The sequence below is a fragment of the Agelaius phoeniceus genome, chromosome 23 (genome assembly GCF_051311805.1).
Source record: "Agelaius phoeniceus isolate bAgePho1 chromosome 23, bAgePho1.hap1, whole genome shotgun sequence".
NCBI classification, from domain to species: domain Eukaryota; kingdom Metazoa; phylum Chordata; class Aves; order Passeriformes; family Icteridae; genus Agelaius; species Agelaius phoeniceus.
Genome location: NC_135287.1, coordinates 6695389 through 6805150, shown reverse-complemented (window position 1 = coordinate 6805150; position 109762 = coordinate 6695389). Strand labels below are relative to the sequence as shown.

Here is a 109762-nt window from a genome sequence, read left to right as displayed (position 1 = left end):
TTTCCGTAATTCTGGACATTCTTAGCCAGCATTTAGCAAAGCTGTTGTTAAGATACTTCTGCACAAACACAGCTTGGGAAAACGACTGAAACTTCTTGAAGTTTTGGCAGATTACACAACAAAAGCCCAGAGTGAAAATCTTTGGTAGGAGTGGGGTTAAGGGCGTTTTTAATTCACTTTTTACTCATGAGGGGTGAATATCTCAAATGCCTTTAGAGATGCAAGCAGAAAAGGAAGACTGGAGAAACGGCAGCAAAAAATGAGTAAAGACTGTAAATATTCAAAGAATAGTTGAATATTTAGTTACAGAATTTGTTATGTGCTGTAGTAAAGAACCACCAACACCCACAGGCTTTACTGAAAGGACAGCAGGAACAGTGGTGATGTGTTTTTGTTAAATAAATAAATGGACAGGATGCCACGGTTAGAGCAGCTCTCTTCGAGTATTTAATGCTGGAACAACCTGTCCCACACAGCCCCACGGGTGAGCAGAGCAGAGAGGAAGCTGCAGACAGCAAAAAGCCAAAGATCTGTGATTAAATCTCAGGTTAATAGGGTGAGTTGCACTGTGAGACTGAGAGGCTGCAGAGCACTGAGGCACAGCAGGAAAGCCACACACAACTGAAGAGAAAAGCACTGGGACATGGTTTAGTAGTTGTCAATTCCCAACATTTAATGGAACATGGGTTCACTAGAGCCAGTCTGGAATCAAGGTATTTCGGGTCATTCAAGAAAATCCAAAATCTTAATGCACTTTTTGCGCTTAAGCAAGGCATCACAGCAACCAGACACTAAATAGTTCCCACAAAAATATTTAATTTCCACAGTATTTTCTTTCAGTATCTTTAGTGAATTATGTAGAATTTTACAGGAGACAGTACTTAATGCAATATACAGAATAACAGGATCAGCCTGAACAACTTCTTCCTTTTTTTTTTCCAACTCTGCCCCCCTATTTAATTCTCCTGGTCACTCTGTCATTACTGCATGTTTGTCCTTTTTTTTTACATGAACGTTTCCATGTGGAAAGTGGAATTTCAGAATGTTCAGCACTGCAGCCCTCGCAGGGTGCAATGCCTGGGGTAACTGGACACGAGTCCAACAGACTAGAGAAGCACCTTACATACAATATGTACATGGAGAGCACATTCTGCAGCTTCACTGGGGCTGGACAACATGGACAATCCGGGGAAGGTCTGCAGTTCCTGTGGCTTAAGTCAGAGCTTCCTATGTAAGAATGCCTGAAATGAAAAATCCCAAACATCCCACTCCTCACATGATTCCCATCCCCTGCTGGGGTTATCAGCATGTGTGATTTGCCTACACTGCTTTCCAACACACACTGGACATTCTGCAAAACAGTGACTTCCATGGCACCAGAGCCCGGGGTTCACTCAGCCACAGGAACAGCAGCTGCAGAGGTTCCACAGCAAAGCAGATGGCAGTGGGACCATGAGAGACAGCACAGCACGTTGTGTGGGGTGCCCCAGAGCTGGGACCCACAGCAGCAGAGCTCCTTCACCCTAAAGTGCTCAGGGAGCTGAGAAGGTCCCGGCCAGAGCCAAATTCCAAACAGGTTTGGAACAGCAGCGCTGGCCTTTGGGACTGTCCCCAGCCCTGCTGTGCCACCCCCAGCCCAGAACAGCACGGGGCAGGTCCCCTCCTCTTGGCCCTTCTGTGGCCCTCTCACCTGTGCTCCTGGCAAGAGATGTTTGAAACTCCAGGCTCTGACAACACCGAGGTCATGAAAGAAAATGTTGGTGTGCAGCCCCTGGGCACCCGAGTTTAGAAGCAGCTGGCACAATGCCAGGATAATTTTGTTTTATTTAAAATCTGGGACGCTTAACTCTGTTTTGGAAGAGTTTGCAAGTTAACTAACTGTATAAAAATACAGTGTAGCTGTAATATTGCTCTGAAAAGCACTTTTGCAAACTTTTTTTTTTTTCTGTACAGACTGGTAAATAACATTACCAGATAATATAATACATTTTTTTAAATAAAAAAAGGAACTCTCTCAAAGTCTGAACACTAAAGTCTAAATAGCTTGTTTAAAACACAACAGTGTGACCCATGAAAATTCTGCTTTGCATGGTTAAATTATAGCAGCATGGTTACTGGCTTTTCAAGGAAGTTCTTGAACTCAGCAAGCCACTGTGCTCCAACTGCTCCATCCACAACACGGTGATCACAGCTCAGGGTGACAGACATCACGCTGGCCACGTCAAAGCTGGGAGAAAAACAACAAAACAAGGGTTAACACGCTCCTCTGCAAGGCAGTGCCACTACAGAGCAGAGAGGCTGCTTGGAGAGCCAGGAATAGCAGCTGGTGCCTGGTGACAGATGTTTCCCCCATTTGCACTGGGGAGCAGATCATGTTCATTCCTTCTCTGAGGAAAACCAAGGAAGGAGCTTCCCAGAGGCACTAAAAACACCTCTGTGTGCTCTCCTGAGGGCAGGGAGCTCAGCTTTCCCTGCAGCACAAGGACAGCCCCACACCATTTTAGCTCCAAGCAAGGGGATATTCATACAGGGTCCATCCTTGAGGATTTCCTTAAATGCAAACTGAAGCAAGTACTGAAAGCACTGTGTCAACAATATATTTTAGTGTCTTTACAATTACTGTCTAAGGTAGGTGTTAGGAAACTAGGCATGGCTTCAGAGTTTGAGTCCAGGATCAGATGGAAACTCACCCTTTCTCATTATCAGCTGGCACCAGTATTTCTTTTGAGGAACCCACTGCCAGGATGCAGGCTTGAGGTGGATTGATTATGGCAGAGAAATTCTTAATCCCATACATTCCTAAATTGGAAATTGTGAAAGTACCACCCTAAAAGAAAACAAACACATTCATGGGCAAACTCACAAGAACTGTTTTATGTGGGAATATGAGGAGAGGGGGGACCTCATTCCAGTCTGCACCTTCCTGAGGAGGGGAGGCTTTTTGGTGAGCAGGGACAGGATCCAGGGAGAGCTGCAGCTGTGCCAGGGGAACTTGGGATGGATCTCAGGGCAAGGTTCTTCCCCCAGAGGGTGCTGGCACTGCCCAGGCTCCCCAGGGAATGGGCACAGCCCTGAGGCTGCCAGAGCTCCAGGAGGGTTGGATGGTGCTCCAGGGATGCCCAGGGTGGGATCTGGGGTGTCAGGGCAGGGCCAGGGGCTGCATTCAATGACCCCTGTGGGGCCCTTCCCACTCAGGACATTCTGTGACTGCTGAACAAGGCTCCAACATCACAAAGCAGCCTTTGCTCCTTTCAAGCAAGTCAAGAGCAGCAGAGTTTAACACCACCTCGGGTGTCTGACCTGGAACTCGTGGGGCTGGAGCTTGCCCTCGCGGGCTCTGGCTGCCAGGGAAGCCACGTCCTTGCTGATGGCAGCCAGGCCCTTGATGTGGGCGTTGAACACGATGGGGGTGATGAGCCCTGCGGGGGTGCTGACAGCCACACTCACATCCACCACGTGATTCCTGCAACACACACAGCAGCTGAAAGCACTCCAGCAAGGCAGCAAACAGGAAAAACAGAAACGGTCCAGACAACCCAGAATTAACATGAATTTGTGACAATTATTTCACCTTGCCCACCAGCCTTAGACTCAAAGATTTTATCGTTTTAACAAAACCTCTCATCTTCACATCATATTTTTCCCCTCCCTCAAATCCCAGCAGAAGTTCTGTTTTGCCATGAACAAAGGAAGTTTCTGGCTCTGACCATGCCATAAACTTACTGCCTAATAACTGTGTCCATCCATGAAGAATTTGCCTCAGGCACTTTCAAGCATGCCAATGCAGAAGCTTTAATTATGAAATCATTGACAGAAAGCTTGATGTTCTCTGAGACCTCCTGCAAATGAAGAGATTCCAGGTGTCAGTTTGTCCCCTGCACATCCCCCCAGCTAACAAGGGCAGTCACTGCAGTTCACAGGAAACAGAAAACAATCACACCACTTGCAAGCATTAAAATTCAGGGATAATTTAGAAGGTGAAAGTATTTCCTTTATAATTTAAGAACGTAGGTTTTGTTAATGTTCGGTTTTCTTCAAACTTGGCTTGGAATTATTTTACCTTTCTTCTTATTAAAAATCTTCCTATCCTTTTATTTTCCACCTGAAAAAATGAATCACCACCAAGCAGAGCTCAGAACAGCCCCTTAGGGAAGTCAGGAAGGAGCAAGCATGAGGAAAATCTCATTCTGTCACAGACAGTCCAGAACTGACCCGCAAAAGGCACTGAAAAGAATGTTTTTTTTTCCCAAGCCAAGATGCCAGACCTCACCTGATTGAGCTCCTTCCTTAGCACCAGGACCTTCCCCATGTTGACATCAATGGACAGGTAGTAGTGAGGTATTGTTTGTTTGGACTGCATCAGCCTCTGAGCAATGACCTGGGGTGTGCAGAGCATGAACACAGATCAGCCTGGAACCCTCCCAGCCAGAACAAGGGCCTTGGCACAGACTGAGCCCTTACCCTGCGGATGTTGCTGATGGGGATGTCTGTGAAGGTCCCCTCGGGTGCTGCTGCCACCCCAGGAACTGCCTCCGGAGCTGCAGCCTGCAGGGAACACCAGTGTCAGCCCAGAAACAGCCAGAGGGAGCTCAGTGCCAAGGCCAAGCTGCCCCTTGGGAAGAGCAGCAGCCGTTTCCACCTCTCAGTGCCCACCAAGCTCCTTCCAACCCCTCTGTTTGGTTACTAAATGCAGCATGGAGTGATTTAACAGCTCAGCACTGAGATGTGCTGCTGTGCAGCTCCCAGCCCAGCCAGTGCTGCTCTGGTGGCTGTACAGAGAGCAGAGCTGTGCTGGGGGGGCTCTCCCAAACTGCAGCACACAGAAAACACCTCCATCAGCTCAGGGACAACACAAACCACAGCATCAGAGCACTCCTGGGGCAGCAGTGACAGGCTGGGCTTTGCTAGGCCTGGCTTTCCTTCTGAGCCCCCCTCCCCAGCAATCTGGACCAGCTGGGACTGGGTGACCTCAGCCCATGAAGATTTAGCAGCCAGAGGAAGGGTTGGGAGCACACTATTTTAGTTTTCAGTGGAATATCAAAGGGACAAACAAAGGGAGAGGGCTTCACCAGTGTTTCTGGCAGGTTAAATTTCCCAACCTTACAGTCACCACCACCCACAGAACCCAGCAATGCCAGTTCCATGCAGGAACTGCCCTTCCACAGAGCTTTCCATGCCCGTAAAATCCACTCCCACAGATTTCCAGCCTACTCACTGGAGCAGCCTTTGATGGCACAAATGACTCCACATCTTTTTTGGTGATTCTGCCATCTGGTCCAGTGCCTGAAAGGGACAAAGGAAAACGAGAGAGGATTTTGGTTATTTCCAACATGGCTTTGCTTCTAAAGCCGAGTTTTATTCAGTTTTATTCAACAGAGAGAATCATTGAACACAACTCCTGGCTCACAGCTGCACAGTCAGAAGAACAGGAAAGCATGGCTCTACAGGGACAGAAAACTGACAGTGGGAGCAAAGCAGTGGAAAGGGAAGGTACCTTTCACTTGGGTAAGGTCGATTCCTTTCTCTGCTGCCAACTTCTTTGCCAGGGGACTGACCACGACCCTTCCTCCTTTGCGGGGCGGCCCTGCTGAGGGGGCTGCTGGAGCAGGGGCAGGCTGGGGAGCAGGAGGAGCAGCTGCAGGGGTTGCTGCCACCTTAACAAAGAATCAAAGCCATCAGTGGAACCCACAGTAAGAGAACTGGCCCATCTAATTGTCAATCAAGAGATAATGACTCGTGTGCACAAAGGCTCCCGAAAATTAAATCAGAAACTCACTGGGAAGGAGGTCAGCTGAATAAAAAACCAAATAAAATACAGAACTTGAGCTCCCCATTTTCAAGGATGAGGAATCAGAACTGGCACAAGCAACAAGCTGGGAAAATGATCAGAATGAATGAAACCTGCTGTAGGTCTTGGAGGGCAAATTAGTGATCACTTCTCAGCACATGGATCAGCCTTGCACTCAAAAATCAGAACACTCCTGTTGAAGCCTGAGCTTCCCACTGTCAACAACAGCTCAGCTCAGGCTTTTCAGTGGTGCCCATGAGTTCTCCTTACCTGTGGAGGAGGAGGAGGGGGAGGAGGAGCTGGTGCCTTCATGTCAGTGACTGCAGCAGCCTGGTAGTCAGCAAAGGCTGGAATATCAGCCTCCTTCTCCACAATGATGCACAGAGGAGTTCCTAGGGGCACATCTCTTGTTCCTTCAGGCACCAAGATCTTTGCCAGGTAGCCTTCTTCCTGCACTTCAAAGCCTGCAGGGGAGAGAAACAACACTGAGGAGCTGAAGGGCTGCTCCAAGTGCTGCTGCTGGAGCCTGGCAGTGAAGCAGGAGAGCCCTTTCCAGCAGGGAACCTCTCCATGCACCTGCTAAGAAGGATTGAAGAGGAAATAGAAATGTTTTTACTGTCCCACAGCACCACCCCCTGAGCAGGCAGAGGAGCTGGCAGAGGCTGCTCAGGACCCTCCCAAGGGCACCTCACCCACCCTGGCTGGGGACTCACCGATCGTGGCTTTGTCTGTCTCAATCTCAGCCAGCAAGTCTCCCTCATTCAGCTTCTCCCCAACCTTCTTCTCCCACCTCTGCACTGTGCCCATTGTCATGGTGGGGGACAGAGCAGGGAGGGTGATCTGGGAAGGCACAGAACACAGCACAGTCAGACCCTGCTCATCCCCAGGGCTCAGCAACACAGCCTGGACTCCTGAGAAGCGATGCCAACCTAAAGAAGCAGCTTTAATGCACTCCTAGGCTGGCTCCATGGCAGCCCAACAGAGCTGTCCCTCTGTGCTGCTTTGGCTTCTGTTAGCGAGGCCTGAGCAGGAGAGCCAGCAAGAGCAGAGGGCAAGAAATGGATAAATCAAAAGAATCATCACCCTGCAAGGCTAAGGAAGGCTGCAGCAAGTCCCTCTGTCACTGTGACACACACATGGGGAGCAAAACTGGGCAGAGGGGGCAAGCAGAGGGAAGAAAGCAACTTCAGTAGCCAAAACACACATGTAGAAGCCATTCATTGATTATTTTATTCCTGACTTTGAGTAACATCTCACACAAATCAGTTCCCCCATGCTTTATCTGTGGGATGGGGTTCAATATTCCAAATTTTCCTTTTCAGAGCAAGCCCCTGTACAAAATGCTCAAATCCATCAGTGGATACACTTCAAAACCCAAGCAAAGCAAAAAGGTTGTACCCACAAACACAATTCATTATTAGTCAGCCACAGACACATCTGGTGTGGTCACCAGAGCACCACAGGCTGCAGTTCTGCTCTGAGATATGAGCAGAGCCTACTTACACTAAGCACAAGGGCTTTTTACACCACAACTGTCCAAAAAATGCAGATTTAACACATTTTTCAAAGCAACAACCGTGGAGGCACAAGTCTCTCCTCCACCAGCAGCTGGGATGCTGAAATGAATTTATTAAAAAAGCTTTCTGGGGTGTCCCCCAACACCTGCTCTAAGCACACCACAACTGAAGCGGCACAGTTAATAAATTCTCCAGACAGTTCTTATGACAAAATGCCCCACAGGCAGCAATGCTGGGGCAGAAAAGGAGTGCAAGAAGCTTTAAAGCAGGAGCAGTGCTCTCTTACCTGCATGTGAGGAGGGTAGGAGCTGCCAGGGGCCTGAGGAGAAGGCTGAGGTGGTGGGGAGGGGGCTGCAGCTGGAGGGGGAGGCACTGAGGCTGGGGGGGCAGCAGCTGCTGCAGAATCCAGGGTGTAGTTTTTGAAGGCATCAATAAATTCAGGCCTAGAAGAACACACAGAGCCCCAAAGCCCATCAGGTGATGGTCTCAGTCTTTCACTCAAGGCACCCCAGAAGCCCCAAGAGGGGAAATTCACATCAAGGGTTAGGAAAATACATACTTTTCTACTGTGATACATATTATGGCCCCAATAGGAACATCTCTTGTTCCTTCAGGCACCAGGATCTTGGCCAGGTAACATTCCTCTACGCTCTCAAAGCCAACTGTGGCTTTGTCTGTCTCCACCTTTGAGAGAAAACAGCAAATGGTGAGCCCAGAGCCCCCCAGTCTGTTGCAGGGTCACAGTTCTGGAACAATCACCCTGAGGCAGCAGCTCTAGGGAAGTTTGCCCTCAAACCAGCTCTGAGAGGCTGACAGCCACTCCTTCCCACCAGTACCCCTTGGCACCTGGGATCCAAAATCTGCCTTCAGCCAGGGACAGCCCCTAGGCCAGACATGCAGCTCAAGAGAAACAGCCCAGCCTCAACCCCAGGATATTTCTGCTATGAGATCCCCTATGAGATCCCCTTCAGCCCAGCCTGGTCCCCAGGATATTTCTGCTATGAGATCCCCTTCAGCCCAGCCTCAACCCCAGGATATTTCTGCTATGAGATCCCCTATGAGATCCCCTTCAGCCCAGCCTGGCCCCCAGGATATTTCTGCTATGGGATCCCTTTCAGCCCAGCCTCCTCCCCAGGATATTTCTGCTATGAGATCCCTTTCAGCCCAGCCTCATTATCAGGATACCTCTGCTATGAGATCCCCTTCGTTGATCTTGTCCCCCTCCTTCTTCTCCCAGCGTGCGATGGTGCCCATCTGCATCGTGGGGGACAGCGCTGGCAGTGCCACCTGTGAGGGACAGGGCAGTGTCACAGCCAGGCAGATGCAGCAGCAGGCAGCACGCATGGGACAGAGACAAATCCTCAGCTCAGCCTGGATGTGGGGCACAGATCTGCTGCAAATCCCCAGCACTGCCCCAAGCTGCTGGTGAAGGACCCTGGCAAAGCCACAGTGGGTGCTGAGGGCAGAGGCTGTGCTTGCCCCATCCCTGGAAGTGTTCAAGGTCAGCCTGGGTGGGGCTTGGGGCAACCTGGGACAGTGGAAAGTGTCCCTGCACATGGCTCTAAGGTCCATTCCAACCCCTTGGCACTCTGTGATTCTCCCACGAAAGGGTTACAGAGAGCCCGCTCTCAGCCTGGGTCTGCCAAGGGCCAACAGGGAGCTGGGATAAAGGACAGAGGTGATGGAGGGAGCACCCAAGAGCCACCCAGGGGCTCGAGGCTAAGTGGTGCCAAAGACACAAAAACCATCGATTTTCTCCCAGTTTGGGCGGCCAGGCGTTGGAACAGGATTACCCACAGAAGTGGCAGAGTTCCCATCCCCGGGGGCGTCTAAGAGCCGTGCGGGTGGGGGGCTCCAGCGCAGCGCTGGCTCGCTGATCCTAAAGGACTTTTCCAGCCTTGATGATCCCATAACTCAATCCCCGGGGCAAAGTGAGCCACGCGGGGAGGGGACGGAAAACGGAGAGGGGAAAGCGAAGGGGCAGGGACGGGGAAAGGGAAGGGGCAGGAGGGGGAGAGCGAGGGGGAAAGCCAAGGAGGAGGGAGGGGGAGAGCGAAGGGGCAGGGACGGGAAAAGCGAAGGGCCAGGGACAGGGAAAGGGCAGGGACGGGGAAAGCGAAGGGGAAAGCGAGGGGGAAAGCCAGGGGGACACGAGGGACAGCGGGGCAGGCTCCGGGTGTGACTCTCACCTTCTGGTGCGCCGGGAGGCTGCAGCAGCGGCGCGGGACGAGCCGGGGCCAGGCGGGCGGCGGCAGCAGCGGGCGAGGCGCGGGGCCGCCCCAGACCGGGCCGCGCCGGGCCGGGCCAGCCCCGGCCCCGACCCCAGCCCCGAGCGCTCGGCGGGGCCGCACCAGGCCGGGCGGCCCGGCCGCGCCCCGGGACACGCGTCGCGCCAACACCCGCCACATGCTGGGGCTGGGGCTGGGCTGCAGCCGGGCTGGGCTGGGCCGGGCGCACCGGGGCCGGCGGCGCTCGGTGACCTCCGTGCGGGCGGCGCGGCGCGACACTGGGGCGGCCGTAAAGCGGCGGCGGGCGGGAACCGGCCCGCCTCAGGAACCGCCTCGGCACGGCCTCGGCACCGCCTCAGAATCGCCTCAGCACCGCCTCGGCACCGCCCTGCCCGGAACGGCGAGCGTACGGGGCTCAGCCTGCCGAAAACGGCATATGGGGCTCGTTCTGGCGCTGCACAGGGCTCAGCCTAGGGAAAACGGGATATGGGGCTCGTTCTGGCTCTGCACAGGGCTCAGCCGGTAGAAAATGGGGATATGGGGCACTGTGTGGCTCTGCACAGGGCTCAGCCGGCAGAAAATGGGGATATGGGGCTCGTTCTGGCGCTGCACAGGGCTCAGCCGGCAGAAAATGGGGATATGGGGCTCGTTCTGGCTCTGCACAGGGCTCAGCCTAAGGAAAACGGCATATGGGGCTCGTTCTGGCGCTGCACAGGGCTCAGCCTAAGGAAAACGGCATATGGGGCTCGTTCTGGCTCTGCACAGGGCTCAGCCTAAGGAAAACGGCATATGGGGCTCGTTCTGGCTCTGCACAGGGCTCAGCCGGCAGAAAATGGGGATATGGGGCTCGTTCTGGCGCTGCACAGCTCCCTGGAAGAGGGGACGGCCGCGGATGGGCTCTGCTCCCCGGGAACGGGAGGGAAGCGGCTGTGGATGGGGCAGAACACATTAAATACACCCAGGGGTGTCAGGGGACAGGCCAGGCTCCGTTCAGTCCTAAATTAAAACATACCAAGTTCCACCTCAAGCTAAGCAAGTTTTTTCCACGGAGGGCGGCTTTGTTCTGAGGTGTGCTCTCGCTGCCATATCCCAGGCTTGTCTGTTTCACTGCTTACAATTGGTTTATTTCTGCCAATATCCTCAGAGTTACTTTCCTGTTCCTGTACTTGATAACTTGATCTTGTAGCAACATCTCTGGAGTCAGTAAAAACTCATTTAAAATTGACACCTTTTGCTTTTATGGGGGAGAAACCTCCCAAAGCAAACTGCTCCTCCGGTAGCAGAGAAGGACATGAGGCTGGCCAACAATAGACCTTGAAAAGCTTTGAAATTTGCTCCATGAAACTCCAGCCCGGGTGTGTGGCTATTGCTGGAATAAAATCAATGAGTAAAACCCAAAGAATGAAACACTTGTGAGAAGTTTGCAATTCAAATACAATTGATCTCAGTATCACAAGCCCATGCCCTCTTCACTAGAGACCATGCAACAGAGAAACTGTGTCCAGGGGAGAAAGAAAATCATCATTTCTTTTCCAAAGGGATGTATTTCCCCCATTAATTATAACCTGTTCATTGATGAACTTTCCTCCTGCTGTCTGTAAGCAGAAAGTCACACAAATTGTCCAGAACAGGAGGCAGCTTGTGTTGTGCCAATGTGGCACAAAATCACGTAGGACCCTTGATATAAAACCCAGTATCAACCAATTGGATTTCCATAGTAAGATAAAATTACAAGGCCAGTGTTGTGTCAACAGAAGACGATACAAAACATCTCAGCATCCACCAGGAAAGGAGTAAAACACAGTATAATGCGTGCAGAAATATACAGAGAGCACTTGCACTAGTATAAAAATATCCACAGTCCTCAGACAAATGTGAATCGGTACAAAATAATTTCAAGAACAGGTTTACAAAAGGACATGTTAATATAAAACAGTAAAACCAGGTTGCCCCCTTTTCCAGCCTCATGCACAGCACACACAGACAGTCCCACAGGAGCTGGGAAGGAGCAGAGCCCATTTGACCTCCCAAGCCCACGGGCAACGTAGAGGAAAAAAACACAAAACCAAAGGGAAAAACCCACCCTTGGGGGATTGTAGGGCTTCTTCTTTCCCCAGCAGTTCTTTCCTGATCCTTCAGGACTCAGCATAGCAAGGAACTGGTGTGGGTAAGTGCTTGGTGGCCCTGGCAGTGGGGACAGCAGCAGGGGATGCTTGTGCACAGGGGGTGACAGCAGAGAGGGCAGGAGCACAGGGACAGAGGCTCAGCAAAGACCTCAGGGAGCAGCTGATGGCAGCTCCCCCACCCGTGAAATCCTTCAGCAACCAAACAAGCACCGAGATCCCAGAGTCCCCACAGCTGCAGAGCAAACCCCGAGGGCCTCGGAAATGGGAACAGCTTTGGGAAGTGGGGAAGGCAGGGCTGGAAGGAGGGAGCCTGAGTTTGGGAGAAAGGTTGGTGAGCTTTGTTTCAGACCATGCATCAACCCTCCAGAGGACTCTTCCCTCACCCAGAACAGGTCTGGTCAGCCTGCAGTGTCCACAGAGTCACTCTGCTCCTGCAGGACAACAGCTGGTCCAGCAACCTCTTCTCCATGAAGGCAAGGCTTCACATTTTCACCATCAGTGCAGTTTTCTGTGACACCAGCACAGGAGATGCCCAGCTGAGCCCGCAGCACACGGTGCAGGGATGGAGGAGAAGGGGGCAAAGCATCCTTAAGGCCTCCAGGGTTTTGCTGGCAGGGCTGAGCCGGGTGTTTCTGTTCCACAGAGCCGTCCCTGCAGCCTCAGGACAGCAGCTGCCCTCGGGCACGGGCACTCAGGTGCCAGCTGTCCATGCACACAGCCTGCACCACCCGTGGCTGGCACAGAGGCTCTTTTTTGGCAGCTTGAATTGGCCTCCTCCCAGCACCTGGGCTCCTTGGTCACTCTCTGAGCTCTGCAGACAGTCACAGGTTTCCATAGAAACAGGGCTTGAAAGATCCATTAATTCTCCCCATGGTCTTCTTCCACCCAGGCCACGATTTTCCCCTCCCAGCCAGGAATGATGTCATCATCATGGAACACCTACCAAAAAAAAAATTAAAAAAATAAAGTATTTCAGTCATGTCTGGGGTCTGGAGACAGGGTTCTGCAGTGTGAGTGGCATCAGGGGCATGAAGTCAAATCCTAGCTCAGATTTCCCAAAATAATCCAGGGAACACATGGCAGTGATGGCTGAGGTATGAGTCACATTTTCACAATTTAGGTAAATAACAGACCAGGCCTCATTAACCAATGAATATCAGGGTTATTGTCAGCCGTTTTTTTTTGACATTAAAGGTAAACTAAAGACAGGAATCACGGCTTTTCTGAGCCAGACCACGACCTCCAGCTGCTGCTGCTGCCTGTCCCCAGAGAGGGTGACCCTTTGCCCTTGCCCTAATCAATCTGTGAAGCAAGAACTGTCCCAATAACCTGAGATGAATCCAATCCACGCCCACGCCAGCCTGAGCACAAACAGGGCTGCACTGCAGCACACAAAGGGAACGATGCCACACACACAGAGCTCTCTCTGAAAAACCTTCAGAGGAAAGGAGGAAATTGTACGTTTAATACAGGCTCTTCCATTGCAATGGGGTTTATAAAACCTGCAGCCCAGATTTGTGCTGTGTCCCTGGGCTGTGTCACAGGCTGGCTTTGCCCAAGGGGCTCTGCAGCTCCCAGGCAGTCACAACCACATCCATGGAGTTGCTTTTGCTGAGGATGAAAATATTTTAGCACAACAGGAGCTTAACCCACGGCTGGGAAAGCAGACAGTTGTGTTTGGGGGAACATCCACTATTTCATTAGCTTAAAAGTGAGGTGACCATGGTCCCCAGGGCTGTGTGCTGACACTGATCCCAAGGCCAGTCCCACTTTTACCTCCTCCTTCACTGTGCCAAACTCTGGGTCCAGGGCTTTGAAGTGGTACCGATGGGTTCCTTCCCTATCGATGGCTGCCTTGAAATCCCTCAGAGTCACTTCCCCTAACCTGCAAGGGAAATAAATGCAAATACAAAACACAAAAACAAAGCTCAGGGACTACTGCAGATAATCTTCCCCAGCCAACAGCATGAAATCCAGTTAAAGTACAGCAAACCTGTGCTGGCTGGGAGCATGCCCAGGAAATCAGAGTGCTGGTTTTAGGGGCACAGGAGGCTTAGGAAGGCCAGGCTCACCTCTTTGGTATGCTGACCATGAAGGGGGTGAGGGAGCGGTCGGTGAAGTACAACACTTTGGTGCAGGCACTGGTGCTCATCACGGGCGTGCTCTGAGAGTGAGGCAGCTCTGCAAGGCAGCAACTCCCTCATTATCATCCCTTATCATCATTATCCCTCCCCAGCTTCCCGTTCCTGCTGGCCAGGATGGATGGTGGTGCATGGATTTTAATTTGTCCATTTGTGTTTCTCTCCCCAGGTCCTGCCTTGTTTCCTGCTTCCCCCCAAGAGCTGAAACAGAGGAACTGAACTCCACAGTTTTAAGGCTCCTTTTATGCAGAGAATACTCTGCACACACAGAAATGTGGTGTTTAAAAAGGAAATGTGGTGTTTCATTCTGTGGATATGAAAGGCAGTAAACACTGAGCAGGAAACACTCCTCTGTCCCCACTAGATGGTGCACAGCAGCAGAAAGCTGGGATGACATCCCTTTTCCCAGTGATGGCCGTGCTTATTTGTGCTGCAGCCCTGCCCAAGAGGCCCAGAGCAGCGCTGTGATGGTGGATGATTTTTTCTTTTCACAGAACACCAGCCATAAACATGTGTCCCTTCCCTTTGCAGGGAGCTCTGCCCCAGGGAGGATCCCGGAGGGGGAGATTCCCAAGGGGATTCTACACCTGGGAACTGAGCAGTGGATTTGGCAGTGGAAGGGCAGGATCTGCCAGGCACTTACTGGATTTGGGAGGCCAGGAGTCTCTGCACTCGTTGGTTGCTCTGCTTGCTGGTGATTTCCCCCTCACCTGGGGCACAAAACCAGAAGAACAGAGTGTCAGCTCGCAGGCAGAGCCAGGCCGGGGTGTGAGGGTGTGAGGGGCAGGAGCTGAGCGCCCTGGGGAGCCTTTACCCTCCTGTCCTGCCTCTTGTGCGTCTCCATGCGGTGCAGGCGCTCCATGAGGCTGGAGATGCCCTGCTCCAGGCTGTCGATGGTGTGGTGCTGCGGGTCGTGCCCGCTGAAGCTGTTCCTGAGGCTGCGCAGCGCGTCCCGCACCAGCTGCAGGTCACTGGTCTGCCCAAAACAGCACAGCTGACCCCAGCCCGGGGCTGCCTCCCCAGCAAGGGGAAACCTCTGATGTGTGGCTGGGAATGCAGCCCTCAGGGGCACTTACCCCTCGGTGGGCTGGGGGAGCTGCTCCTTTTCCTGCTGGCTGCAGAAAGCCATTGCTCTGGGCACTGTGACTGCTGAAAGCCATCACCTGGGCAGGGGAAGATGTGGGAGGGTCAGGATCTCCCCAGAAATCCACATTTATGCACGTCAAAGTGAGAGGGAATGAGAGCTGTCCACATCAGGGATAAAGCTCCCATCTTCTCCCAGGTAAAGACGCTCCCTAAAGCCTGCAGGGAGTTCCTGCTCACAGCACAGACCTGATTCCTCATGTAAAGGTGGAAAGACTCAAAACCAGGGTCAGCAGGAAAAGGGGGAAGTAAATTGAGCTGTGGTCTAACCACTGCCAGGGTCACAGGTGAAGCTGGAAGCTGAGAAAGCCTCTGGCTTTCATCCCTGAGCATTCTGAGCCAAGAGGCTGAGCCAGAGTGCTCAGTGCTGGGGCCTTTCCCTGCCTTGGTCAGTGAGAAAGGGCAGCCAGACCTCTGTGGGATGAAGGGGAGGGTTTCTGGAGACAGGTCCCTGCAGGGTGCTGGGCAAACACCAGCCCAGGTGTGGAGCAAGGCTCCCATACCTCCTCAGCTTCTCTCTTCATGCAGTGAGCCAGCAGGGCCTCCTTGTGCTCCAGCTCCCGCTCCAAATCCACCTGTGCAGGGCCAGCAGAGGGGTCAGCACCCCATGGGCCAGCCAGAGCAGCTCCCAGCCCAGCCCAGCTCTCCCTACCTGCTGGTAGCTGGCCTCAGAAAGCTGCCTGAGCATCTCATCCAGCTTGGTCTGCTGCTGCTGCAGGTGCCGCTCCTTCTGGCACAGCTCCTTCTGCAACACAGGGTGCAGGAATCAGCAGGGCAGGAGGGAGACTCTGTCATCTTCCCATGGCAGGGAAAGCCCTGTCGTGTGCCAGGATCAGGTGGCTCACGCAGGGTGTGCTTTGCCAGCTGTTAGAGCTGAGTGTCAGAGCTTTTTTTGGACAAGATCAATCAGGTTTTTATTGCCCAAAGTCCCCTTGGCCAAAGACCTGCTGCTGAGGTCACACAGCTGTCCCAGAGCACACAGACTCCCCAGGGATCAGAGCTCAAACAGGTCACCCACCCTCCTCTGCACAAGTGCTGGACACTCAGCAGCCACCACCAAAACCCACGACAATTAAAGATCTGCAGGAGGCTGTGGGGGGAATGCAAAGAACTCCTGATCCCCCCACCTCACTGCAAACACCCCTGGCTCCCACGGCTCCCTCCCAGGGCTGTCCAAGTGCCAGGGAAAGAACAATCCCATTGCCAGAACTGGAGATCCACCCAAACCCCCGTGGAAGAGGTTCCATTACTTTGTACTCTGCCAGGAGCCGGTTTCTCTCTTCAACCTTCCTCTGGAGGTCAACCTGCAGGAGTAACAGCCAGGTGTGAGGCAGATATTCCCAGAGAGTGAAAACCTCTGCCCCTTGTGCTAAAGGGTGACCAGAAACCTACAGAGGTCAAGGCAGCTGCTGTTTAGGGTGGCACCTTTGGACAGAGACCTGCACGGGGCAGGTGCCACCTGCTAAGCCAGGGAACGAGGAGGGACAAATGCAACAGCACTGAAAACATCAGGGAAAGCCCCTCCCTGTCCCAGCTGAAGGTCCTGGAGGACAGGAAGTGGGAGTGGAGGTCAGGAATGTCCAGCCTCAGAGCAGCCTGTGCTGTGCAGAGACCTCTGGCTGCGTGTTCACTATCCCACGACCCCGAAATCTCTGCTGCAGCCACCCCTGGGGCCACCAACCCCCCCAAACAACCTCAGCAGCAGCAGTGACTCACGTTCTGGTTGTGCAGCTCCTCCTTGTCCATGTTGGCTCTCAGCAGCTCCTGCTTGAGCTGCAGGACTGCAGCATCCTGCTGGAGCAGCCTCTGCTGCAGGGCGTCCTGGGGAGAGGTGACCTCTGCAGGAGGGCAGGGGGGACAGGGACCCCTCCCTGGGGCTCAGGGGCCACAACACCCCGTGGCCACCCAGGCCTGAGCTGCTGAAGGGGCTCTCAGCCCTCCTGCCTCTCCCTTAGCCAAAACTGATTTCCCTGCCAACATTTTGGCCACCAGCACAGAGGGATTTCTGTGCTTCAGCCTGGATTTCCCTCTCCAGAAGTGATGAATGTTGGCTGTGATGGACAAGAACAGCTCTGGAGGGCGTTGAGCCCTGCAGCTCCTGCCCCAGCCACTCATCCCGAGGGCACAGAGAGGCCAAGATCAGCCCAGGACACAGGGAGCCTTAAGGCCTGAGCGTGACCCAGTTGTGCAGTGGAATCCTCTCTGCAGAGGCCAAAGTCAGCACTAATTCTGCACCTTTCACTCACCCAGAGCTGCACCTTGCACAGCTACTGCTGTTTGCTCCCTTCTGACAGGCAGCTCTAAAAATGCCTCTGTCAGGAGGAGATCAGCAGTGTCAGCACTCCAGAGGCACAAACTGAGCTGCTTCTGGCCAGGACAGGGACACCCCAGGCTCTTTTTCCTGTGCTGGCAGGAATGAGTTCACTGGGTCAATGCTGCTGGCTGTGTACTCCAAGAGAGGAGGGAATAAAAGAGCCAGCCAGCCAATTTATGCCTCTTTTTGTTTAGGAGAAACAGGGGGAAATAGAGAAAAAGGGGAATATTTGACCACAATCTTACAGACAGAGCAGAAAACTGGAAACCCAGCTCCTTACATCTGCCTAAAAATTCAGAAATGAACCACAGGATCCCCCAATACTCCTCCTTCCACAGTCTGAGGTTCCTCAGAGGTGTGTGGTGCCTGCTGGCCCTACTCACCTAAAGCACTACTATTCATTTTTGATGAAATGCCCCTTTCCTCACCTTTATTCCCTGGAGGTTCCGAGCTTCTTGTTTGTATTTCAGCAGCTCCTTCTGCAAATGCAACACAATTTGGTTAAACAGCACCTTGTGTTGTTAACCCCTTCAGAACCAAGCAGAGCTGGTGTTTTCTCTGCAGGAGGAAGCACATCCCTCCTCTTCCCACAGATCCAAAAGCCTGAGAAATGTTAGTGAGTTACAAACATGACAAAGAGCTGAGCTCTGTTATTAAAGTAAAATAATAATAAAATAATAAAGATAATTATTAGTAATAATAAAGATAATAAAAATTAGTAAATATAATATTAATAAATATTAATAAATATTAATAACTATTAATAACTATTAATAAATAATAAAATAATAAAGAAAATAATAAGAAATATTAATAAATATAATAATAATATTAAATATTAATAAATATTAATAAATAACAAATAATAATAAATAAAATAATAATAAAATAATAAAAAAATAACGATTGCCCAGTCCCCCAAATCTCTCCTTCAGGCCAACATCAAACACTTCTCCCAGCATCAGAACTGGTCCCAAGCCTCCAGAGTTGGAGCCCTCACAGAATATTCCCAGCTTTACCCATCATGTTGCCCAACCTGCTTCATCCCCACCCCGTTTTCCCCTAAAAAATCAAGGGGAACAATCTGCAAAACCTCTCTTCCCCCTCCATCTGTCACCCTCTAACCTTCAGATCTTGATTTTCCTCCACGCTCTGGTCCAGGCGGCTGCGGATGATGATCTGAATGCAAAATGTCAGCGTGGTTATTGTGCAGCAGGGGCAGGGCAGGCCAAAAGGCAGCTGCAGCAGGGAAAGGTGGGTCCAGGGCTGTGCTCACCAGCTGCTCCTCAGGGCAGGCTCCACGCTCAGAGAGTTCAAAGGACCCTTCCTGCTCATCCTCAGGTAAAGACCCATTGAGCAACAAAGCCTGGGGAGATAAAGAGGGAAGAAAAAAAAAAAATCTCATTTTCAGAGATTTCAAAGGGGAAGAGGTGACTGCAGCTCTGGCCAGCAGTCGCTCCTATCAACAGTCCCTAACCAGCTTCATTTCCCACTTCTGCTGATTTATTCCCCTCAAAAATGAGGGGTTTTTTGTTTTTTTTTTTCAGGAATGAGCAAGAAGATTTATCCCCTGACAAAGCTCTCCCAGGGATCTGTCAGCCCATGCTCTTCCCCACAGAAAGAACCAAACAAGGACAACTCAGATTTCCAGGGAGTGAAGTCTCAGCTTTGGCACCTTATAGGGTGTGTGTGCATCAGATCCCCAATATTTCAACCAAACTGTCACAATCTGAGGCTTCTCAATTATTGAGTAAGAGGAGGAAAATCGATGAACCAAATCCAATTTCCTGCCTGGCCACATCAGCTGCCTCTCCCCACTCCCAGGGGATGAGGGGGCAGCAGTGCCAGCCCCTCCTGTCCCTGCTCCCAGTGGGCACAAAATGCAGGGATTTTACCAGTCAACCAAGGAATTTTTTTTTTCTTTTTTTTTTCTTTTTTTTTTTTTGGTGACTCTTTTGTGTCCTGCCCATTGTCCCCTGGGAAAGTGCCCGCCCAGCTGCCTGTGCTCCTCGCACAATCTCTGCTTTGTTTACTGCCACATAAATATTTACAATTCAAAGCCACTGTGGTTCCCAGCACAAACAGAAAGGGATGCTCTGAGAGAGTTCAGTGCCTTCACCATATGGATCAAGGGGCTCTGTTCCCCAGGCACACACCGGGCTGAGGGGCAGGGAGGGGAAGCAAGGGAAAGACCCCAGAAATGAAGAATTGTGGGGAGAATGTGCCAAATGTGAAGGTTCAGCCAAGCTCATGGGCTGACCGATGCAGGGCTGGGTGACCCTGGAAGGGAGCGCTCTCTGAGAAGAGAAATCTCTCACCTGCAAACCCGAAATCATCTTTTTTGCCTCTTCCATTTCCTTTTCCAGGTGGTCCTGCTGCTCCAGGAGCTGCTCCTCCCATGAGTTCTCCAGGTAGGACCCAGAGCTCCCCGGCTGCCACTCGGGCTGGGAGTGAGCCTGGGGCTCTTCTGCAGGAGAGAGGGGCTGGGTGTGCTGCTGGCAGCCCAGCAGGGCCCTGCTGCACTCCCAGGGCCAGGGCTGACAGCTCAGCTGCCCCCAGGATCCCTGCCCCATTCCTGAGGCAATCCAAGCTGTGCTACACACACTCCATTTGTAACTGCAGCGGGAGAGCTCCAAGCTCAGCACTGGGGACAGTGACAGAGGGGGAGAAGCACCTGGGGGCTTTGCAGAGCATCCCTCCGTGCCCAAGGACACCCTGGAGGCAGCACTGCAGTCCCTGGGGAGCTTTTCCAGTCCATCACACAGAACAATCCCAAGGTTTTACCTGCTCTAGGCTCTGTTTCTTCAGCCTGGAGGATCACAAGCCTCTCCTTCTCCTCCGAGGGGGCTACAGTGGATTCGCTCTTTGCGCTGTGCACGGGGCTGGGTGAAGTCAGGCTGCAGAGCAAGGCAGGAACAGCTCTTTTAGATGGTGGAGATTATGTTAATCAGCACTAATTCTGAACAAGCATTTCTCCATATTCACTTTTATCTAAGAATTATCTGCATCCCAGAGAAACCTTTAACAACCCAGCCTGAACATGTAAATTTTTGAATTCAGACTCTCACACAGGGGTAGGACCACACTGAGGAGTCATTTACTGCCAGCCTTATGCTGGACAAAAAGCCACCCTGGCTTCATCTCTGGCTCTAGAACTTTCAGATTAATCATTCCAACTTTAAATCCCAATATATTCGAGAGGCAGATTCCACTCACTCGTATTCTTCGATTAAAACTTCTTGGAAGTGCCCACATATTTTCACAGGAGCCGTCTCAGCTGACTGGGAGGTTCAAGCAATCTTTTTCTCAGAAATTCTTCCTAAGTGCATCTCCCAGACAACATCAAAAGGTGGCTGAAGCTCACTGACCCATTCAATGTACCCCGAAAGTCGCAGGAATTAATCCTTGCAAGTGTGAGCAGGAGTTAATTTTTCATTCTCCCCCAACACAGAAACAAAGGGCAGGGAACAAAAAGAAAAACAGTGTGGAAATAATATAATAGGTTTAGAGAAATAAGAGGCTTCAGCAGCTCCCTCCCTGCATCTTCCCAGCCCTGCTGCTCGTCTCCCACAGCTCCCACAGAATGGGACAAGCCCTGCAATAGAGATGGAAATGACTTGCTGCTCCTGCCTGCCCCACTCCCACGGCCAGGACAGCCTCTCCTCATTCAAATTACAGACCTGAGTCCAGATTTTTGTGGCCCAGGCTTCCCCTGAGTTAAAGTGAAAGAATAATCAATGTCCAATAGAAATGTCCCACAGGGACAGTGCCAGTCCTTTCAGGTGTGTCCATGATGCTTAAAGGGCTCCCAGCCACCTGGCTTTGCTCCAGGATTTACCTCCAGGAATTCCAAATCCATCACAGCAGTCCCTCATTAGACACATTTTTAATATCAAATTTAATATCAAACCAGCCCCTGCTCCTGCTCATTGCTGAATGGGGGGCATGGCATAAAATGATGGGGTTTTTTTGGATTTTTTAAAATGCTGTTTATGGCTTGATTTGGCAGTTCTGCTGGGATTGCATTATGTAACAGGGGCCAGAAGAAAGGATGGAACTTTCACACAACACAGATGCCAGCAGGAAGCCCAGCTGGTCTGACATGGCCAGCAGCTCCAGGAGGGATTTCACTTCTTTCTAGGAACAGATCTCAGAATTCCCTCCCTCCTGTTCCCAGCTGATGCTCTGAACCTGCCCTCACCCCGAGGCACTGCTGGCTCTCATCCATGCAGAAGCTGTCCCAGAAAAACACCACCAGGCACAGATGGGAGAGAAGGTGGTGAGACAGGGGAAGGGGAAAGGAAGAGCAGGGTGAAAAACAAGCCTGGAAATAGCATTCCACATCCTCTTCTCCCAGCACTGGATCCACAGCCCAAAGCCAAGAAAAGGCACCACAGGTGGGGACAGGTCCCCCCAGCACACAGATTTACATTTCCTGAGGCATTCCCACATGCCCAGACCCTTTCCAGGGGTTTTCCTATTTCCAAAGGCCCCTGGGTCCAGCCAGCATTCACAACCACCTCCCAAACGCTGCACACAGTGGCAGGGCCAGAGGCAGCTGAAGCAGCAGCACAGGTCAGGTTGCTTTCTGCATCACCCAATTAATGCTGCAAACACTTGCCCAGGTTCTGTATCAGTCTGAGCCATCAGAGTATGAAACAGCTGCTGATGCAATGCCTTTAAAAGTGCAGAACAATTTCCTATTAAAGCATGCAGGAACGAGGGCTGGGAAATGAAAGCTTTCCAAGAGAGATTTATGATGCAAACTGCTCCACTTTATTCCTTTCACCACTTGGTTCCTTAACCCACATCCTGCCTCCCCTGAGCCCCAGATCCTCCAGCACAGCCCAGCTTCAGAGCAACGAGCCCCTGAATGCCCCCAATTTTAATAAACACCCATCACAATGCACACAATCGCTCACCATTTGACCTGCTTCCCTCCCATGATCCCACTTGAAGCTGTGGCCTCACAGAATCCGCAGGATCCCGGCTCTGCTCATTCCTCCTTCCCTTCTTCACTGCCCGGGGCTCAGCTCCTGCCAAACTCCGGGGGAAATTTCTGCGAGCGCGAGTGCCGAGGAGATTCCCAGCCGAAACACAGCAAACACCCCCAAAACAACCGGCTCAGGGGCTCCTCCGGCCGAGGGGCGAATCCGCAGCCCCCAGGAACGGGCAGGATTCGGGAGCCGGGGGGGAATTCTGCAGCCTGCCCGCGGCTCCCGCTGCTTTCCCTCGCCGGTTATTCGCCTCCCGCTGCTGCTGCATTTTGCTCAGCTGCACCGCCGCTTGTTTTCATCACAAGGCTCCGGGCTTGCCGGGGGTGTTTCTCATCCCATCCCGCCCTCCTTGTGCTGCCGAGCATCCGAGGAGCCGCCGGGGGAGGGAAGGAGCCGCTGCCGGCGCGGGGTCCGTGCGCTGCCGGGGGATGCGGGATGTGCTCAGGATGCTCTCCCCGGCTTTAGGGGGATGCGGGATGAGCTCAGGATGCTCTCCCCGGTTTTAGGGGGATGCGGGCTCTGCCCAGGCTGCTCTCCCAGCTTCCAGAGGGATGCGGGCTTTGCTCAGGATGCTCTCCCCGGTTTTAGGGGGATGCGGGCTCTGCTCAGGATGCTCTCCCAGGTTCCAGGGTCCCAGCTTTAGGGGGATGCGGGCTCTGCCCAGGCTGCTCTCACAGCTTCCAGAGGGATGCAGGCTCTGCTCAGGATGCTCTCCCAGCTTCCAGAGGGATGCGGGCTGTGCCCAGGCTCTCCCCAGCCCCAGGCACGGCTCCCTCTCCCTCTCCTCTCCCTCTCCCTCTCCTCTCCCTCTCCCTCCTGCTGTCACACGGGCTGTGCAGGCACAGCTTTCTCCGAGATGCCTGGCTCAGGGGTGGGGGAGGGAATGCTGCTGGAAGGGGAGGGGAAACGGAGAGGGATGGGTGAGGGGCTCGGCAGCCTGGGAATCATCTGATTTTGGGCAGATTTTTCCATGAATCATTTCGGCAGCCTGCGCTGCCGTCCCTGGGAATTGGGAGGGCTCGGAGCGGGGAAGGGGCCGGGGATGCTGCCCCGGGACACCCCAGCCGGCTGGAGGAGGGGTCGCTGCACTCAGTAACGTCTCTCACCTATAAAAAAAGCATCTCGTTCCTCCCAGGCTGTTCTAAGCACATTCCTCCCCGCCAGGGAAGGGAACACAGCTCGTTTTCATCGTGCAGAATTGTGCCAGCACAGACACCCCCCCAGCAGCTGGAGGGGAAGAATTCTCCCAGTTTTTGATCATTTTGGAAAGATTCTCGCTGTGTTCCGCCCTATCAGCAATGACATCACCAGAGAATCCGTGACATTGCGGGGGAAAATAAAATAGAAAGGCAGGATGTGCAGAGAGATTTTGGTTTACCACCAAAATACCAAAATACGAAGAAACAGCAGCCACCTGATGGGGCAGAAGAATGCATCAAATATTCCATCTGCCTTAAAGGGAGGGATGGGAGCAGGCAGAAGATGTGGCACTGCTGAGGCTCCCGGTTCAAGAGCCAAGCTCCTGTGGCATTATCCATGAAATGCCGCTGCCAAGAGCAGATTTCTACATCCCCCCTGGCAGACTGGCCTCAAAAGCACACTGCTGACATCATGTGGAGGCACTGCTCCAGCACTGCCTCCCCGGGAGCCCCACACTCCTCCAAAAGTCTATTTATAAACACACTCTCAATGACACGCAGCAGAATTGGGGGATAAACACAAACTCTTGTGTTTTTCTCCTCTGCTGGGCAAAGCAACCTTAATTTTCAGGTACACGGAGAATTATTGGTGCTGTGGAGCGTAAAAATTGGCCTGAGAAACGCTGGGGAAACGTCCTGCCTGCTGAGAGGCTGTCAGTGGCAATCTGTCCTTGGCAAATGAGCTCCTCACTCCCACACCAACGGGAGGGAGGCACTCGGGGAGCAGCCCAGGCAGGGGAAGGACACGGAAAATCAGAGTTTGGGGCTTCCAGTGGCAGGGGGAGGCTCTGAAGCAAAGAGCTGCAGCTCCCCACGTGCAGCCCTGCCCTGGAATCTGCTCCAGATGAGATTAACTGGAGCACAGCACCATCTCCAGAGGGAGTTCCTGTGGTTCAGTAACTCAGCTCGGGCTCTTCTGGGTCGTTTCTGGTTCTCTGGGGGAAAAGGGAGCGACTTCCCTTTACTACAGAGCTCTCCATGCTGGATCAGCTCCCTCACTGGAGTAATTTTCCTTCAAAAGCCCCTTTATGGCTGCATTTTCTCACAGAGAACTGCTTTATGTTGATTCCTGAGCTCTCACCCTCCAGACCAGCCAGGGATGCCTTTTTCCATCAGACCCGAGCAGATTTTGGTGAGGAGAACAGGAACTTCAGGCCATGTCAGGCACAGGAGACACCTTGGCAATAAGATTCCTCACCTGGCAGGGTGGCATCTTGGAGAGGAGACACCTTGGCAATAAAATTGCTCACCTGGCAGGGTGGGGCTCCAGGGGCACGTGCTGCTGCCCCTCGTACTGCTGCACCAGCGCCCGCACGCTCCAGCAGGGATTCTCAATCTCCTCGTCCACACTGCTGTTCCTGGGGGTGACAGTCACAAAATGAGGGGAGCCTCACCTGGGTGCTGCTGGGATTCTTCTCTCTCCGAAAAGGAAGGGAGGAGAGCTGAGGAAAAGGAGGCAAGGGAGAGGAGACAGCCAGAAAAATGCCAATTTTCCTATCAGGGATCCCCATCTTCTTAAGGGAAAACAGGCAAACGGGCATTGTTGGTGTAAACTCATCCCTAATTCTGTGCTAGAAAACTCCAAAAGCTCTGGGAATGCAAGGAAGCATCACAAGGACTGGCTTTCCTGAAGAACTCCAAGGTCTGTGCCAGGGAAACATTTAACATTTCATTTTTCAATCAAAATTACCATTTCAGCCTCCTTTCCAGACTGTTTCATGGGTGCTCCCTCGAGCCGGTATCAAATGGGAAATGACCTTCAGCTGTGTAAATGAAACCCTGCACAGCCCCAGCACCTGGCTCCCAGCTAAATGTCACTGCTATTATTGTTATTGTCACCCCCACAGCACCTTTGGCATATGGGAAAGTGGGATTTTTAGCATTATTCCCCGTGTGTGTGGATTTTCAGCACCCCCAGGACTCAGAAGCTGCCTGGAGCAGTGGGATGAGCAGTGGAGGAACCAGAAAGGACTTGTACAACATCCTGATGTCCTGCTCATGGTTTGTACACAGACCCTGGCTGCAATACATTTATTTTCATTTTCTTTTGCATTTGAATCCAACCCAGGCTTGCATAAGCAGGGAAGAGCCCTCACAGAATCACAGAATCCCAGAATGATGAGGTTGGAAGAGACCTCTAAGATCATTGAGTCCAACCTGTGCCCTCACACCTCACCCAGACCACAGCACCCAGTGCCATGTCCAGTTTGTTTTTAAACACATCCAGAGATGGTGATTCCACCACCTCCCTGGGAAGAGCATTCCAGTGCTTTATTATTCTTTTGGTGAAAAATTTTCTGAAAAATCCTTTCCTTAGGATTTTTTTCCTCCTGAGAAGCTGAGAGGCCTCAGGAACAAAATGTAACCAATGGTTATCTGCTGCTGTGGAATGCAACAGGTGCATCTGGGATTGGGCTCATGTGGTTGTTTCTAATTAATGGCCAATCACAGCCCAGCTGGCTCAGACAGAGAGTTGGAGCCACAAGCCTTTGTTATCATTCTTTCTTTTGCTATTCTTAGCCAGCCTTCTGATGAAATCCCTTCTTCTATTCTTTTAGTATAGTTTTAATATAATATATATCACAAAATAATAAATCAAACCTTCTGAACCATGGAGTCAGATCCTGGTCTGTCCCCTCACCCTGGGACCGCTGTGAACAGGGCCCCAGCAGGGAGCAATGAGGTCACCTCTGAGCCTCACCTGTGCCTGTGGCGGAGCAGCTCCCGGCCGGAGTGCTGGACGTCCTGCCGGACATCGGCCAGCGCGGCCGCCGCCCCCTGCGCCACCGCGGCGGCCGAGCGCGGCCGGAGCCGGCCCGGGGGCGCTGCCCAGCCCCTGCCCCCCGAGCCGGCCCTGCCAGAGCCCGGCTTGAAGTGAGCAGCCAAGGCCAGGATCAGCCTCATGGTGGATTTCAAGTTGCCCTCGACGATATCTGCAAAATGCAAACGGTTGGGTGGGTGGTTAACGGGGGCGCTGGCAGAGCTGTGGGTGCTGCGGGAGAAATGGAGATGGGGAAAGGCAGCAAGGGCAGCTCAGGATGGGAGGAGGGAGCAGGACAGGAGTCCTGAGCTGGGCACAGCTGACCCCAGAGCTCTGCATGGCATCTGTGACATAAATAGGGTTCATTTCTCACAATCTGCACTGGAGCTGACCCCAGAGCTCTGCATTGCATCTGTATTGGAGCTGACCCCAGAGCTTTGCATTTCATCTGTGGCACTGGAGCTGACCCCAGAGCTCTGCATTTCATCTGCATTGGAGCTGACCCCAGAGCTCTGCATTTCATCTGTATTGGGGCTGACCCAAGAGCTCTGCATTTCATCTGCACTGGAGCTGACCCCAGAGCTTTGCATTTCACCTGCATTGGGGCTGACCCCAGAGCTTTGCATTGCATCTGCATTGGGGCTGACCCCAGAGCTCTGCATTTCATCTGTGACATAAATAGGGTTCATTTCTCACAATCTGCACTGGAGCTGACCCCAGAGCTCTGCATTGCATCTGCACTGGAGCTGACCCCAGAGCTCTGCATTTCATCTGTATTGGGGCTGACCCAAGAGTTCTGCATTTCATCTGTACTGGAGCTGACCCCAGAGCTCTGCATTTCATCTGTATTGGGGCTGACCCCAGAGCTCTGCATTTCATCTGCACTCGAGCCACACCAGCGCTGTCATCTCCTCACTTTGGCGGCCACAGCTCAGCCCTGGTGGTGCAGGGCACTGCAAAGTGCTGCCACCTCCACAGCACAGCCCTGAGCCTCCCTTCATGGCCATTTCCAGCAGTTAATTACTGGACACATAATTACTGAGTGCTCACTCAGGGCCAGAGCAGTTACTGAGGATTGCCACTGACTTTATTGGCAGAGAATTCTCTTTTTTAAAACACTAAAGGCAGAACAGCAATGCATTTCTCCAGTGGTGCCATCAGCTGTTTGCAGCACCCTGCGAATGTAAATGTAAATTAATGACATTCAGTGAGATCACACGAGTGTTTTCCAGCACGCTGATGTCATGGCAAAGATCAGCCACACTCCCAGACCAAGATTTCCCAAAACAATTTAGTCAGAGCTGCTCAAAGTCCTGACTAAACCACGCCACAGACATGTGATTGTGCCTTGTGTCTCCTCTCTGTTTCCAGCCCATGGCTTCCAGTGAACCACAAATATTTTTTCCATGTCTCCTTTCACTCTAGCAGGTTTATGTGTCCTTTTGGTGAAAGATTCCAAGCCTGTATTTTTCATTACACCACTGCCTGGCCTTCTCAGTGCTCAGTAGCAATAATAAAAGTCAGTTTTTTTTTTTCTCTGCATTCCCTATCTTTTAACCCAAAAACTCCACTAAACCAGAGGGGGCAAAAACCCCCAACTGCCCCACAAACTGACATATGAATTTACTCATAAATGACCTGTTTGACGGAAAACAAAGCCAAAACCAGGATTTCAGCAGCTGAAATCCCCTCCCAGGGCCACACACCTTTAGCTGACGTCTGGTGCATGCGGATCTTTCTGGATGCCACGAACTGCAAGACTCTGTCCACATTTTCCCTCATCTCCTGCTGGCTGCTGGGGTTGGGCTCGATGCCACTCAGCTTCTCACCAGCTGAAGGGAGAGAAAAAAGCTTTATCAGAGGAGGGCTGAAGCTCTGGGCATTATCAGAGGAGAGCTGAAGCTCTGGGCTTTATCAGAGGAGAGCTGAAGCTCTGGGCACTGCCAGAGGCACTGCTGGCACTGCTCTGGTCTCATGGCTGGGTCCTGCATGGGGCTCCTGGTGCTGCTCAACAGGAACCAGCACCAGGAGTGACTGGAACTGCTCAACAGGAACCAGCACAGGAGTGACTGGTCCAGTTTAACAGGAACCAGCACCAGGACTGACTGTCCAGCTTAACACCAGCATCAGGATTGACTGGTCCAGTTTAACAGGAACCAGCACCAGGAGTGACTGGTCCAGCTTAGCAAGAACCAGCAGCAGGAGTGGCTGGGTTTGGGGCTGTGTTGGGACGATGGCAGGGTTTGGGGGCTGGATTCTGGCAGGATTTGTGGCCCCCTGAGGGACCCACGCTGGAGCTGCCCCTTCCCAAAGGACTGAGCTCCATGGAAAGGGCTCAGCTGGTGCCAAAGCGGGGCAGCCCCACCAGGGAGGAGTTTGAGAGCTGTCCCCCACTGGGGCAGGGGCTGAGTGGGAGCAGGAAGGAGCAGTGAGCACCATGAACTCACTGCAGCCCCATTCCCTGTCCCCCTGCCCAATGCCATCAGCAAACAGGTCACTCTTCCCAAAAACCACCCCCAAGTCCATGCCAGCCCTGTGGGAGCTCCCAGTGCCCCTGCCAGCCTTCCCCATCTGCTCCAACGGCCTCTGAACCATAAGGGCTGTAATGGAATTGCATTTGTGATCTGATTTGTGATTGTTTTCCTTCCCAGCCAGCTCTGCCACCCCCAGCAGCATCTGCCCGACAGATGCCAGAGCCAGGGCAGCCCTGCAGGCCAGAGCCAGAGCTGAGGGGATAAACAGGGCCAGATGGCAGCACTGACCTACAATCTCGATGAGCAGGGCAAGGGTGACCCCATCCCGCAGGTCCTGCCTCAGGTCCTGCACTGGCCTCACCCCTGGCTTCTTCTTCAGCTGGGAATTCACCCAGGCCACATAGGCCTGCAGCTGTTGCTGAAACAGAAACCAGAACGTTTGCATTGCAGGGATTTCGCTTTTCTCTGTGATTTTCACAGATCTCAGTCCCTGCCCTGGGGAGCACAGAGCAGAGGTGTCACCCCAGAGCCTGCCTGGGGCAGCTCAGCCTGGAGGAGGGAGCAGGACAGGAGTCCTGAGCTGGCACAGCTGACCCCAGAGCTCTGCATGGCATCTGTGAGATAAATGGGGTTCATTTCTCACAATCTGCATTGGGGCTGACCCCAGAGCTTTGCATTCCACCTGCACTGGAGCCACACCAGCGCTGTCATCCCCTCACTTTGGGAGTTTGCTCACCCCCAGAGCAGGAACCCAGCGTGCAGGAGCAGGGAACACTGAGTTATTTAACAATTTAACAATTGCCTGCTCATTTAACAACCCCAGGACAAGCAGGGGAGGATTCCTGGAGAGACAAGAGCCTCCCTCTGTAACACTCCCAGTGTGGCTCCTTTGGAACTCTTGTACAGCCCCTCCACATCCTGGGAGCTGCCTCAGCACTTCCAGTGGCCCAGTTTCTATTCCTGCATACAGGGAAGCTGCCTTGGGGCATGGGAGCCAGGAAAGGGCCTGGCCAGCAGCTTAGGAGAGATGCTGTGGGTGGGAGAGAGCAGGGGAACTCAGACCAGGGAAACTCAAATTCAGACCAGGGAAACTCAAACTCGGACCAGGGAAACTCAAACTCGGACCAGGGAAACTCAAACTCGGACCAGGGAAACTCAAACTCAGACCAGGGAAACTCAAACTCAGACCAGGGAAACTCAAACTCAGGTTCCCCATCACCCTGAGGACCCTGTGATCTGGCACAAATGACCCCAAGGCCATGAGCAGATCCCAGTGCCCTTTCCCTTTGCAGCCTCTCTGTAACCCTTGCAGGGCTGCTGCAGAGGCTGCAGTGGGACATGGAGGGTAAACAAACGGATCCATTGATGGGATTAGCTCCCTTTTCACTAAGCTCCCCATGATTGTGCCCATGCAGCAGGTTTTAAGCCCCCATTCCATATGATCTCAGCAGTGCTGATGCTTTTTGAGCCCATCAAAGTCGCAGTCTGGTCACAGCCTGGCTCTGAATCATCCTGACAGAGGAAATCCAGCTTGGATCACTCGTGGCTGGCTCAGGAAGGTGCCTGGAGCTGTGGGAGGCAGCTCTGCTCACTCAGCACAGCCTGGGGGGCTCAAAGGGGCTGCCCTGGGGGCTCTGGCACAAAAGGGAGCAGAGATGTCAGATCTGATCCATCTTTGCTGCAGCAGACCTGGCCTGCCCTGGGGAGGGGCTCTGCAGCTTCTCCTGCTGCAGGGGCAGCAATGCCCAGCAATGCCCAGCAATGCCCAGCAATGCCCATCTTCCCCCAGTGCTGGGGGAGATCAAACAGGAAAGCCTCATCAATGTGATTGTCTGGCAAAAGATTTGGAGAATATGGAAACTATCAGTGAGATTGAAATGAAAGCAAGCTTTGAGATCCCTCAGTTACTGAACAACTGGAAAACAATGGTGTGGCTGCTGAAGGTGATCCCCTTTTGATGGAACAACACCCTCTGCTTGCAGACAGCCCCAAGGGGCAGAGCAGACCCTGCAGCTTGGCAGAAGGGGCCCAAAGAGGAGTTTTTAGGGTTTAAAATGTAACACAGGATGGTGATGTAATGATTCTTATAGGCTGTATGGAAATGCTGTAGGATTTGTATCTTGGACTAGATTGGTCAGTGAGAATTAGAATATTCAACACAGAAGATTTATGGTGTTGTAATGGGAACTTCGCTCTCTTACCCCTTTTACTCTCTTACCTTTTTACTCCCTTACTCTCTTACTCTTTTACTCTCTCCCCTCTCTTCTGTCAGGCCTGCTCTGAGCTGTGCCTGGCAGCTCCCAGCAGGGCCCTGCACCCAGGCCCTTTGCAATAAACCCCAAATTCCACAACCAGAAGAAGATTTATTGTATTGTAACTGGAACCTCACCCTCTGATCCTCTCTTTTACTCTCTCTTTCTCTCTTTACCACTCTCTTTATCTCTCTCTCCCTCTCTCGGGCCTGCTCTGAGCTGTGCCTGGCAGCTCCCAGCAGGGCCCTGTCCCCAGGCCCTTTGCAATAAACCCCAAATTCCAGCCCTGGCTGCAGAGATCTCTCGTCTCCATCCATCCCCACTGTCCTACCCTCGACACTCCTACACCCCACAAGTCTTTATTTTGTATTTTTCTAATCATTTTAGGGACTGGCACTGATTCCCCAAGGACACAGCCCCTCCCAGGCTGCAGAAAATCTGCAGTTTTTGGAGGAGTCTCTGTGGCTCTTCTGTCTCATTTAGAGGAAAATCCCTTTCACCAAGCAGTTTGTTTTCTGTTCCTCCTCTCAGAACATTCCTCGTGCATTCACAAAAAAAAAGAATTTTTGGCAAGATTTTAGTCTCTATCTCTTAAAAGCAGGAGGAGGTTGCCACTGTTATTATTAGTAAAAAAATTAAAAAGCCATCCCTAAATCCCAGAGCAGTTACATTTTAAACAATGAGCATTAAAAGGAGGCTTCTGAGGCAATGGAATTGGGATGGCACCAGGACAGAGTCATTTCACTCCCATGGCTGCTGTAATTGTGCAGACTTACACCTCGTTTACAGACTCGGTTGGTTTTGGGTTTTTTCCATTGAACATCAGATTTTCCTGCAGACGTTCAGACAGTTGGACTGAAGAGCATTTCCTAAGTTTGTACCCAAAATCCTGGCAGACTGAGGGACTTCAGCAAGAGCCCTGGGTTGCTGCAGAACTCAGAAATCCAGAGAGGGAGCTGTCAGTGCTGGCAGCAGAGGGGAGCGTGTGACTGAACCTCCCAAGGAAATTTATCAGAACTAAAAGTTAAGTGACCTAAAAAAGGCCAAGCGCTGTGAAATGCACCAAGGGATGAAGGGACAAAGCCCCTGAGCTGCTCAGCAGAAACCCCAAGGGCAACTTTTGAAGCTGGAGAGTCCAAAATGCAGCAGGGGAATAACAAAGGACATTGTGGGCTGCACCTTCAGCCCTTCACCTTCAGCACAGCCATGAGCCCTCAGTGCTCACATTTCCACCTCTAAATCCACAGATTCAGGCTTCCAAAAAAAAAGTGAAATATTTTTTGTTTCACACCCCCCAGGATTCTGTTTGTTTCAAGCCCCAAGGCAGCTGCTTCAACACAGCCCTAAATATCATTTAAATTCCTATATTATTTCAAACCACAGCGTGGTTTGCTGCTTGGGTGGGCACCATTCCTGCCGCCACCCTGGGAAATCCTCCAGGAATTCAACTTCCAGCACAGGCAGGACAAAGATTTGCTGGGATGGGTCCTGCCCTGGGAGCAGCAGCTCTGCCCACCCCACCAAAACCCTCCTGAGCCTGCCCTGCCCACAGAAATGCCCCAAACCCACCCCAGTGGGTCCACCCTGGTTTGGGGCTGCAGGCATCCCAGCACCCACTCTCACACAGCTCTCAGCTCCTTTCAGCCGGCAAAATTCCGAAACAAAAAAAGGTCTGGGAACAACCACGGCGCCCCTCGTGCTTCCCCTGCGCTTTGGTTTGAGCCCAGCCTTGGAATTTTCAGGGCTCAGGCTGCTCAGCTCCTCACCAACACTCCTTCCAAACCCAGAACTTTTCAGAGGAAAAGCAGCCCGGGGTGGGGTGTGCTCTACAGAACACACATTATTCAGGATTATGGTGGAGCTAAGCTTAATCCTGTTTACATTAACACAGCTTTGTGTTCCAAAAAAAGCCCCTTTTACCTGTACTTGCCATGGGGAAGAGCAGCAGCTGTGCCTGAAGGGAGCTGGAGCTTTTTTGGTGTTTCTGTCTTACACTGGAACACCTTGCAGGGCAGGAGAAGGTTTTTAAAGCAAGGTCTTGGGGACTACAGGACATCCCAGCAGAGTTCCATGGGTAAATTCCAGGTTGGGATATATGAGGTTAATTTTTACCTCTCTGAGATTAAAATACTGCACTTTTTGGTGTTGAACAAATGGACAAAATCATTTTTCTAGCAAGGAGGGCCTGCCCTGCTCACTGCCAGCTTCCAGTAGATCCTGTGACCCTGTTTCCTTCTAGAAACAGATCCCTTCTCTGCATTCATTTGATGAGCTTGAATCCATCCTTACCACTGGATTTAGAGAATCATCCTGCCAGGATGAGATTTTTGGGGCTCTTTACGCTGATTTGGCTTTGTGCACTGAGCTGGAATCCATCATTCCTGTTTGATTTAGGGGATCGTCCTGCTAGGATGAGATTTTTGGGGCTCTTTACACTGATTTCCCTTTGTGCACTGCTTTGATCAGCTGGAATCCATCCTTACTGTTTGATTTAGGGAACCATCCTGCTAGGATGAGGTTTTTGGGGCTCTTCACACCAATTCCCCTTTGTGGCACAGTTGTGGCCACTGCCCAAGCCCCAGGTCAGCAAGCAGAGCCCAGGATGAAAAGAATTCCTTGTTCCTCCCCTCAGAGCCCTGAGCCAAAGGTCTGCAGCAGCCCAATTGCATCAGGCTGAGGCCCTGGATGATTTCTAAGCTTTCTGACATTACCTTAATTAGATGGGGACTGTAATTTTCCACCCAGCCTTCCTCCAGTTTGCTGATTAATTTTTTGTTGTTGTTCAAGGAGGCCTTTGTGGAAGCAGAAAGCACAAACTCCCAAGCAAAGAAAATGATTCCCTCTGCTCTCAAAGGCAGCAAAAGATTTTTTGTTTCCCCCTCAAAGTTGATGTTTGAACGTGATTCAGGGTTTTCAATGTATTCAGATGCATCCAACAGTGAAAACCACCCAGTTATGACCACAGTGAGGCCAGAATGACCAACAGCACCCACAGGAGCTCTCCTTCATAAAACCTGTAATAATTTAAAGCAGGTGTTGGTTTCCAGAGTGCCCAGCCCTGCAGCAGGACATGGAATTCCTGACTGCAGAGTTTTCCACCTTTTCCTCAGTTCTTTCTTTACCCATTAACAGGAGGAGCTTAAGTGTAAGCAGCAAGAGCAAATTCCACCCAAACTCCCTAAATTATTTCTGCCCCTTTGATTTTCACTCCTTGTAAAGCCAAAAGCTGCCATGGCCCATCCCAGAGTCACCCAGCTTGCAGTGCAGGATGGAGTCATTCCCACCTGTGCCTAAATCCTGGCATTTCATTAATTTTGAGCTGTGAAAGGGCTTAATAATGCAAATGTAAGCACCTCTCACATGATGCTCAGCAGGTACCTGAGGCCCTTTTCCCACCCAGGCAGAGCTTCTGTGCCAGCTACAGGCAAAAAATAAAGGAAAAAAAAAAAAAACTGGCAAAGAGCTGAGCTCTGAGTGCAAAGAGGACCTTGGAGCACATGATTGACCCTGAGCTGTCAGTTCCAAGCAGAGCCCAAGCACTGACACCTCCCCTGGTGCTCTGGGGAGGAAAAGGAGCATTGTTCCTCCTTCAGCAGCATCCCCATCCCCATCCCCAGGCAGCTCTGAGAGCAGCCTCAGCTCCTCAGGACTCCAAAATCTGCAGGCAGGGTCCTTGCAGAGGGGAGGGACCCCCAGAAAGCCCCCCTGGCCCAGGGTGAGAGCCCTAAAGGCACATTTAGGACGCAGAATTTTGGATTCCCCCTGCCACGACTCCCGTGTGTGTGCCACCCCCTTTTTCCTCTTTCCACCCAAAAAGCAGCTGCAATAATCTTCCTGTTCCTGGCAAAATGGTGTGAAAAGCAGAAATCTGGGAGTGCTCCTGTGCAAATTGCTCTGCAGAGACACCCTGCCAAGGAACAGCCTGGCTTAGCCACCAAGGCAGGGACTGATCCCAACTGCTCCACCCTAATCCTATAGAGCAGCAAAACCTTGCTGAGGAGTCCCAGGCACCAGGGTTTGGGGCAAAACTGAAAACAGAGCAAGGCAAGGTCTGCTGGAGCACATCTGGGGGTGAATGCAGCTGTGGGGAGCCCCAGCTGTGTTTTCTGTCGGTGCTGAGGCCCTGGAGGGGTTTCAGGGCAGCCCAGGCAGGGCAGACACCCTGCAAAGGCTCCAGGGCTGCCTCAGCCCCAGCTGCCTCCCCGAGGCTTTAGCAGGGTGGGGAAGGTGGGAAAGGCTGCCAGGCTCACCCCAAAGCAGAGCTGGGGTGATGGAGCAGCACCTCTGGAGCTTGGGGTGTCCTGGGAGCATTCGGTGCCCCCGAGGGAGCCCTGGGGCTGAGCAGGATGAGGGAGCCAGAAGTCAAACCAGCTCTCCATGGTGAATCCTATTAATCCTATAAATAGCCCTGGGGCAGGAGAGGGTGAGTGCCAGCTCCTGGTGCTGACATCACCCAGCTGAGACCTTTTGGTGACAGATCAGGACCTTGCCCCGAGGGCAGCAGAGCCAGAAAATGACCCCAAATAGAGAAACGAACCCAAATCACACCCAGGGCAAGGAGACACAGCTCAGGACCTTGCCCCGAGGGCAGCAGAGCCAGAAAATGACCCCAAATAGAGAAATGAACCCAAATCACACCCAGGGCATTGCCCAGGGTGAGGAGTCACAGCTCAGGACCTTGCCCCAAGGGGAACAGAGCCAGGGCCAGGTCACACCCCAGAAAATGACCCCAAATAGAGAAATGGACCCAAATCACCCCCAAGGCATTGCCAGGGTGAGGAGTGGCAGCTCACAGGCAGGATGGCACCTCCACCCAGCCAGGGTGAAGGAGGAGGAGTGGGAAATGCAGGAATCACCCACTGGGCTGAGAACCAGGGGCAAACCCCATGGAACAGCTGGCAAGGGGCAGAACAGCCCTGCAGCACCTCTGCAGCCCAGAAATGGGGGAGATTTCCCCCAGCCTGCATTTAACCCTGCCCTGCTTGCCCAACAACCTCTGCAAGCCTCCCTGGCCTCTCTGGAATGGATTGTTTGTTCAACATAATCTCGGGGAGGGGGGAAAGAAAATGGTTATTTTGGATGACTCAGTGCACACAGGCAGCCACATCACGAAGTTTGCCACAGGAAATACCCTCCAGCTCCAAAAAGAGAAGGTGAGTTGTTGTTCAGATGCAGCTCGGAGCTCACTTGTGACACATTTCTGTGCCCCATCTGTTCTCAAGAGCTGACAGAAGTGTCAGCACATAAATAAACTGCATTTCCCCGAGGAAAGGGAACAGGCTGGGGCCACATGGGCAGAGGCAGAGCAGATGAGCCCCCTCTCTGTGGTTCCCTTTCATTATAAACTCCTGCTTTTAGCAGCCACACATCCCCAGGGCCCCATCCAGCTGTGGGATTGGGTTATTTATCTGCCTGGGAGCCAGAGAACTCCCCACAAACAGCAGGGAAACACCTTCAAGGCAGGGCAGGCCATTAATGAGCGGCTTTAATGCCCACGGCGGGGACTTTGCTGCATCTCAACATCAAACAAAACCATCCTGCCCTCAGATGTCTGCAGGTGACAGCGTCCACCAGGGCTCTGGCTCTGAAAGGGAAATAAAGGGGCCCCAAGTGACAATCCAGCAATTTCGGGGCGCCTGGAGCAGGATGGGGTTCCTCGCATGGCGGAGAAAGCAGCAGCGCGGAAGGACAATGCTGCTGCCTGCTCCAGCACTAATTAGGGATAATTGGGCTGCTGGGGTGCCCTCGGTCACAGGGGACGCAGAGGGAGGGGGGAAAGGAGGCAAAGGGACAAAGGAACCTCCCCGAGGCTCTCGGCTGTGCTGGGTTCGGTCAGCACCGGGCATCGGGACTCAATTCCGCGTTAATTTTAATGTAAATAGCACCGGGCATGGGGACTCAATTCCACGTTAATTTCTGTGTAAATAAACACCCAAACAGGCAAACAGAGACGGGCAGGGCTCAGAGCTGGTGATCGCAGCAAGAATGGAGTGAGAGCTCCTCGCTCATTTCCAGAGCCTTGGCAAACCCCAGGTCCTGCCCTCGCTAAACCCAATTCAGTTTTACTTTTGTTGGAGCGTGTGAGGAGGCAGAGATCCCGATAATCTGGGGTTTTTCTGGCGGCACAGGGAAGTTTCCTCCACAGCTGAGGGTAAAACCAGCCAGGAGCAGGCACTGAGCATGGCTGGGGTTCACTCCAATCACTGATGCCGTTATTAATAAATAAGTTACTAATTGTGCTGCCCCGAGCACAGGAAGTACGAGCTCGATCTAAACCCAGACCTTGGCTGGCTAAAAATGAGCCTGACCCTGTGAGGAGGAGGAGGAGGAGCAGGGGATGGAGCGATTCCAGCCCCAGGAGCCCGGGCAGGCTCAGGTTTCACCCCCAGTTTGGTTTTCCCGGATTCGAGAAGCCCTGCAGGGATGTGCAGGGTTCGTTTTTCATTTTCTGTGCATAACAGGCACAGCACGGCTGAGGAGTCACCCAACACTAAACTGCATTCAGTTCTTTAAGAAAGAATAAAAACCACTCAAAAGTGAAAGAGAAAATAGCAGCAGCTCTGGGGTTCCAGCAAATCCCTCCCCGTTTTTTCTCCCTTTTCAGCTCACAGACAGCAGATCGTGCTCCAGCACGGGCTGCCCAGGCATTATAAATATCCATAAATACCCCACAAAACTCATTTTTTGTGCCCCCCAAAGAGGGAGGTCCCACTGCTGTCCCCACACAGCCGCGGGATCCCCATCTCTGCAGTTTCTTGTGCATGTCCTTATTTTATTATTCATTACTCTCCTAGCAGAATAGGCGAATAAAAACACTTTAAAAATTACATTTTCCCCACCAAGTTGCATTTCAGTCCCCTGAGGATTCAATTTACAGAAAAAGACGGAGAGGGAAAAAACCCCAAAGCAGCTCTTTGGCTGCCTCTCCCAAGCAATGTGAGTCCATAAATCAGATTTACATCCCTCAGCAGAGGAGTCGATTTTACACAACAAACGCTGCCCCACAGTTTGTGTTATTTACCTGGACCTCACAGTTTGTACAAATTTACCTGGACCCCATGGTTTGTGTTATTTACCAGGACCCTACAGTTTGTACAAATTTACCGGGACCCCACAGTTTGTGTTATTCACTGGGACCCCACAGTTTTTGTTATTTACCAGGACCCCACAGTTTGTGTTATTTACCAGGACCCTACAGTTTGTACAATTCCCCAGGACCCCACAATTTGTATTATTTACCAGGACCCCACAGTTTGTGTTATTTACCGGGACCCCACAGTTTGTGTTATTTACCAGGACCCCACAGTTTGTGTTATTCCTCAGGACCCCACAGTTTGTGTTATTCCTCAGGACCCCACAGTTTGTACAATTCCCCAGGACCCCACGGTTTGTACAATTCACTGGGACCCCACGGTTTGTATTATTTACCAGGACCCCACAGTTTGTACAGTTCACTGGGACCCCATAGTTTGTGTTATTTCCCAGGACCCCACAGTTTTTGTTATTTACCAGGACCCCGCAGTTTTTGTTATTTACCGGGACCCCACAGTTTTTGTTATTCCCCAGGACCCCACGGTTTTTGTTATTCCCTGAAATCCCATAGTTTGTATTATTTACCAGGAGCCCACGGTTTGTGTTATTCCCCAGGACCCCACAGTTTGTACAATTCCCCAGGACCCCACGGTTTGTACAATTCCCCAGAACCCCACGGTTTGTGTTATTCACTGCAACCCCACAGTTTGTGTTATTCCCCGGGACCCCACAGTTTGTGTTATTCCCCAGGACCCCACGGTTTGTGTTATTCCCCAGGACCCCACGGTTTGTGTTATTCCCCAGGACCCCACAGTTTGTACAATTTACCGGGACCCCACGGTTTTTGTTATTCCCTGCAATCCCATAGTTTGTATTATTTACCAGGACCCCACGGTTTGTGTTATTCCCCAGGACCCCACGGTTTGTACAATGCCCCAGGACCCCACGGTTTGTGTTATTCCCCGGGACGGCAGCAGAGCAGCGAGAAGAGCTCAAACCCCGCCTGTAAAAGCGGCCACAAACTCCCCACCAACTCCTGCTCGCCGCTGATGAACCTCGCTGTTTTCTCCCCTTTCTGCCGCACGGTTCCGCACAAACCCGCTCTGCCCTCCTGCCGGGGGAGCTGGGGGCCGTGGCTTTACCTCGGTGAATCCCTCCTGCAGGATGTCCAGCAGATTGCCCCTGGCCAGGCAGGCGAGCATCGTCCCGGGGGGCTCAGGGGCTGCGGGGCCGCCTCTGCCTCCTCTCCCTCCTCTTCCTCCCGAGCACAAAGGCCGGGAGCTGGTGGGGCAGGGCTCTCATGGTCCCATCTGTGCAGCCCGGGCAGAGCGGAGCCGCTTTGGGCATGCTCGGAGGGCGGAGGGAGCGGAGATGTCACTCGGTTGTCACGGCAACGCCGCGGCTTTACGAGATGCAGGCGCGGGGAAAAAACATCTGAAACCCATTTCCAGCCGAAAGCAGGGGAAAAAAAAACCCTCACGAAACTATCCCCAAAGCAGCTGTGGAAATGAGAATTTTTCAAATGCGCCATACACAGGGAGCTCTGCGTGGAGCGGGGGGAGAGAGGAGGAGGAGGAAGAGGAGGAGGAAGGGGAAGGGAGGGAGGTGATGTCTTGCACGGGGAGCAAAGCACTGAGAGAAGATCGTTCTGCGGCCACAGGAAGCTGCAAGGCAGGCCACGGCAGCTGGGAGGTTCGGAAGTTTGAACATTGCGTTTTTCGATGAAAAACAAAAATACAAAATAAAACCCGAAACCAAACCAAACCAAACAAACAAACAAAAAAAACAACAACAAAAAAAAAAAACAACCAAAAAACCCCAAACAAACAAAATAGAAAAAAAAAACAAAAAAAAACAACAAGAAGACCAAAAACAACAAAAAACCCCCAAAACAACAGCAACAAGACCAAAAACCCCAAAAAACAACAAACCCCCCCCAAAACACAGCAACAACAGAAACCAAAAAACTCCCCAAAAAACAAAAACAAGCAAAAAAAACACCCCAAAAAACCCCAACACGAGAGAAATCGTTCAAACAATAAACACAACACCCAGCTCCTTCTGTACACCAATAAAGGCATAAAGGCTCCCATGGCAGAAATGAGCATCGAGTGTCCCCAGGCTGCCCCTCGAAGTCGGTGTCACCTTTCAGGAAGTGCCCAGGGGGAAGGAAAAAATGGAAAATGGAAGCGGAAAGGGTGAAAACCCCTGGGGCAGGGGCTCTGCCAGCCCTGACCCTGCTGCCCTCGGCTTCCAAAGTGTCCTGCCCGGCATTTCTCAGTGTGAAACGCGGTTAAAAACATTTTTTTTTTTTTCCCCTGCCTAAGTGTTGAAGCATCCCCAGGAAAAACCAATGGCACAATTTCCCAATTTTAGCCTGGCACAGCTGAAATACAGAAAGAAAAGCAACAGGTCGGTTCCCAACCCAAAAGGAGGCGGTTCCCTCCTCCCGTTTTGAATTATTCACGTTTGCTCTCCCTGCTTTTCATAATTCCCTGGGAGTGGAGATTTTGATGTTTTCATCGGTTCTAATGCCACATCTGTTAAGCAAAACAACAGATTACAGCGAGGCTTTGCACAAAGCCTCGTAAGCTGGAGCTGCCGGGGGGTTGGAGCCTTGATCCCGTTTACTTTTGAGCTTCAAAATGCCATTAAATAAATATTTAACCCCATTTTTTAATGCAATTGAGTAGCTTATGCCTGTGCAATTCCAATAAAATTTGGTGGGAAAACGAAGTGGTTCCCCCATGAGACAAAAAGCGACCTAATTTTGAAGGAAAAACCAACAAAACACACTCTGAGCTTCCAGTGTGGACTTTAAAATGCTTTTCTTGACTAATAATTTATTACATATATTTATATTTCTTGCATTACATGTATTTACCACCTGGTTTTTACATGGTAAACACACGTTGTAATATAACAAGGAAGGATTTTGAGATTTTTTGGGTCGATCAAGAAGATCTGGGATGCAGGGGCTCCCTTTCATCCCATCTCCCTCCTGCAGAGCCCCCTCCTGCCCCAGCACCAGCCCAGCAAAGGCAAAAATGTTCCAAATGTTCTCCCTTTCCCTGCCAGGCTCGGGTACAGCCCAGCTCAGAGGTTTTCTCATCAAAGCTTTGCTTCTGCAGGAGGTTTCTCGTTGTATTCTTACAGTTTCTTATCTCTGCCCGAATGCCAGGGAACAGAAACCAGGCTGGACATGCTGAGCCATTCTCCTGCCCATTGTGGGGACACAAATGGGGCTGGGATGGGTGTGGGGGGCTAAAAATAACTCTTAAAAATTAAATTCCGCTTCTCCCTTTGTGTTTCGCTCTGAAGTTTCCAGCTGCTGCTGGCAGGGGTTGCTTTGCTGTCAGTTTTACACAAGAGCTGCCTCTCGGTGCTGCTTTCGCAAGGAACCTCTCACTAACAGGAAATTCTCCCTGAATCTTCCCAAGGGAATTCTCTGCCCGGTGATTCCAGCCCAGTCAGGGCAGTGATACCCAAAGGGTGCCCCCGCAGCTGCCCCTGGGGTGAGTGACCTCTGTGCCCAGCCCAGGTGGTGGCACTCGGCTGGTGGCGTTGCCATCTCCTGGCCGCTTCCAGCATGACCCCAGCCCTCGTCCTTGCGCCCTTTCGGTCACTAAAATCGGGGCTGGGGGGATAAAAACAAAAGAGGAATTCCTAGGTCAGCAATAATTCCAGTCTCATACATCACTTTTCTCTCTCGGGTAGCAAAAATAATTTCCTGAGACCTGTGGGGCTGACTTGTTCATTGCCCAGAGATGATCCAACGTAGATGATCCAACCCCATTCCTTGGTCAGGAATTCACCCGTGGGGTTTGTGGGGCCATGACTGCAGCAAGAACCCAAAGAGCTGCCTGAAGGCATGGCTGCACTTGTGTCACTGATCCCAAACTCCTCCTGAAGCACCAAAAGGCACAGAAGGGGCACCAAAAGGGACAGAAAGGGCACCAAAAGGGACAGAAATGACACCAAAAGGGACAGAAAGGGCACCAAAAAGGTTCTGGGAACTCACAGAGGGTGCAGGAGGCTGTGGGGGGTGACAGGGCCCCGTGCCCATCAGAGTCCCCATGCTGGATGTCACCTCAGTGCCAGGGGAGGGTCCCAGCACTCCTGAGCCTGAGGGGAAAAGCAAATCCATCAGGGATTTGGGGTGGGGTGGGGTGGGATTGGTGGGATGGATGGGATGGGGTCTGGAGCATGGGGGATACCCAGGAGCAGGGCTGGGATGGGCTGTGGGAGACAGGAATGTGGGGAATAGGAACAGGAATAGGATCAGGAGCAGGGCAGTGCTGGGGGTGAGGAGATGCTGGGGATGGGGTGGCACGGGGAGAAATGGGAAGAGAGAGCGGGGCAGGGGGGGTGGGATGCGGTGGGATGGGATGCGGTGCGGTGGGATGGGATGGGATGCGGTGGGATGGGATGCGGTGGGATACCGTGGGATGCGGTGGGATGGGATGCGGTGGGGTGGGATGGGATGGGATACCGTGGGATGCGGTGCGGTGGGATGCGGTGGGATGGGATGGGATGGGATGCGGTGGGATGGGATGCGGTGGGACGGGATGGGATGCGGTGGGATGGGATGGGATACCGTGGGATGCGGTGGGATGGGATGCGGTGCGGTGGGATGCGGTGGGATACCGTGGGATGCGGTGCCGCGGGATGCGGTGGTCCCAGGACCCGCACTCCCGGCCCTACCTGCTCCCGGCGCGTCTCCGGTTGCCACGGGAACGGGGGCGGGATGGGGCGGGATGGCGCTGGCTCCGCCCCAGGATCGGGATCGGGATCGGGATGGGATCGGAGCCAGCTCGGGGGTGCCCCTGCCCAGCCCCGCACCGCCCCCCCGGCAGCGGGACCCTGTGTGTGCCCCCAGCCCCGCAAAGCCTCGCCCAAAGAGCGGAATTCTCACTTCAAACTGAATGTTGCATCTTTAATGGCACAGCAGCACTCGTTTGGCACACACGGCAGCCGCAGGAAGTGCCGATTTTAATGTTCAGTGCAAAACCGAGTCCTGCAGGAAAATCTCTATTGCAGAACACGTGGCTTCCACAATTGCCCACGGAAAACCCGGGGAAAGTCACCGGAATGGGAGTGTGGAATTGTCTGTAGGATGAGCATGGAATTGACTCTAGGATGTGTCACTTTGATTTTTTAAGATTTTCTAAGCTTTCTGATGTTTACATTCTTGTAGCAAACTTCCTCGCACACTTTCTGTAAATAACTCATTGCTTTGCATTCTTTTATTGAAGAAGAGAAATTGGATGGGCTGTTGGTTTGTGCAGTGTCATTGGAGAGGTGGCACTGTCACCCTCCAATCCACTGTCACTCTTGGAAATCTATAAATGTTATCTATAAATCTATAAACGTTGGAGTCAGAAATTAAAAATTCTCTTTTACCTTGTGAGAGCTCTGTGTCCATGTTGTGCTGGTTTGTGTCCTACAGGCTCAGGGGATCACAGCTGGAACAGCCCTGACCTCGGTGTCACCCCCAGGAAAACCTCTCTGCACAGGAAACATCCACCAGGCACCCAGAGCCTGCCCAGGGTATTTAGGAGCAGAGGAAAGGATGAAGAGGAGCAGCCCTGCACTGTTTCACTGTTTACATCATCTCCAAAAAGAAGCAGCTGAACTGTGATTCCCCTGAGGCAGCTCCCAAGGAATTTACCCAACATTCCAAGAAAAACCTCTTTTTTTTTCTTTTTTTTTTTTTTTTCTCTCCACCTACAGAGTTGGCTGCAAAAGCTCATTCTCACTGCACAGGAGGAAAAAAACCAACATTTTGTTGGGGAGAGCCCAGTCCTGCCAGAGAGCCCGGCCCACGTGGGCCAGGCTGGGAACAGGAGTGGGACAGGAGGGAATAAAGTGGCTCTGGATGTGGTGGGGCTGGGGGTGAGGCACAGGCAGCAGAAATGGAAAGGTCAAGTTTCCCAACAGCCCCAAGAGAGGGATCTTCCTTCTGGGGGAGCTAGAGGGGGAATAAGGAGGAGAATCTGAGCAGCAAACAGGGAGATGGTCCCTGGGAGCACAGGAGAACCTCCTTGGGCAGCAGCACATTCCCAAGCCATGGAGGAGGCCACATTCCCTTCTTGGAGGTGAAGGAGCAGAGACGGGGAAGGCTGTGGGAGAGATGAGGGGAAAGGAGGGAAAAAGCTGAGTTTAGATACAGCAGGAGCATTCCCCTTTCTTTTTCTCCTTTCCTTTCCTTTTTCCTTTCCTTTTTCCTGTCCCCTTTCCTTTCCTTTCCTTTCCTTTCCTTTCCTTTCCTTTCCTTTCCTTTCCTTTCCTTTCCTTTCCTTTCCTTTCCTTTCCTTTCCTTTCCTTTCCTTTCCTTTCCTTTCCTTCCCTTCCCTTCCCTTCCCTTCCCTTTCCTTTCCTTTCCTTTCCTCCCTCATTTTTTCTCCACCAGAGAACCCCAGACGCAGCAAAGCTCAGTTTTGTTCATGGTGGAGGAAGATCTGCTTTGCTTTCACCCCACCAACACCCACTCCTTCAGCCCTGCAGGGTCCTGCCTGCCCTGGGGAAGCTCCAGGAGCAGAACCAGCCCTTCCTGCCCTTGGTTCTGCCCATCAGGGGCTGGTGCTGCTGCCTAGGGTGCCCTGCCCATCCCTGCCCATCCATCCCATCCCTGCCCATCCGTCCCATCCCTGTCCACCCCTGCCCACCTCCCCGTGCTCAGGGTGCAGGGCAGGGTGCAGGGACACAAAGCCCCGATCCCATTGCCATGGAGATGCTCACTCAAGCCGAGTTCAAAGGAAATTGTTCCAGCTAAAGCTGATGAGGCTGGCAGGAGAGGCTGGCTGGCAGCTGAAAGGGGCCAGCTCCTGGTGAAAGGAGGTGGGGTCAGAAAGGGGCCCTGCTCCAAAGAGCAGCTCCAGAGAGCCCTGGAGAGCTCCCTTGGAACAGAGCCTCCCCCAGCAGCACAGGAGGCCAGGCAGCATCCCCAGAACACCCCTGCAAGGTGCAGAGAGGGCAAGACAGAGAGAAGGACAGAGAGAGGGCCTGGACAGAGAGAGGGGCAAGACAGAATGCAGGACAGAGAATGCAGGACAGGGAATGCAGGACAGGGAAAAGAGCAGGATAGAGGAGGGCTGGACAGAAAGGCAGGACAGACAGAAGAGCTGGACAGAGATGAGCAGGACAGAGCAGGGCAGAACAGAATGCAGGACAGACAGAAGGGCAGGACAGAGAGAAGGACAGGACAGAGCAGGGCAGGACAGAATGCAAGACAGAGAATGCAGGACAGAGAATGCAGGACAGAGCAGGACAGGACAGAGAGAAGGACAGAGAAGAGATGGACAGGGAGAAGGGCAGGACAGAGAATGAAGGACAAAAAAGAGATTTGATAGGGTTTTTTTAGGGTCCTTTCAAGCATGACAGGCTGGGGGCAGCTCGAGGGGCACTGTGGGGGCTTGAGGGTGGCAGAGGCTGGGAGCTGAGGGAGGAGCAGGGAGAGGGCACAGTGGGTGACACACAGAGATGCTGAGGGCGGCAGGGGCAGCTGGAGGGTGACACCGAGAAGCTGGGGGCTGAGGAGCAAAGGAGAGGGAGTAAGGGTGACAGACAGGAGCTGAGGGGCAGCTGAGAGGGGGCTTGAGGGGCAAAGGGGGGGCTTGAGGGTGACAGAGCCTGAGGGCTGGGGGGCAAAAGGAAAAGGGCTGGCGTAGGTGTTTGGGGGTCTGTGGCCCGCAGTGGCCAGCTGCCATCACCTGGCACTGACGTGTTTGATGAAAATCCTTTCGCTGGGATTTTTCACCTGAGAAGCCTCAGAACAGAAATGGAACCAATAACGATCTGCTGGCTGTGGAGTGTGAGCTGGAGATGGTTTAGCAGCAGGGGCATCTTGGATTGGTCTCCTGTGCATTGTTTCTACTCGATGACCAATCATGGTCCAGCTGGGTCGGGGCTGTGAGCAGTCCCAGGTTTTTATTATTCATTCCTCTCCAGCTTTCTGATGTCTCCTTGCTCTTTTAGTATAGTTCTAATATCTCATTTTCTTTTAATATAATAGAGATCATAAAATAATAAATCAGCCTGCTGAAAGAGGGGGTCAAGATTCTCATCTCTTCCCTTGTCCTGCGGACCCTCAAACACCACCACAATCACCGGCTTGAGCTGGTCTGGGCAGCATTAAATACAATTATTTTTCTATTTTAAAGCTTTTTATTTTTAAGGAATTTTTATTTAATTTTTATTTTAAATTTAAAAAATAAATTAAAAATAAATGAAAAACAAAATAAAACCAGTAAAGTGCTGTAAAGTGAAGTGCTGTAAAGTGCCACAAAGCGTGACTGTTGCAAAAGGGTGCCGTAAAAAAAAAAAAAGGTTTAAAAATAGAAAAATTTAAAAGAAAAATAAAATTAAAAAATAAAATAAAAAGCTTTAAAAATAGGAAAAATTAAAAATAAAAATTAAATAAAAAAATAAAATAAAAAAAATTAATTAAAAATAAATGAAAAACAAAATAAAAGCCATAAAATGCTGTAAAGTACTGTAAAAGTTCCATAAAGGGTAGTGCTGTAAAGCACAACTGTCGCAAAAGGTGCCGTAAAAAAAAAAAAAAATTAAAAAAAAACCTTTAAAAATAGAAAAATTTAAAAGAAAAATAAAATTAAAAAATAAAATCAAAAGCTTTAAAAATAGAAAAAATGAAAAATAAAATATAAATTAAAAAATAAAATTAAAAAAATAAAATTAATTAAAAATAAATGAAAAACAAAATAAAAGCCGTAAAATGCTGTAAAGTACTGTAAAAGTTCCATAAATGGTAGTGCTGTAAAGCAGAACTGTCATTAAAGATGCTGTAAAAAAAAAAAAAATTAAAAAAAAAGCTTTAAAAATAGAAAAATTTGAAAGAAAAATAAAATTAAAAAATAAAATAAAAAGCTTTAAAAATAGGAAAAATGAAAAATAAAATATAAATTAAAAAATAAAATTAAAAAAATAAAATTAATTAAAAATAAATGAAAAACAAAATAAAAGCCATAAAATGCTGTAAAGTACTGTAAAAGTTCCATAAATGGTAGTGCTGTAAAGCAGAACTGTTGTAAAAGATGCTGTAAAAAAAAAAAAAAAAAAATTAAAAAAAAAGCTTTAAAAATAGAAAAATTTGAAAGAAAAATAAAATTAAAAAATAAAATAAAAAGCTTTAAAAATAGGAAAAATTAAAATTAAAAATAAAATTAAAAAAATAAAATTAATTAAAAATAAATGAAAAACAAAATAAAAGCCATAAAATGCTGTAAAGCACTGCAAAAGTTCCATAAAGGGTAGTGCTGTAAAGCACAACTGTCGCAAAAGGTGCCGTAAAGCGCGACTGTCGTAAATGGTGTCGTAAAGCGCGACTGTCGCAAAAGGTGCCGTAAAGCGAGACTGTCGCAAAAGGGGCCGTAAAGTGCGACTGTCGTAAAAGGTGCCGTAAAGCAGAACTGTCGTAAAAGGTGCCGTAAAGCGCGACTGTCGTAAAAGGTGCCGTAAAGCAGAACTGTCGCAAAAGGTGCCGTAAAGCGCGAGTGTCGTAAACGGTGCCGTAAAGCGCGACTGTCGCAAAAGGTGCCGTAAAGCGCGACTGTCGTAAACGGTGCCGTAAAGCAGAACTGTCGCAAAAGGTGCCGTAAAGCAAAACTGTCGCAAAAGGTGCCGTAAAGCGCGACTGTCGCAAAAGGTGCCGTAAAGCAGAACTGTCGTAAAAGGTGCCGTAAAGCGCGACTGTCGCAAAAGGTGCCGTAAAGCGCGACTGTCGCAAAAGGTGCCGTAAAGCAGAACTGTCGTAAAAGGTGCCGTAAAGCGCGACTGTCGCAAAAGGTGCCGTAAAGCAACACTGTCGTAAAAGGTGCCGTAAAGCGCGACTGTCGCAAAAGGTGCCGTAAAGCGCGACTGTCGCAAAAGGTGCCGTAAAGCAACACTGTCGTAAATGGTGCCGTAAGGCGCGACTGTCGCAAAAGGTGCCGTAAAGCAGAACTGTCGCAAAAGGTGTCGTAAAGCAGGACTGTCGCAAAAGGTGCCGTAAAGCGCGACTGTCGCAAAAGGTGACGTAAAGCAGGACTGTCGTAAAAGGTGCCGTAAAGCAAAACTGTCTTGACCCGCGATTGACGCAAAAGGTGCCGTAAAGCGCGACTGTCGTAAAAGTGCTGTAAATGACTGTCGTAAAAGGGAGTGCCATTCAGGACTCAGGTGTTTAAAGCACTTTAATGGGATCTCCCGCCAGGCCGTGGCTGCCCCGGAGCTGCTCTCAGCTTCCCGGGCGCTGCTTGAGGCGTTTGCTGCACGGGGGATGCCCGCAGCAGCCGCCCCGCCCAGCTCTGCTCGTGCCGCGAGTCTCCAATGGGACACGCCCCCCACAGCTCCGGTCTCCGCCGCCGTGCCCGCCGCTGCCGCCCCGCCCCCCGCCCTCGTGGTCCCGCCCCGCGCTCCTCCCACCGGCCCCGCCTTTGCCATCCCGTTGGTCCCCGCTGTCCCCGCCCCCCCGGTTTCGCCATCCTCGCGGCCCCGCCCCTCAATTCCGCCTCTCCGAGCCCGCCCACCGGCACCACCGCGGCTCCCCCCCCCCCGATCCCGCTGCTTTCCCCCCCGCTACCCGCGAGTGCGGCCGCTCCTGCCGCCCCCCCTCCCCCCCCCCCCCGCCCCCTTTGCCGACCCAGCGGGGCCGGTGCTGGCCCCGGTCCCGCCGCTGCTGCTGCGTCTTTGCCGTTCCCCGCGGCTCCGGGATCTGCGGTGCCGAGCTCGCCTGGCGCGGCCGCGCTGCGTCCCCAGCGCCCCCTGTGCGCGCTGCCGCGGGCAGCCCTGTCCCCCTACCCCCCCCCCCGCCCCCCCCCGCGCCGTTCAAGCGCACGCAGCGCACCCCGAGCTGCCCACGGGCCCCGCGGCAGCGCACACGCCCGTGTTTAATCCCGTCCCAGCGCCGGCGTTCCGGCGCAATCCCCCGGCACCGCCGGCGCTGGGACCGGGGCGCCCCGGCCCGCCCGGCCGCCCCGTGCCGGCGCCGCTCCTGCCCGCCGGGCCGGCAGCCAGCCCGGCTCCCAGCGGCCGCACGCCGCGCTCCAGCCGCCCGCCCAGCGCACCGCTCGGCACGGGGCCCCCGCGGCAGCCTCCCGCCGCCTCCCGCCACGCCGGGATCATCTCCCGCTGACGAGGCCGCCCCGCCGCCGCCCGCGGCCGCCTTCCCGCTCCTGCTGCCGCCGCTCGGCACCGCGGCGCCGGCCCGAGCCGTGCCGTGCCCCGCCGCAGCCTCCTGCTTCCGAGCTGCCGGATGGCGCGGCTCCACCGCCTCCTGCAGCCCCGTGTCCCGTTCCCGCAGCCCCGTGCCCCGTTCCGGCAGCCCCGTGTCCCGTTCCCGCAGCCCCGTGTCCCGTTCCCGCAGCCCCGTGCCCCGTTCCCGCAGCCCCGTGCCCCGTTCCCGCAGCCCCGTGCCCCGTTCCCGCAGCCCCGTGCCCCGTTCCCGCAGCCCCGTGCCCCGTTCCGGCAGCCCCGTGTCCCGTTCCCGCAGCCCCGTGCCCCGTTCCCGCAGCTCCGCCGCCTCCCGCACCCCCCCCCCCCCATGGCTGCCCACGCATGCGCAATTCTACAACCCCCGCCCCTCATCCAAGCACAGCGCTGCTTTCGGGATCAGCCGCGCGCATGCGCAGTTCCATCTCCACGGCCCCCCCGCCGCAGCATTGGTTCAGCCTGGTCCCGGTTCCGAGCCGCCGTCCGGCCCCCGCCGCCACCCCTGTGCCCGGGCACGCCGCCCCCGCCGCCCTCCCTGCGCCCCGGCACGCCGCCCCCGCCGCCACCCCTGTGCCCGGGCACGCCGCCCCCGCCGCCACCCCTGCGTCCGGGCACGCCGCCCCCGCCGCCACCCCTGCGCCCGGGCACGCCGCCCCCGCCGCCATCCCCGTGTCCGGGCACGCCGCCCCCGCCGCCATCCCTGCGCCCGGGCACGCCGCCCCCGCCGCCATCCCTGTGCCCCGGCACGCCGCCCCCGCCGCCATCCCCGTGTCCGGGCACGCCGCCCCCGCCGCCATCCCCGTGTCCGGGCACGCCGCCCCCGCCGCCCTCCCTATGCCCCGGGCACGCCGCCCCTGCCGCCCTCCCTGCGCCCGGGCACGCCGCCCCCGCCGCCCTCCCTGTGTCCGGGCACGCCGCCCCCGCCGCCCTCCCTGTGTCCGGGCACGCCGCCCCTGCCGCCCTCCCTGTGCCCCGGGCACGCCGCCCCCGCCGCCACCGGGTCCGTACACGGCCAGCATTAATCCCAAAATTAGAAAACTCACAAAAATATTTTGATAGTTTTCAACTAAGAGACTGGCATGAAGTCAGACACCAGATTTGCAAAGAAGAAAGTCTAAATCCTTTAGCTGTGCCTGTGCTATTCAGCCAGCGAGCCGGTGGTCCTAGAACACGGGTGGCTGTCCCACCTCATGAGATAAAAGAATTGCGAAAAGCAATAAGGGACGGTGGCATCTGCTCCCCATATTTTAAGCAACTGCTGAAAAATACCCTGGAAGGACACACACACCAAATGACTGTAAACATCTTGCTAGTATAACTGAGGAGATGCTGGGGGCACGGGGAGAAATGGGAAGAGAGAGCGGGGCAGGGGTGGAATGGGATGCGGTGGGATGGGATGCGGTGGGATGCGGTGGGATGGGATGCGGTGCCGTGGGATGCGGTGGGATACCGTGGGATGCGGTGCGGTGGGATGCGGTGGGATGCGGTGCGGTGGGATGCGGTGGGATGCGGTGGGATACCGTGGGATGCGGTGCCGTGGGATGCGGTGCCGCGGGATGCGGTGGGATGGGATGCGGTGGGACGGGATGGGATGCGGTGGGATACCGTGGGATGCGGTGCCGCGGGATGCGGTGGTCCCAGGACCCGCACTCCCGGCCCTACCTGCTCCCGGCGCGTCTCCGGTTGCCACGGGAACGGGGGCGGGATGGGGGGGGCGGGATGGCGCTGGCTCCGCCCCAGGATCGGGATCGGGATCGGGATCGGGATGGGATCGGGATCGGGATGGGATCGGAGCCAGCTCGGGGGTGCCCCTGCCCAGCCCCGCACCGCCCCCCCGGCAGCGGGACCCTGTGTGTGCCCCCAGCCCCGCAAAGCCTCGCCCAAAGAGCGGAATTCTCACTTCAAACTGAATGTTGCATCTTTAATGGCACAGCAGCACTCGTTTGGCACACACGGCAGCCGCGGGAAGTGCCGATTTTAATGTTCAGTGCAAAACCGATCCTTCAGGAAAATCTCGGAAAACCTGGGGAAAGTCACTGGAATGGGAGTGTGGAATTGTCTGTAGGATGAGCATGGAATTGACTCTAGGATGTGTCACTTTGATTTTTTAAGATTTTCTAAGCTTTCTCATGTTTACATTCTTGTAGCAAACTTTCTCACACACTTTCTGTAAATAACTCATTGCTTTGCATTCTTTTATTGAAGAAGAGAAATTGGATGGGCTGTTGGTTTGTGCAGTGTCATTGGAGAGGTGGCACTGTCACCCTCCAACCCACTGTCACTTTTGGAAATCTAGAAATGTTGGAGTCAGAAAATAAACTGCCCTTTTCTTCACCTAGAGAGCAGCAGTGTGTGCTTGTGTTATTTTGTGTCCTATAATGACAAGGATGAGCACGGAAATGTCTCCAGGATGAGCACAGAATTTTCTCCAGGATGAGCACAGAATTTTCTCCAGGATTAGCATGGAATTGTCTCCAGGATTAGCATGGAGTTGTCTCCAGGATGAGCTGCACTTCAGGAACATCCCAAGGGTGATGTGGAAGCCGCAGCTCCTCGGGGAATGGGAGGTAAAGAACCATTCCAGGGGCTCGGGCACTCATTAAAACACATAGAAAAAATGGGAAGATTGGTCCTCAAACACTCCCACCTTGGCAAACCCAGCCTGGAGCAGCTTTATTTTCCACCACGAGCAGGAACTCTTTTGTGCTTTTCCCACCCAGCTGAGCTGTAAAATGCAAAGTTGTGTGTGTTTATAAAAGGAACCATCTCTGCAAAGTTCTGTGTGTTTATAAAAGGAACCATCTCTAAACGCTGCCAGTGGCAGGGGCTGGCCCAGAATCTGCTCTGCAGGCCCTGACTGAGGAGCAGAATGTGCCAGGCCTTGCTTTAGTGCCTGCAGATGGGGTTTGGGGAGCCCTGGTGCCAGTGCTGCCCAGTTTGGACCACTGGTACACTGAATTATTGACACTGTTTCAAACCCACAAACAGAGGTGGAGCTGACAGCCCCACGAGGGGAGTGCTCTGTGTCACTGGGGTTTACAACCAGGGCTGACAGCACAAAATGAGGGAAAAGTGGAGGCAAAGTCCAAAGTCTTCTCTGAAGCTGCCCAGGGTTCATTCCAAGTTCCCCAGGCAGCTGCTGGACTCAGAGAACTGCCCTAAAAATAGGCAGTAAATAGGCAGCTAAACTGCCAATTTTCTCTTATTTCAGTTCCAGTCAGAGCCAGGAGCGCACTCCTCACTTGTTTGCACAGAGGATGCACCTCTGAGCAGCCCAGCAGCGACAGAAATCCTTCTGTACCCTCCTAATTCTGCATTTCTGGCTGCCAGGTACCATGCATGGCTGTACAACACTGATTTTGGGGCAAGGGGATGCACCCAAGGCCTGGCTGCACCTCCGGGAGCAGCAGATCCTGCTGAAGGCCTCCTCTCCTCTCTTCACCATCCACGAGTCACTCTGCAGGCTCAGAGCTTTAACACTGACACAAAACCCTGCCCCAAAACCTCCCTTCAGTCTGAATCCTCAAAGGCAGCACCAGAACCTCCCTTTGGTGCTGAATTCCTAAAGGCAGTACCAAAACCTCCCTTCAGTGCTGAATCCTCAAAGGCAGCACCAGAACCTCCCTTCAGTGCTGAATTCCTCAATTCCCAAAGGCAGCACCAAATCTTCCCTTTAGTGCTTTTAGTGTGGAACTCCTGAATTCCCAAGGGCAGCACCAGAACCTCCCTTTGGTGCTGAATTCCTAAAGGCAGTACCAAAACCTCCCTTTAGGCCTGAATTCCTGAATTCACAGGGGCAGTACAAAACCTCCCTTTAGGCCTGAGTTCCTCAATCCCCAAAGGCAGCACCAAAACCTCCCTCTAGTGCTGAATTCCTGAATTCAGGAGGAGCAGGACGAGGCCATGGCGTGAGCTCCTTTCCTTGATGGAGCATGAGGCCATGGCGTGAGCTCCTTTTCCTTCTGAAGGAGGAGGCCATGGCATGAGCTCCCTTCCCTGCTGTACGATGAGGCCATGGGATGAGCTCCTTTTCCTACTGAAGGAGGATGAGGACGAGACCATGGGATGAGCTCCTTTTCCTACTGAAGGAAGAGGATGAGGCCATGGGTTGAGCTCCTTTCCCTGCTGAAGGAGCAGGACAAGGCCATGGGATGAGCTCCTTTCCCTGCTGAAGGAGGATGAGGAGGAGTCCATGGGTTGAGCTCCTTTCCCTGCTGAAGGAGGATGAGGATGAGGCCATGGGATGAGCTCCTTTCCCTGCTGAAGGAGCAGGACAAGGCCATGGGGTGAGCTCCTTTCTTTGATGGAGGACAAGGCCATGGGGTGAGCTCCTTTTCCTGCTGAAGGAGGAGTCCATGGGTTGAGCTCCTTTCCCTGCTGAAGGAGCAGGACAAGGCCATGGGGTGAGCTCCTTTTCCTTCTGAAGGAGGAGGCCATGGCATGAGCTCCTTTCCCTGCTATAGGATGAAGCCATGGGGTGAGCTCCTTTTCCTGCTGAAGGAGGATGAGGATGAGACCATGGGATGAGCTCCTTTCCCTGCTGAAGGAGCAGGAGGAGTCCATGGGATGAGCTCCTTTCCTTGATGGAGGGGCAGGACAAGGCCATGGGGTGAGCCCCTTTCCCTGCTGAAGGAGGAGTCCATGGGATGAGCTCCTTTTCCTGCTGAAGGAGCAGGACAAGGCCATGGGGTGAGCTCCTTTCCTTGATGGAGCATGAGGCCATGGGGTGAGCTCCTTTTCCTGCTGAAGGAGGATGAGGAGGAGTCCATGGGTTGAGCTCCTTTCCCTGCTGAAGGAGCAGGACAAGGCCATGGGTTGAGCTCCTTTTCCTGCTGAAGGAGGAGTCCATGGGTTGAGCTCCTTTCCCTGCTGGAGGAGGAGTCCATGGGGTGAGCTCCTTTCCCTGCTGGAGGAGGATGAGGATGAGGCCACGGTGTCTCTCAGACCAAGGTCCCGTTTTTGCTGTCGTACTTGAGCCTGGCCCTGGGGAAGTTGAGGGTGGCGTACTCGGTGGCCTGGTGCTGCTGCAGGCTCCTCACCTCGGCAGCTGAGCGCTGCTGGGACCTGCACAGCACCTGGATGTCGGCGTAGTGGATGCTCTCCTCCTGCTGGACACCCCTTCTGCTCACCGTGGCATACACTGGCACATCTGGGACATCCTCATACGTGGGGACTGCTGATGTGACAGTCTGGGCAGAAAAGGATAAAATAGGTGAGTTTTCCCAGAATTGGTCTGAGAGACTCTTACAAAGAATAATTTCAGCATAACAAATATTTAAAAAAAAAATTGGCTTAACTCCTGTCGTGGTTTGATGCTGGTGCAATGCCAGAAAAAAATTCTGTCCAAAAATGTATTTAGTTAAAAAGAATCTTGCTTTCAACTTTCACTAGTCAGTATCTTCTGTTTTAAATTGATAACTAGATATGGTTGATTTATATTGGGTTTCATGTTTGCATGGCATTTTACCTGAGCTACAACCTGTTATGGACTTGAACTTCGGTTTAAGCTGAAAGCAAGAGTCCCAGACTGTAGAAAAAATTTCTGTCCAAAAAACTCACTTCTTTATTAAACTAGGACACCTCCTTCATAAGGAAAAGAGATTTCTCCTTTGAAATGAATAGGAGAAATCCATTGCACCTGAGATAACCCAGCTACCCCAAACAGCATCAAATCAGCAGGATGGCTTCTGAGGCAGTGTTGGAAACAGAAAAAGGTTTAATAAAAGGCAAAATAACAAAGCTCTTACAGAGAAAAACAAAGCCAAGGGTGAGAGGTTCTTGCTCCTGCTAAAACACCCCACTAAAGGGATTATTTCCTTTGTTCTCTTCCTTTTCTAGTGAATTACCTAGGCTGGACCTCTTGGTCTCTAATTGGGCAGCCCCAGGTGTGAGGTGAACTCCCAAAGGTCCTGTGAGGTGTTTCTGTACCAAATTGGGTACAGCTGGGTACAATTTGGACCTCTTGGCCTCTGTCCTCAGCCCCAGGTTTGAGGTGACTCCCAAAGGTCCTGTGAGGTGTCTTTCTACTTAATTTGGGAGAGAAACTTCTGGGCTTTTTGCCTTTTTAAGCAGACAAAAAATAATCATCAGGGGGCACATTCCTACAGGCAAGGGGCAAAAAATGTGGGAGAAGCCATGGGCAGTGTGCCCAGGTTAGAGGCTGCACAGCAGGAGAGGATTCTTGGCTCTGGGTTCTGCCCTGTGTCCCCCCAGCCCAGGGCAGCTCTGTCTCCCCAACCCACACTGGGGAAAACCCTCTGGAGAGTTGTTTACCTTGCTGCCAGGCTGCTGCCCCTCCTGCCTCACCTTAGCTCCTGCAAAAGAAACACCAGCTTAAGGCTCAGCTTGAACCAGTTTGTTGCTCCACCTTGGGGTGCAGCAGTGCTGGGTGGGCTCTCCCCTGGGCACAAATCACATTTCCACCTCATCCGACTCCCTCAGCCCCGATGCTGCCCAAGAAGAAAGCCTGGGCTTGTTTCTTTGGGGAAAATGAGGTTTCCCAGGATGGCAGCACACTGTGGACCACAGAGTTCTTGGCAGAAGCCACAGCCCCAGCACAGAGAGCTCCTTGTCAGGCCCTCAGAGGAGTCAGAGCCACTTTTAACTTTGTCATTTCCTCTGCTGCCTGGCAAACGTGTTCTGCCCAGCATGGCCCAAAGGCCGCAGGACACAGCTTGAGGAATGCCCTTGATTCTGGCAGTGCTGTCAGACAGATGTTTGCAGCCTCTGCCCTGCTGGAGAGCTCTCCAAAGCTGCTGGAACTCCCAGCCTGAGAGGATTCTCCAGGGCAGCACCCAGGCCCTGCTGCCTCCCCTCTCCCTGTGCCAAGGCCAGGCTGATCTGGTTGTTCTAAAGGCACTGCTGAAGTCCCTTCCCTCCCCATCACCCTCCTTCCTTCAGGATTTAAGGGAATTCTGCCTCAAACTCCTCCTGAGGAAGGTTAAATGCAGAAGGGGATGTCCCCTCCCAGGGGCTCTGTCACTCCAAACATTGTCACACATCCTTACCTTGCTTTGCTTTCTTCCTTTTGAAGGGTGAAGGACACTTCCTGAAATCAGAGAGACACATCAGAGAGACACAGCCCTGCACATCCCAAACCTCTGCCCCCCAAAGCAGCCCTGACCCCACCTGGGTACCAGGGAGTGGGGCAGACCCCAGGAGAGCCAGACAGGAGCCCCGGTGACCCTCGATGGGGAGATGTCCAAAGGGAAGGTGTCCAAAGGGGATGGGATGTGGTTCCTCCTGTGGGGCACACTCACACCCCCCCAGCCACCCCAGCTCTCCCTCCTGCCCCAGCAGCATCCCCAGGAATGGGAGCTCCTCTCCCTGGAGCTTTGCATTTCTCCATTTGCCTCCATTCCTGATCTCAGCTCCGAGGCATGGGCTGCAGGGCACCATCGCAGCTGGCACCAACCCCTCCCTTTGGGGCCACCAACCCCTCCCTTTGGGGCCACCAACCCCTCCCTTTGGGGGCACCAACCCCTCCTTTTGGGGCCACCAACCCCTCCCTTTGGGGCCACCAACATCTCCCTTTGGGGCCACCAACCTCTCCTTTTGGGGGCTGTCACAGACACATTTTATGAAAAATCCTTTCCTTAGGATTTTTTTCCTCCTGAGAAGCTGAGAGGCCTCAGGAACAAAATGCAAACAATGGTTATTGCTGCTGTGGAATGCAACAGGTGCATCTGGGATTGGGCTCATGTGGTTGTTTCTGATTAATGGCCAATCACAGCCCAGCTGGCTCAGACTCTCTGGTCAGTCACAAGATTTTATTCTCATTCCATTCCTTTCTATTCCTTTCAAGCCGTCTGATGAAATCCTTTCTTCTATTCTTTTAGTATAGTTTTAATATATCATTTTCTTTTAATATAATATATATCATAAAATAATAAATCAGCCTTCTGAAACATGGAGTCAAGATTCTCATCTCTTCCCTCATCCTGGGACCCTCAAACACCACCACAGGGGTCACCATCCCCTCCATTTGGGATTACCAACCCCTCCTTTTGGGGGCACCATCCCCTCCTTTTGGGGTCACCATCCCCTCCATTTGGGGGCACCAGCCCCTCCTTTTGGGGTCACCAGCCCCTCCATTTGGGGTCAGCTGCTCTGCCAGCCCCTGTCCCCCTCTGGGACAGATGGACAAAGGAAATGGCAGCTCAGAGGGCTGGGGAGCAGGTGCCAGCCCTGGTGTGGCCCCTCCTGCACACACAGGGAGCTGAGGGGCTGGATGGGGCTCCGGGGAAGGAATGCTGTGTGTGCCCCTGGGCAGCACAGGCTGTGCAGCCATGCCCTGGCACTGCAGAGGGAAAACAAAGCTCCCTGGGAATGCAGGCAGGGAGTCTGGAATGGCCAGGAATGATTAACCAGGACTGGGCAGGCACGGGCAGCTTTGGGCAGGGCAGCGTGGCCGAGGCTCCAGCGCTGCCACAGGGGCACCTCCAGCCCTTCACAGGCAAAATTCGGGGGGTTCTCCCCAGGAATTTGGGCTTTGACTCACAGCAGCCCCTTTGTGGGGCTCTCCCAGCCTCCTCCTCCTCCTCCCCTGCCTGCAGTGTCCAGTTTGTGTGGCAGAGCACTTCCCTTGCTGCCAGCACCCAGACAAGGAGCATTTCACCAAACCAGCACCTTTTGGGGCACTTCCCTTCCTGCCAGCACCCAGACAAGGAGGATTTCAGCAGAGCAGCAGCGTCCCTGCCCTCTGTGGGGCAGGCAGGGGCTGGGCTGGCATTCCAGGCTGTTCCCTCAGTGCAGGGAGCACTGCAGGCAGTGTGTGGGCTGCAGCTATTCCTGTCTGCAGGATAATCACAGCCAGGCATCTCCCCAGGAATGGGGACACGTGTGGCAGGGGAAATGGGAGCAGGGAAACCTCTCCCCTCCCCTCCCAGGCGGGCCAGGCCGCTGGAACTCCCAGCCTGAGAGGATTCTCCAGGGCAGCACCCAGGCCCTGCTGCCTGCCCTGTCCCTGTGCCAAGGCCAGGCTGATCCCTGCCCCTCACAGTCCTGGGGCCTGGATTTGGGCAGCTTGCCCTGTCTGTGCCACTTTAGTGCCACTTGAAAGGTCAGAGCCTGGGTCTGCCCTGCATGGGGCAGAGGAGTCCAGACCCGAGGGCACAATTCCTTCATCAATGACTCCCCAGACAGAATCGATTTGCTGTGATCAATTTTCTTTCCAGACCTCAGAGTGTGCCCCAGGCGTGCCCTAATGGAGCCCTTGCCTGCTGATGCCCCGGGTGCCTCATGTGAAATGAAAAATGGGAATTTTGGTGGGTTACCACCTTTCCACCTCCCACCTTCTGAAATCCCAAACTCCTCAAGGCTCAGGGCTTGGAAGAACCTCGCTGTCCTCAGCTCCCGAGCCTTCCTCCACTAGGTGATGCTGTGCCTCTTGGAATTGTTAAAAACTGGATGAATTTCTCGCACTTTTGTCTGAAATTCATGGCTCTTCCCCTGGCAGAGCTGAAATTATTCCCACTTGGCAGGGAGTGCTGTCCTTTCTCTGAGAGCAGGAGGTGCAGGGCACAGCAGGAGCTGGGGGGGGATTAAAGTGCCACCCTCCCAGTGAGAGAGAGCCACAGCACCCCAGAAACGTGCCCAGGATTTCCCGAGCAGAAACACAAAGCACTGGAATGCCCTTCCCAGGGAGGTGCTGGAATCACCATCTCTGGATGTGTTTAAAAACAGACTGGGCATGGCACTGGGTGCTATGGTCTGGGTGAGGTGTGAGGGCACAGGTTGGGCTCGATGATCTTAGAGGTCTCTTCCAACCTCATCATTCTGGGATTCTGTGAAATAAACCCCAGACAGACGCGGGCAGGGAGAGGGGCTGGGATGGGTGAGGGCAGGACGGGGTGGCTGAACCCCCCTTTGTCCCAGGGTCCCCTCAAAGGGACACCTTGTGGGGGCTCTGGTTGAGGAGAGCCATTTGAGGAGAGCCATTTGAGGAGAGCGATTTGGGATTTCCCAGCCCTGATCTGCCGCTCCCGTCTGGGCTGAGATGTGACAAAAACCCCCTTGTGCCCTTGTCCCCGTGCCCGGGCACCTGCACAGCCCTGCTGCCGTGCCCACCTGTGCGTGCAGGGCAGGTGCAGGGCTGGGAGCCCTGGGCAGCCCGAAGAGCCCTGGGCAGCCCAGCACAGGGGCACAGAGCCCTGGGCACCCCAGCACAGGGGCACAGAGCCCTGCCCAGCCCTGGGCAGCCCAGCACAGGGGCACAGAGCCCTGGGCACCCCAGCACAGGGGCACAGAGCCCTGCCCAGCCCTGGGCAGCCCAGCACAGGGGCACAGAGCCCTGCCCAGCCCTGGGCACCCCAGCACAGGGGCACAGAGCCCTGGGCAGCCCAGCACAGGGGCACAGAGCCCTGGGCACCCCAGCACAAGGGTGCAAATCTCCCGAATCCTGCCGGTGTCCAGTTCCCTGTGCCCGATGCCAGTGCCCGCGGTGCCGGTTCCCGGTTCCCTGTGCCCGGTTCCCGGTGCCGGTTCCCGGTGCCCGGTGCCCGTTCCCGATTCCCGATTCCCGGTGCCGGTTCCCGATTCCCAGTGCCCGTTCCCGGTTCCCGTTCCCGGTGCCCGGTGCCGGTTCCCGATTCCCAGTGCCCGTTCCCGGTGCCCGGTGCCCGCCCCGCACTCACCAGCGCCGGCCGCAGCCGCACAGGTTGCCCATGGCGCTCCCCGGGCAGGCTGAGCTCGTATTTCCTGGTTCCTGCTCGGGCCCGGCTCTCAGGGAGTGTCCCCGGTGTCGGGTTTCGGAGCTGGCCCCGTGTGCCATCTACCGGAGCCCCGGCGGGACGGGGAGCGTCCCCGGGCTGAGCCAGCCCTGCGGCTCCAGCTGGGCTCTGTCCCTGCCCAGGGTGAGCCCCTGGACTCAGCCAAACCCCCAACTGCCCGTTTATCCCAGTTTATTAAGTTTATTCCAGTCCACATCTGGTTTACCATTGTGAAAAATGCATGTTTTACCTCAGGGGTCAGGGCAGGAGGTCGGGCACTGGGGGCACCTGCTTTGCACTCAGTGCCCTCACTGTGCCCCCCGAGCCTGCTGGTTTGCCCAGTGTCATTGGAGAGGTGGCACTGTCACCCTCCAATCCACTGCCACTTTTAGGGAACTATAAATGTTGGAGTAAGAAAATAAACTCCCCTTTTCCTCACTTTGAGAGCAGTGGTGTGTGGTGTGTTCTTTTGTGCCCTATAACAGCACACAGCAAAGCCTGCAGCTGCCCAGGAGTGGCAGAAGGAGAAGGATTCAGCTTTGGAAGGGTCACAGCTGGCTCTGGGTGAGCAGCACTGTGCCCTGCCTTGCTCTGACACTGCTTGGGGCTGGAGAAACACCACAGAATTCAGGATTGGATCTGTGCAGACAGCTGGGATTCAGCGTTCTGCAGAGCCCAGGTGTTCCCAGGAGCCTGTCCCTGCCTGGGAAGTGCAGACTCTGTGTCTCTGGCCTTGCCACAGACGCTGTTGTTTTAATGAGCCAGCGTCTGTTGTGATTCCCGGGATAACTCGGCCTTTGTTGCTTTGTGGGGAAGGAGCAAAAAAAACCGGCTGGGATCCTGTTCCCATCAGCCTCTCCCACAAACACTGGAGCTGCCGCTTCGAGCTCCACCAGAGAAACAGAAAAGCATCACAAACACTGGCGGGGACGGCAGCTCTTGGCTGCCACCCCACATTCCCTGTCTGCAGGGACAGCCCCGGGCACTGCCAGCCCTGTCCTGCACAGTGACACCGCTGTGACACCGGGCACTGCCAGCCCTGTCCTGCACGGTGACACCGGCACTGCCAGCCCTGTCCTGCACGGTGACACCGCTGTGACACCGGGTACTGCCAGCCCTGTCCTGCACAGTGACACCGCTGTGACACCGGGTACTGCCAGCCCTGTCCTGCACAGTGACACTGCTGTGACACCGGGCACTGCCAGCCCTGTCCTGCACGGTGACACCGGGCACTGCCAGCCCTGTCCTGCACGGTGACACTGGGCAGTGCCAGCCCCTGTCCTGCCCAGGCACTGCCAGCCCCTGTCCTGCACAGTGACAGGGCTGTGACACCAACACAAGCACCCCGAGGGGGAGAATGGACAGGGGACAGCAAAAGCAGAGCCAGGAGGAGCTGGAATTGGCACTGCTAATTCTGGACATATTTATTTATTTATTTATTTATTTATTTTATTTTATTTATTTTACTTATTTTATTTATTTTATTTATTTTATTCTGGGCACAAGCATCCAGGTCCCGCAGGCACCGGGGCAGGGTGGTGTGGCTCACAGAGCTGGCACCTGTGCATTCAGAAATGCAGGAGGGAGAGCTCTGGGCTGGTTTGGGCACTCCTTGTGTGTCAGAATCCCCTCCCTGGGCAGCCCCTGGAGCTGCTGTGCCAGGCTGTGCCAGGTGTGCCAGGCTGTGCCAGGTGTGCCAGGCTGTGTGTGTGCCCTCCCTGCCCATCCCCTGCTGGCCATCCCCATGCCCAGGCAGGGCAGGGGCTCATCCCCGTCTCAGGAAAGCTGCAGGGAGCAAAGGGACCAGCAGCATTTCTTGCCAGAGCAGGGACAAGGAGAAGCCTTTCAGAGCTGCTGCCAGAGTGTGCCTGTGGGCCTGAGGAAATGACAGCCATGCCCGAGCCCACACACACCCCTGGGGCTCTGCCTCACCACAGCGCTCAGGAGCTCAGCCCTCCTGAGATCTGGGGTCTGGCTGGGTGTGATTCAAAGCCCCCAGCTCAGAATTATGCCTGCAATTCTTATTAATGACTTCCACAATGCCTGTTGGAAAGGTGATTTTTTTATTTTGACACTTGATCTGGTTTTACCTCAGGGGTCAGGGCAGGAGGTCGGGCACTGGGGGCACCTGCTCTGCACTCAGTGCCCTCACTGTGCCCCCTGAGCCTGGCAGGGCTGCTCCTCATCTGACTGATCCCAGGGCTGGCAGTGCCCTGGGAAAGAGAAGAGAGCTGAAAATAGCTGGGCAGTGCCCTGCTCTTGGCCTGTCAGGGGATGAAAACCAGCCTGATACCCGTGCTCCAGTCCCAAGGGATGTGCTGGGGGCCTGAGGGGGCATTGCTGGCCCTGGCATTGCTGCCCTGGGCATTCCTACCCTGGCCATTCCTACCCTGGCCATTCCTGCCCCTGGCATTGCTGCCCCTGGCCATTCTTGCCCCTGGCCATTCCTGCCCCAGGCATTGCTGCCCCTGGGAGGGGTGGGCAGAGCCACAGGGAGAGGGGGAATTCACCTCCCCCCAAGATTTTGGAGCTTCCCCTCCTCTCTGTTGGGAGAGCTGCAGCCAGGCACGCCAGGCACCCCCAAATTTAGGCACTGACACAGCATTTTATGTGCCTGGCTTGGCCCTGATGACACAAGGGTGGCAACTGTCACCTGCTGAGCCCTGGGGCAGCAGCTGCCAGCGGCAGCACACACGATCCCTGTCCCCATCACGGGGACATTGCTCACAGTGTCTGCAAAAGGGGCCCAGTGCAGCCCCTCCCTGCCTTCCCAGACAGGGCTGGGGCACCAGCCAGGCATTTGGGGGCTGAGCAGAGCCTCTCCCTCCAGTAATTTGGGTTCAGTCCCCCCACAAAGGGGCTGAGCTGGCACAGGCTGTGCTGGGCATTAATTTGTGCCCCATTAATTGGGCTCATTCCAGCTGCATCTCTGGAGATGCTCAGGGACCTTCCAAGGGCTCATCACTCCTCCTCACCTTTTTGTCCTTGAGATCACCTCGCTCTGGGCTCCCCAGAGCAGCAGCTGGGCGAGGTGGGTGAGGCACAGAGGTGGCCACAGCCCCTCCATGTCCCCTTGGTGCCACTTCCAGAGGTGAGCCCAGCCCCAGGAGGGCACTGCCACCCTTCCTGCTGCACAGGAGCAACACCAATCCAAGGCAAACACCAGAAGGGCAGAGGCAGATTTATTCCTCTCTCCTCCTGATTGCTGCAGGCACTTTGACAGACCAACACCCACCCCAAAATCTCAGAATCCAGGCACTGGGATCCCCTTTTCTCTCTTCCCAGTGCCCTTCTGGGCTAGAGCTCAGCCCATTGAGTCACAGCCTCACAGTTAAGGGCAGGAGTGACCCTGGGGTGAGAGCAGAGCTCCCTGCACGCTCACCTGACCTCGAAAACAACTTGCATTACACTCACACTCACACTCACACTTCAGCCCCACTCTTTTTTCCAGTTCCAAGTCCCTTTTGTTCCCAGCCATCAGCCTCGAGAAGCATCAGCGTGGCTGCTAAACACTGATGGTGACAAACAGGGCTCTGGCACTGCAGATTCCCCATCCCTGTCCCTCCCACCTTCCCACATCTGCAGCCTTTAGGACTTTTCCTTCTCTTTTCCTTCCTCGGCCGGCCCCTCCTTCCCCGGGGGCTGCTCCTGCCGGGTGATCTCCACCTCGTTGACCCTGGCCTTCACCTCCCTGCCCGTGCGGGGAGCCACGATGCTCAGGATGCCATCGTGGGACAGGGTGGCCCTGACCAGCAGCGGGTCCACGTCCAGGGGCAGGATGTAGGTCCTGGTGAACTCCCTGGAGACGAAGCCGTGGCGGTCGGCCCTCTGCGGGTGCTGCCCCGCCACCTCCAGCAGGTTGTCCACGGTGCGGACGCTCAGCTCGTCGGGCAGGAACTGGCAGACATCCAGGAACACCTGGAACTTGTGCTGGTTCAGGCAGACCTCCGAGGTGCCCCTCTCCAGCTGCTTGTTGATGCGGGGTCGGATGTAGTAGCCGTGGTACAGGGCAGGGGCTAAAATCTCCGATGGGGAAACACCTGCAGAGGACACCCCGTGAGGAGCGTGGGGCTGGAGCAGCAGCAGGAGCAGTGTGGGACCTGGGGAACACCTTGGCTTTGCCCCATGCCCACAGCAGGGGTGGAGCCTGCTGCAGTTCCCACCTTTGTGCCCCTTTGTGCCCACCCAGAGCCGCATCCCTGCCAGCTGCTGCGTGCCACGGGCTGCCCGGAGCTGGGGCTGGCATCCAGCTTCGCATGTTGGGTGCGCTGGGAGGGCCTGGTGGGTGCTCTGGGAGCTCAGCAGAGCAGAGCCCACAGCCAGGGATGGGCATGGAAACTGCTGATGGTGAAGGACTAAAGGCCTTTTGTGTGCCATTGTCCACAGGGCTTTCCTTGGAGCTTTTTGCCTTTTCACGCTGTTGTGCTGGTGCTGAATGGTTCTGCTGCTGCCCACATTCCTTCCCCCTGGCCAGCCACTGCCCAGCTTTGTGCTGAACACCCCAGCTCAGCTTTTCTCCACATCCCCCCCCGGCTGGAAAAGCTTTTCCCCCCTCCCCTGAGTGCTTTTGCTCCATGTTTTCACAGCATGTGCACGAATGCCAGAGCATGGCTGGCATCAGGGAGGGAGGGACGGGCAGCACTGGGCATGGATGGGGAAGTGGACATGAAGAGACAGACCCTGGCTATTCCCTGGTCATTCCCTGCCTATTCCCTCACTATTCCCTAGTTTTTCCCTGGATATTTTCTGTCTGTTCCCTGAATATACCCTGGTTATTCCCTGCTTTTTCCCTGAATATTCCCTGCTTTTTCCCTGTTTTTCCCTGGCTATTCCCTGGTTATTCCCTGTTTTTTCCCTGGCTATTCCCTGGTTATTCCCTGGTTATTCCCTATTTTTTCCCTGGTTATTCCCTATTTTTTCCCTGTTTTTCCCTGGTTATTCCCTGCTTTTTTCCTGGCTATTCCCTGTTTTTTCCATGGCTATTCCCTGGCTGTTCCCCCCTGATCTGATCCAGATTCCTCCACTCATTCCTCAGCTCCAGCTTCCCCCTCTGGAGCTCAAGCTCCCCAGAGGGAATTCCACCAGCCCTGCAGCAGCAGAGGGGAGAAAGGTGCAAAGAGGGGGAGGAGGGGGGGGATCCCACTCCCTTCCTTACCTTCTCCAAAGTTCTGGTCGTAGATCTTGCTGGGGTTGGCAAATTCGTACTCGGAGCTCATGGGGTAGGCGTGGGGCACGGTGCGGGCAGCCATGGTGTGTCAGCACAGACACCTGCCTTCTTCCCTTCCTCCTTCCCTTCCTCCTTCCCTTCCTCCTTCCCTTCCTCCTTCCCTTCTTTCCTTCTTTCCTTCTTTCCTTCCTTCTTTCCTTCTTCCCTTCCTGCCTTCCCAGCCCTCGCTGCCTCTCCAAGTGAGGGCTGCAGGCTGCAAGGCTCCAGCTGGGTGGATTCCAAAGGGAGGAGTGAGTGAGTGAGTGATAAAAAAGATGGACCAAAATAGCCCCACACAGGCCCCAGGATGCCGGGCCAGGGCAGCTCCTCGCTGCATTCCAGCAGGGAGGGCAGGGGACACCTTGGGGTCCCTCCTGGAGCAGGGGGTGGATGGGGAGCCCAGCACAGCCTGGATTCAGGGGCAGGAGAGACCCCAGGAGAGACACATGGAGTGGTTTGTAAGGTCAGGGAGCTGCCAGCCCTGTGCTGGTCTCCAAAAGCCTCCATCAGATCCAGAAGGAATCTGCTTATCTCTGGTAGCCACATGGCTGGACAGCACTCATTAGGAGAATGATGGTCTTTGTTAGTACCAGCCACAGCTGCAGAGCAGCAGGAATGAGCTCTTCATCTTCTGGAGTCCTCCTTGCTCCTCAGGGATGAGGCTTTGAGGGAGTGGGGAGCCACAAAGTGTGGAAGCAAACATGGGTAAAGGCAGTAATTCTGTCCAGAAGCTGGATGAGATTGTTCAGCTCATGCAGTGAAGCTCACTGTGAGCTTGGGGCCAAACTGTGCCCCAAATCCACTGCCCACTGTGGGCTTGGGGCTCAAACCCCTCCTGTTCCCTCTGTGAGGAGCCTGACTTGCCCAGGAGCTGAGCTCAAGTCTCCTTTTCCTTTAGTGGGGAAGGGCTGCAGGAGTGCAGCAGGGATCCAGGTCCCACTGCTGCCACCTCCCCATCCTGAGCCCTGCTGGCTGCCCAGGCTCTTCCTTGGCCAGGGTTTGGCACAAGGCCACGGAGAAATGCTGGTGCCAGCCCTCCCCAGTTAACCCAGGCTCTGAACCTGGCCTAGGTCCAGCTTTACTGAGCAGGGCTGGTGGGCTGCAGGTGCTGCAGCAGGGGAGGAGTGCCCAGCTGAGCTCTGCACACCCTGAAACCAGAGATTTCCCTGAGCCCTGCAGTGTGGGAGAGCAGGTGCAGTGCTGCTGATGTAATGGGGACTTGGAGAGGGTATTTATGGCCTGGGCTGCTGCACAGAGCAAATCCTGCCCCCTATTCTTGCAGGCAAGCCAAGAGGAAGAGGCTCAGAGCCTTTGGCAAAGGGCTGGCAGAGCTGGCAGTGCCTCTGAGCAGAAATTGTGTTTAAATTGCCAGCTCCCACAGGCAGAGAAGCTCTTGCCCTTCAACAGTTGCTAGGCTGAGCCCATTCCTGTGATTTGGGTTCATGGGTGAGGCGGGAATTAAAGTAAATGCAGGAATTGCTGGGGGGAGAGCTGCAGGAGGGCAAGTGAGTGCAGGGGCAGGGGCGTTCTGCAGCACCCTGGAGGCCCTGACCATGCCCAGGTTCTCTCTGGGGTCACAGAGTGGGGAAAATGTGAGAAAAAGACCAAGCAAAAGCCAAGAGGAGAGATCCATCCTTTATTCACATCACCCCCTGCAACAGCCGCCACAACCAACCCCAACACCCCGTAATAAGGGGAGGGGTTAGATGCAACCCTAAAAATAAAACAAATTCTATCATATCAAATTCTATCATAAATTCCTACTCGGCCTCTCTCCGAGATCTCTGGCCTGAAAAACCATTGTTACAAAATTTAACTCCAGGAATGCCTAACCCTGCAGCTGCAGTGCCAGGAGCCCGGCAGAGCCCTCCTGGCACCTTCCCTCACCCTGACTTTGGGGCTCCCTTTGCTGCTGGGACAGGCTCAGCCCTGCTGGGGGATGCTGAGCTCCTGGGAACAAACAAGGGCCCCTTGTCCTGCTCCTGCCATCCAAAGATAGGAGCTGCATTGATCCCGCTGGCATCCAGGGCAGCTGGAGCACGGGCCAAGCCTGCCCAGCACTGTGGGTAAACAGCACGTGGGCAGCAGGGCGGGCACCAGCCACTCCAGCTTCTTGCTGCCCCATTGGGCTCCTCTTCCTCCTGTCCCCTTCCCCCTCCTCCTCCTCCTCCTCAGCAGCGCGCTCAAATCCCTCAGACAGCGACTGGGCACCGCCGAAGGGCCCAGCCCAGGAGTGGGACAATAAAATCCCTGACACCACTGTTCAAGAGGCCTCGGGGGGGTGGAAGGCCAGGCCAGCTGCACGCCTATAAAGCTGTCCCCGCTCCCAGCACTGCAGCACAGTTGTTTGCCAGGCTCCTCCAGCGCTCTCCAATGGATATCACCATCCACAACCCCCTGATCCGCAGACCTTTCTTCTCCTGGTTGGCACCCAGCCGGATCTTTGACCAGATTTTCGGGGAGCACCTGCCCGAGTCGGAGCTGCTCCCCGTTTCCCCCAGCTTCAGCCCCTTCCTGATGAGATCCCCCATCCTCCGGATGCCCAGTTGGCTAGAGACAGGACTCTCTGAGGTAACCTTTGCTTCTTGGGGCTCTTTTTGGGCTCTGCTGCGGGCCCAGGAGAGCTGGGAGCGTGGAAGATGCTCCTAGGTGGTTTTTATCAGGAAAAAGGCTGGGGGGAAGGTGCTGCCTCTGCATTGTTTGGGATGGAGCAAGTCTGGCCATAGTGATGGGGACAGAGCTCAGCGTGCATGGTGGGTCACCCTAGGAGCAGGCAGAGGAAAGGAGGAAGCCTCATTTCCCTAATTTCTCTGATTTCCCTAATTTCTCAAATTTCCCTAATTTCCCAGTCTGCTGCTCCAAACTTTCAATCCCACTCCCACCTGAGAAGCAAAGAGCACAGGGACAGTGGGGTCCTCATGCCAAGCAGTGCAAGAGCCCAAGGCTGCTGAGAGAAAAGGGGCCTATTTTAAACAACCCCTGCCCTGAAAAACAGAGTTTTAATAAGATCCAGGACCCAGAGGATCATGGAGCAGGCGCCTCCTCCCTCCAAGGGCTGAGCCAAGAAGCTTTTGCCTGTCCTGCAAGTCAACTCTGTTATTCACAAGGAGCTTGAGGAGCTATTCCAAGCAGAAGGAGTGAAAGTATTATTTTAATCCTTGCATAATGTCCCTCTTGATTCAGTGCCCTGGGTCTGGCTGCCCAGTGAAGCAGCCATAATAAAGAGTTCAGTTTTCAATCAAGAGTCAGTTTTAACCAATTCAGGTGGAGAATCTCAGGTCCTGCAGGGATGGGCATTAGCACAAGGCCAGCAAGGGACAGAGCCACTCAGATCAGACCCCAAAATAAAGGTCAGTGTGTGTGTAGAGACCAGCCTGAGTCTTGGCCTGCTGCATTCTTTTTTAAGCTGAATCCCTCACCTGCTCTTTTCTGAAATCACCTCCTGCTTTTGCTCTTTTCTGAAATCACCTCCTGCTTTCTGCAGATGCGGCTGGACAAGGACAAATTCTATGTGAACCTGGATGTGAAGCATTTCTCCCCTGAGGAGCTGAAGGTGAAGGTGCTCGGGGACATGATTGAGATCCACGGCAAGCACGAGGAGCGCCAGGTACCCCCTGCTTTCAGTCACCCCTGAGGGCACCCCCTGACCCCTGGTGACTGCAAAACAACCCCCTGCCCATCTCAAATATTTGTCATTGTTTTTTAATCAAGATGCTCCGTGCAATTTCCCCCAAGCTGATCCCAGACAGGGCAGCAAGAGGGTGGAGGTTTATTGCTGATGTTGCATGAACTGTGAACTGAACTGGAAAATCATCTGTGAAATGGGCATTTTTGGGCTTCCCCTCTTTCTGGGAAGAGGCCAGGAATGCAGGGAGATGTCCAATGAGCTAAAAAGTAACTAACAGTCTAAAATTGTTAACTATCTAAAATTAACTAACAATCTAAAATTAACTAACAATCTAAAAATTAACTAACAATCTAAAAATTAACTAACAAGCTAAAAATTAACTAACAATTAAGCCACATAAAAAATCAGTGCATTGCCCTGTGTGTTACCTTTCCTAGGCCCAGCTATCAGTTTCTAATCCTTAAAAGTTGTGTTCTGCCGTCACTCATCCCTTTCCCTGCTGGCTCTGGAGACCCCTGTGAACACCAGGCAGGCAGAAACACAAAGCCATGCCCAGAGCTGGATGTAAAGGCATTTTCCAGTCCCTGGAATTGTCACCTTGAGGAGCACAGCGTGTCACCAGCAGATGCAGCACTGGGGGCCTGTAATCCTGACACCATTTCTGGAACCCTTTTTTGGCTAAGAAGGCAACCAAGAAGTGGGATCAGGCTCTGAGGGTGTCTGGGGCAGGTGTGGCTGGGGTGGCACCTGGGGAATGGCACAGGGTGGGCACAAAGCCTCCCCCTGTAAACTCTGGGTACCTGCATAGCAAAAAAGGAGGAGAAAATTATGAGGACGCTAATAAATTACATTATTATACTATATTATATATATTACTATATCTATAAATAAATATATATATAAATATATAAATAATATATATATTTTATATATATATAATATATATAATATATAAATATATATTACTATATTATATTATACTATATTATTATATTATTATATTATTATATTATATTACTATATATTATACTATATTGTTATACTATATTATATTATATTATATTACTATATTATATTATACTATATTACTATTATATTATAGTAATATAGTAATTAGATAATAATTACTATTATATTATAGTAATTATATATAATTACAATATTGTATAATATATATTATATATTATATATTATATATATTGTATATAATATGTAATATATTTTTATATTATATTCTATATATTATATAGAATATATAATGTAATATATTCTATATTCTATATTCTATTATAATATATAGTATATTATATTACACTATATTACTATATTACATTACACTACATTAATGGCTCAGCAATTCTTTTCTTCTATATCAAGTCTTGCTTTCATTTCTATATCAAAACTTGCTTCCTCCTTCAGACTCTACATCCGAAAACCTTCCTGCCAGGCACACACACAAACACACACACACACACACACGCACACATCTGTGAGACTTTCCTGCCCAAACTTCCATCCTTCCCCGCGCAGGACGAGCACGGTTTCATCGCCCGGGAGTTCAGCAGGAAGTACCGGATCCCGGACGATGTGGACCCTCTGACCATCACCTCCTCGCTGTCCCTGGACGGGGTGCTGACCGTCAGCGCTCCCCGCAGGCAGAGCGATGTCCCCGAGCGCAGCATCCCCATCACCCGCGAGGACAAACCCGCCATCGCAGGCGCCCAGAGGAAGTGAGGGGCTGCCCTGCTGGCCCCAAAGCCACCCTGGAGGGACATTCCAGAGCTCTTCCCTCCGCCAGGTGCCGGCTGTGCCGAACGGCTGCTGGTGTTATTTATGCTGAGTAAGTTTACTAACGAATAAAACCATGGAGAAGCAGTTTGGATTGGTTTGTTTCGGGGTTGGGTGGAGGAAGGTGGATAAAAGGTGCAGGGTGACGTCGTTTTTTGGGGGGCAGGCTGCGGTGGTGTTTGAGGGTCCCAGGATGAGGGAAGAGATGAGAATCCTGACTCCATGTTCCAGAAGATATGAGAATCTTGATGAGAATTTCATCAGAAGAGATGAGAATCTTGACTCCATGTTTCAGGCTGATTTATTCTTTTATGATTTATATTATATTAAAAGAAAATATATATAAACTAAAATATATATATACTAAATATACTAAATAAATATATATGTATATACTAAATATACTATATAAATATGTAGTATATTTAGTATATATATTTATTATATATATACTATATAAATATATATTTATTCTATTTATTATATTTATTATATATATTTATATATTATATATTTAGTGTATATATTTATTTATATATACTAAATATAAATATATATACTATATATAAATATATATTTATATATAATAAAAATATACTATCTATATTTATATATACTAAAACTATACTAAAAGAATAGAAGAAAGGATTTCATCAGAAGGCTTGCAAAGAATAGAAAGGAATGATAATAAAATCTTGTGACTGACCAGAGAGTCTGAGACAGCCGGACTGTGATTGGCCATTAATTAGAAACAACTACATGAGACCAATCCCAGATCTACCTGTTGCATTCCACAGGAGCAGATAACCATTGGTTACATTTGGTTTCTGAGGAGAAGAAATCCTAGCAAAGGATTTTTCATAAAATATGTCCGTGTCCAGGACAGCCAGTCTGGTGCTCAGGAGCCCTTTGCTCATCACACCTTGTGCTCTCTCTCCCTTCCACACTGCCAGAGGATTTCAGGGTGTTTCACAAGCAAAGGGAGAGTTTCTCCTGTGGAGATTAAACTGGTAAAACAGCTCCATGCCAACTAAACCCCATCTGAAGTGTGGGGATTTGATAACAGCTGGCTGCACGACAGCTGTATCTCAAATCTCTCCAATGAGTCATGCAATGGAGAAACAGCCAGGCTGCTCAGAGCAGCTCCAGGTGAAAACTGCAGGGCTGCAGGAAACACACATCTACCCAAAGAGAAGGAAAACATCTTGCTCTGATGATGCAAATCACATCCCTTTGAAACCCTGCTGTTAGTGCCCTTCAAACACTGAGCAGGATCTGATGGCTACAGCAATAATCTGATTTATGCCAGCATTGCTGAGTGATACAAACCACTCCTAAAGTCCTTTTCAGGCGTCTTCATCTGCCTAGCACCTCTCTTCAAAGGGGTAGAAAGGGATGTCTGGATGACTGGAACTGAATTTCTAAAATCCATCTTCAAAAAGGACAGATCTGTCACACAGATCATCAGACTCAGTCATGACCCAGCCTTTTTTCTGTGTTCCTTCCACCTGCTGAGACAAAAGTTCTGTTAGCAGGGATCACAGCAGCCCTCAGCTGAGCAGGCAGGGCATCCTCCCGTGGCTGTGGGTGAGAAAAAGAAAACGAGCACTCTGTGATGCAGGGTCACTGTCAGACACCCCAAATCCCCCTCATTTCCAAGGTCTGCTGTTTCCTAGTACCTGCTTCTAATTAGCTCTCAGCTAAGGTGTTAATTGGGCTTGTCTGGCCAGGCACAACCTCTGCACACAAGAACAAACCCCAGACACACACACAGGTTACAAACAGCTCAGATTAAAAAGCAGGAAGAACATTTCCCACATGGCTTTCATGTGTGCAGCTCTTGGTGCTGGAAGGAAATCCCAGCACCTCTGGTTCCTGAGGGTTTCTGCTGCTTTTTCTGCTTCCTTCTTGCTCCTTCTCCAGGCCCAGAGTGCAGCAGCACTGGGCAGAGGGCTGCACAAAAGAGGTTCCAGCTCAGGGTGGCGGCCTGGAAATCAAGGAGGTTTTTGTTCAAATCCTAAAAGAATCAACAGTGAAAGGAAGTAAATGTAAAACAGTAAGAATTTAGCAAGAAAGTGCAACTGAGGCAAGCGGTTTTTACAGCACGGGGGTTTTGTCACGCTCAAATCAGCAGCCAGAAATGGGAATTTTGAGTGAAAGCTCTGTGGGGATAAACTGGATGAGGTCAGCCAGACAAGAATACTTGAAATGCTGAACCACTCCCTGAGTGACCTGAAATACCTGTTCTGGGGTGGCACAGGAGCACAGGGAGAGTGACACAAAACACCTCTGTCATCTGCAGGCACAAACATCATCGAGGAGCTCCTCACATCCTGCAGATTGTCCCAGTTCTGCACAAGTGAAATTCCCTCTCTGATGTTTCCCTGTCATCTGAAGCAGGTTGTTTCCAAAGCAGTGAGGGTGCTGACAAGGAAAACTCACATTTAGCATGGCTAAATACAAGTTTGAAGAGGTTTTTTTCATAATTACTGGAATGGGAACATTGTGTGGTAACTATTTTCTCAGTACCCAACACCTCTCCAGGCCACTGCACATCATTTAAAATATTTAAAATTATTCTCTCAAGGCCGCAGGGAGCCAGCACAGAGCTCACAGATTGTGGCAGTGAGTCTGTGCAGAACTCACATTATCTGTGTTCTTCATTATCTGTGTGAAACACTGTCCCTGCCCTGTGGGGCGGCTGTGGGCACACAAATGGAGCAGGTGACACCCAAGCCTGGTTGTTGTAGATATTCTAGACCATAATTTCCTTCCTTCTCAAAGGCACCATTCACACATGTGAGGCAGGGTAATTAATTTACCTTGTGTCACCCAGCTGAGGAATTAGGGACCTTCTTATTACACCTTGATTATGTCTGCAATTATCTGACACCTAATGATGCTTCCATCACCTTTCCACTGCTCCTCTTCTCTTTTCCCTCTCTTTTTGTCTGTCTCTGCTTCTCCCCTTTGGGAATTCAAGCAGCAGAAAGATTGTAAGAGAATAAAAATTACAGGTAAAGGCCAGTTCAGAGGAGGCTTTGAATTGACCTTTACCTGTACCTGTACCTGTAATTTTTGGTACAAAATTTGATTACAGGCCTGGAACTCCTCTGCTATGAGGGAAGGCTGAGAGAATTGGGATTGTTGAGCCTGGAAAGGAGATTTCAGGGTGAATTAATCGTGGCCTTGCAGTACATGATGGGAGCCCCCAAGAGAGGTGGAGAGAGGCTGTTCCCAAAGGGCTGGAGTGACAGCCGAGGGGGAATGCTCCAGCCCGACAGGGAGCAGGGTTAGATTGGATATTAAGGAGAAATTTTACCCTCTGAGGGCGGTGAGGCTCGGGCACGGGCTGCCCACAGAAGCTGGGAAAGGCTGGAAGTGTTTGAGGAGCAACCCGCAAAGGGTGTCCAGAGGTGTCCCAGCACAAGCTCAGCTTTAACGCCCCCTCGAACCCGAACCATTCAGTGACTCTGCGGGGCTACGATTCATCGATTCCGCCGCTTCCTAACCAGCCTTTTTTTTTTCTTTTTTTTTTTTTTTTTAATTTGAACGCAACACCCATTTCCTGTTGCACGGCGGGCGGGGAGCGCTCCCCGCACAATCCCCGGTGCCGCTGCCGCTGCCGCTGCCGGTGCCTTCACGGGGACACCGCCGCCTCTGCGCGCTCGGGGGAGGAGCAGCGGCCGCCGAGGAGCCCCGGGGATGCCCGCGGGGCCGGAGCGGCACCGGCAGCGCCCGCGGAGCGGCCGCACGTCATGAGCGAGCGCCGGTGGCTGCGGGGCTGCGAGCGCCGCTCCCGGCCGGGGCCATGGGGCCGCCGCCCCGCCGCGTCCTGCTGCTCGGAGAGGGAAACTTCTCCTTCGCCGCCGCGCTCTGCGGGGCCCGGGCCACGCACGTGGTGGCCACTTGCTACGAGAGCGAGGAGGAGGCGGCGGGGCGCGGGGCAGCGGCGCGGAGCCTCCGCCGGCTGCGGGACAGCGGTGGGTGCGCGCCGGGGATGGGCTGGGATGGGCGTGGGGGTGCTGCTGGGAGCTCTGCTGGCATCGCTGTCACCCTGGGGTCACCCTCCTGGCATCCCTGTCACCCTCCTGGCATTGATGTCACCCTGGTGTCACCCAGAGTGGCATCGCTCTCACCCTCCTGTCACCCCCCTGGCATCCCTGTCACCCTCCTGGCATCCCTGTCACCCTGGGGTCACCCAGAGTGGCATCGCTCTCACCCTCGTGTCACCCTCCTGGCATTGCTCTCACCCTGGTGTCACCCCGAATGGTATCGCTGCCACCCTGGTATCACCCCCCTGGCATCCCTATCACCCTGGTGCCACTCAGAGCGGCATTGCTGCCACCCTGGTGTCACCCTCCTGGCATCCCTGTCACCCTCCTGGCATTGATGTCACCCTGGTGTCACCCAGAGTGGCATCGCTGCCACCCTGGTGTCACCCAGAATGGCATTGCTGCCATCCTGGTGTCACCCTCCTGGCATCCCTGTCACCCTCCTGGCATCGCTGCCACCCTCTGGCATTGCTCTCACCCTGGTGCCACCCAGAATGGCATCGCTGCCACCCTGGTGTCACCCTCCTGGCATCCCTGTCACCCCCCCTGACATCGCTGTCACCCTGGTGTCACCCTCCTGGCATCGCTGTCACCCTCCTGGCATTGCTCTCACCCTGGTGTCACCCAGAGTGGCATTGCTCTCACCCTGGTGTCACCCTCCTGGCATCCCTGTCACCCTCCTGGCATCGCTGTCCCCTGCTGCTCTGTCCCTTGGGAGCCCCTCGCCCCTCCAGGCGTCTCAGGGGAGGGACTGGAATAGCCCAGAAATGCTTTAAAATCTGATCAGGATGAAACAGTACTGAAACTATTGTTTTCAGCTGTTATCAGAAGTTTCTGCTGCCACGAAAGAGATCAAAAGGCAAAGAGAACCCCACAGGGCTCCCTGGCGTTCCCAATTCTCCAGGCAGTTCTCACCTACTCCAAAACGCCCTGGAGGATTTGCATTCCCGCCTTTCTTTACAATTTTCCCCCCTGATAGCCAGCAGAGCCTTGTTTTGCTGTCGCAGGAGCCGAGGTTGTGTTTTCCGTGGACTGCACCAAGCTGAAGGAGCACTTTTTACTGGGAAAACGGGAATTTGATCGGATTTATTTCAACTTCCCCCACTGTGGGAGGAAGGCTGGGGTGGTGAAGAACAGGAAGCTCCTTGCCGGCTTTTTCCATAGGTGAGAAAACCCGAATTAATTCCCTGCTAATTACCGGCCGTGGCAGAGCTTTCCAGCTGCGTTCCAGGTGTTTTTGGGGGATTTGGGGCTGTGCTAACAGGGTTTTTTGGGGCTGTGCTAACAGGATTTTTTGGGGCTGTGCTAACAGGGTTTTTTGGGGCTGTGCTAACAGGATTTTCTGCTCTGGCTTCCCTTCCAGCTGTGCAGAAGTGCTGGCACAGGAGGGAGAGGTGCACGTGGCCCTTTGCAATGGCCAGGGAGGGACTCCTGCGGATCAGCCCAGGAGAGAGTGGCACAACAGCTGGCAAATCGTGGCTGTGGCTGCAGGAGCTGGGTTTATCCTCAGCCACGTTCATCCTTTCAAAGCAGAGACTATCGAGGGATACAAATGCACAGGTTACAGGTAACCATCACAAGCTGAAATTCTGATGTTTGTGCTCTTAAAATGCCCCAGTGCTAGAATATTCTTTTAGTATCTTGTTGGCTGGAGAGAAACTCCTTTTAATTTTCCTTTTAATTTTCCTTTTACTTTTCCTTTTACTTTTCCTTTTCGTTTTCCTTTTAATTTTCCTTTTAGTTTTCCTTTCAGTTTTCCTTAAAATAGCTGCAGTTCTTGTTCATCTCTAAGCAGAATAACCAAGATTAAAATGCAAGCTTCCTGCCAAAGCACCCTCTAAAAATAAGACTATCTGAGGATTTTAAAGGTCAAAAGCATCCGTTTCAGAACAAATATCAATCTCAGCCTAAAGACAGGAGGGCTGGGGGTTGGTGCTGGCAGAGACCTCTGCTCCTGCCTACTTAAATATTAAATATTATGCACATTAAATATCAGAAATTAGCAGTGGCTTTGCTCTGGTTTTGTGTATTTTCAGGAGTCAGGATAAATCCTTCTGTGTGGAGGGTGCTTTGAACCACATTTTCACACGGAGCACAGCACCCATGTGTTTCACACCCATGACCTGCCAGACACAACTGGGGAACCAAAAGGTTTCTTTTCAAGTGCCACAAGTCCTTGTGGACAAAATTAATAGGTGAGTTTTATAATTGGTTTCTCTTTGGGAACCAGTAGGAATGTGGGAAATCCCAGCAGTGGGGTCTGATAAATGGATATGGTGACTGGGAAATCCTTTTTTTAGCCAGCAAATTGCAGTGAATTCTTGATTGTAACCTGCAAACAAACACCAATGCCCTGAAAATGTGCAACACCTTTGGTGAAAGACTTGGCTCGATCAGGTAGTTCCTGGCTTAAGAATGGTTTGGGTGAATTGCTGCACTCAAATTATGGCCACAGGAAGGAAATCACAGATGGTGTTTGTAATTTGCACTTTTATTTTTCACAGGGGTTTTCTCGAGGTGAATTCAAGTCATCCAGTAAGGACAGTAAAGGAGAAGCTCAGTGCAGGGCTCAGCCAAGCTTTTCCTCTGCAGAACATCAGCTCCTGCCTCCCCCTGCTCCAGCAAGGTTGCCCTGGTGGTGTTTGCCACTCCAACATCTTCTGGATCACCCTGAGCCCAGGGGAGGCTCCAGGCACTGGGAAAATGTCCCAAGGACTGGCAGATGCAGCTCTGTGTTCCCGTTTTGGCCAGGACACAGATGAGAATGTACAGGAAGGATGCCCAGCTCCAGAGCAGTTTTACCTTAGGCCTTCCCTCCTGCCTCATGCTCGGGCAATAATGAAGAAAGGAGCCTTTTCCCCAGGGACACTCCAGGTTCTTTCTGGGCCGGTCTTTAGGAAATGTCGGATCACTCCCCACTCCATGCCTGCTTTCCATGAGATGCTGGTTGTGCTTGCAGTGAGCAGGGGCACAGAGAACAGCTGTGTGCAGGTGTTGGTGGATAACATTAAAACCACCATGAATTCCCTGCACCAGGGCACTTCTGGTGTCAAACCCAGCATCAGCCTGCAGGAAGCAGCGAGTTTTGGAACTGAGCTAGGTGACTTTGCTGCTTTTGAAAGGCAGCTTGGTGAAATTCAGCATTTCCTCTGTGTGGGGACAGAGCCAGACCCCCCAGGCTCCTGTGTGGGGGTTATCAGGGCAGCTCCTGATGAAGTAAAAAGCCATGAGCTGGTTGTTGTCTCAGCCTCACTGAACCTGGACCTCCTGGCCATGCTGCTGTGCGGAATATCCGACTGGAGAATGCTCTGGACGTGGGACAGGCGCTTCCTCAGGCAGTTCCCTGAGGGAAAGTTGAGGCTTTTCCAGAGTTTTTCCCTCTATCCACCTTCCTACGTGCACGATGTCAGCTTCTGGCTTCCTGACGGGCAGGACTTTGATGAAGTGGCTTTCCACACCCTTGCCAGGAGGGTGTCAGGTGAAATGGTCGTTTCCATCCAGCTGAGGGACAATTTCCAACAGCCAGGGACAGGACGGAGGAGCCTCTGCTACAGGGTGACTTTCCAGTCCTGTGACAGGGCCTTGGGCTGCCGGGAGGCAGCAGAGATGCAGCTGCACCTTCGGGAGGAAATGCAGCAGCACCTGGGTGTGACCCTGAGGTAGAACACCTCCCGTGGTTTGCAGGGGCTCCTGTGCCCCTTTCTGAGCTGGAAAATGTCACCTGCACGTCGTTGGACCTGAGGCTGTGTCACTGCCGTGCCTGTCACAAGGGCGGGGTGGACTTTGAGCACCTGCCCACGTTTCCATGTGGGAGCTCCTGTTAATGAAGAGCAAGCGCTCCTGTTCTCTGTGTGTGTAATGAAATCTCATTTTAGAAAGTGGAGCTTTTCTTTCCTGGGCTCCTGTGAGAGTGGATTCCATCTCTGTACTAATGCAAATTCCTGCTGCTGTCCACCCTGAGCCTGCCCAGCCCAGCCTGAGGCCGTTCCCTCTGCTCCTGTCCCTGTTCCCTGGGAGCAGATCCCAAATCCCCCTGGCTGTCCCCTCCTGGCAGGAGCTGTGCAGAGCCACAAGGGCCCCCCGAGCCTCCTTTTCTCCAGGCTGAGCCCCTGTCCAGCTCCCTCAGCCTCTCCAGACCCTTCCCAGCTCTGTTCCCTTCCCTGGACATGCTCCAACTCCTCCACATCTTTCCCGTGCTGTTCTTGCCCCATCTCCTGATCACAGGGGGTACCACCAAATAAAGAACATTCTCCGTCGCTGTGTTCCCCATTCCCTCACTTTCCTGCCCAAAAAGGCAGGCAGGGGCAGGGGGGGATGGAGCCTGGCTCGGACCTGGGAGTGCAGGACAGGGACCGGGTGAGAAATGGACCCGGGTGGGTGATGGACACGGGTGGGTGATGGACACGGGTGGGTGATGGACCCGGGTGGGTGATGGACACAGATGGGTGATGGACACAGATGGGTGATAGGCCCAGGTGGGTGATGGACACGGGTGGGTGATGGACCCGGGTGTGCGGGGCAGTGCTCTCCCTGTCGCGGTCCCTGTCCGTCCGTCAGTCCCTGTGTCGGTCCCGGTCCCTGTCCGTCTGTCGGTCCCTGTCCTGTCGGTCCGGGTCCCTGTCGCGGTCCCGGTCCCTGTCCGTCTGTCGGTCCCTGTGTCGGTCCCGATCCCTGTCCGTTTGTCGGTCCCGGTGTCGCTCCCGGTCCCTGTCCCCCTGTCAGTCCCTGTGTCGGTCCCGGTCCCGGTCCCTGTCCGTCTGTCGGTCGCGGTCCCCCTGTCAGTCCCTCTGTCGGTCCCTGTCCGTCTGTCGCTCCCTGTGGCGCTCCCGCCGCCCGCAGGGAGCGCGCTGCCCACACCCGTGATGGCGGCGGCGGCTTCGGCCGCGCTGCCGCAGCTGCTCGGGCCCGGCCGCGGCGGGCGGCGGGCGCTGCCTGCCCGTACCCGGCATGGCCGCCAAGGGGGCCCGGCAGCGGCCGCGGGCGGGCGGCGGGGACGCGGCGGGGCGGCGGCCCGAGCCCACGGGCAGCGAGGAGGCGCGGAACGAGTGGGTGCTGCCGGGGACGGAGCGGGGCTACCGGGGCTGCTGGGGCTACCGGGGCTGCTGGGGCTGCTCAGGCTACCGGGGCCACGGAGGCTGCTGAGGCCGCTGGGGATGCTGAGGCTACCGGGGCTGCTGATGCTGCGGGGCTGCTGGGGCTGCTGAGGCTGCTGAGGCCACCGGAGCTACTGAGGCTACCGGGGCTGCTGAAGCTACCGGAGCTGCTGGGGCCTCCGGGGCTACCGGGGCTGCTGAGGCTACCGGGGCTACCGGGGCCGGGGTTTACACGGGTGGTCCGTGCTATGGGGACGGTGCCGGAGCATCCCCGGCCCGGCTGCCTTGGGGGTGCCGAGGGGCTGCTGCTGCTTCCTTGTGAGGGGACCGGCATCCCCATCCCTCCTGCACCCTCAGCCCTTTGCTCGGTGTCACCTTGTGAGGGGACCGGCATCCCCATCCCTCCTGCCCTACTGCCCCCTCAGCCCTTTGCTCGGTGTCACCTTGTGAGGGGACCGGCATCCCCATCCTGCCCTAATGCACCCTCGGCCCTTTGCTCGGTGTCACCTTGTGAGCTGTGATCTTGTAGCTGAGTTTTCTGCTGCATATTTGTAATTATTTTTTTTTTGTACCTCCTCCGCTTTTGGATTAGATCATCCGGGAGCAAAGCAGGGCACGTCTGGGCCCCTGAAGGATCAACAGCTTTCAAGTGTCTGATCTCAGCCAGGTTCTGTGCAGCTCTGCTGAGCAACATCTCGGATTGTGACGAGACATTTAACTACTGGGAGCCGGTGAGTCCCTTCCTGCCCTTGGGATTGGCAGTTTGCAAATACCCCTTTATTTAGGACACCTCGTGCTCTCTGTTTCGGTTTCCAGTTGGCTTGTGCAAATGCAGATTTATTCAGAGCCTTGTGCTGATCCCTCTGTTTCAATAAGAAATATTTTGCTCTGGAAACTGTCTGCTTTGTGGCAAAATCTCTGCTTTGTGTGCTGCTTGTTAATTTATTTCTTTGATCTCTCTTTGTAGACACACTACCTCATTTATGGGAAGGGGTTTCAGACCTGGGAGTACTCTCCTGCCTACGCCATCCGCTCCTATGCTTACCTGTGGCTCCATGCCTTGCCAGCCTGGTTCCATGCCAGGGTTCTGCAAACCAACAAGGTAAATTTGGTGTGTGGAAGCTGCTTTTGAGAGGAAGAAATGTACATTTAGTGTGTGGGAAACAGCTGTCCTGTTTGGTGTTGAAATTGAATTTGTGTTTATAAAACATGGTTGAAATTTACTTCATTTTTATAAAACATGGTTGAAACTGACTCCATTTTTATAAAACTGGTTTGTTGACAAACCTTGACCTCCCTGGAAGGATTTCCAAGGGTTTGTGGGTTTCCCCTGATGTTTTACAAGCCCATTTTGTGTCCTGTGCCTCATTCAGACTCTCTCTGTGTCTGCTAGGTTCTCATCTTCTATTTCCTGCGATGCTTCCTGGCCTTCCTGAGCTGCATTTGTGAACTCTACTTCTACAAGTGAGTGTCAGAGTGTCTGCAGGGGGTGTGTGGGAGCAGTGTGAGTGCCAGGGACAGTTCCTGCCACAAGAAATAGGCTTTGAGGCTCATGTGTAGATGAGAAAATACCAGTTCTCATGATCACTCACTGAGGTGTTGGTCAGAACGTCACAATTAGGAGAAGATTGCACTCCCAGATCTCCCACCAACACCTCTACTCCAGCATTTTGTTGACTCCACTCGTTTCCTCACTGCTGGCAGCAAGCAGGGTGGGAGTGTTGCAGACTGAGGAGAGTCTGGTGCTGTGTTTGCTTATCTCAGTGAATTTGACTGGAGCACACTGATTGCTGCTGTCTGCAATCTCTCTGCCAGTGCTGTTTACATCCACTGAAATCAGTAGCCCTAACATGCAATTATTACCTTGTCTAAATTGGATTTTTATTTTTACCTGCTGCCTCTTGATTCCTGATTTTTAATCCACTACCTTGCATGAGTTTTTTGTTTGTCAAAAAGCCACAGTTCATCTCCTTAAGCTAGAGCACTGACACCTATTTTCTCATCCACATTCTGATGTAAAGAGGTGAACTGTGGCTGTTTTGCATGGTGGGGTTTTGTGAGGGGTGAGGGGATGGATGGAAGTGTGCAGCAGTGCAGCCACAAGCTCCTGAGATTTGCACAAGCACAGCTGGGAGAATCCAGGCCTCACCCAGAGTTTTTTACTGGGGTAACTCAGGGTCTGGAACCCCAGGAGAGGCAGCAGCTGAGTGTTGGGAATGCCCCAGCTCAGAGCTGTCATGGGTTGTTTGTGGTTCTGCATGCCTTGGTGCTGCTGACTTTTCCCTGGGGCTGTTTTGTGGTACCTGTTTCTCTGCTGCTTCCCCAGGGCTGTGTGCAAGAAGTTTGGGCTGCACGTGAGCAGGCTGATGTTGGCCTTCCTGGTGCTCAGCACGGGCATGTTCTGTGCTTCTGCAGGTGAGTTGGCTTGGCACTGGCACTGACAAAGGTTCAGAGAGAAGAAAATCACATCTCCAGGGTGCTCTTTGTTGTATTCCCATGACAGAACAAGCACTGATTCAAGTTTTGTTCTCTGTGTTACAATTTCCAGGCCTGTTTCTGTTGCTGCCTCCTGTTTTTTAATATTTGCAGTGCCTTTAAACAGGCTCTTGGCCTGCCTTCCTTGGACAGCCTTTGTTCTAAGGAAGGAGCTGGCACTTTGGCACTTTGGCACTTTGCCTTTGTGTGCTGTCCCCTCTGGCTGGCTGTACCTGTTTTCCCAGCCGCTGTAAGACCTGCAGCAGGCGTTGTGTGAGGTGTGGGGAAGCTGTGCTGACCTTTAATCCCCTTGTGTTGCAGCTTTCCTGCCCAGCAGTTTCTGCATGTACACCACGGTGGTGGCCATGACAGGCTGGTACATGGACAGGACCTCGGTGGCAGTGCTGGGGGTGGCTGCTGGGGCCCTGCTGGGCTGGCCCTTCAGCGCAGCTCTGGGGTAAGGAGCACTCTCTGCCCTTTCTCAGCTGCTTTTCACCTGCCTGGGGAGAGCCAGCTTAGCCAGCTTAGCCCAGGATCGTTGCTACAGCCTTCCTGGCTTTTGGAAAACTCAGGTTGGGCAGATTTCCTGGCATTAATTCGGGTAAAACCTGGGCTGGATGATGAATCTGGAGTAGGAGCAGAGTGGTGGTTCTGTCTCTTGCTTTGAAGGGGCAGCAGAAGCTGCAGTGGGGTTCTCAAAGCCTCCAGCTGACAGCTGGTCTCTCTTCCAGGCTTCCTATTGCCTTTGACCTGTTGATCCTGAAGAAGAGGTGGAAAAGTTTCCTGAACTGGTGTGTGGTGTCCTTGATCCTGTTTTTGGTGAGTGCCTGCCACTGTGCTGGTGTTCACAGGGGGCCCAGGATGAGGGAAGAGACCAGGATCTGACTCCATGGTTCAGAAGGCTGATTTATTATTTTATGATATGTATTATATTAAAACTATACTAAAAGAATAGAAGAAGGGATTTCATCAGAAGGCTGGCTAAGAATAGAAAAGGAAAGGAATGATAAGAAAGGCTTGTGACTGACCAAGACAGTCTGAACCAGCTGGGCTGTGATTGGCCATTAATCAGAAACAGCCACATGAGACCAATCCCAGATGCACCTGTTGCATTCCACAGCAGCAGATAACCATTGTTTGCATTTTGTTCCTGAGGATTCTCAGCTTCTCAGGAGAAAAAAAATCCTAAGGAAAGGATTTTCCATAAAATGTGTCTGTGACATGCCACAGCACAAAGAGGGAATGGATGGCAACACAAGGAATGAGTTCCTTTAGGAAAACCTGCTGGAGCTGCTGCACTTTAACCAAAATCTGCTTTTCTCCAGGTGCCCTTGGTGCTGGTGGACAGCTATTACTATGGGAAGCTGGTGGTGGCACCTCTCAACATCGTTTTGTACAATGTCTTCACCCCTCATGGGCCCGATCTCTACGGTGAGTTTGGGGTACCAAGCCAGGGAGGCAGCCCGAGGTTTCCTGGCTGCCCTGACTCTCGATTTGCAGGGCTTTTTGTGCCGTGTCCTACAGCAAAAGCAGCTGCCAGCTCCTGTTCCTGCCAGCTCCGAGGGCTGCAGCTGCTGCTTCTGGACACGGGATGTCTCTGTCGAGCTGGCAATGCGCTCCCGGTTCCTCCAGCCTGGGAGCTGTGCTGCTTTCCTGCACTTTCCACTCCCGTGAAACTGCCAGGAGGTGTCTCACTGGCTGTGTGGCCCGTGTGTGTTTGTCAGCTTGAATCAGTCCCTGGCTGCTGCTCCTCGCCGTCAGGCTGCAGAACTTTGGCAAAGTGAGGAATGGTGCAGAATCCACACTTCCTTCTGTCCATATCCTGCACTTCTAGAGGTGGAAATCAATTTCTAGCAGGGCTTCAGAAGGGCTGGCAGAGACCAGGGGATGCCTGCAGCATCTCTGTGCTCTGTGTGAGGCCAGAGGAGCTGTTCCAGGAGGGCTCAGCAGTGGGGAGAAGCAGCATCAGGGCTTTCTCTGGCAGCTGGCACTGAGGGGCTGTTCTGGGTGGTGCTCAGTGCTGATTTGTCACTTGTGCCTGGCACAGCAGGACAGCAGCTGCTCTGCCAGGGCTCTTGGCCTCTGCAGGAAGGCTCTGAAGTGTGGGGCTGGGAGTTTTGTGTAAGTAAACTCCAGGCTCTGTCTCTGATAGGTTTTGGCAGGGCCTTGTGCCTGACCTTTTCCACACTGGTGCATGAGTTGTTTCCAGAAGCCTCCAGGGACCCATCTGTCCTGAAGAGTTTTATTCACAGTGACATTCACACAACATCCTCGGGCTAGTAAAGGAGCCTGCCTGGAATTGCTCTTTAATGCAGTGTGGCCAGGACAACGCTGTGTGTTTAGAGAGCTCCAAAACACTGGGGAAAAATAACACTGCCAGGGGAGATGAAAGGCTGGCCAATCCCTCTTGGCTCTGGACGCTGGGATTTCCCAACGTTCACATGATGGGGGCAGAGTCACCAGCCCAGATCATCTCCAGTGTAAGCACTGCAGTGTTTGTGAGACAAGGTTCAATTAATTTTTTTTTCCTCTGTCTTTAGCAATATGCTCCCTCTACATAAATATTGTCTGTGCAATTAATATTTCCCTGGAGTGATTTGGTTTCTACAGCCAAGGGAAAACAGCTGCCAAGAGTACATCCCTGTTTCTGAGGCATTGGGGTGGTTTTGTGTACTTAATTTGTGACCAGAGTTTTGTCCCACTTTAGGAAGCTTTATTCAGCTTGGGTGGAAGGTGCTGGAGCTGCTCTGTGTGCGCCACCTTTCTCTGTGGAGCCCTGCTTCTTCAGCAGAGTGAGAATAAATGAAATTCAGTGAGCAGACTGTTCACTGTAGCAGCACTGAATCAGAACGAGGGCTGTGACTCATGACCAAATTATTGCAGCTTGGTTTCTGCTTGCCAGCTGCAGTTCCTGCACTCAGGCTTCAGCCCAGGGTGGGGCTCCTTGTCCCAAACCTCTTTTACAGCTCCCCTGCTCTGGCCTGAGCTGCCCTCACCATTCCTGTGGTCAAGGTGCAGCCTGGCTAAATTTGATTCACTCCTGAGTTCTGGAATTGCTCCTGGGGCCATTCCCAGACCTCAGAGTTCAAAGCATTTTCTCACTGGGGTCTGACAGAGCTTCCAGCTGCTTTTCCCCATGGAACCACCGTGCCAGGAGCTGCCTGGGTGTTCCTTTCCCACTGCTTTCACCAGTCTGTCTCCTGGATCCCACCCCTGCCCAGCTCTGGGATGTGCATCCTTGCAGGAACATTCTCCAGCTCCTCTCCTGCTCTGCAGGCATATTCCCTTTACTGGAGAGCTCTCAGTGCCTCTGCCTGCTTCAGAGATGATGTTCTGGGCCAGAACTTCTTGCCTGCAGTGGGGTTGTTCCTTTTTGAGGCTGCAGTTCACCTTGAGCCGTGTGGATAAGAAGAATAGAACCCCTTTTGCCCTGGGAGGCTTTGAGCCTGAGTGCCTCTGAATGGCTGCATCACCAGTGAGCCAGCCTGGTGCTCTTTGCCTGCTGTGCACTGTTCTCTTCTCTTATTTTCCCCCTTTTTATTTTATTTTTTTTTTTAGCCTCTCACAGAGAAGAAAATCCCTCATTGGAGAATGAGGGGAGGCTCCAGTGCTTGTTTTTTCTGGGCAATTCAGTCACACTGCAAAAAAATGTGAGCGAGCAGCTTTTCCTTTGGTGAAAGCCTCAGAGCAGCTGCTCTGTTTATTAGCAGTGTTATCTGGGCTCTGTTTGGATCATGGAGTTGTGTTTCATGGAGTGTCCTTCACTCCTGACCCCCAGGCTGCCAGGTCTGAAACCAGAGCAGAGAGAGGTGAATTCAGGGTGAATTCCCTTTGCTTTCCATTTCAGCCACAAAGGTGACAGGATGGTCCCTGGACTTGCCCTTCAAAGATTTAGAACTTTTTTATATAATTGCTGTTTGCTTTCCGAGCTGATAACTCAGGGTTTCCTCTATGAACCCAAGCTGCTTGGCCAGGCAGTGACTCCAGGGCCATGTTTGTGACATCCCCAGTGCAGCTTCTCCCCTTTTTTTAGCTGCAGGAGCTGCAGAACTCTCGGGTTTTCCTTGCTGCTATTCAGTTGTCTGATTAATTTCAACACGGACCCGATGTAAGTGGCTCTGATTGCAGGAAATTGCTGTGGCATGTGACACATGTCACAACAGTGCAGTGATTAAAGCCCCCGCGTGTCATTTACTGGCTGATTGAGCTAATCACACTGAGAGAGTGGGAAATGTGTGGAGAGGAACTGGCATTCCTCATTGTTAAGGGCTTTAAGCATCCTGAATTAAGAGTCTAAATAAATGACAGTTGGACTGGAGTTTCTTTCAGTTTACATCCTCCAGAGCTTGCAGCCAGTTCCCAAGTGTGGAGGCAGAGCTGCCTGGCTCCTGTTTGTGTCAGAACAGGCTGAATTTGGGACATTTCAATAGTGCTGAGTGAAAGGAGGGACCAAAACCAGCATTTAGTGGCAGAGTCTTTGTTGGGGTGAAGGGAGAATACAGACTCCTTTCCTTCTTAATCCTTTTTGGTACCTTTTCTGTTGCTGCCAACCCAGAATGAACATCCTCACTCCAGAATTACAGGACATTGTGTGGTTTTCTGTGACTCCTCTGCAGTTAGGAAGAAAGAATGAATTTGGGGTCAAATTTCCCAGTTTTACAAGTCTCCACCTCTGCTTCCTTGCTGTCCTTCTGAATGCAGGGCTGAGCTCTCTCTGTGGCACAGAGTTCTGCTGGCTCTGGGGTTCATGAGCAGCACGTGGAATACTGGCTATTTTTCACCCTCAGATTAAAAATAAGGAGAAATATAATTTCTGAGCAGGAAGACAGTGGAGTTCCTTGGGCAGGGGTGAGTGTGAGATACTCACACAGGGCTGTGTCAGGCAGAGAAGGGCCAAAGCTGCTGCTCCATCCATTCATGCTTGTGCCTCAAACCTTTTTTCTTTTCCTTTTTTCTCACCCTTCAGGTACAGAGCCCTGGTACTTCTATTTCATCAATGGCTTTCTGAACTTCAATGTGGTTTTTGTGCTGGCCCTGCTCGTGCTGCCTCTGACCTGTCTGATGGAGTGTCTTCTGCAGAAATTCCGTGGTGAGTGCAGGGTTTGCCTGCCCAAGGGCAGCTTTTCCTTACTGGGAGTGAACCTGGGAGCAGGGAGAGCCTTTGGAGCACCAGGAGAGTTCCTGGAGCTCATTAAGGTTCAGGATTGTTCCTTGCCTCCACCTCAAGAGGAAAAATGTGTTAAAAAAGGTGAGCCTGACAAGGTTCCTGAGCTCCATTGTGACATTTAATCCATCAGGAGTGGCCCAGTCAATAATCCTGAAGAGGGAGGAAGCTGAACCTGGTGTTGTTCCCACCTTGTCTGCAGCTGCAAATGGGTAGAAACCTTTTGGGATTGAAGCTGGGCTGTTCTGGGCACTGTGGGTTTTTCAGCTGCCAGGACTGAGCCCTGCTCTGGGAAGTGTCCCTGTGGGTGTGGATATACTGAGAGTTTAAAAAAACAAAAAAAAAAAAAGAAGAACCAGAATATTCCCTATTTCACACTGGGCTTTTTCTTGAACAAAATGACATCAGTTTGAGCACATGACACTTGAGAGTGACTCCAGAGGGGAAGTGTAAATTCCTTTCTGCTGTTTTCCTAAGGAAAATTCATCAAGGCTCAGCAGCAGCCTCCAGATCCAGATTCATCAGTCCAGTCACTGCTTTGCTCTGTTTTTTTGGGTTTTTTTTACTGACTACAACAAACAGTAACACAATCCTCGATGAAAATGTATGTTAAGGGGTGTTTGCTTGTGTCTGTTCCTTGGCTGTGAGTGACAAACTCTCAGAAAGCAGTAAAAGCTCAGTAGGAGCTCCTGTAAATGCAAGATTTCCTGCTGTTCACTTGGTGTTCTTGTACTTAACAGCAGGAGCGACTCTGCCAAGTGCTTTGTTCTTATTGTCTGTGAAATGCCGGTGGCTTAATTGCTTAACTCTGCTGTTGGGAGTAGCGAGGGGTAGGAAAGGGACTGAAAATTGTCAGGCAGTGTAGAGCCCTCCTCAGTGTGACTGAAATTCAGGGTAATTGTTGTTATTTTTGAATCAGTTATTTCCTCCGTTCGGCAGAAGGCGCCTGGGAGACCTCTCCCGGTGTTATTTTTGTAATGAGGCAATGAAGGCTGGGCAAACTTCGGGCTCTAAACAACCATTTGGGAGGGGAAGGGCAGCTCCTGAGGAGGCCTTTTCTGATCTTTGTGTGTACAGTGCCCAGCAGGAAAGGCAGCGCTCCTGTCTGCCTCCTCAGACCTGGCAGCTCCTGATGGCTTTTGTGTCTTCTTGGATCCACTCACTCTTGTTTTCTGCTTCTGCTCTTCCTAAGGCCGTTGGAATTGTCAGTATTGTAGGAATCTGCAAAAGTCCTCTGAGGAGAATGCCCTGCTGGCTGTTTGGGGTGTGTTACCTGGGGTTTTGGCAGCAGTGGTGCTCAGGACAGGGCGTGTTTGGGTCTCCAGAGGGGGGATTGTGCAAGAGAAGGAATCCTTGCATTGCTCCTTTGCTGAGGTTTTGTTTCCTCCAGTTCAGAATCTGGGCCGTCCCTACTGGCTGACCCTGGCTCCCATGTACATCTGGATCCTGATTTTCTTCAGCCAGCCCCACAAAGAAGAGAGATTTCTCTTCCCCATCTACCCCCTCATCTGCCTCTCTGGTGCTGTGGCTCTCTCTGCTCTTCAGGTAAATTCCAGTGGTTTTTAATAAACAGCTGAGAATATTTCCCAGCTGTTATTTCATGATGACTTTGAGTTGTTCTCCAGTCCCAAATGGGAATTCTGGAGTTGTGGTGCTCTAGTGCCAGCAGCACCCAAAATCCAAGAGGTTGCTGAGGGTTCAGTGACCTGCTGATGGAATTGTGCCTCCTTGGCTGCTCAGCTCCAAGGGCAGGAATGTGGGTGTGTGGGAAATGCATTTTGATGTGTCTCAGAAGGAATCCCTCCCTCACTGGGCTGAAAAAAAAGGCAAAAGGATCTCATTTAAATGTTGGGAATTGCATTGAACATTTGCAAGAGCCAAAAACTGGATGTTTAGTAAACATCACTTGAAACACTTCACAGAGCAAAGCACTAATAGAGACTGATATAAACCTTCCCAAAGCTCAGAATTATTCATCTCCTGCTGTTCAAAAGGCTCAGGAATGCAGCCAGGAGTCCCTGCTGGAGCCTGTTCCAGCTGTTTGGCCTCACCCTGCTGTGCAGCACTGCTGCAATTCCTGCCCACCCTCAGTCCCTCATCCTTCCTCTGCTCAGGTGCTGTTCTCACCCTGGATCTCCATCACTCCCAGATGGGTTCCAGTCCTTGCCTTCACACAGGATCCAGCTTGGAATGGCACCAATTTTCTGGCTCTGACTGAGAATTCCTCTGTGCTCTCAGAACATCACAGAGCAGTGTTCATTTATTTTTATTGTAACTATGGCTTGAGGAAGGTTTCCTGTACATTTCTTGCATATTTTGCCACTGTTTGATGACATTTTGCCCAGTATGGAGCATCCAGCTGAGAATCTGGAGCTGATTGCCCACCAGCAGGACAAGCTTGTCACTGTCCCCCTCCAAACTATGTGGATGTTATGAGAAAAATGCAAACAGGACAAGAGAAGCAGAAAGCAGCTGAGGGTAGGGAGTGAATAACCACTCCTGCAGAGCAGCAGGGAGGGACCAAGGCAGGGACTGGATGTATTTCCTCCTGGCTATTCCCAGAATGGCTTTTTAATTGAAAAAAAAAATGAACCTAAAGGGCTTTTCTTTTTATCAGTTTTTCTTTTTATTGATTTTTCTTTTTATCAATTTTTCTTTTTATCGATTTTTCTTTTCATCGATTTTTCTTTTTATCGATTTTTCTTTTCATCGATTTTTCTTTTATCAGTTTTTCTTTTATCACTTCCAGAGTGACTTGTGTTCAAAGCTGGACGCAGAATGTGCTCTGTGGTGTTTTATTCACTTCAAAGCTGTGGTTTGTGCAGGCAGGGTAAACAACCAGAGGTCACTCTGGAAATCTGGGTCATGGAGCTTGTGTTAGGCAGGAGTTCAGTCCAGCATGGAAAATCAGGTGAGTGTGCAGGGAACTTCTGAAAGGAACTCTTGCCCCTGGTTTACCTGGGAGCAACCAAGCTGGAGCCCCTGAGAGAGAACTTTAGTCCAGAGGCCTTCCTAAAAGCATAAAAAGCACTGAAATACCCCAAATTATCACTTAAATAAGACCAAACCCTATGAGCTTCTGTCATTTTGCTGGCTCTGAATTAAAAAATCTGGTGGGGGATACACTGTTGTAAGAGCTTTATGAAAAAATGAGAACTTTGCTGAATGGATCAGAGTTGGAGTAACTTCATATTGTCTCTCTTTTTTTTTTAATCTCTTCCCTGAGAAATGTTACCACTTCATCTTCCAGCGCTACCGCCTGGAGCACTACACAGTGTCCTCCAACTGGCTGGCCCTGGGGACTGTCCTCCTCTTTGGCCTTTTGTCACTGTCACGCTCTGTTGCCTTATTCAAAGGTTGGTGTTTCACATTTGCCCTCTGCTCTCCTGGCTCCGGGGCTCGGGGCTGCACAAGTTGTGCTGTAGAAAAGGGAAATTTCGTGAGAGACTGAGCTGAAATCCCTCAAGGAAGAGTTTAAGGGAGTAAAGCAGGGTAAGACACAGGATTCCCAGCAGGAAGGAGGAGGTTTCATAATGTGGACTCCTGCTGGATTCCCCCACAAAGGTTTTGCTTGAAAACCTTCAAATTATGTTACCTGTGCCCTGCAGGTAAAATAATTTATTGAGAAGTTTGTCCTTGAGAAGTTTGGGTGTTGTTGCTGCAGGGGAAGGAATAAATTCTGCTGGTCACCATTAATTAATTATTAATTATACATTCATCCATATATATGTGTGAATGGGTCACCAGAATTACAAAAAAAAATCCTTAAAAATTTTAAGGATTTTAAAAAATCCTCGGGTTTTAAAAACCCTCTTCACCTTTCACCAGTAAACTCCACTGATCTAAAACCTGACTCTTTTTAAAGGAGATACTTCAGCCTTCAGATGGATAATCCCACTTGGAAAAGCATTTTCCTATGTAAAATGTGAATTAGGTGCATGAGTCCTTAATGGAGATGGAATCAAAGCCTTCCCACCTCATCAGTATTTTTTTGAGGGTTTTGGTGGCCATTGACAGCCAGGACAGGGAAATGTGAATAAAATTGGTAGGGGCACCAAGGGTAAGAGGGGAAGCTTTGAATCCAGCTACTTCTTAGCAGAGACCATTTCATTTATTCACTGAGTTACCAGTTAAAAAATTATACATGAAACAACTTCTGCAGGCTTTAATTAAATAACCCTTCTTCCTTTAACCTTAATTATGATGTTCTGCCTCCCACAGGCTACCACGGGCCCCTGGACCTGTACCCTGAATTCCACAGGATTGCCACTGACCCCAGCATCCACACGGTGCCAGAGGGGAGGCCAGTCCATGTCTGTGTGGGAAAGGAGTGGCACAGGTTCCCCAGCAGCTTCCTCCTGCCAGACAAGTGAGTGCTGCCATGGGAAAGGGGCAATTAGGGCAGGTGGGTAACGAGGGGCACAGTAATGGGTGTGGGGAACCCTCAGGAATTGGATCTCTGGTGTCACCAGCAGTGTCATAAACAATATTAAAGCACCCAGATAAAGGATTCTGAAGGTTTTTCATCAGAAAAACTGGCCCCAAGTTCCTGGGAGTCTCTGGTGTGCCTGGGGATGGTGTCCTTGGTTTTGGGGGCTCAAAAGTACCCAAATAAAGGATTTTGAAGGTTTTTAATCAGCACACTGGCCACAGGTTCCTGGGGATCACCTGGGGATGGAGTCCTTGGTTTTGGTGCTCAGAAGTACCCAAATAAAGGATTCTGAAGGGTTCTGATGAGCACACTGGCCACAGGTTCCTGGGGATCACCTGGGGATGGAGTCCTTGGTTTTGGGGCCCAAAAGTACCCAAGTAAAGGATTTTGAAGGTTTTTAATCAGCACACTGGCCACAAGTTCCTGGGGATCACCTGGGGATGGAGTCCTTGGTTTTGGGGCTCAGAAGTACCCAAATAAAGGATTCTGAAGGGTTCTGATGAGCACACTGGCCACAAGTTCCTGGGAATCACCTGGGGATGGAGTCCTTGGTTTTGGTGTCAGAAGTACCCAAGTAAAGGATTCTGAAGGGTTCTGATGAGCACACTGGCCACAGGTTCCTGGGGATGGAGTCCTTGGTGCTGGTGCTCTCACACCATGCTCTCCCTGCTCTCTGCAGCTGGCAGCTCCAGTTCATCCTGTCAGAATTCCGGGGCCAGTTGCCCAAACCCTTTGCCAAGGGGCCCTTGGCCACCAGGATCATTCCTGCAGACATGAACGACCAGAACAAAGAGGAGCCATCTCGATATGTAAGGATTTGTTCTGCTTTCTTTCCCTTACCTCACTGGATAATGGAAATTATTGCAATGCCTCACAGTGGATCTCCCCGTTTCTGCTGGATAATGTAAATTAATTCAATACCTCTCCCCATTTCTGCTTCCTGGGGAGTTCCAAAGCAAAATTGGTCCCTCTGCAGCACTTGGAAATCTCCCCATTCTTGTGAGTGGCTTCTGTTTGCCTTTCATCTGCCAGTTTGAAGACATAATGATAATAAAAGAAGCAGCAGAAGTAAGAATTCCTAATTACTGCAGTTTTGGGTTTAGTGTAGTGTGTTAATGTGATCACAGGAATGAGTAATTTGAAGTCCCCCACAGAAAATATTTGTCACTGAGCAGGAATTGAAATTTTCCTCTTTTATTTCTTTTTAAATATAAAACTATTCATCATATTTTCAACTGAGGAGGAGGAACTTAATTTGGAACTTAATTGCATTAATGGGAATCTGTTAAGATAATGTATATTGGTATTATTGATTTATTTCCTGGTTGAACTAAACAAAACACAGATAGGAATGTCTTAAAATTATTGCTAGCTAGCAATGTTTAAAATTACTGACAGGTTCAATCTTGGCAGTCTTCTGGGTTAAAATTCTTATTTTGAGGCTCATTATGCAGTTACTGGAAATGGGAAGGAGGCGTGTTCCCACCTGAGAGGAGCTGTCTGCTGCAGTGCATTTAATTTATGAAATCTTTAACTGGGGCTTATTTTTAGCACAGACAGCTGGCTGCTCCAGCCTGTGACTAATAGAGCAAAACACACTTTTGTTTCATGCTTGCTCCTTAATGTCACCCTACAACTTTGTTCTTTCTCATGCAAGCTCAAGGGCCTAGGACTTGAGAAATCAGAAATTAAACAGGAGCTTAAAACTCTTACTTTTGGCCTGCTAATTACACCAGGAGATCAAGATCTTTCCCCAGATTTAGTGAGTACCAGCATATTCAGATTTTTTTAAAGAGTAGAAGAATAATTAGCAAGAACTGGTGAGGACTGTGAGAGGGGATAAATCTCAATAGCACGAGGCTGTTGGTCATTTAAAGGGGAGAAAACAAATGGTTCAGGAGGATTATCTGAGCCATGGATAAAGCCATTAGTGGCTGTGATCTCACTGTTTCAGGTGTGAGTATCTATTACTGCTCTGCTTGGAAATGGAAGAGGGAACCTCAGTGTTCCTGTTGCTATGAGACACTGGGGGAAGAGTGATTTGATCTTGTTTTGCAATCTCTCTTTCCTTAATCACATCGAGCTGCACTTACCTTGCACTTGCCCAGCTGGGGAGGTGCATTTGTCTCTGAAAGTGCTAAGAAACAGATAAGGAATATTATTTCTTCCCAAGATACATCCAAGCAGGACCAGCAGATTAGGCTGAAAGCTGCTAACAGCAGCTGCCTTCAATGAAAAGGGTTTTAAAGCATTTTCTCCTCACTTCCAGCAGCCTCCAGACCCCGTGGCAGCAGCAGATGTGCCCTTAGCTCCAGCTCTGGGCTGTTCCCACTCCTGTCAGCCAGGGTGGGATCCAACTCAGCTCTCTCCACTTGGCAGAGCAGTGGTATCAAATAAAGAAAGAGTGGGAGGAGGAAGAGGAAAGGGGAACAGAAGAGGAGAGGATGTAGTTTAGAAATCCCTCACAGCTTTGTTCAGTAGAACGAGTTCCTTTCTTTCATTTCACGGTCTGGGCATCACCCAGGTCTTGTGTAAATCCCAAAATGAATGCAGAGGTGCTGTGTTGGCCCTCAGAGCAGGAGGAATATCATCCTTGGCTTCATTGTAATTGAAGGAATGTGAAAATACAAGGGAAACGTGGCTTGCACCTGGAATTTGGAGTCAGGGCAGCATTTAGGATGAGACAAGTGAGGTCCTTGAGGCAGCAACTTGTCTTTCTCTGAATGATTCTCCATCACTTCCAGAAAAACTCGGTTAGTGGTTTGGGAGTCCTTGTGCTAATGAGGCAGAGCCTCTCCCAGGGCCTGGAATGTTCCTCTCACACAGAGCACAAAGTGGATTCAGCATCCTCAGCTGCGTTTCCTGTGGTGTAATTTCATTTGCCACTCAGTTGTGATGCCACAGAGCCATCTGCTATCCACCTAATTAAATTGTTTCCAGCCTAAATTGTTACATCAAACCCCAAAGGTGCTTCAAGAAGGGGATCTCAAGCATGGCCAAGAAAGTTGGCAGTAAAATTTTGTGGGAGAGTGAGCTGAAATCACTCAAGGATGAGTTGGAGGGAGTAGGGCAGGATAAGACACAGGGCTCCCAGCAGGAAGGAGGAGGTTTCATAATGTGCTCTCCTGCTGGATTCCCCCACACAATGAATGGGGTCACCTGTGTCCTGCACAGAGCTTTCCACCTGCTGCTGGGAGTGCAGCCCCTTCTGATTGCTGTGAGTGAGCACAGAGCCTAAAGCCAGCACTGTCTGTGTCCCTGCAGATGGACATCTCCAAATGCCACTACCTGGTGGACTTGGACACAGCAGCAGAGACCCCCAGGGAGCCCAGGTACTCCTCCAACAGGGAGGAGTGGGTGACCATTGCCTACAAGCCATTCCTTGATGCTTCCAGGTAGGATTTGCACTTTGGAGAGGGAGGGATGGGGCAGTCTGGGATTTCTGTTTGCCAAAGTGGACAGGGAGGAGAGATCCATGGGCAAATGCCAGCTTGAAATGCAATTCCCAGCAAAATGGAGCCTTTGTCAAACTCCTGCTTGCAAAATTTATGACCTAAGTTGCTTTAGAGGGTGAAACTCTGGGAGGAGGGTGGTGAGGAATATTTTTATAAAGAAATAAACAATTTCTTTATAAAGCTTCCTGCTGAAACCATGTTTTTTGGGAGTTGCTTTCCAAAGAAATGAGGTGGATGTCACCTCCTCCCAGGGGACTTTTCCCTCTGTTCTGTCCCAGCCAGATTCAAGACAGGCATAAATCATCAGAGGGGATGAGATCTGAAGAATGTTCTGGAAGCTGGCAGAGAGGGGAGGCAGTCAGCAGGGCCACACCTTGATGAGGCACCAGAAAATCCATGGGAGAGATCCCTGCTGGAGTGTGTCCTGCAGAGCTGTGCTGCTCACTGAGCACCTCGCTGCAGGCTCTGGGATCTGCTCCAGGCTGGCAGGGAGTGGATCAGGGCTGGGAATGATGTTCCTGCATTCCTGCAAACACAGGAACACTCCTCAGCTGCACCAGGATGTGATTTAGCCCTTCAGAGCTCCTGAAGGTGTCACCCCAGGACAGAGGCTGGAAAAACCTCTGTACCAAACCAGCCCAGAGTTCAGTGCCCTCCTGTTTTCCATGAGGGACCCGATTGCTTCCTGCCTGGGCCCTGCAGGGAGTGGGGCTGGGAAGAGCAGGGCAGGGATGGGGCTGTTTGGGCAGCTCCCAGGAGGGCTCTGGTGTTCCCAGCTCCCTGACACAAGCAGCTTTCCTTGGCAAGGGCTTCCATGAGCTGCATTTTCCAGGACAACCTGCTGCTACACTGGGGCAAGGGGGAGGTGGCCAATGACTTTTATTAATGAGGCAATTGAGGCATCAAAGGCTCTCCTTGTGCAGAGGATTTGCCCTTAAATGTGCATTTCTGCTTTAAAGCCACATTCGTGTGTTCTCACAGCTGCTTTATCTTGCTTGCCTGATCTCTGGAGCTGAGTTGAGGTTTCAAGTTTGCAGCTCTGCGGTTGCAGAGCAAGGGGCAAAAAAAAAAAACCAACCCAAACCATGGAGCACCTCCCCAGCTCAGCCCAAAGCGCAGCTCTTGTGTGAAAATCAATGAAATCAGTGCAATCAATGACCCCAGCAGCTCGGTTCAGTCCTGCTGCACTGGAGGCTCTGGGGCTCACTGTGAGTCTCCCATTGACGTCAGCGAGTGCAAATGTAAATCTCAGCTGGCTCTGATAAATGCTGCTGCTAATTGAATTAGAGAGCACTCCGAGCCACCAGCTAATTATGCTCCTCAGGAAGCTGCTTTGCCAAGGTCCATTTAATTCTATATTGGCTGAATGCTCCGAATCTGGCACAGAAAAGGGGAAATATATCACAGCTCCCCTCTGAGGAGCACATATTTTCCAGCTCTTTAGGGCTGAGCTGTCTGCTTGCTCCAAACACTTGGGTTTTCCATCAAAAAAAAAATAAAATTCTCCGTGCAAAATTAATGATTGGGTCACCTTGCAGGAGCATAGCATTGATAAGAGGCTGTCTTGTTCCCTTTAATGCTGTTTTCCTCGGGTTGTTTTCCATATTTTTGTTTTTAAAGTCGCTGAATTACTTCTGAAATGTGTGTGTTGGTACAGAACTTAACCTCCAGAGGAAGTGCAAGCATTAAAGGGCTTTCAGAGAGCTTTGATCATGAGCTTCTTGTGGCTGGGAGGCTCTGGGACCCGCCCAGGTGGCATTGGGACCTGTCCTTGTGTCTCTGGGACCTGCCCAGGTGTCTCTGGGACCTTCCCAGGTGGCTCTGGGACCTGTCCCTGTGACTGGAACTGGCCCAGGTGTCTCTGGGACCTGCCCAGGTGGCTCCGTGGCAGAGTTCAGCCTCATTCCTGCCATTCCCTGCTCTGCTCCTGCCTCTCCCAATCTCAGGTAACAAAATGCAGTTTTAGGAGGGATCTCTCACCAGTGCAGGTGTCCAAGTGCTGCCAGTCCACGTTAGTCTGGGAATCTGGGAACATCTGGAACATCTTCACTTGGGATTTCCTTCCATCCCACAACAGCTTCCTCTGGCACTGCTGGAGCAGCTTTTGAGCTGTTTCTCCTGAAATTCAGGCAGACACAGGCTTAGCTCTAAGGCTCACTGTGCTCCCAGCTCTGGGAGCTGCTCTGTCCTGCAGCAGTGCCTCTTTCAGAGCCCAAAATCCCTGGCAAAGCAGCCCCTGCTCAGCCAGCCTGGAGCAGCCCTGCTGCTGGGAGCCGAGTGCTGATCCAGGCTCCACACACTCCATCTCCGGGGGACAAATTTAGCAGCAAATGCAAATAGAACATTAAATATATTCCCTGTCATCTGTCACCCAGCCCCTTCCGTGTGCCATCTGCTGTCTGAGGTGGCTGAGCTGACACGGGGAGGTGACAGGAGGTGAAGGTCCCCTCTGTCTCTGAGCTGGGGAGGCTGCAGGAGCTGCTGGTCCCAGCTGAGCCCAGCCAGGCTGTGCCAGAGCCTCGGCAGCCCCTGGGGAGATGCAGCTCCCAGTGGCTGTTCCTGCCTTTGTTTTTCTGCTGCGTTTTTGAAAGATCTCCAGTGCAGGCAAACAAAACACAATCCGTCTTTCTGATGGGGGAAAAAAAATTAATAAAATTCGCTCGAATTGGGTGTGCAGAGCAGCAGAGCTGGGGGAGAAGTGGCCAGCAGGAGTGTGCCATCCCTGAGCACTCAGCAATCCAGATCTCAGAGCTGCTGCTGCTGCTTTTCCAAGGTTTCTGTGGCTGGGGTGACACTTGTGGCTGGCAAGGTTGATGTTTTCCCATCCAGGTGATCTTAAAGACGCAAAAAGAGCAGCTGTGGTGCTGAGGAAGCAAAGCTCTGCCTCAGCCCCGATTTCAATGGGTTGCTCAGATTTTTGAAGCCTCACCAAGCTCAGAGCTGCTGCTGAAGGAGGTTTTATTTGTCCACTTCACACCGAAACCCGGACCGTACCATTAGTGAGAGAATCCATTCATTCACAATGCCCTCAGCCAGCACAGCTCCAGCAATTAGCAACCCAATCAAAGGTCCTAATTTCACCCAGACATCATTAAGCCCTCCGTGCTCCACTGGTCCCGTTTTTGAAAGGCTGTGAAATGCCAGCTCCCAGCCCTGGCAGGGCGTGGGGTGAGTGTGGGTTTCGAGCTGCCCAGCCCTCTGTAATTCAATATTTCCACAGAAGATCGGCTCCAGAGCCAAACTGCAAAATGCCAGTGCCCACTGGAGCTGCTTTTTGCTTCTCAGAGAGGCGTGGGGGAAAAAGGATGGGATAGAAAAGAGGAGATTCCAGGGGAAAACGGCCCCTTCACCTTCACAGTGCCCCGAAGGACAGAGCTGTGTGACCCCCAGGAGCCCCTGCTTGCTGATATCTGGGATTTCATGTCTTTCAATAATTACAGTTCAGTTGAATTTCTCTCAATAATTTCAATACTCCATAATTACTCTCAGTAATTATCTCCCTGCCCTCTGTCCCACTCAGTCCTGCTGGAAATGGACGGTGGGCACGAGGTTGTGTTGGATTTGTGTTGAACCCCGGATAAGGAGGGAATTATGAATCTGACTCCATGGTCTCAGAAGGCTCATTTATTATTTTATGATACTATATTGTATAAAATAATACTATACTAAGATTTCCCTCTAATATATAATCCTCCCTTTTAATTTTTAATTCTTAGGGAATTTAGGGGTTTTCCTTCCCCATTGTTTCTTTTATCTTTCAATATCCCATTTCATTTATCAGCAAACCTAAAGTTTATTTGTAAAAGCAAATCTCTTTATCCATTCATCAATCAGTGGAATCCTTCCCATTGTTTCTTTTCTCTCCCAGTGCTGGTTTTATCCACCAGCAGCCCCACAGCTTGTTTGGAAATACAAATCTGCTATTCCTCTCATAAATAATACAGAAAGAATACTTACAGAATGCTAAAAAGGTAATAATGAAAACTTGTGACTCTCTCCAGAGTCCTGACACAGCTTGGCCCTGATTGGCCAAAGAGTGAAAACAACTCACAACAGAATCCAGTGAAAGAATCACCTGTGGGTGAACAGTCCCCAAACACATTCCACATGAGCACAACACAGGAGAAGCGAGATAAAATTGTTAAATTAAAAAAAAAAAAAGATAAAAAATAAAATAGATAAAAAATAAAATAAATAAAAATAAAATAGATAAAAAATAAAATAGATAAAAAATAAAATAGATAAAATAAATAGATTTTTTAAAAAGATAAAAATAAATAGATGAAAAAATAAATAGATAAAATTGTTTTCCTTTTTCTCTGAGGCTTCCCAGGAGAAAAATCCTGGGCGAAAGGGATTTTTCAAGAGATTTCTCAAAGGGATTTTTGCAGAGAACGTGAATGCCACACAGCCTGGACTCTTAGACCTGTGCCAGCCAGCTCTGGTGGCACCAGGAGGAGAGGGTTGGGCGCTGAGGGATGATTTATTTTATTTTTCCTTTCCCTTCCTGCTGCCCCAGGTCCTCGCGGCTGCTGCGCGCGTTCTACGTCCCGCTGCTGTCGGAGCAGCACACGCGCTACGCCAACTACAGCATCCTGAAGGCCCGCAGGAGGCAGCCCAGGAGGAAACTGGGGGGCTAGGACACACCTGGGCCGGCCAAAATCCCACCCAGAGCAGCTGCTGGCACTCCTGGAGAGCCCCCCCGAGGGAAGGATGGGGCTGGGAGGGTTCCCTGAGCAGCCCTGGCAGCCTCCGCTCCTCTGCCTCGAGCCAGTGGAAAATCCAGCAGCCACCTGTGGATGGGGTGTCCCTGCTGCTCCCTGTGTCCCCTCCTACACCAGAGAAGAGTAAAATGGAAAATGAAATGGGTTATCCCTGCTGCTCCCTGTGTCCCCTCCTACACCAGAGAAGAGAAAAATGGAAAATGAGATGGGGTATCCCTGCTGCTCCCCAAACTTCCCTTACACGAGAGAAGAGTAAAATGGAAAATGAGATGGGGTATCCCTGCTGCTCCCTGTGTTCCCCTCCTACACCAGAGAAGAGAAAAATGGAAAATGAAATGGAAAATAAGATGGGGTATCCCTGCTGCTCCCTGTGTTCCCCTCCTACACCAGAGAAGAGTAAAATGGAAAATGAGATGGGTTATCCCTGCTCTTCCCCAAACCCCCCGTACATGAGAGAGGAGAAAAATGGAAAATGAGATGGGTTATCCCTGCTGCTCCCCGTGTTCCCTCTTACACCAGAGAAGAGAAAAATGGAAAATAAAATGGCCCTCTTATACCAGAGAAGAGAAAAATGGAAAATAAAATGGCCCTAGTATACCAGAGAAGAGAAAAATGGAAAATAAAATGGCCCTCTTATACCAGAGAAGAGAAAAATGGAAAATGAGATGGGGTATCCCTGCTGCCCCCCAAACTTTCCTTACACGAGAGAAGAGTAAAATGGAAAATAAAATGGAAGATAAGATGGGTTATTCCTGCTGGTCGCCCTGTTCCCTCTTACGCCAGAGAAGAGAAAAATGGAAAATAAAACACGGGGTGGCACCTTGAGGTTCTGCTCCAGGCTGCAAATGTGGGAAAATCCAGCTCAAATTCTCTCTGTGTCTCCCCCACCTGCCCCTCTGCTCTCCTCACCTGCTGTGGCTTTCACCCAGGGAATTTTTCTTTCAGGTAACGAAGTTTAGGAATTTTCCAAAGGGAAAAGGAGGAAGAACACCTGACTGACAGTGAACTGGAATGCACTGGATCTCCAGGAGTGAACCCTCGTGCACCACAGAGGAACAGCCAAAGCTGCTCTGTCCAGGAGACATTGCCAGGGAAAAACCTCTGCTTTTGGGAAGAAAGAACCAAACTGGGACAATTATGTGTTTAATGGGATCAATGTTTGTGTTATCTGTGAAGCCAAGTGTGTGTTTGCTATTTATAATGATTTTTTCAATATCCTTTGACTTCTGGACTTCAGCATCTTAAAAATTCTGGAATCATCCAGAGAGGAGAAGGATGAATCCTTTCTTTCTTAATTTTTTTTTTTTGCAGTTCTGTTTCCCAGAATAGCCAGGATGTGTTACGTGGGTCCAACATGCCTCAGAGCAGTGCTGTGCTTGTTAAATTTCCATTTTTAAATGTGCAGCATCACCAGCTGGATGGAGGGAGCTGTTTTCACTCACATGCCTGGAATTCTGTGGGATTGGGATTGGGATGGGATGGGGTGGGATTGGGGTGGGATGGGATTGGGATTGGGATTGGGATGGAGCAGAGGGAATGTTCTGCTGGGAATGTTCTGAGGGAATGTTCTCCTCCTTCATGCTGTGGCTGTGGTTGGGTTGCTCTGAGCAGGGGGCCTGGGGAGCAGATTTGGATGTTTGGGATCCAAAAAAGGAAAAGCTCTGGGGATCCCTGTGTTGGTTCAGGTGGTGGGTGCAGCTCTCAGCAGGGTGGGAGGGCTGGGATCCAACCTGGTCCTGCTGGGACAGAGCAGGAGGAGCTGGATGAGCAGCAAGGCTGGGCTGAATCACAGCATCAGCCTCAGAAACAGGAGGAGGTTCTGAATCCCATTAAGGGATTTTTTTCTTAATGCTTGTGCTGCAATCAGTGCCCTGCCTGGGGCCTGGATGGTCACACCAAGGAGGATCCCAGTGCCCCCCACTCCCTGGGGCAGCAGCTGGAAGCTGAGGCTCTAAATTCAGATTTAGGGGGTGTCTGAGTGGTGCCACCCCTGGGGAAATGCGGGTCCCACCTTCCCTGGGGAGCTCTGAGGGTTTCGTGCAGTGGCTGGGGAGGGCAGAGCTGGCACCAGGTTCTGTGTCTGTGTCTGTGTCCATCCTCTCCCCCCTCAGGGAAGCTCTGTGGTGCTGCTGAATCCAAACCTGGGCTTGCCCTGCTGGCTGCTCCTCCCTTGCTCACCCCTGAGCTGGAGTCACAGCAGGCACAGCCCGAGCAGGGATGGCAGCAGCTCTGTCACTGTCACTGTCACTGTCCCTGCCCTCAGCCCTGGCTGGTGTGGGCACAGTGCTGTGAGCACCCACTGGAAACCACTGTGCCTGCTCCACCTTCCTTTCCTGTTCTGGAGCTGATAACTTGGCCATAATTAGGAGTTACCAGCCTTTTCCAGAGGAACACAGCGAGTGTTTGTCCCAGGGAGTGAGCAGGGGCAGTGCTCAGCCCTGTGGGTTCTGCTGGGGAGGTGAATTGCTGGGTGAGTGTTAGACAGGACAGATCCCACCAACAAACAGCTTTTCACAGATCCCACAGGCTGCAAACACCTTGTGGGAGCACTGGGGGTAGGATGGTGGGGATGGACAGAGATGAGAGATCAATGAAACCAGGGCTGGGAACTTGGGGTTCATTGCAAAGGGCCAAGTGCAGGGCCCTGCTGGGAGCTGCCAGGCACAGCTGGAGCAGGAGTGAGAGAAGAGAGGGGGAGAGAGTAAAAGGGAAAGAGAGTAAGAGGGTAAGAGAGCGAGGTTCCCATTACAACACCATAAATCTCCTTCTGTGTTGAATATTCTAATTCTCACTGACCAATCTAGTACAAGATACAAATCCTACAGCATTTCCATACAGCCTATAAGAATCATTACATCACCATCCTGTGTTACATTTTAAACCCTAAAAACTCCTCTTTGGGCCCCTTCTGCCAAGCTGCAGGGTCTGCTCTGCCCCTTGGAGCTGTCTGCAAGCAGAGGGTGTTGTTCCATCAAAAGGGGATCACCTTCAGCAGCCACACCATTGTTTTCCAGTTGTTCAGTAACTGAGGGATCTCAAAGCTTGCTTTCATTTCAATCTCACTTACAGTTTCCATATTCTCCAGATCTTTTGCCAGGCAATCACATTGATAAGGCTTTCCTGTTTGATCTCCCCCAGCACACCTTCTCACAGATCTCACAGGCTGCAGACAAACATCTTTGCACAGAAAGGCTGAAGCTCCTGCATCCCCCCCAGCAGCTCTGGGCTGCTCCTCGTGGCATGGATGTAACCCCCGTCCAGCCTGAGGGCGTTCAGAGGAATCCTGTGTTGAAACGAGCAGCTTGGGCAGGCTCCGAGTGAGCAGCAGGGTGGGGAGCTGCTCCCTGGGATGCCCCAGCCTCAGAGCAGCCTGTCCAGGTGCTGCCCAGCCCAGCCCTGTTCTCTCCCTTGCACAAAGCCCAGGCTGGTTTGACCTTTCCTGTTTTTCATCCTCCCCCGGGAGCTGCTGGGGAAGCTCCAGCACTTGGAGTCAGCAGCTCCAGGGCTGTGGATGTGGCTGGGGGTGATTGCACCCTGCCAGCTCTGGGCTGGGCCCTGCCTGGTGCTCAGGGCACGGCAGGGTCGTGCTCTCACCCTGATTTTGGCTTTTCCACACCCCTGGCAGCCTCTGCAGCAGGTGCCAGGGGTGCTCAGGTGTGAGAATCCAAGGAGAGGAATTCATTCCCAGGTTTGGCTCCTTCCCTTCACAGCTTCCTGGGAATCTGCTCCCAGGACAGGAGCTCTGTGCAGCTCTGCCTGAATCACACCCAGCCCAAACCCTATTATTAGACTCTGCAAACTGCTGCCTTAGAGACAGCTTTGCTTCAAAACCCCCATGATTTTCTCTCTGCCTCTCCAAAGCTGGCAAGGCAAAGGGATCTCTGCTTGGCCAGCACCTGCCTGAGCTGCTGTGGGAGCCTCTCCCCACCTGAGCTCCTCCTTCCAGCCCCCCCAGATTCCAGCTGGGCATGGTGAGACATCCACCCCAATGTCAGCAGGGTGGCAAACCCCAGATCCCAGCTGTTTCTGGGATCCTTCAGCTCTCCTCTGCAGGCCATGCTCAGTGCTGGCTGCACTCTTGGACCTCTGTCCCTCCTTTCCAGCCTGAGGAGCGTCCCTGGTGGGGACCTTGGGGACCAGGGACAGAAAGGGAGGGAGGTTCCCCCTCTCCAGCCATGGAAATCACCTGGAAGAGCTGAAAAACGCCTTGAACACCTGCAGAACCACCAGGAACAGCTGAAAAACACCTTGGACACCTGCAGAACCACCAGGAACACCTGAAAAATGTGCATTTCTCAGGTTGTTCCCATTCAGGATATTCCATGAGCTGTTCTTTTTGCTGGTGAGTTCCCAGATGAGTTTCTGTGGACTCTGCACTCCCAGAGGGGGGATCTGAACTGCTGATGTGTTTTTGTGCTCTGTTCTTCACGCCCTAAATAGCCCAGGCCAGTTCTGCTCAGCTGACTGAGGTGCTGGTGCTGCTTGGACAGCAAACCCTGCCCAGGGAAAGTCTCACAGGCAAAAGCTGAGTTCCTGCAGCCTCTGCAGAGGAATCCCTCATCAAACAGGGCAGGGAGGGTCCAGCATCTCCCCGGGAGGAGCTGGGCTTGGTTTCCTGCTCTGCTGGAGCTCTCTGTGCTCCGCTCTGGCTCCAGGGCTGTGGAGAACCCATTCCCCTGCCATGGGAATTCCCTGGGTGCTTCCAGCTCCTCTCTGGGGACTGCTGCAGCCTCTGGGGTTCCTCTGCCCTGATGGTGCAGATCAATCATCCAGCACCACCTTCCAGAAATATTTGCTGAGGGATTTCCCTGCGTCCTTGTGGCTGGGGAGGGCTCCTCCTCCGTGCCACCAAAAGGGAGGACGAGCTGGCTTTTCCCCCTTAACCAGTCAATATTTACTGTGCCAGGCAAGCTGGGAAAATGCTGCTGCTCTCTTGGTTTTGGTGTTTGCTCCTCCTGCCCCAGAGTCTCCCACACTGGCAGCTCCCGCTTGTGCAGCAGTGGCACGGGGGTGCTCCTAAAGACAGGGCTGGGGGCACCTTCCAGGACCTGCCAGGTCCTGTTTGCATCCTCCCCTCTGACAGGGCAGGGCAATGAGGGGCTGAGCTCTGGGGCCCCTTTTTGTGGGCTTCAGAGCAGGACATGCCCCTCTCAGGGGCTGCTTTGTGACTCAGGCCTTGGGCAATTCCTGCTGGGCCAGAGATGCTGGATCTTCAGGGGGTTTTGTGCTGTTTTTGTGGTGTTTTTATGGTGTTTTTGTGGTGGTTTTGTGGTGCTTTTTGTGGTGTTTTTGTGGTGTTTTTATGGTGTTTCTGTGGTGGTTTTTTTGACCTTGCTGCATGCAGAGCTGGTGGATCCCTTGGCAGGGGAAATCGAGCACCACTTTTCCTTTTCCAGCAGCACCTGTGAGAGTTCTGTGACCCAAGGGGAAGGGGAAGGGTTAAAACCCCTCAGAACCTGAATTACCTTAACCTTGGGATGGCCCAGACAGATGTGTTGGCATGGCAGCACATCTGTTCCAACCCATCTGCCTCAAAAAGGGCTGGAGTTTGGGTAGGGGAAGCCACAGGATGATTTTTTCAACCCCAAGGTGAAATCCTCCTTCCACAAAAATCCAGGAGGGAAGGGAACAGGGATGGTTTCCAGCAGTTTTTAGGAGTCCTGATAACCTTTGCCAGAGCCCTGTCCAGAAGGATTTTTGGTATGTGCAGCATTACCTGGAGCTTTGTCGCTGCAAGTCCTCGGTCTCTTTATTTTCAATTACTGGCACACTTAACTTCCCCATTTCTGCAATTCCTGTGATCCCCAAGAATGTTTTTCCAGAGAGGAACTGACATTTCCTGCCCTGCCTTTCAGCTCAGCGTTGCCTTTCTGCTTCTCTAACAAGAGGCTTGAAGATCCTCCCTGGCGAAGTCTTTGATTTGCCAGAGTTGCTTGGCTGCAGCAGGAAACTTTTCTCCTCCTCTGCAAGGGAAAGGCAGAGCTCCTTAATTGCTTTCTGCAGCTTGGCCCAGTGAAATCCATCTCTGTGCCCTCGCAGCTGAAGCCAAAAATAAAAAATACCCCCAATAGGAAGAGCATTGCCCTGGTACCCCTTAAACCTCCCCTGGCACAGCTCCAGCTGTGGATTTCTCCCCAATATTCAACCTAAACTTCTCCTCTCCCAGTTAGAAAGGTCCTCATCATACTGTTCAATGGCACAATGGCACTTCTAATTGGTTGTTTTTTGTTTTTTTTCTCCAAAAGAATTAATTGTAAACTGCCTAAAAATAAGCCTGGAGAGACTCAAGAGGGGAAGGGAACCTCAGCTCCTGCATTGTCCACTGAGGGATGGGGGAAACCTTTCCAGGCCCTGAATTAGAACAATATGATGAGGACCTTCCTAACTGAAAGAGGAGAAGTTTAGGTTGGATACTGGGGAGAAATCCTTCCCTGTGAGGGTGGTTTTTAAACATCGATTTCAGAGGGGAGAATTGCTCCTAATGGCAGCTCCTTTTGGTTATCAGCTCGAATGTGTGGCTGTTCCATTTTATTTTTATTTTATTTTATTTTATTTTATTTTATTTTATTTTTACTTTACTTTATTTTATTTTATTTTCTTTATTTTATTTTATTTTATTTTATTTTATTTTACTTTATTTTCTTTTATTTTCTTTTACTTTATTTTATTTTATTTTATTTTATTTTATTTTAATTTTACTTTATTTTATTTTATTTTATTTTATTTTATTTTATTTTACTTTATTTTATTTTATTTTATTTTATTTTAATTTAATTTTACTTTATTTTCTTTTATTTTCTTTTATTTTCTTTTACTTTATTTTATTTTATTTTATTTTATTTTATTTTATTTTAATTTTACTTTCTTTTCTTTTCTTTTCTTTTCTTTTATTTTATTTTATTTTATTTTATAATTTCTCTTTTTGAGCCTCTTCAGGAGGTCTCTGGGTCTGGAAAGGTTTCCCCCATCCCTCAGTGAACAGTGCAGAGCTCCCAGGAGCTGAGGTTGCCTTCCCCTCTTGAGTCTCTCCAGGCTTATTTTTAGGCAGTTTACAATTAATTCTTTTGGAGGAAAAAAAAAAAAAAATAGAAGTGCTATTGTGGCTTCTAAGAACTGTTGATAGAAAAAAAAAAAAGAAAAGAAATCAGCCCTTTTAAAGGCTGATATTCTGGGACAAATCCCCCAGGGAAAGGGAAAAATGTGGCTGTGTCCTGCCAGGGTTCCAGGCAACGTCTTCAAAATAATCCAGAAATGGAGGCTTCCACTTTGCTCCTCTTACCCAGCCTCCAGCTGTGGGTCAGGGGTGACACTGGCACGAGCTGCTTCTGAACCCTTTTTTTCCTGCTGCTGCCCTGGGTTTATCTTGATTAAATTGTGCGGGTCAGGGTGGAATTATGGGGGCTTCTTGGAGCTCAGGGAGCAGAGTGAATTTTCCTGAGCCTTCCCCCAAAATTCCTGATGTTTTAACGGCTGGAATGAAATGAGTGTTTGCTTTTCAAGCCCAGCTTGCCCTGTGGAGTATGAAACGCACCACTTGTTGTCATTATTGTCAATATTTAGGATAAATTGGGTCAAAGAACTGAGAAACAGCTGATCTTCACGAAGCTCTGACCTCTCTCCAAAAATGTGATTATTTCCAATAAACATTAAGGAAAGGTGAAGTGTTTGGGGGCCAGGATTTCTCTGGAGGCAGAGGTTGAGGGTTAAGCAGGGAAGGGTTGAGGGCACGTGGTCCCAAAGGAGGTCAAGGTTTTGTTTGTTTTTAACAGGACCTTGGCCCAGTTGGGATCCGTGTCTGTTGGCCAAGGGTGATTTGGGGCTGGAAATGGGGAATTGTGGTGGGGGCAATGAGGGGCTGAGCTCTGGGACCCCCTTTTTGTGGGGTTCGGAGCACGACATGCCCCTCTCAGGGGCTGCTTTGTGACTCAGGCTTTGGGCAATTCCTGCTGGATTTTCAGGGTTTTCTGTGTGGTTTTGTGGTGTTTTTTGTGGTGTTTTTATGGTGGTTTTGTGGTGGCTTTTGTGGGTTTTTTGGGGGTGTTTTTGTGGTGTTTTTTGGGGTGGTTTTTGTGGTGTTTTTGTGGTGGTTTTTGTGGTGTTTTTATGGTGTTTTTGTGGTGTTTTTTATGGTGTTTTTGTGGTGTTTTTTTTGTGGTGTTTTTGTGGTGTTTTTTGTGGTGTTTTTGTGGTGCTTTTTGTGGTGGTTTTGTGGTGTTTTTGTGGTGTTTCTATGGTGTTTCTGTGGTGTTTCTGTGGTGTTTCTGTGGTGTTTTTGTGGTGGTTTTTGTGGTGGTTTTGTGGTGCTTTTTGTGGTGTTTTTGTGGTGTTTCTATGGTGTTTTTGTGGTGTTTTTGTGGTGTTTCTATGGTGTTTTTGTGGTGTTTCTGTGGTGTTTTTGTGGTGTTTTTATGGTGTTTTTGTGGTGTTTTTGTGGTGTTTTTGTGGTGCTTTTTGTGGTGTTTTCTGTGGTGTTTTTTGTGGTGTTTCTATGGTGTTTCTATGGTGTTTTTGTGGTGTTTCTGTGGTGTTTCTGTGGTGTTTCTGTGGTGGTTTTGTGGTGGTTTTGTGTTGTTTTTGTGGTGGTTTTATGGTGTTTCTGTGGTGTTTTTTTGACCTTGCTGCATGCAGAGCTGGTGGATCCCTGGGCAGGGTAAATCGAGCACCACTTTCCTTTTCCAGCAGCACCTGTGAGAGTTCTGTGACCCAAGGGGAAGGGGAAGGGTTAAAACCCCTCAGAACCTGAATTACCCAAACCTTGGGATGGCCCGGACAGATGCGTTGCCATGGCAATGGCTCCAAGGAAAAGCTGCGGGGATGGGGAACCGCAGCCCTGCCCTGGCCCTGGCCCAGCCCCTGCTGGCAGCCCCTCATTAGCGGCAATCATTAATTATCCCTCCACCAGCCCCTCCGGTGACGCCAGCAGGGCTAACGAGGCTGGGCTGTTAATTTGCTGCCTTAACGATGATGTTCTCCCGATTTGGCTGGCAGGGAAGGGCGGGGGGTGGTTAAAGTTACTTTTTCTGTGGGTTTGTGCTTCTATTTCACCCCATCCAGGGCTGGGAGTCCGGGGGAAAGGGAATTCCTGAGCTCTGGATTCAGCCGAAATAGCTCTGCTCCGAGAGCAGCACGCTCATTTTAATGGGGGAGCTGGGAACGGGTGCCTGGGGGATGCTGGGCTCTCATTTTCCAGCTCCAGGGGTTTTCTGAGGGGAGAACTGTGCCTTTATAGGTGTTCAGAGTTCCTCACCTGCCTTTTCTGGGCACTGTTGGACACCAGCTTGGGTGTTCTGCTTTGCTGAAGGACGGGACTCAGCTCCTGCAGGCTCCTTTGCCATGAAAAAGGAGATTTTTGGTGAAGAAGCTCCTGATTCTCCACACCAGGAGCTTCTCCAAGTGACCAAGATGTGAATTGTTGATTTACAGAACAGCTTGCCCTGGAACAGGGGAAGGAACAGGAAAATGATGTTTTTGCTCCCTTCTGAGAGGTTTTGCTCTATGCAATGTGTGTGAAGCACCTGAGCTGAGCCTCCAGAGCAGCTGAAGGAATTTATTTTCGTAGCAATATTCATTCTGTACTATTTTGGTGGGGCTGGTGGTCCTGGAGAACAGTGCCTGGCTCTGCTGAGGAGTTTTCCATGGAAGCAGCCCCCTGTGCTCAGGGGAGGCAGGCCCAGGTGATGCAGCCCTGCTTTCATTCCCCTCCTGCCTCAGCTCTGCTCCCAGCCCTGCTCTCCACAGGGAATTCTGAGCTCCCAGAATGGGCCTGGGCCTGGCAGGGCCCTCTCAGCCCCGTGCATGCCCATTTGGGGCTGTTTTGGGAACAAACCTTCCATCAGCTCCCCGGGTGTGAGAG

At 51.9% G+C, this 109762-nt stretch overlaps 7 protein-coding genes and 1 long non-coding RNA gene across 14 annotated transcripts; 3 read left to right on the top strand and 5 right to left on the bottom strand.

Annotated features, from left to right (window-relative positions):
- Positions 1–796: 796 nt before the first annotated feature.
- DLAT (dihydrolipoamide S-acetyltransferase) lies at positions 797–9825 on the bottom strand. The gene is made up of 14 exons (XM_054647443.2): positions 9495–9825; positions 8491–8592; positions 7865–7989; positions 7592–7748; positions 6502–6628; positions 6059–6252; positions 5495–5654; positions 5216–5283; positions 4462–4545; positions 4271–4378; positions 3724–3839; positions 3301–3463; positions 2691–2827; positions 797–2227 (listed from the first exon to the last, which is right to left on the bottom strand). The coding sequence occupies exons 1-14, from the start codon at positions 9711–9713 to the stop codon at positions 2098–2100; spliced, it is 1890 nt and encodes a 629-aa protein (XP_054503418.1). The 5' UTR covers positions 9714–9825; the 3' UTR covers positions 797–2097.
- A 1124-nt stretch (positions 9826–10949) lies between these two features.
- Positions 10950–42814, bottom strand: DIXDC1 (DIX domain containing 1). Of its 7 annotated transcripts, none has more exons than XM_077189854.1 (21): positions 42677–42814; positions 41994–42097; positions 28977–29106; positions 27921–28046; positions 26155–26386; positions 24704–24811; positions 20042–20154; positions 19576–19724; positions 18534–18623; positions 18383–18436; positions 17686–17736; positions 16660–16764; positions 16194–16247; positions 15596–15688; positions 15447–15518; positions 14877–14963; positions 14615–14794; positions 14444–14510; positions 13732–13840; positions 13436–13544; positions 10950–12598 (listed from the first exon to the last, which is right to left on the bottom strand). In XM_077189854.1, exons 2-21 carry the CDS (start codon positions 42048–42050, stop codon positions 12518–12520), a joined length of 2067 nt encoding a protein of 688 aa, XP_077045969.1. In that variant the 5' UTR covers positions 42051–42097; positions 42677–42814; the 3' UTR covers positions 10950–12517. The 7 variants fall into 7 exon arrangements, 6 of the variants coding, with proteins under 6 accessions (XP_077045969.1, XP_077045970.1, XP_077045967.1 ...); XM_077189855.1 differs by lacking the exon at positions 42677–42814 and adding an exon at positions 42620–42659; XM_077189852.1 differs by lacking the exons at positions 41994–42097; positions 42677–42814 and adding an exon at positions 39115–39466.
- Positions 42815–51080: 8266 nt separating this feature from the next.
- Positions 51081–53903, bottom strand: LOC143695647 (uncharacterized). The gene is made up of 2 exons (XR_013185068.1): positions 52762–53903; positions 51081–52684 (listed from the first exon to the last, which is right to left on the bottom strand). It is a non-coding gene; the product is annotated as an uncharacterized LOC143695647 (long non-coding RNA).
- Positions 53904–53912: 9 nt separating this feature from the next.
- Positions 53913–59998, bottom strand: C23H11orf52 (chromosome 23 C11orf52 homolog). The gene is made up of 4 exons (XM_054647573.2): positions 59815–59998; positions 56188–56228; positions 55454–55494; positions 53913–54369 (listed from the first exon to the last, which is right to left on the bottom strand). Exons 1-4 carry the CDS (start codon positions 59949–59951, stop codon positions 54121–54123), a joined length of 468 nt encoding a protein of 155 aa, XP_054503548.2. The 5' UTR covers positions 59952–59998; the 3' UTR covers positions 53913–54120.
- Positions 59999–62534: 2536 nt separating this feature from the next.
- HSPB2 (heat shock protein family B (small) member 2) lies at positions 62535–65280 on the bottom strand. Its single transcript, XM_054647561.2, has 2 exons — positions 65045–65280; positions 62535–63929 (listed from the first exon to the last, which is right to left on the bottom strand). Exons 1-2 carry the CDS (start codon positions 65136–65138, stop codon positions 63478–63480), a joined length of 546 nt encoding a protein of 181 aa, XP_054503536.2. The 5' UTR covers positions 65139–65280; the 3' UTR covers positions 62535–63477.
- A 1974-nt stretch (positions 65281–67254) lies between these two features.
- Positions 67255–70598, top strand: CRYAB (crystallin alpha B). Its single transcript, XM_054647523.2, has 3 exons — positions 67255–67666; positions 68580–68702; positions 70254–70598. Exons 1-3 carry the CDS (start codon positions 67469–67471, stop codon positions 70455–70457), a joined length of 525 nt encoding a protein of 174 aa, XP_054503498.1. The 5' UTR covers positions 67255–67468; the 3' UTR covers positions 70458–70598.
- A 3481-nt stretch (positions 70599–74079) lies between these two features.
- FDXACB1 (ferredoxin-fold anticodon binding domain containing 1) lies at positions 74080–78822 on the top strand. Its single transcript, XM_054647372.2, is given in 7 exon segments — positions 74080–74244; positions 74247–74311; positions 74314–74494; positions 75574–75730; positions 75930–76133; positions 76603–76761; positions 77071–78822. Coding segments are annotated over 7 exon segments (1953 nt in total). The 5' UTR covers positions 74080–74216; the 3' UTR covers positions 78230–78822.
- Positions 78823–79428: 606 nt separating this feature from the next.
- Positions 79429–101322, top strand: ALG9 (ALG9 alpha-1,2-mannosyltransferase). Its single transcript, XM_077189925.1, is given in 16 exon segments — positions 79429–79478; positions 79480–79611; positions 80252–80390; positions 80627–80761; positions 81053–81123; positions 81986–82074; positions 82456–82591; positions 82866–82953; positions 83460–83565; positions 87101–87223; positions 88689–88843; positions 90525–90654; positions 91520–91667; positions 92410–92539; positions 94995–95125; positions 99705–101322. Coding segments are annotated over 16 exon segments (1884 nt in total). The 3' UTR covers positions 99826–101322.
- The last annotated feature ends 8440 nt before the right edge of the window (positions 101323–109762 follow it).

Bases quoted from the DNA above. Each gene is read 5' to 3' on its own strand.
- CRYAB (XM_054647523.2), top strand. From the start codon at position 67,469: ATGGATATCACCATCCACAACCCCCTGATCCGCAGACCTTTCTTCTCC. The intron at 67,667-68,579 runs GTAACCTTTGCT...TGCTTTCTGCAG, and splicing joins TAGAGACAGGACTCTCTGAG to ATGCGGCTGGACAAGGACAA. The intron at 68,703-70,253 runs GTACCCCCTGCT...TTCCCCGCGCAG, and splicing joins GCAAGCACGAGGAGCGCCAG to GACGAGCACGGTTTCATCGC.
- DLAT (XM_054647443.2), bottom strand. From the start codon at position 9,713: ATGTGGCGGGTGTTGGCGCGACGCGTGTCCCGGGGCGCGGCCGGGCCG. The intron at 5,655-6,058 runs GTAAGGAGAACT...TTCTTTGTTAAG, and splicing joins CCCCTCCTCCTCCTCCACAG to GTGGCAGCAACCCCTGCAGC. The intron at 4,546-5,215 runs GTGAGTAGGCTG...TGTTCCCTGCAG, and splicing joins TGCCATCAAAGGCTGCTCCA to GCTGCAGCTCCGGAGGCAGT.
- HSPB2 (XM_054647561.2), bottom strand. From the start codon at position 65,138: ATGGCTGCCCGCACCGTGCCCCACGCCTACCCCATGAGCTCCGAGTAC. The intron at 63,930-65,044 runs GTAAGGAAGGGA...TGTCCTCTGCAG, and splicing joins CGACCAGAACTTTGGAGAAG to GTGTTTCCCCATCGGAGATT.
- DIXDC1 (XM_077189852.1), bottom strand. From the start codon at position 39,174: ATGCTCGCCTGCCTGGCCAGGGGCAATCTGCTGGACATCCTGCAGGAG. The intron at 24,812-26,154 runs GTGAGGCTCAGA...TGTCACCCCCAG, and splicing joins CTGCTCCGCCACAGGCACAG to GAACAGCAGTGTGGACGAGG. The intron at 12,599-13,435 runs GTAAAAGTGGGA...TTTTTTTGGTAG, and splicing joins TTGGCACAGTGAAGGAGGAG to GTGTTCCATGATGATGACAT.
- C23H11orf52 (XM_054647573.2), bottom strand. From the start codon at position 59,951: ATGGCACACGGGGCCAGCTCCGAAACCCGACACCGGGGACACTCCCTG. The intron at 56,229-59,814 runs GTGAGTGCGGGG...CTCTGATTTCAG, and splicing joins TGCGGCTGCGGCCGGCGCTG to GAAGTGTCCTTCACCCTTCA. The intron at 55,495-56,187 runs GTAAGGATGTGT...TTTCTTTTGCAG, and splicing joins AAGGAAGAAAGCAAAGCAAG to GAGCTAAGGTGAGGCAGGAG.